The 135,093-nt window shown below is 53.6% G+C and overlaps 9 protein-coding genes across 25 annotated transcripts; 4 read left to right on the top strand and 5 right to left on the bottom strand.

The window, feature by feature from the left end:
• Positions 1–11,788: 11,788 nt before the first annotated feature.
• On the bottom strand, positions 11,789–19,499 carry SAXO4 (stabilizer of axonemal microtubules 4). Its single transcript, XM_077820011.1, has 12 exons — positions 19,067–19,499; positions 18,230–18,347; positions 17,679–17,832; positions 16,118–16,246; positions 15,712–15,775; positions 14,043–14,146; positions 13,426–13,485; positions 12,921–13,007; positions 12,594–12,725; positions 12,411–12,505; positions 11,973–12,137; positions 11,789–11,876 (listed from the first exon to the last, which is right to left on the bottom strand). The coding sequence occupies exons 1-12, from the start codon at positions 19,497–19,499 to the stop codon at positions 11,789–11,791; spliced, it is 1,629 nt and encodes a 542-aa protein (XP_077676137.1).
• A 5,881-nt stretch (positions 19,500–25,380) lies between these two features.
• SDHAF2 (succinate dehydrogenase complex assembly factor 2) lies at positions 25,381–28,211 on the bottom strand. The gene is made up of 4 exons (XM_077820905.1): positions 28,120–28,211; positions 27,735–27,958; positions 26,555–26,664; positions 25,381–25,827 (listed from the first exon to the last, which is right to left on the bottom strand). Exons 1-4 carry the CDS (start codon positions 28,147–28,149, stop codon positions 25,697–25,699), a joined length of 495 nt encoding a protein of 164 aa, XP_077677031.1. The 5' UTR covers positions 28,150–28,211; the 3' UTR covers positions 25,381–25,696.
• Positions 28,212–28,229: 18 nt separating this feature from the next.
• Positions 28,230–48,461, top strand: CPSF7 (cleavage and polyadenylation specific factor 7). Of its 4 annotated transcripts, none has more exons than XM_077820901.1 (10): positions 28,230–28,274; positions 28,659–28,772; positions 37,962–38,180; positions 39,182–39,285; positions 39,835–39,980; positions 41,936–42,341; positions 42,613–42,731; positions 42,811–42,979; positions 43,171–43,344; positions 46,286–48,461. In XM_077820901.1, exons 2-9 carry the CDS (start codon positions 28,719–28,721, stop codon positions 43,337–43,339), a joined length of 1,386 nt encoding a protein of 461 aa, XP_077677027.1. In that variant the 5' UTR covers positions 28,230–28,274; positions 28,659–28,718; the 3' UTR covers positions 43,340–43,344; positions 46,286–48,461. The 4 variants fall into 4 exon arrangements, with proteins under 4 accessions (XP_077677027.1, XP_077677028.1, XP_077677030.1 ...); XM_077820902.1 differs by lacking the exon at positions 28,230–28,274 and adding an exon at positions 28,281–28,325; XM_077820904.1 differs by lacking the exon at positions 28,230–28,274 and having other exon boundaries at positions 28,600–28,772; positions 46,342–48,461.
• A 3,911-nt stretch (positions 48,462–52,372) lies between these two features.
• LOC144266490 (fascin-like) lies at positions 52,373–59,695 on the top strand. Its single transcript, XM_077819928.1, has 7 exons — positions 52,373–52,693; positions 54,274–54,523; positions 54,974–55,255; positions 57,109–57,227; positions 57,899–58,055; positions 58,679–58,852; positions 59,459–59,695. The coding sequence occupies exons 1-7, from the start codon at positions 52,373–52,375 to the stop codon at positions 59,656–59,658; spliced, it is 1,503 nt and encodes a 500-aa protein (XP_077676054.1). The 3' UTR covers positions 59,659–59,695.
• Positions 59,696–60,059: 364 nt separating this feature from the next.
• On the bottom strand, positions 60,060–65,181 carry TMEM216 (transmembrane protein 216). Of its 3 annotated transcripts, XM_077820899.1 has the most exons (6): positions 65,101–65,118; positions 63,641–63,958; positions 62,552–62,653; positions 61,954–62,046; positions 61,329–61,530; positions 60,060–60,758 (listed from the first exon to the last, which is right to left on the bottom strand). In XM_077820899.1, exons 2-6 carry the CDS (start codon positions 63,684–63,686, stop codon positions 60,743–60,745), a joined length of 459 nt encoding a protein of 152 aa, XP_077677025.1. In that variant the 5' UTR covers positions 63,687–63,958; positions 65,101–65,118; the 3' UTR covers positions 60,060–60,742. The 3 variants fall into 3 exon arrangements, with proteins under 3 accessions (XP_077677025.1, XP_077677026.1, XP_077677024.1); XM_077820900.1 differs by lacking the exon at positions 63,641–63,958 and having other exon boundaries at positions 65,101–65,181; XM_077820898.1 differs by lacking the exons at positions 63,641–63,958; positions 65,101–65,118 and having other exon boundaries at positions 62,552–63,198.
• Positions 65,182–67,992: 2,811 nt separating this feature from the next.
• On the bottom strand, positions 67,993–74,869 carry TMEM138 (transmembrane protein 138). 2 transcript variants are annotated; one of them, XM_077820895.1, is made up of 5 exons: positions 74,713–74,869; positions 73,205–73,462; positions 72,337–72,508; positions 69,062–69,137; positions 67,993–68,730 (listed from the first exon to the last, which is right to left on the bottom strand). In XM_077820895.1, the coding sequence occupies exons 2-5, from the start codon at positions 73,330–73,332 to the stop codon at positions 68,618–68,620; spliced, it is 489 nt and encodes a 162-aa protein (XP_077677021.1). In that variant the 5' UTR covers positions 73,333–73,462; positions 74,713–74,869; the 3' UTR covers positions 67,993–68,617. The 2 variants fall into 2 exon arrangements, with proteins under 2 accessions (XP_077677021.1, XP_077677022.1); XM_077820896.1 differs by lacking the exon at positions 74,713–74,869 and adding an exon at positions 74,121–74,255.
• An 88-nt stretch (positions 74,870–74,957) lies between these two features.
• On the top strand, positions 74,958–90,831 carry CYB561A3 (cytochrome b561 family member A3). 7 transcript variants are annotated; one of them, XM_077820886.1, is made up of 6 exons: positions 74,958–75,072; positions 82,928–83,134; positions 83,225–83,433; positions 83,556–83,710; positions 84,401–84,557; positions 85,122–90,831. In XM_077820886.1, the coding sequence occupies exons 2-6, from the start codon at positions 82,951–82,953 to the stop codon at positions 85,134–85,136; spliced, it is 720 nt and encodes a 239-aa protein (XP_077677012.1). In that variant the 5' UTR covers positions 74,958–75,072; positions 82,928–82,950; the 3' UTR covers positions 85,137–90,831. The 7 variants fall into 7 exon arrangements, with proteins under 7 accessions (XP_077677012.1, XP_077677019.1, XP_077677016.1 ...); XM_077820893.1 differs by lacking the exon at positions 74,958–75,072 and adding an exon at positions 75,598–75,619; XM_077820890.1 differs by lacking the exon at positions 74,958–75,072 and adding an exon at positions 81,729–81,801.
• On the bottom strand, positions 80,705–103,663 carry TKFC (triokinase and FMN cyclase). 5 transcript variants are annotated; one of them, XM_077820884.1, is made up of 19 exons: positions 103,491–103,594; positions 102,631–102,722; positions 101,601–101,790; positions 101,173–101,283; positions 100,904–101,085; positions 99,836–99,914; positions 99,353–99,442; positions 98,910–98,944; positions 98,749–98,833; positions 98,584–98,673; positions 98,005–98,121; positions 97,357–97,476; positions 96,507–96,644; positions 95,673–95,779; positions 95,300–95,403; positions 95,061–95,094; positions 94,651–94,740; positions 91,164–91,241; positions 80,705–80,902 (listed from the first exon to the last, which is right to left on the bottom strand). In XM_077820884.1, the coding sequence occupies exons 2-19, from the start codon at positions 102,634–102,636 to the stop codon at positions 80,825–80,827; spliced, it is 1,734 nt and encodes a 577-aa protein (XP_077677010.1). In that variant the 5' UTR covers positions 102,637–102,722; positions 103,491–103,594; the 3' UTR covers positions 80,705–80,824. The 5 variants fall into 5 exon arrangements, with proteins under 5 accessions (XP_077677010.1, XP_077677011.1, XP_077677009.1 ...); XM_077820885.1 differs by having other exon boundaries at positions 80,706–80,878; XM_077820883.1 differs by lacking the exons at positions 80,705–80,902; positions 91,164–91,241; positions 103,491–103,594 and adding exons at positions 93,308–94,056; positions 103,599–103,663.
• Positions 103,645–127,672, top strand: DDB1 (damage specific DNA binding protein 1). Its single transcript, XM_077820894.1, has 27 exons — positions 103,645–103,821; positions 104,382–104,530; positions 104,701–104,817; positions 105,663–105,884; positions 112,931–113,045; positions 113,158–113,255; positions 114,784–114,942; positions 115,430–115,513; positions 116,504–116,620; positions 116,949–117,051; positions 117,272–117,347; positions 117,429–117,537; positions 117,727–117,905; positions 117,988–118,151; positions 118,248–118,355; positions 118,837–119,044; positions 119,588–119,683; positions 120,007–120,118; positions 120,819–120,942; positions 121,315–121,479; positions 122,003–122,097; positions 122,263–122,433; positions 123,396–123,505; positions 123,761–123,930; positions 124,712–124,814; positions 126,619–126,742; positions 126,926–127,672. Exons 1-27 carry the CDS (start codon positions 103,761–103,763, stop codon positions 127,007–127,009), a joined length of 3,423 nt encoding a protein of 1,140 aa, XP_077677020.1. The 5' UTR covers positions 103,645–103,760; the 3' UTR covers positions 127,010–127,672.
• The last annotated feature ends 7,421 nt before the right edge of the window (positions 127,673–135,093 follow it).

The raw sequence follows: 135,093 nt of genomic DNA, 5'->3' as shown, positions 1-135,093 counted from the left end.
CTTCTTATCCTCAAACAGGCACCACACCCCAGCTACACCCACCATAAAACCCCCACAACCCAGCTACACCCACTGCACAACCCCTTCTCCTGCTATACCTGCTGCGTAACCCCCCCCCCGCCCAGCTACACTGAGAGACTCCCCTTTCCTACAGCCACCACACAACCGCCACCCCAGCTACACTGAGGGACTCCCCTCCCCTCCTGCAGCCACCACACAACCCCCTTCCCAGCTACACTGAGAGACTCCCCACCTATAGCCACCACACAACTCCCCTCCTAGCTACACTGATAAACTCCACTCCCACTACACCCACCATAGGTCTCCCTGCATACCACCACCGCCAAACCAACTTCTGCTACATCCCATGTGAACACCTTTCCACAACTCCCTCACAGAGACACACCCCTGCACAACAGAGGGTCTTCTGGTTAATCAAAGTAGGAAGAAGATATCCCTGGCTACTCTTGTTTGTGTATCCAGGAGTAGCAATGAGCACCCCAAGACTTGTCACTGCCTTGACTGCTTGGCAAGTACCACTGCAAATGCCACTGCCTCAGAAAGTTTTCCTTTTCCTACTAACAGGACCTGGGGTACTCTCTTCCCTGGGTTTAACTGAAGCTGGCTTCCTTTTGTCCAGGTTCCTTCAGACACATCATTGCCATCCTCTGCACCGGAGATGTAGAGCTGGGTGTCATCAGCCCATTAATGGCATTCGATCTCATCGGATTTCAGTGTACACTCGAGAATTCTCCAACCAGTCCTTTCTTCTTCCAGTCAGCCTCACCTCAGTCCCCGGAAAAATCATGGAGCAGGTCCTCAAAGAATCAATCCTGAAGCACTTACATGAGAGGAAAGTGATCAGGAACAGTCAGCATGGATTCACCAAGGGAAGGTCATGCCTGACTAATCTAATCGCCTTCTATGATGAGATTACTGGTTCTGTGGATGAAGGGAAAGCAGTGGATGTATTGTTTCTTGACTGTAGCAAAGCTTTTGACACGGTCTCCCACAGTATTCTTGTCAGCAAGTTAAAGAAGTATGGGCTGGATGAATGCACTATAAGGTGGGTAGAAAGTTGGTTAGATTGTCGGGCTCAACGGGTAGTGATCAATGGCTCCATGTCTAGTTGGCAGCCGGTGTCAAGTGGAGTGCCCCAGGGGTTGGTCCTGGGGCCGGTTTTGTTCAATATCTTCATAAATGATCTGGAGGATGGTGTGGATTGCACTCTCAGCAAATTTGCGGATGATACTAAACTGGGAGGAGTGGTAGATATGCTGGAGGGCAGGGATAGGATACAGAGGGACCTAGACAAATTGGAGGATTGGGTCAAAAGAAATCTGATGAGGTTCAATAAGGATAAGTGCAGGGTCCTGCACTTAGGACGGAAGAACCCAATGCACTGCTACAGACTAGGGACCGAATGGCTAGGCAGCAGTTCTGCGGAAAAGGACCTAGGGGTGACAGTGGACGAGAAGCTGGATATGAGTCAGCAGTGTGCCCTTGTTGCCAAGAAGGCCAATGGCATTTTGGGATGTATAAGTAGGGGCATAGCGAGGAGATCGAGGGACATGATCGTCCCCCTCTATTCGACATTGGTGAGGCCTCATCCGGAGTACTGTGTCCAGTTTTGGGCCCCACACTACAAGAAGGATGTGGATAAATTGGAAAGAGTCCAGCGAAGAGCAACAAAAATGATTAGGGGTCTGGAACACATGACTTATGAGGAGAGGCTGAGGGAACTGGGATTGTTTAGTTTGCAGAAGAGAAGAAGGAGGGGGGATTTGATAGCTGCTTTCAACTACCTGAGAGGGGGTTCCAGAGAGGATGGTTCTAGACTATTCTCAGTGGTAGAAGAGGACAGGACAAGGAGTAATGGTCTCAAGTTGCAGTGGGGGAGGTTTAGGTTGGATATTAGGAAAAACGTTTTCACTAGGGGGGTGGTGAAACACTGGAATGCGTTACCTAGGGAGGTGGTAGAATCTCCTTCCTTAGAAGTTTTTAAGGTCAGGCTTGACAAAGCCCTGGCTGGGATGATTTAACTGCTTTGAGCAGGGGGTTGGACTAGATGACCTCCTGAGGTCCCTTCCAACCCTGATATTCTATGATTCTTCATATGGCAATCCCCTGGGTACACCTCAAATCACACTAACAATCCCTGCTCATGCAGCCAGCCATACAAAACAGGACCCATCAATCCTTATCCTCCACACCCTCAACCAACACATACACACAGCACTGCACCAGTCCTGTCTTCTCCTTCCACCTAATCCATCCCCCACACTCACATCCAACCAACAACCTCCAGCATACACCCAACCAACTTTCCTGGGCATGCACAAAATCACTCTTGATTACAAACCCAATGAAGGTCTTCCCACAAGACCCCAACCATCTCTCTCTAATACACTCAACCAGCCTTGAGTTGGTTGGAACTCAGGCAGCTCACGTGGTTTGGCTTAGGTTGGCATTTAGATAGGCAAGGTCTCCCAAGCCAAGCATCTTTTATGGCTTGGATTAGGCAGGCAGCTTGCATGGCTTGGATTGGGCAGGTACACTGGAAATTCCTTTGATCAGGAGAGTTATTCCTTTATCAGTTAATCCTCTGGTACTTTAGCCTCAGGGGTGGAACTGTCTTCATAGCTCTATCTTGTGAGCATATGGCAGGCAGTGACAATCATATAAATAATAAACCCTGTTTGTCCCCCTCCCTGTAGGAATGTCATGATACCAAAGAAGGTTCAGGCCTGTGTCCCAGTCCCAGCTCTTGATTGGGATGGGGTATTTCTGTTTGTTACCCACAGGCCTGGTAGGTTTGTTGTGAGTTCCTGTGAGAGGCTGGAATGAGAATTGTGCTGACAAGAGTTTATTGATCTCCCGACAGAGTGAAGCCAATTAGCCCAGAGGTTACCAGAGGTCACAGCATCTGCCTTTACTTTCCCCCCTTCCCTTCTCATTTCATCTAATTCATTTTCCACCAAATCATGTTGAAAACAAAACTCCCCCATACTTGGTTCATCCTGTATCTTTTCAGTATCCCCTTCCTCCCACTTAATGCAGCACACAAGAGATCCGCATGCCCACATACATGAACTCCTGTGTCCTACAACAAAATTAAGAGGCACATACGCAAACATGCTGACCTCATGTACATGCAGATCTGTACACCAAATGAACTCACCTCCATGTACCTGGGCATATGCACACAAGGACACATACATGTATGGTATTTGTGCACAAATATGCCCACATAAAGAACAAACATACACATTAAAATTACATGCAAACACAAAATGCACTGAATTTGCACCCATGCAGTCTATGCCATACACAAATACTGAAATCACCTACATCCCTATACATATCTGCATTCACACACACACCTGTGTCCCTAAATACACAGAGCAAACATGCACACATACACAGTATTTGTGCACAAATATGCACATGTAAAGAACACATACACATTCAAATTACATGCAAACAAACACACTGAATGTACACCCACGCACAAGATATGCCATACACAAATATTTAATTCACCTACATGCCTAAACATACATGTATACACACACAGAAAACTAATGTACATTCGCACACAACCACATGTGCCTAAATTCATACAGCAAACATATACAAACGTGCATGCGTTTCTGTTCTGTTCTGTGTAGATTCATATACCATGCCACCACTGTGGTATCCAAAGGCTTACACACACCAAACATCCATGCACACACAAACATGCATGCATGTGCATGTTAAGGGACAGTACATAAACTCCCACGTCACCCAGCCTGGTTTCTTTAAGAGACCTAGTCATCCTTATCCCTTTTGAGATACTGGGTTTTGACTGCCCTGCACTGACCCTTGTGTCCACTGCATTCTGAGAAGACAGCAAAGATCTGCATCAGTACCTTAGAGCTGGTGGCCCTGCTAGAGATGATGATCTGGCTCCTCAGCTGGTGGGAATGGACACAGTCAATGGATTTATGCTGATGTACACTAGCTGTGCATCTGGCCCTTCCTTCAGCTCATTCCTTGCCACCCTCAATTCTGTTCCACCCCAAGTACCTACTCTTCTTACAGTAATGTTCCCAAACATTGTCCACTAGTTGCTTCACTCATATTCAGTGAGTTTTAAATTATCAAGTCCTGGCTCCTCTCCTGTATCCAGGTTCTGCTCATGGAAACTGTTGCATCTCCTCATCTTTTGAATTTCCTAAGTCTCCTCTCCTCCAGAAATAACTAAAAAAGCCATAATTTCTCTTCTTCAGCACAGCCTAGCTACTTTGGTTCAGTTTGAGATCTTATCTTCTCTCCTCCCCTTTTTTCTATCCTTCTCCCTGTGGCTGGAAGTGAACTGGAGAAGACAGCCACCTTCTCCAGATCCATTCACACCATTCTCAACACCCCCTGCCTCATTCCCAGGTTAGAGAAATAGCTTAACAACCCCAGGCTCTGAAGTACCAGGTGGAGACCCCACTGTCACAGAAAAGGATCATAGGCAGAACCAAGACCCCTGGTACCATAGATCCCAACCCCTACCCCCATTTTTTGCCATCTCATCCCACCAAGACAAAAGATGCTTCGAGATATAGTTATCGATCAGCAGTTGTGTATCTCTTATTGCCTCTTACACATCCCTCCAGGTGTTTTGTACTCAGCCACTCTCCTGCCTTAGTTCCCTGTTCAAATCAGCTGTGTCATCCACAAGACCTTCCCTGGGAAAAATTATACTCAGACAGCCCTCCAGTGGCCACTGTCCCAATGACAATCTCCCATAGATTGCATGTGGGATACTGTACTTACTCAGGCAAAATTCCCACCAATGTCAACAGGAGTTTGCCAGACTAAAGACGGAGCCTGTACTAAATAAGGAACCAAATCAATGGGGGTTTTGCCCAAGTAAGGAGAGAGTGTAATGTGTGTCCGGTTCGTTCCTGTGCTGTAACTACAGATGGGGCAACCCAGGGTCCTGTGTTCTGGTAGTGGGGGCTGAGATTCCAAGTCCCTCACGTCTCATTGCACAATACCTCAGTGCTAACCGTGGGATAAGAACATGATTAGAATATTTTTGATTAGCTAAACTAGATAGTCTGAGGTCCATTCCCACCACCAACATTACTAACACACTTAAGAGCTGAGAATTCACTCACAGGGATTGGTCAGGAAGCCACTCAACCCCCTCTCACAAGCCTGGGTCCAGCTGTCCTCATCCCCTTTACTCCCCCCTCATTGCCCTAGGTCAGGTCAGCCTCTCACTCCCCTTTTCCTTCTGGGTCAGCCCAACATTCTGCCCCACCCTTGTTAATGGTGCATTGCCCAGAACAAACAGCCGCCGCCTGTTTGACCAGCCAGAGAGTGTGTGTCTGCCTGGGTGTTACTCTGTCACACACGGACTGACTGAGAGGCAAGAATTGCTGCTGTACAAGAAATGCTCAGGAGCAGCCAGTGTTACTCACAGTGTGTAGACACTAAACAACCTGTAACAAAACTGGGAGCCCCAGAATCTCAGAACCGTTCGTTAATTTTGGGTGCCCCACCTGAGTTCCTGAGGCACTGAGCTCTGTTATTATTTGTGTTACAACGGCACCTAGAGGCACTGACCAAGATCAGGTCCCAGAGTGCCAGGTGCTGCACAGGTGCACTGTGAGAGACAGTCCCTGCCCTGGCAGAGGTCAGGGCCCTGTTGTGCCAAGCACTGGACAGACACACCGCAGGGGCAGTCCAAGTCCTGGTTGAGATCAGGGCCCCTTGTGCCAGGCGTTGCACAGACACACAGTGAGAGACAGCCCCTCCCCTGAAGAGTGCCGAGTCTACACAGACAAAGGAAGGATCATTATCCCCATTTTACACGTGGGGAAATGAGGCTCAGAGAAATGCAGTGACTTGTCTAAGGTCCCACATGTCTGGGGCAGAGCCAGGTACTGAACCCAGGTCTTCCAGTGCCTCAGCTCCAAGCCCACCCTTCCTTTCGTGCACCAAATCACATTGTTTTCCTTGGGGGTTGGGGGCGCTGAGTGCCTCTGTAATTCAGACCCTAATTGTCTCCGGCTGTGATCAGTTTTCATTTTAAACACAGCAAAGGACGCCAGAGGAGAAAGAGCAGCCTCACCAGCTCATCAGCCAGCGGCCTGCACACCAGCCCCCCTCTGCAGGACTCATTACACAAACCCAAGCGCAGGCTAGAACGGTTGCTGCATGCACCTACTGCCAGGCCTGCTCACGTGAGCCCCGGCTTTGCCCGTGGGCATGCATGGGAGGGGGGAGTTAACCCTATTCTCACTAGCAAGCTTATACCAAGCAGCACTCGTGCACAGCACAGGGCCAGCACGTGCAAACAGTGAATCACACGCAGGCCAGTACGAGGGCCTGTCATAACCACACACGTACGTGTATGCACAGCCACAACGGGGACACACCTGAGCCTGTGCTGTGGTGGATGCTCCTCTCAGGCCCTGATCCAACCACATGGAAATGGACAGTTGTCTATTGCCTTCAAGGGGAATTGGAGCCGGCTCTTACACCAGGCAATGACTGTGACTTACTACTGGGGTGAGCCATCAGCTGGTCAGTCTCCTTCATACACCCCCTGAACAGTGTACCATGGTTCAGTCCTTGCCAGCTCTCCCCTTATCCCCAGTCACTCTGTGGCTGGGTCCCCAGGCTAGTTATTTTGGTACTAACTCCTCCTCAGTCCTTTATATATCCGTTGTCATGAGTAACGCTTGCTCTGAATGAGTCTCACTCCAGATGGTTGTAAAGGTAACAGGGATTTTTTTTTTCAGAGCTATGTACAGCCCTGTCTGTCTTCTGAGATGAAGTCAACAACCCCAGCATACGTTTCAGCTCCACACCCATATGCTCCTTTCATGCTAGGGCAGGGGTGGGCAAACATTTTGGCCTGAGGGCCACATCTGGGTGGGGAAATTGTATGTAGGGCCATGAAAGTAGGGCTGGAGCAGGGGGTTGGGATGCAGGAGGGAGTGCGGGGTGTGGGAAGGGGCTCAGGGCAAGGGGTTGGGGTGCAGGAGGGGTGTGGAGTGCAGGGGGGGTGTGGGGTACAGGAGGTGGCTCAGGGCAGGGGGTTGGGGTGCAGGCAGGGTGCGACAGGGGGCTCAGGGCAAGGGGTTGGGGTGCAGAGTGCAGGGGGCTCAGGGCAGGCGGTTGGGGTGCAGGAGGGGTGCGGCAGAGGGCTCAAGGCAGAGGACTGGGGGGCTTGGCAGGCCAGGGGTTGAGGTACGGGGTGCAGGAGGGGTTCAGGGTGTGGGCTCCGACCTGGTGCCGCTTACCACAAGCGGCTCCAGGGTGGCAGCAGCACGCAGCAGGGCTAAGGCAGGCTCCCTGCCTGCCCTGCCCCGCACTGGTTCCTGCAGTGGCCAGCATGTCCGGCAGTGGCTCCTGGGGGTGGAGTGGAGCAGGTGGCTCCGCCGTGCGCTGCCCTCGCCTGTGGTACCACCCCTGTAGCTCCCATTGGCCTCCTTTCCCCCATTCCCGGCCAATGGGAGCTGCGGGGGGCAGTGCTAGTAGGTGAGGGCGGCGCACGGAGCCCTCTGCCCCTCCCCCCGCCCCCAGGGACCACAGTGACGTGGTGCCAGCCGCTTCTGGGAGTGGCATGGGGCTAGGGCAGGCAGGGAGCCTGCCTTAGTCCCGCTGTGCCACAGGGCTGGCAATCCCGTGGGCCGGATTGAAATCCCTGACAGGCTGGATCCGGCCCACGGGCCGTACCCTGTACTAGGGCATTGCTGGTGCTCTGAACAGCCATGAAACCGTGGTCCATTACCTAGCACATCATCGTTCGCTGGGATCACCTGCCATGTACAGGCGTACACACAAACGTGCACACAGGCATGGGGTTCACGCAGGCATGCACACGCACACTCAGAGTCAGATCCAGAACCGCTGCGCACTCAAACACAAATGCAAGCAGCACAGGGAGAGCCATCTTGGGAAAGTGAAGCTAACCCAGTTGAAGAAATAGAATCCCATAGATAGATGTGAAATAGGAATGAGAAATCCAGCCGGAAGTTAGGCTAAGGCAGAGATCTGGAGTTATAAGGGACAGGACATTAGACGTGATTGGACAGCAAAAATTTTAAAAACAGTGTGATTCTGTGCTATACAGGCAGAGGTAGTGGACAGGGCACTGAACTGGGATTCAGGAGACTTCGGGTCTATTCCCAGCTCTGCCACTGGCCTGCTGGATAGTCTTGGGCAAGTCACTTTGCCTGTCTGTGCCTCATTTTTCCCATCTGTAAAATGGGGATAATGCTTCTGCCCACCTATTATCATGATCCTCATAAGGGCAGGGAGGTCCTGCTATCTGGCTCTGCTGACAGACCAGCTGTAGTTGGGTTGGGGTCCCACCTCACCAGAGAGGCTTAAAGGAGATCAGAGAAGCATAACAAAAAGAACCAGCTAGGCTGGAGGGGCTGGTTTATGAGGAGAGATTAAAGGAGTGAACTCTATCCTGCCTGGTTAAGCCAGGTGGCAGTGGGGAATGTGACAGTCTGGCAGTCCCTGCAGCATGTCAAGCTGATGGAGGGATTCTTGCGGGGGACGGGGATGTGGGTGGAAGGAGGGAGGGGAAGTAGAAATGATGGGATGAGGGAAAATTTAGGCTGCCTACCAGGAAAATGTTCCCAGCGGTGAGATCCGTCAGATTGTGGGAAGTCGGCCACTTGGGAAATGGAAACTAGACACAGTTATGGAGGAGAATCTAGCCCAGGTGTACAGGAGGGGCTATGGCTGATGGAGCCAATAGGATTTACCCATCTCTAAATACTCCTGCACACACTACAAACATGATGCAGGCCATGACACACACACACACTCAGAATTCACCCCCCACTTGCAGTTTCCTTTCACATCTAGTGTTACACGTGTTAACTCGAGGTTCTGAGTGAGCTGTAGCCAGAGAAGCTGTGAGATGTAGCAGGATTGCTGGGCAAAGCTACAGCCCCCAGCCAGCTTCCCCTCTGCAGAGTGTGGGGGGGAGATCAGGTGTCGGCAGGCTCAGGTGTGCTGGAAAACAGAGCTGCAGCAAGGCATTGTTACCTGCAACATGAGGCCAGCTTGTTTGGTATCACTGACCGCGCACGGTGTTGTCAAAGTCAGAGGCCCCAACCCAGCTCATGAAACATGCACTAGGAAATGAAACTACCCTCCAGAGAGCAACATGAGAGCGGGAAAGAGGGAGATATCATGGTTTGGGGCAGAAACTGAGACCGAGGGCAGGAGTGCAGAGGGTCTGCGTTGCAGTCCCAGGAGCCAAAAGGTCAATACTACACCAAACAGGGAAAAAGCCTACGTCTTATATCACCCCATGCAGGGAGATCCCACTGTGCATGTGTGCATCATTGCCAAGCTGGGAGCCTAGAGACCCTATTGCGTGTGTGATGCCGGGAGTGTGGAGACCCTACCCATGTGCACGTGCACGTTAACACCATTCTGTGAATTGAGACCCCGCTGTGTATCCATATAACATTACACCATGCTGCAAGGCCGGAAACCCCACTCCGTCTTTGTGTGTATCACACCATGTTGGGAATGTGGAGCTCCGACTGTGTGTGGGTGCATGTACACACCATGCTGGGAATCTGGAGACCCTACTGTGTGTGAGTGCATCACACGATACAGGGAATGTGGGGTGTGTGTGTATCACACCACGCTGGGTGTCTGGAGACCCTGCTTTGTGCGTGTACCATCACACCATGCTGGGAGCGTGGCGCCTACTCTGTGTATGTGCACCTCCCCGTACAGTAGGTTATGGGGCATGGGAAAGGACCCTATTACCTATACGTCACCCCATGAGGTGCCGGTGAACTTGGGACATGCGAGGGTGTGGGAATCGAGCTGCCAGCCATTTGGGATGGGGAGGGGAGCCGTAGGAAGAGTCATTAAATGCAGTGCGCGTAGATGCACAGTGTGACAGGACTGGGAGGAAACGCAGGGGTGTGTCAGACTGTATATTAACAGGTACCAGCTGGCAGCTGAAGAGACAATTCCAGCCCATCGCTCTGCTATTACCCCTCTCCCATCTGGGTACCGCCACAGTGCAGCTGCTCCTTTCAGGGCACAAGGGAAAGCTCGCCAGTTGGTTCCTAACACACATGCATGAGCGGGTTGGCATTGCCGTGCTGGGGCACCTGAGCCAGGCAGCATAACCACACAGCTGCCTCCACCATCACAAACACCACTGTGATTGAGCCGTGAAAGAGAAACAGCCAGGCAGAGCAGGGATTGCACCAGGCAAACCCAGAGTTACTCAGCTGGAGTCAGTGCAGGGACCTGGATTAAGGTCTGGAGAGCAGCCGCTGAGTGAAGACTCCTCCGAGCAGGCAAAGGGCAGGGGGACATTACAGTGTGACCTAGCCTTACTGAGCCTTACTGGTTCTGAGCATGCATCTGCAGGGCAGGTTCAGTCACCCATCTCCAGAGCTCAGCAGCCTCCACTGGGTCTCGGGTGGCCTTAGCAACAGGGCTACATTTGAAGAACAAACCACCAGATCCTCCACTGCTGTAAATGAGCCTTGTTCCATTGATGGTAATGATTTAATGGTCAAATCGAGGCAACCCTGGTGCCGGTGAACGCTACAAGTCCCCCAGGGCCGGCGAGAACAGCCCTAGGCCCCATGGGAACAGCCCCCAGGCCCTGCAGGGACAGTGCCAGGCCCTGCAGGGACCCTGTGGTGAGCTGGGGTAGCCAAGCTGGCTGCAGCACATATCTAATGGTTAACTCCATTCACTGCTGCACACACAGGGCCCAGCTTCCCTTCTCAAGTCAAAGGGCCTGATCCTGTGTGGTGCCAGGCACCCTCCTTTCCAACTGCTCAGCACCGAGCGGGCTGGGGCCCGAATGCCAAGAGAACGGAACTGCAGGGCCCAGGACACCCCCAGCCAGAGCAGGCAAGGTGATGGGGAGGGGCTGCACTCCCCTTTCTGCCAGGAGGCACCAGCTGATCCTTCAGGTGCAAAGACTCCATCCAGCTCCCATGGCAGCACATGGGTGCCACGACCCATGGGATGAGAGCTGGGGTCAGCTCGCACAGCAGAGGGCTCCCCGATGAAAACAGCAGCGGATGGGGTGGAAGGGCATGCTGGGGTCCCCGGGGAAGAGGAGAAGGAGAAGTTTATGGGGGCCATGGGGAAGAAGAGGAGAGGTCTATGGGATCTAAGGGGAGGAGGGCTGGCAGCTAGGCCAATGAGAACCAATGAGCCTTCACTGGGTGGTGATTTCTCTTTACATCATTGGAAAAGTAAAGCCCTTTGGGAGATGCTGAAGCCACTGCCTCGTCAGGGGAGACCAGCTCCTGCAGGGTGGAGACACAGATCTGCAAGAAAGCAAAGAAAAGGCAAAGCGGTCCTAGAAATCTGGCAAAGTGGGGGGAGGGACCCCAAGAGAGGAATGGAGAAGGTGGAGTGGCTCTGCGGAACTCATATCACCTCCTCAAAGGCTGGGGAAAGGACAGGGATGAGGATTGGCAGCTGTCATGCTCTCCACTCTTCATAAGGGCCTGGGACTCCCTTCCCAGCGTCCCCTGAAAGGAAATGCCATGAGCTGTGCCCTGGAGGAAGCCCTCGCTGTGGAGCAGAAAGCCTGATCCAGGTCTAGCAGATCCTGACACCTGGCCTCATTGGCTTCAGCACCAGGGCCAAGTGCTCACAGCTGACTGGCCAGGTCTCTGATGGGTGCATGCCCTGGTGCTCCACTGCATAGCTGGGAGGCAGCACAATCCCAACCCCCCTGCCCTGGGAGGTGCCCAGTGAGCTCACACAGGCCCCTTACCTACTCAGGTACGGCGGTTTGGTAGAGAGCAGAGAAGCGGCTGTTGTGAGGGGTGTCGCGATAAAACGGGTCCACCGTTGTGATCGTCCTGGGAGCGGAGGGGGAGAGCATCACAGAGGGAAGAGGAGGGGCAGGAGGGCGTCAGGGACAGGGTGGAGGGCATGTGGGAACCAGCCAGCCTCACCGGCCGACATGGGGGTGGACCCGTCTCAGGGTCTCCGTGGCATTGGGATCTGTGCCCAGTTCAGTGATGTGGTTGTTGGTGGCAAAGCCACCCGGCTGTTGGGGCTGGATCCCTCCGCGGGTCCATCCTTCGCGGTCCACCCCCTTGAGGGTGTTGTCATAAAACCTGCCAGAGGGGAGGAAACAGAGTCAAAGAGCGCTGCATCCTGCTGGGTCCATCAGCTGCTCAGCCCCCTCCCCACAGGCCGAGCGACCCCCTTCCCTTTCCCTGCCCACACACACCCGGGCAGGGCACCCCCACTCAGACCCAGAGAGACACAGGGCATGCACATGAAGAGAGGGGAGAGCGCTGGGGGAGGCAGGGTAGAGCTCCCCCAGGGGCAGGGTGGGCTGGCTAGAGCTCCCCCAGGAGCAGGCGGTGGCAGTATTTCAGACTCACTTGGAGTTGTAGCTGCTCAGGTACTTGTTGGGCAAGTCCGGGTCATAGGGGGGCGTCACATACTTCTTGTTGTTGATGCTGAATCCGGAGAGTTCCTGGGGGAGGGACACAGGGCTGAGCTGGCCAGGCCCGAGGGGACCTGCAGGACCCTGGGCAAGCAGCACAGGCCGTGCTCACACTCACCTTGTTCCCCACGTACTCCCGGCCCAGCAGGTTGGTCTGGGTCTGCGGGGGCCTCTGGAACCCTCGGAACTGAGTGTGGCTCAGTGGCCCTGACCCCCCGGCCCCAGGCTGGGGTGCTGCGTGCGGCAGGCCCTGGGGGGCAGGAGGAGACCAGTGAATGGGGGGACAGTCACAGACGGGGAGGGAGGAGACCGAGAGGCCAGCACACAGACAGGTTACAGGTGGAGAGGAGGATGCAGGCAGACAGGGAGGACTGAAGGCAGGATGGGGGGTGCCAGTGGAATGGTGGGGGCAGGCAGGTTGGAGGAGGGGAGGCGGGTCGCTCACCATGGCACTGAGGCCGTTGTCTTTGTCCCGGCTGAATCCCGTCTCTCGCTCGGAGCCCTTCGACAGCACGGGCAGGAACTCGTCGCCCTGTCAGGAGAGGGACAAAGTGATGCAGCCTGGGGCAAAGTGTCACCTCCCCCATTCCAAGGACTTTGCAGCCACCCAGTTCACCTGCACAGGGGGAGCAGGGCAGAGGGCGTCACAGCCCGGCCTCTGCGGGGTCACAGGCCCTGATCGCACTGGAAGCCACCCAAGCACAGGGGCTTGGCCACCTATTACAGGACCCTGGGAGAGGGCACTCCAAATGGCTTTCCCAGCATGGAGCTATGGCCCAGAAAAGTTCCTAATTCTGCCCTCCCCACTTAGTCTCTGCGTGACTCCCCCACTCTGCCCATCCTGCCCCCCATGTCTGGGTGACCCTCCTACCCCTCCCACCCTTTAGCCTACCCTTTGCCATCCTCCCTCTGCTCCTCCTTCTCTCCCCCCTCCCCCCGGCCCCTCTTACATGGGGGAGAGCGCTGGGCAGGAAGTCCGTCTTGGTGATGCTGATGCCAGGCTGGCTCCTCTGCAAGGGAAACGCTGGGCAGTGAGGCCCCTTCCCCATGCAGGATGGGCCTGGGATTCCCCTGACAGGCTGGGTCAGGCCTGGCCAACTCCTTCCCTTGGGATCTAAGGGGGATCCCTTGAGATCTAACTAAGGAATCTGCCGGTGTATGGGGCTGGCCCATGACATGGGGTCCCCAGGCTGGTAGGGATGAGGCCAGGCTGTGGGCGACCTTCCCCATGTAGCGGATCTGTGTGTGTTGTGTGTGTGTGTAAGTGGGGGGGAAGGTGTTTGGGATACTGGGCCCCAAACAGCTTTGGCATGTGTTCCAGGGCAGCCCTGATGGGGCACAGGATCCTTCAGCCTCACCCCAGCTGCCGCTCAGAGACGGTTCTGAACAAAACGGGCGGGGGGAAGAGAAACCCACTGGAGAGGCTGGGAAACCGGGGGCTGGCAAGCTGCACAGGGTCCTGGGTAAGTCTGGGCATGCATAGCTGGGTCACCCCCAGGTCCAAAGGGGACGCTGTGCTCCATTCAGAGACGACCACCAGGGGGGCGGGCCAGGGCCCAGCACCTACTGGCTCTCCCGGAGGAGGTGGCAGGAAGGCAATGGGGTTCTGCTGGGTGCCCTCAGTGAATCCCGTCTCCTCCTTGGCTCCTATCGTCTTTCGCTGTAGGAAATCTGTAATGGGAGATGAGGCAGGGGAATACACGGTAATCCACATTCCCAACCCTGGGCAACAACCAACATATCTAAGCCACCTAAAGTCACGTAACGCCGCACCTTGGGGTTCGAACCTCCGACCTCTGGCTCTAAAACCACCAGCCTCTCCGGCCAGAGAAGAAAAATCAGCTCCGTTAATGAAGGCTGGAGCTGGCTCATCAACCTCCATTTGGTCTAGCCACTAGAGGGAGACAGGGCCTCCCACAGGGCAAGCCCGACTTGCGTCTGCATTAGCCTCACACTTAACTGGGCTGCTGATTGAATGCAAAATGAGGCGCACATGGGAGCTGAGAGCACCAGAGAGGAAACGATCGCTGGACAAGCCAATGGATTTAGATAAGCTGGACCGTGACAACTGTGGGACCAGCCCAAACAGGCGTGGGAGGAAAGATCTCGAGGTGGCCCGTGGGTAGCTAAGATCACAGGGAGGGCCCCAGGCTGTTTGGGAGAAACAGCAAGGGAGCCTGGGCTTGGGCCGTGGCATAGCGGTGCAAGTGGATGGGGGCTGCATGTGGAACCCTGCCTCTGACGCTCCTGGCCTGAAGGGTGACCTCAGTGTAGGTGGCTGCATGGAGGTGAGAGCGATCATAAGGACAAAGAACCATGCGAATGACAGGGGTGAGGTTGTGCAGCCGGCATAGTCTGCACAGGAGACAGGAACTGGGAACCCCAGAACGGCTCATGCCCACGGGACAATTCAGAGAGCTCCCCACGCTCCCCCCACCCTGGGAACCCCACACCCCTTACCATTCCCAGGCAGTTCTAGCCAGTAGAAAGCATGGTTCACCTAGGGTTCCCTTCGTGATAGGAGTTCCAGTAACACCCCCTCTCTACTTCCCCAGCGTCAGTCAGCTCGTCAGCAGGGAGACCCCACCCTTTAAGGCTAGAGGGACAGGGGGTTGTGCTCTCAGGCAGAGGACAGAGAGGGCTGCCGGGTGAGGATAGCATCTTGCACACAGCGCTTTCCATCCAACACACCATAAAGGGGTTTCCAGTAAGACTAGGGATCATTTCCCCACCACTGCAATGCAGCCACCTGTGAGCTGGAATGTGCTTACCAGCTCACAGCGACACGACACAGCGATAGGACAGGCAGGGGAAACTAAGAGCACAGCCAATTGAAACTGCTGGGGGAATTTAGGGAGGCAGAAGGTAAGCGCCTGAATGGGAGTTTGATTGGGAAACCATTTAAAAGTCCTGCTCTTAGCAAAAGTTCCAGGGGATCTTTAATAACCACAAACAGTCAGGTTTCAGGATCTCGGCTTCCTGTCTCAGCCAAAAGACAGCATCCTCCAGCAGTGCAATGCCCCCTGGCCCCAGGATGGGGCACTGGCTCATTACAGAATACCCGGTGTGCCTTTCCAAGCCATGGCTAGGCCCAGTGCTGCTTAGACAAGGAGGGGAAGGCTGGGAATTGGAAGGGTACAGGTGTAGCTCCTATGGGTTAGCCTATGGCAGAGGCCTGGTTAGCTGCCCCAGGACATGGCTCAGGAGGGTGCGAGGGGCTCCAGGAAGGACCGTACCTGGCTGGCCAGGAATGTCAAAGCGGAACTTGGAGTTATACTCTGTGGACATGTACAGAGGGCCCTGCAAGGAGCAGGAGAGAGCGAGTGAACGGGGGGGAAAACAGTCTTGCACCCGGCCTGCCAGTAGACCCCTACCCACCTCCCCAGCCTAGTACCCATCCTGCCACCCACCCAGGGCTCACACACACCCTGCCAGAAGACCCTCACCCACCTCCCCTGACAGGAGCCCTCCACTCTGGTGCCAGGGTATCTCCCCTTCACTCCTGCACGCAGACACACCAGGGCTGTCCCCCTTGCTTTGCTGCAATGCCCAGGACAAATGTCTGGTGGCTCCCCTTTCCATCTCCTTTGTTCTGGTGCCGGCAGTGGATCAAGGCCCAGGGAGAGCCGGTCCTGTACTCACGTGTCTGGCGTTCTCCCCCTCGACGGAGCCTTTCCCCTGCGGCTTGTGCAGGGCGGGGAGCTGTCTGGGCTCCAGCCCTGTGATGGCTCGCGGCCCCTGGTCCCGCGTATCGAAGTGGACTTTCTTAACCTGCAGAGTGAGCCCCTTTGGTGAGTCCCGTGGCAGCGAAGCGCCAGGTCCCCACACAGCCCGGATGGGCAAGGCTGCACAGGGCACTGCTGAGCCTCTATATCCCCACAGGAGTGCGATCAGAGCCAAGGGATGGTTTATATGGACCTTTGCTGCAGGAGGTGAAGGGGAGTGTCCAAGGAGGGGAGGAACGTCGCAAGTGTGCACTCCACCCCTGTACGGGTGTTAAATCAGCACTTCCAGATGCTGACTGCCTCTGGATGTCCCCAGCTGCAGTGCAAGCCCCCACGCCCTACCGCTGCTGCCAGCTCTAAGGGGGAGAGGGCCGGGCAGACTCCATGCCCATTCAGTCCTTGGCCGCTCTGCTAAAACTGCCAACCCACCCCAGCTGTGCAGGCACTACGTGTATCAGGGCCACCTGTCCAGTCCAGACTGAGACCTCCCCGCAAGCTCCTCATTTCACACAGGCCACCAGGCAGTCAGCGGGTAACCCCACCTCTGGGGCCACATCATGCCACATCACCCACCCCCGCATGGAGCCCGCGCTGAGGAGCAGACCGCAGCACTTTCTAGGCCTGTGGGCACTCATGAACACTGTCGGGTTATTTGTACTCCCATCCGAACAGAACCAATGTGTGCTATTGTTTATTATTTGTGTTGTAGTAGCACGTAGGAGCTGCAGTCACGGACCAGGCCCCGTGGGTGCATTTACACTGCATTGTAAACCTGGGTTTGCAGGACCCAGGCTTCTGGACTCTGTTTCCAAGCCTACACTGGAGTGCCCACACTGCATTGTAATCCTGAGCTTACAAGTGCTGGACCAGGGTCTCACAGCTGTGCTAACATGTCCATACTACACTACGCAGACCTCCTGACTCGGGTCTGCAGCTTAAGTTGTGTCCACACTGCAAAATGCCAGGGCTTGGCCCCAAGTCAAAGTCTAGCAGGGTCCTATGACCTGGCTCTTGGGTGCTTGCTGACCTGAGTCAAACCGATGTATGTGTGGCTGGAAGGGGGAATTGGGTTCAAACCTGAGTCAGAACCTGGGCTTTGCGTGCAGTGTAGACATACCCAGAGGTGCTAGGTGCTGTACAGACACAAAACCAGGATGAGCTCTGTCCCAAAGACCTGATGATCTAAGACAAGAGACAACAGATGGATACAACCAAACCTAATTTTGTAAGTTCCATTTTCCTTGTTGCACGTAGTTAATAAAATAAAAGGGTCGCTTTGTGTATAGTTATTAAAGGGTTAGGGCCCTCTCTGTCCCCAGCCCTACAATCTAGCACTAGCTCTGGGATGGAACGTACCATCTACACAATCCTCTAGCCACAATGTCACCAGGCTGCATTCCCAATGGCAAACCCATGGCAGACAGGATCTTGATCCATGAGCTGGCCAGGCCCAGCGTCGGGGCTTACTGGACACTTACGGCTTTGGTGGTAGGGAAGGAAATAGGCTTGTCTCGAACAAACCCGCTCCCCGGCTGGTAGACGCTCCAGGGCAGGGGGTACTTGCCATCGGGCAGCTGGAGGGGTCGGAAATGCTTGGTGGTCACCGTGTCGTAGTTATCCTGGAGGAGCTGTCTGAAGCAGGAGGAAGAGAACAAGTGTGGGACAATGATAGCTAGGTCTTCTGTAGATCTCACAGTGCTCTAGAAAGGAGGTCAGGGTCATTACAGGGGGGAAACTGAGGCACAGGCAGGGGAAGTGACTTGCCCAAGGTGGCAAACCAGGCCAGTGACAGCTCTCCTGAGGCCCAGGCAAGTGCTCCATCCGCTAGGCCACACTGCAGGACAGATCCCAGCTCTGCACTGATACACCCACCTCCTCAAGGGGTGAGAGGGGAGTAGTGAGGGAGACCCGCCAACCTGGGGATGAACGCCCCAGGGTGGGAGAGGGGTCTATAGTCCATGGGACGGTCCCTACCCCGCACACAATCCCAGCTGTACCCAGGCCCCTCATCTCCACAAGGACAGCCTACCCCACGGCTGGATTATCCACTTCATCCAGGCTGGCCTTGTAAGAGACGACAGGCCGGCAATTGGATTTGTACCCGGCTCCGGAGTGATGGCCAACACGAGGATGGAACCTCTCCTGCCCTGCCGAACAGAGCAGGGGAATCGCAGATATCAGCCACGCAGGCAATGTGGGGGCCCATAGAGAGAGAGACACTTGTTCAGGGAGGGAGACGCCTCCTGTTCCTCTAATACTGTTAGAGCCTTTGAAAGGACTTGCTCTTCCAGGACAATCCCCAAGCACCCAATTGCAATGGCGCCTCAGCAGTTGGCATCACCAGGGATTAAACTTGGGAGACTGAGCTGAAGCAGCAGGTCCATTAGACTGGCACCAGGGCAGGACTCATACATGGCTATACAGGCTTTGGCCACCAGAGGGGACCAGAGAGCACAGATAGTCAGTTCAAGACGATGTGGCTGTGGATGAGATAGGGACAGGGCCAAGCCTGGTGGGGAGCTGTGAGAGAGATTCAGTCCTTAGTGGGTTAGCGCTGGGGACACAGGGGCCTTGCTAGGGAAGCTGCCCTAGGCCTTGGCCCTGCTGGGACACTGAGGCTGGGGTCAGGCCAGCAGTGGATAAGTAGAGCACAGTGGGAGGGAAGCGCTGCTGACTGGCTCCCTGAGCCCGCTGGGTCGGTGGCTCCCCAGGGGGTGATGGCCGGCACACAGGGATGCAGGGAAGGCCATTCACATGGCCTGCTGGGGCACCAGCTCCAGGGCTGGCATGGGCTTCACCATCCCCTCCCCTGATCCTTCATGGCCACACATGCCCCGTCGGGCACCGCTTGCTGCGGGGCCCTTACCGTAAGCCGTGCCGTAGCTCGTGGCGTAGAACTTCAGAGGGTCCACGCTCCCACCAGCGCTCGTCCTCACATAGGGTGAGACGCCACCTAGGGGGAGGCGCCCCATGGCAGAGGGAGAGCTGGATCTCCGGGGGGCAGGGTGCCCAGTGGCTATAGAGACAGAGGACGTGGTACAGCTGAGCATGGGGACAAGAAGATCGCCACCCACCCTGCCTGGCTCAACTGCTCCTCCGGTGTCTCCCTGGCGATGGAGTGTGAGGTCATACCTGTGGCACTGTGATGTCAGAGCAGGGGCAAGGACAAAGCCCAGCTCTGAGCCCATTGCCCTTCCAGGGTAGCAAGCCAGCGGATCCCAGAGCCAGGGGCAGGAAAGGACCACAGAGGCCTGGATCTCCTGGGAACAGGAAGGGCCCAGAGCCCTGAGACCCAGCATCACAGTTCTGAAGCCAGGTGATCCTGCCGGGGCCTGGAAGTGACAGGGAACCATGCTGAGCCCAGGGGCTATGGGATACTTTCTTGGACACCCTGGAGCCGCGAGTCATTGTGTTACCCGCCTGCCTCAGTGAAGGAGACTTTTGTTGGTAGCTGGTGTCCTGACCCCGCCAGCCCTTCAGCCACTCAAGGACTCTCCCAGCCACTCAAGCACTCTCCTAGGGCTGTGCCAGCCCCTAGTTTGCCTTGAAGGGCAACACTTGGTGCACCACAAACTCCTCAAAATCATCGTAGTGTCCGGCCCCTGACACTGAACCCTCACAGTAACTACTATGTTCTCTACTCTCAAGGGAACAATACACCCACCAACTTGTTATACTGGAACGGATACTCGATTGACTCAAACAACACAGCACTGGCATCTCTTTACAGGGACAACGAATCGGAGTTTATTAACAAAGGTTAAGATTTAAGAGCTGCCGAGCAAGGGTAGTAAGAGCAGCCGGTTACACATAAAACCAAAGGTTCAACATGTGTCTTAGAGTCTAAACAACTTTTAACAGGTGAAAATCTCATCTAAGGCAAACCTTCCAGCATCACTAGCCCAGGAGACAACTTTCATTAATGGGAAAAGTGCTGATCTTTTTGCTGCCTCGCTGAAGGTGTCCTTTTGCCTTCCTCTTATAGCCCCCCAAAGTTCATTGTCTTTGCACCCCCCAGACAGGACAGCCCTTGCAGTCTAGTCTACAGTGTCTTCCCATCCTCCTGGGTATGTCGTAGACAGATTTGGCTTAATTTACATGACACAGAGACATATCTTCTCTCCTGACCTGTGGGTCAGCTCTGCCTGGTTACAGATTTAAAGACACAGTGCCAGGATGCACACATCACTTTTAAATGATATCCTCAGTGTTAGAATATAGATATTCAGGCCTGTCTGTAAAGGCCTATACTCTGAGAATTTAGGTGTATTCTTCTCACTAAGCTAGTTATAGAGGTATAAAAGAAAGAATCAAATCACTGTCTGCCGGTGTAAGGGCCTTCTCTTACTGTGACAGTCTGAGGTCCTGTGCTTAGACTAAGGCCTTTAGTGAAGCAGCAGAGGCAGCCATAAGCTGGGAAGTGACCGGTCACCTCCTCACATTCCAAACTAGACACATTGAAAGAAGGTGCTATTGGGCTGTTAGGAATACAATCCTGTCCTGATCGTGCCTTTCGCCTCCAGAGAAAGGGAAGTGCCTAGAAGATGTAAAAGGAAACTTAGTTTGATAGCATCCTGTCTGGCAAGAATTCACTTATCAATAGCTGGGATGTGAAATCCTCATTTCTTTGTTGTTCTGTCACTGTAGTCCCCATTTCCCTATTGTTTGTCTGTATAATCTCTGTCTGGTTCTGTGATTGTTTCTGTCTGCTGTATAATTAATTTTGCTGGGTGTAAACCAATTAAGGTGGTGGGATATAATTGCTTACATAATCATGTTACAATATGTTAGGATTGGTTAGTTAAATTTCAGGAAAATGATTGGTTAAAGTATAGCTAAGCAAAACTCAAGTTTTACTATATAGTCTGCAGTCAACCATGAAGCGTGTGTGTGGGGGGGAATGGGAACAGGGAATGGGGGTGGGGAAATTGGAATCATGTTTTGCTAAGGGCAGGAATCGGAACAGGGACATAGGTGTAAGGCTCTGTGGTGTCAGAGCTGGGAAGGGGGACACTAAGGAAGGGAACTGGAATCATGCTTGCTGGAAGTTCACCCCAATAAACATCCAATTGTTTGCACCTTTGGACTTTGGGTATTGTTGTTCTCTGTTCATGCGAGAAGGACCAGGGAAGTAAGTGGGTGAAAGAATAAGCCTCCTAACACTCAGTACATACATTTCACAATGGTATTAGTGACCAGCGTGATGCCAGCTTTCATTTGATACCTTACACTACGCTATTTCTGGATACATACCATGACAGTGTGGTGCTAGGTGTAGTGAGTTTGTCAGTCCTGTTAGATGTTGCTGTTACAGGACAGGGAACCCTTTGTCAGTTGGCACTGAGGGGTTCAGAGGGTCACATACTAAGAGTGTCACCCAGAGAGTTACCAGGTGATAGCCCTAAAGGGGATTTTTCTTTCCCTCCTCTCCCGCCCCCCAGGCTCCTCTTTCGGCTTCTCTTCCCCCGTCCCTGAGCCCTTCTGCTCTGGCTCCCCAGCACAGAACTCTCTGCACCTGTTGGTGGAGCTCCCCAAGCCTGGCTATCCATCCCATCTCTGCGGTTTTACCCAGTGCAGACTAGGGATTAGCAAGAGGCTCTGTCTCTACAGAGAGGACGATCTGGCCCTGCAGACTGGAGTGTGCAGACAGTCCAGGAACTTACCGGAGAGGGTCGGGTCCAGCACAACTAGAGGCTCAGATGGCAGGAGCACGTGTGGATCCCCCACACCCATAAAGAAGTGGCAAATGCTGAGCATCTTCTTGCTGTGCTCTGCCCGAGGAGCTATCCTTATGGACTCTAGACGCACCAGAGAAGGCTCCTCCAAGCTACTTCATGGCACCTGGCCTTCCTGCTGCTGCCTGAGTATCTCAGGGGCTTCTACTCACCTCTGAGTTCCAGGGGTCAGCGCAGGAATAAGGTGTGTTGGTACTTTTCCAGGCTCTGCCCACAACCCAAGCTCCACCCCTGTTCAGCGATAGGGCAAATCGCGGAGCAAGAGAGGCAGATCCAAGGGGAGAGCCCTAGGCCAGTTTGGGCCCTGCCATACCACTGAATCCAGCCCAGCTCCAGCACGTGTGGCTGGGCCAGCAGCCCCTGCTCTTCCACCGTCAGCCAAGTCCAATGGCCATAAAAAGGGACACTGGCTGGCCCAACAGAGGGAATTCAGGGTCTTTCACCTCCACTGGCTCCCATCTGACCCCAGGCTGCACATAGGCAGATAGCTGTTCAGATCCTTGGGGGAGGGTGGGGGGTCTCAGTGAGCAGTATAAACCCATCATGGGTATTGCCACTGGCTGCCCCTTCTGTTGGAACGCTCAGCAGAGACACCATGGAGCCAGCCGTCCCCTCTCAGCGCTGAGGGTCAATCCCGCAGGGACAGGCTGAGCCACACTTATCTGGGCTGGGGACAGAGGGATCACATGGGCAGCTTCCCCCACTTGCTCTGCCACCTCCCAGCTCTGCTCACCCCCCGCCCGGCACTGCCCCCTTACCTGCCCCAGGCGAGGCTCTGGCAAGGTCCTGGCAGGCACTGGGCAGGGTTAGGAGCTCACTGGAGGAACGTGCAGGCCTGCCCAGTCACAGCTGGTATCCTAGCGACCAGCACCTAGCAACTGGCTGGAGAAACAGGACAGCTTCCAGCAGGAAGGAGCTGAGGCCCCCGGGGATCTCAAAGCAATTTACAAGCACTCTACAAGCACTTACAATGTGGGCCAACATCCCAGCCCAGGGCTGCAGGGATTTCCAGCCCTGCTGCCTGATCGCAGCACAGGCTGATAAGGCCCACCCAGCCCAGATACTCCTGAGCCACACAGAGGGCACTACAGAGGTACAGGTGCCCAGAGTACACAAGCACCCACTGCATACATGTCCCAGCATTACCAGAGGCACGGAGAGCAGCCAGTGTGGTTGTGGCCAAAGTAAGAGGCGACTGCATTAGGCAGACAGAAAGCAAGGGGCAAGGAGATACAGCCACAGGACGCTTGGCTGAGAGTGGAGGGACTGGCCAGGTCATCAGGTAGCAAACCCAGGGGAGCCTTCACCTTGCTTAGCTCCCAGCCCTTCAGCATTCAGGAGGCAGCAACACCACATGGCCATTCCTTGGTACTTCAGCTCAGGTTAATCTCCCTTGATTCTGGTACAGCTCCTGCTGAGTCTCAAAGACACTGAGCTGGGAATCTTTCAAGGGAACAGATCAGTTGCTATGTGTCCCTGCTTCACCCTTCCTACCAGCCACAGGTCCTGTCTTCTGCCCACTTCTCTGCCCTGCAATGAAATGACAGGACCCATCCCCCTTCCTGTAACAATGAGATACCTAAAAACCTACTGTTTCCAGCTATCCAGAGTCAGCCCCCACCTCTTCCCTTCACCACCCCAGGGCTCTGAAAGCCTGGCCAGCACCTTAGGTCTCCCCATTGCAGAAGCTGCTCTCAGGAAAGGAGGAAGAGAGAAGAAGAAAGGAGGAATGAAGGCCTGGCCACTGTAGCTAAAGCCCTGCATAAATTGCAGGGTGTTTGTCACAGCTCAATGTTTGAATTTCATGGGACAGGCACGACTGCCAAGACTCCCCTTTCCCTGCCCCAAACTGCTGCAATTTTCCCCATGGGATGGTAGAAGCAGGCATCCTGGCTTCAACCTCCCGCCTGAAGCCACAGCTACTCATGGGGGTTGGTGACAGGTCAGTCCTACCCTGGGAAGCAAGGTAGGGTGGTGAGCCGGTGCAGCTGTTTCACCACATGGCACCAGCTGTCCAAGCCCATCTCGGTCCAGGCTCCAGCTGCGGCTCCCTGCCTTGCTGGTGGGGAGAAGGGGACGGCATCAGCAACACATGGCGATTAGGAGCCCTGGGCTCTCTCAACCTACAGCAGCCCCTGGCAGGCCCAGGGAAACACTGCAGGAGCTGAGACTAGGATCTGCACTTGGCACACAACAAAGTGTGTAAGGGGGCCGTACCCTTGCAAAGAGGTGGAGGGGAGTCTGGAATCCATCTTTTCACCCCCTCCCTCACACACCATCTCATGCACCCAGTGGCAGATCCTGGGCTCAGCCCTTGCCATGTCTCCCCTGGGCCTGCTGCTGGGCCAGGACTCCTAACTGCAGCATTGTCAGCACTGCCCCCCTCTCCCTGCTGGCCAGGTGGGCACCTGTAACGACAGCCTGGGCTGGATGGTCAGTGTCATTTGGTGAAACCAGCCCAGCCTGCATCCATTACTGAGAGTTGTTTCATCCCCCGTTCAGTCTCCCCCCTCTACTGGAAAAATCACAATATTGGGTTAATTTCAATGCAATCCCTGAAACCGTGATTTAACAGGGCCTTACTGATAACACAAGAGAGAGATGGCAGCCTGGCCAAGTGCATCCTGAGACCCCTCCCTCCTCCTTTCCAGCTCCTTTGCTCCCCTTTCAGGGGAGGGATAGCTCAGTGGTTTGAGCATTGGCCTGCTAAACCCAGGGTCATGGGTTCAATCCTTGCCATTTAGGGTTACTGGGCCAAAAATTGGGGATTGGTCTTGCAATGAGCAGGGGGTTGGACTAGATGGCCTCCTGAGGTCCCTTCCAACCCTAATATTCTATGGTACATGGCAATAAATGAAGCTAAACTCTTCAAACCCACTCGTAGCATCTTTCCCACAGCAGCAATTGCTGTAGGGATGCAATCTGAACACCAGCAGGAGGGGAGAAGCTAAGAGACACTGTCTAGAATGGCAGCTCTTTGGGACAGGAACTGCCCACTTGGTCTGTGTTTGCACAATCCCTAGCACAATGGGGGCCTGGAGCATGACTGCAACTCCCAGGTGCTTCTGCAACAAAAAATAATCGCACAGGATTCACTGTTGGAAAAGGTTGGAGTGTGCTCAGTTTAAGCAAATCGTTTTCAGCCTGTGGGGTTGGTTGGGCACGTAATCAGTCATCACATGGGATTGAGCATTGCTGTTCTCCTTCTGGAGCAAGTGTTTTTAAACAGGAGGCTGGGGAAGAGCGTGTGGTGGATACCCTTCCTGCTGAGTGGGTCTATCTTCTCCCCCCCCCCCGCCCCACCCTTTACACTGAATTTACCCATTGGTGGGCCCTGGCCACAAGGATTTACAAGGAATGGTTAATGGAGAGGCTGTAGCCATCAGAGAGGCCTCCACAGTCAAACAACAAGAGGAATTTCACAAGGAATCAAAGCACACTGTCATAATACTATCACCTTCTATTTCTCTTGCACCAAGATGCTCTACAAGCTATATACATACAGTGCTACTGAAATGCAGCCACTTCTGAGGTGGACTGCTGAACCCGTACGACAGTGGGACAACTCCACGTAGAAATTCCTAGTCAGGGATAGTGCTTGAAACTTTATTCGGTGGGGTTTGGAAACCTGGGTAGAAGCAACCACCGGGTGGAGGATTCCAGGAGCCAGGACCTCAGCATTGCAGGCTGCCAAATAGGTCTAGGCACCTCAGCCTCTGCTGCCAGGGATGAGAAGATGATCCTGGAGCAGACAGGGTGCCTCAGCGTGAGGGCTCGAAGAGGTACTCCAGGTCCGGCTGCCGCAGCCTCTGCTCCTTGTTCTTGTTCTTCGTAAACTCTCTCAGCATCACCATGACATCATTCTCAAACACCTCCGGAGTGGGCTTTGCTTCTTCAGGGAGAAAGGACACAGGTTGAGACACAGCACTCCCAACCCCATTTCTCAGAGTCATCAGCTTCACATCTTTGTGCAGCCAATCAGGAGTCACACTGAACCCCGTCTCATATCCCTCTAAAGTTGTAGTGCCTCTTTCAAGTCTGCTTCACTAAATACCATGGGAACTCAGGTCAGAGCAGCTAACCACTTCTCCCAGTGAGACGCATCTCAGCTGTCAGCAAACAGCTCTAGGATATAGAGGGAGTAAAACTCTACACCCATTCAATTAATGCAGTATAGGGGAATTCTTTCCTGCCCCCAGTTTATGATCATCTTGTGCCTTGAAGCATGAGCATTGGAAGCCGCAGACATTTTCTGAGCAAGAGTCACTGCAGTTGCTATTCTGATCCCCATACTGTATATTGCTGCATGTGAAGCCCAGGTGAGCTGAGACACACTCATCATCCCAGAAAGCTTCCTGCTCCATCTCATCATAGGAGACAGGGGCCAGGGACCAGTTATAATACCTAGCTCTTGTAGACTTTACAAAGGTCAGTATCATCACCTTATTTTGTGGATGGGAAAACTGAGGCATGGGGAAGGGGAAGTGACTTGTCCAAAGTCACCCAGCAGACCTGTGGCAGGTCTGGGAATAGAGCCCAAATCTCCTGAGCCCTAGCCCACTGATCTATCCTCTAGGCCACACTGCCTCCCCTGAAGAGTGCCCTGTTGCACTCAGTACCTGTTGCCCAGTAGTAAATATCCCAGTCGTTGCTGGGCTCGTTGATCAGACGGTCATAGAGGTTCAGCTGCCGCTCGGTCATGCTGTTCAGATTCTCCTTTGCAAAGAGGCTAAGTGACGTGAGAGAGAAACCAGGAAGCATGAGGAACATAGGAACTGTCACACTCACAGCCAGGGTCCGTCCAGCCCAGCATCCTGTATGACACTGGCCAGTGCCAGCAGCAGGCAGATGTGGGATAATCTACCCCCAAGCAGGGCTCATCCAGGTCTCTAGTAGTTAAAGATCTGCTTAACACTGTAGATGAGATTTAATATCCCTAACAACATTGGTTATTCTTAATTATAACTCTGGATATTTTAATTATGCATAGAAATGTCAGGTCACTTGGGAATCTTACCTTGTTCCTGACTTCACTAACTTCTTGTGGTAGGGAGTTCCACGAGCTAATTAGGCACCATGTGAAAAGGATTCGCCTTTATTATTTCTGAACTTCCCATCCTTCTATTTAATTGACTGTCCCGTTGTGCTTGTTATGCGACAGGGAGAACAGAAGCTCCCAACCTTGCTTGTCTAGACCAGTCATTGTTTTATCAACTTATGTTTCCTCTTATTGGTCTGCTTTCGGACAATAATCTCAGTCTTTTCTTTCTCTCTTTGTAGGAGAGTTTTTCCAGGTCCTTGATCATTCTCAAACATCTCTTTTCGGCAATACCCTTTCGGAGACGGGGTAACAATACAGCATGCCTTAGCCAGCTGAGGCTGCACTACTGATGTACAGGACAGCATTAGAATATTTTAGCAGCACTGAATTTCACCTGCCATGGTGCTGCCCATTCCCCTAGCTGGGCTCGGGCTCGCTGAAGTTCCACGCAGCCCCCTGTAGCCTGACTAATCTCAGTCACTTCGTGGCCTCTGTGTGTCTGTGACCTCGCCCTGCAGGTCGCTACTTACACTGAACGGCACGGGACCCGGCACGGAACCTAAAGGCGAACTCGGTTCCCCGCCGCGGGGGAATGGGGAAGCCTGGCAGAGCCAAGGAGGGCCAGGAGAGCTGCTGGGGAGACGGAGACCCTCATGCCTTCCCCAAAGAAGGGGGCAGGAAGCGAATCCACCCAGGGAACGTAGCCAGCCAGAGGGAGACCCCGATCCGGGCATCCCCGCGCGGGGCCCCCCCCTTACCTGAGCAGCAGGCAGTTCTCCAGCATGCCTCGCTTCCTGCTCTCGTACAGGAGCCGGGCTCTCTTGGCCGGAAGCGGCTCGCTGGGGCGCTCCTGCCAGGGGGGCAAGGGGATCTCCAGCAGGTCCTTCCGCGAGTCGGCCGGGGAGCCGCCCCGACAGCCGCGCCGGGCGGGGAGCGAGCTCGGGCGGGGGGCGCGGAGAGCCCGTCCGGAGAGAGACAGGAGCTGCCGAGAGAGCGGGCGCGTGAGGGCAGCCGGGGCCCAGGCGGGGGCGGGGCTGCCTCGTAGTGACCCGCCCCCAGCCCGACACCCCGCAGGGCGCCCACCTGGGGCGGGGGTGGTGCCCCAGGCTCTGCCCCTCCCCCGCAGAAACTCGCCCCGCTCACCCGAAGCCCCAGCACCGCTGCCGCCGCCATCCCGCTCCCTGGGCCCAGCCGCTCTACTCCGGCCTCTCTATGGTACCCCCGGTCCCGGCGGGCGGGGGCGGAAGGGGCGTGTCCTGCGGCGGAAGGGGCGTGGCGTGACGGCGCTGGCTGTGGCGGTGAGCGGTTCGCGCGCTTCGGGCCTGCTCGGGACGCTGGGCCCCTGCGCGGTAACGGGTCGGCGGGGCCCCCCCCGGTGACTCGACGCAGTGGGGCCGGCGCGGGGGGGGATCGGGGCCGCGGGGCGGGGGGGCCGGTCGGCCGGGCCCTGAGGCGGTGGGAGCGCTGGACGGGCCCCCGCTCTCCCGGGGGGGTTGGGTGAAGCTGGCGGGGCGATCGTGGGGAGGGCGGTAGATCTAAGCGGGGGAGGGGGAGCCGGGTGGGCAGATGTGGGGGAGCCGGGGCGGGTAGGTCCGGAGGGAGGGAGGGAGGGAGGGAGGGAGTGTAGACTCAGGCCGGGCGCACATGGCCGGCCCGTGTTACTGAGCCGCCTCTCCCCGCAGTGCACCGCACCTCCTTCCTTCCTGTGCCCCCGGGCTCTGGCTCCCGCCGCGGCTGGAAATATGTCCGAGGGGGTGGATCTGATCGATATCTACGCCGACGAAGAGTTCAACCAGGTGAGCGGCGAGTGAAAGCCCCACCCCCCATCACGGCGGGGATTTGCAGAGAGTTGCTGGGAAGTCTCATGGAGTTGGGGGGGGGCTATTTGGAGAAGGTGAGCCCCCCCCCCCCCCCTTGCGGAGGATATTAAACTCCTGAGACTCGGAGGCTGTGAAGTAGGCTGCAAGGGACCACAGGTGGAATCTGGTTCCTACCCGTCTGGTAAAGGCACGTGATGGGGCTTGTGTGCCAGCAGAGGAGCATTATGGTGCTGAAGGGTGGCTCTGAAAATCCCCACAGAGCATGGGAAGCCTGCAAAGAGGGGGAGTGTTGTTAAGTCATTATCTGGGTCCATGACTGGAATCTGCTGGGATGTTTTTTTTCAGCTGGAGCGAGTGCTTGTTTGATTACAATCTGTGGGCAATAGGGAGAAAGAAGTGGGCAGTACCTATTGGACTGAAATGTCCTTTAAGACAGGGAGATCTGTGTTGTTGGAGAAGAGATGGATACAACAGATTGGGAATTTAGCCATCCTCTTCTGCAAAACATGAGGGTAAGAGACAGGAAATGAAACCAGAAGAGAGCTAGATGGGGCAACTACTAGAGATCTCTCTGCGACTACAGACACATGAACACAATCTGATTTAGGGTACTCAGGACTTCAGGATGCTGAGCTCTTAAGGAATTGTAGCTGCTTGAATAACTGGGTATTATCAGAGAGGTGCCTAAATTACAAAGAAATTATCCTGATGATACCAGGAACTGAAAATCTATCCTGGATTTACAAGAAGAAAATTATTGTGAATGTGTGAATAATAAGGTAGCTTATGTAGTAAGGAACATGAATGCAGTGGTCCAAATGTATTAGATTTCATGGAAGCAAATTTTGGAGAGTTAAAAAGTCTGGACAGGTGGGTATAATGGAAGCAAGTTCAGCTCCTTGAAGATGAAAATGCTACGGAAGTGCTAAGTCTGAGATCATGGAAGAAGGTTAGAGATTTTTAGACAGGAAACTGCAATCAATCTTGATTACTTTTCAGGAGCAAAATGCAAAGAACAAGAGACTGCCAGTGTGGTCTCATGAGGGGTTGAACAGAAATTTGAAGGCAATAAACTCCTGTTCTGAAAAGGTGGGAGGTTACCAAATGAGACTATACCAGAAGTTGAGCCGTGAGGGAAAAGTTAACACGGGCAAAAAAGAATGTTAACCATGACATGGGTGTTAAGGGAAATGTGAGAGACTTTTACAGGTATCCTGGGAGAAATAGTAGTGCTTGATTGGAAGTAGATGCATTAAATGAGGATGAAATTGAGGATGGTTCTAAATGGGTGATATCTTGAACGCCTTTCTGAAATCTTACCTTTAAAAGAACTGCATAAAAATTATGGTATTTCTGTGCTGTATGACCCCCAATAGCCTGGCTTCATCCCCCACTGAAAGCAGTTTTAACTTTAAAATAACCATTTACCTTTTTTTGGAATCCGCTTGGGACTTTCTGATTGACTGAAAGCATCCTAGAGTACAGCATGGTTATTCAAGTCTCACTGGATCCCATGCTATAATGATAGGTCAGAATTACATTCTGGGATGTGGCCATTGAAACAGTTCAGTGCAGAAATATACTTAATTTATTTTCCTTGCAGTTAACCTTTAACAAGCAAAATCAAGAAAGTAGCTTTGGACAGTTGAGTAGTATGAGAACTGAGTAGCTGTTGTTAAAGAGTAGGTATGAGAGAACTTGGAAAATATGAACATATGCAAATTAGTCTATCAGGATTACAGGCATTCTAGAGTAATGGAAAATGACTAACAAATTTCTTGAGTCATTGGCGATTATTTTGAAAAGCCCTGGGGAAGGAGATGTGCTACCAATCTTCAGAAAAGGGAGAAAGAGTGACCCTGGCAATTACTGTTTGGAAGGTCTATCAGTTCCTAATTAAAATAAAAGTCTGTAAACATCTTGAAGGATAGCAGAGATATGAGCAGTGTAAGCATCATGGAATTATAAAGAAAAAAAATCAAGCCCCTCTCATTTGTTGGCTTTCTGTTGTTTTGACTTTAAAGCACTTACTGTGCCACAGTAATTATCCAGGTTTGGATTGGCTCTGAGTATTTTCACGTGGCTTCAGAAGTGGCTGGAAAAGCAGAAACCAAGAATGGTAATAAAAGGCAATGTATTGAGTTGGGAGGAAGATGTTTACTGGATGCAGAAAAAAATCTGTATTGGACATGGTCTTACTCAACATCTTCAGTGGTTCTCTGGAAGTAAACCGCATGATAAAAACATTCACGGATAAAACATCTCCCACATACCTGAATAGCTGTAGTTTTTAAGTCTAGAAGTGATCATTATGATCCATCTAGTCTAACCACCTGCATAACCAAGGCCATGGAATTTCATTTTCAATGGGAGGAAGAAACCTAGAAAGCAACAGTGCTAAGAGAAAGAGGCTGTGGCGTGATTGTGGGTAGTTTGCAGTGTTGTGGTTGTTTTGGTCCACAGATCTTGAGAGATAAGGTGGGTGAGATACTGTCTTTTATTGGACTGACTTCTGTTGGTGAAAGAGACAAGTGTTCGCCACTAGAAGACATTACCTCGTTCACCTTCTGTCTCTAAGGTTATGTCTACACTAGAAACTTCAAAGCACTTCACTTTGAAGTGTGAGTGTGCGCTCTCCCAGCACTCGGAGCCTGTCCACACTAGCGCTTTAAAGCACTCAAATTTGCTGCACAATCACTGATTTTTCACACCCCTGAGCCAGCAAATTAGAGTGCTATAAAATGTAAGTGTAGACAAGCCCTAATAGTGGCTAGTGAGTTGGGCCTTCTGTATCCTGCTGCATGGTGGAGCTCAATTCTGTGGCAGGACACCCCTACTCCTGAGTCCTGTGATTAGTTTTACATCCTGTGACAAAGTAAAAATTCTACTGCAGCTATTTGTTCACAAAATAATTCCAGAGCACAAGATTGTAATTAAATCTAAAAATGCACCACTTAATCAATATACGATTAGTCAAGGGCTCAGTCCTTGCAAGGTTCAAATAGACACGGTTGCGGATTTGAGTTGCAGCAGGGAGATCTTAGCTGCAGAACATTGTTGCCATACTTTCCAGGTGGGGATGGGCTGTAAAGTGCTCTCTTTGTCTTACTGAATGAGGTGACAAAGGTAGTCTTTTACAGCCAGCGCATGGCAATGTGGGGAAAGGCCCTGAAAAGCCAGTTCTCTTCATGGCAAAGACAATATTGGGGTGAGATGGAAAAATGAACAAACCTTGGGAAGATCTTTGATTATTTATAGCTGGAGCGGCAGCAAATAGCATAATTAAGGCTTCAGAATGGTTTCCATTCCAACCCCCTATTCTTATGCACTTGTAACTTTCTGAAACTCACCTTTCAGGCTTGGTCTGTGTACAAAGGTGACTTTGTTGGGGGTGGAGGAGGAGTTTAAACAGAAACAGCTGAGCAGTTTTTGAGAATGAGTACAAAAATATTTTCCCTGTTAAAATTCTTGTAACCTTTTTAATCACCTCTGCAACTGAAATAGCTGGGGGCCGAAAATGGAAATTTGGCTTGGAAATAGCTCTTGCTTTTGAGAAGGGCTTGTGTAGAACCTTAACTGGCATTTCCCAACTTCACATTGTCTAACCTTGCAATCTTGGTACTTCCTTTTGTACGGAATGCAGTGCATCTTACTGCTCTTTGCTGCAACTTTAGAGACACATGTCAAAGGGTCAGGGCAACTGTATCTGTATTTCCCCTTTGTGGGGCACCCAGTTTAATTTGCAGAGCGCCCCGCCTTGCACTGTGATATCCACAGCAAGCCAGACTTCCTAAGAAGAACAGCGCCTGTGCTCTGCTGTCTCTCTGAAGACCTGTGGCCGGCGTATAGCCAGCAGTTATAAGTTACCATGCAGCTCCTTCTACATTTATTCTTAAAACGTATTACAGAGAAAACCTATTAAAACAATAAGAAAACATTACATGACTGCTCAGAAGCTTACCAGAGGGCACCCCCAACTCCCACCCAGGGCTCTGATAGATTTTAGTCCTTAAAAATCCAGAACTGGGTGCTGGCAGATCAGCTGTTTCTTTATACAGCTCAGCCCTTTGATCTTGGCCTGCTGTAATGGGTAATCAGCAGACACTGACCCTCTGTTCAGGGTAAAAACAACGAGGAATCCTTGTGGCACCTTAGAACGCCCATCTTTTCATGTACTGTGTATATATACCTGCTACTGTATTTTCCACTCCATGCATCTGGTGAAGTGGGTTTTAGCCCACGAAAGCTTATGCCCAAATAAATGTGTTAGTCTCTAAGATGCCACAAGGACTCCTTGTTGTTTTTGCTGATACAGACTAACACAAAGTACCACTCTGAAATCTGTTCAGGATGGAGCTTCAAAAGGCTGGGGTTTTGCATAACTGGAGGTGGGGAATTTGCATTAACCTCTCCCTAAGGATTCCCCAGGAAATCGACTTCACACTTATTGTCCCCAAAGTCCATATGCGTCTGGCACATTTTCAGTATAGTCTTTTAAATGCCCAGGTCTCTTATCTGTCACATCACCCCCCTGTGCGCACAATAATACATGAACTTTTACACAAGGCTATTCCAGGAAATTGCCATAGCTGCCTCAACTCCTTACTTTGATTGTCAGATCTTTGGAGGCAGGGACTGTCTTTGTTCTGTATATGCACTGTGCCTTGCACAATGGGGTCCTAGTCCAGGCCTGGAACTATTAGGCACTACTGCAATATAAATAAGGTGTCTGTTTATAGTACTGAGAAATACTCTTAGAGCTTATGCTCAAATAAATTGGTTAGTCTCTAAGGTGCCACAAGTACTCCTTTTCACGGCTGTTACTCTGAAACCTGTCTTAGTACTTTAGGATTCCAGGCAAGTCATAAGTATGAAAAATATACATTAAGTGGAACTCCACATATACCCCAGGTTAAATATAGCCTAGAGTAATATATTTATATATCTATATATATCTCATAAATATTTCATAATGAAATCTAGCCTAGAGCAAGAATTTGAAGGCAGATCTAGGACTGTTCAGTTTTGTGGCTAAGAAACTTCCTCGATTACCCATGAAAGTGGTGATGCTGTTTTTTTCTCACCCAAAAATGTATGCCCTATGTAGGGACTACCCTGATGATCAAAATATGAGTCCTCATCCTGAAAGGAAAACTGCACAACGCCTTCAAAAGATGAGCCTGGGAGCTTAAATGTATAACTTTGCTAGATACTGAAAATCATGGGCTCAATAGAAACACTGGACTTATTATGGCTTATTACAACAATCTGTAACCCACTATCTGCACCCCAGCTTCCCCCCCCCCCCCCCGCCCTTTCCTTTCCTTTCCTTTCCTTTCCTTTCCTCCCTGTTACTGGCAGGATGTTAACAAGCCACTTCACCTTGAATAGTCCCTTGAAATACATGTTAACTACTTATGCTTAACAATCTGCTCTACCTTGTATTTATCTGTGACACTGATTACGTTTCCCAGCCCCGAAGAAGAGCTCTGTTCAAGCTCGAAATCTTCTCTCTCTCACCAACAGAAGCTGGGCCAATAAAAGATAGTACCTCCGCCACTTTCTCTCTCTAATATCCCAGGACCAACATGACTATAACAGCACTGCATACAACATAGGTATATCTAACTCAGTAATGATACACTGGACTTTGATGGCAATGAAAACAAATGACAAAATGCTACACCTGTGTGTCTGAGGTTGTAGAAGAGACTTGCCTGCCAGATGCTGCATTTGAGAAGCAGCCTGCAGCCTTGTGCTTGGATTGTGTTGTGAGAGAGGTGAGCAGTGGCACAGGGATGACCTTAGGATGTTTGATCTGCAGAGGTGTTTTCTTTCATTGAGCCCCTGCTCTTTGGTGTTGCTTTATAAAGGTCGGAGTGTTCTGATTGCTTTTTACCTTAGAAATACCAAGTTTGGCCTGGCTCTGGTCTCCTGGCAGATGTTGAAAGCGCAACCAGACCATCTTAGCATTCCATTAACTGGGGTTTGCGTGGCACACAGTAGCACCTGGTTAAATTAAATTAAATTGGAGAGGGGGTTAATAGAAAAGAGCAACATAGTGTAGGCAGAAACTAAAGAGGAAAACCCATGGGGGAGGTTTTCAAAGGCGGGCATCTAATTCCCATTTTCTGCTGATGTTAGGCAACCAACACCATCTGTACCTATGAATATCTCCCCCTATGTGACTGAAAGATAAAGAAAGGAAGAGGCTGGCTTTATAAGATAGGCTCTGCTTTGGGATGCTAGCTGCAATCCTCCTCCTGTTATCACAACAGTAGCCAAAAAGAAAAGGGACTTGAGTCCTCACTTTAGGAAGTATGCTAATGATTGACTGGTTGGAGGGCAGGTGTTTTGACAAGGATGGGGAGACACTGGCAGTGTAAAAGGCAGCTGGACATGAATAAATGCAAAGGAAGGGGATTTCTGTGGAGAAAACACATTCTGTGGTGGATTCCACAACTGAAGAATTGTAGCAAATGTGGGGTTCTGGCTGTTGATTCAGAGATTTGAAGTCCAGAAAGGACCATTGTGGTGATCTAGTCTGACCAGGTGTACAACACAGGCCAGAGAACTTCCCCAAAATAATTCCTAGAGCTGATCTTTCAGAAAACATCCAATCTTGATTTAAAAATTTTCAGTGATGGAGAATCCACCACGATCCTTGGTAAATTGTTCCAATGGTTAATTACTCTGTTAAAAATCTATGGCTTATTTCTAGTCTTAGATTCAGCTTCCAGGCAGTGGATCACGTTCTGCCTTTCTCTGCTAGACTGAAGAGCCCATTATTAAATATTTGTTCCTTGTGTCACTACTCTTCTTATCAAATGTGGAGCTTGCCAAAGCGGTTTGCGGCAGGAATGGATCAGCATTCTCATTGCGTGCCACAGGATTACCTGGTTAATAGTGTGGGTACTGATGATCCAATCAGTGGATTGCATTCAAAGCCCTTTCTAGGGGTGAATCTCGATTACTTGCCAGTCGTCATTCTTGATGTAGATGCTTATAGACTGTGATCAAGTCATCCCTTAACCTTCTCTTTGTTAAACTAAGCAGATTGAGCTCCTTGAGTCTGTCACTGTAAGGCATGTTTTCTAATCCTTTAATCACTCTCGTGGCTCTTCTCTGAAGCATCTCCAATTTATCAACTTCCTCTTGAACTGTGAGCACCAGAACTGGACACAGTATTCCAGCAGCGGTTGCAGCACGGCATTTACAGGCACAGCCCATTACAAAGCAGGGAGACAATCTCTGTACAACTCCAGTGGTGGGATGCCAGCTACAAAGTTCAGTTCTAGGCACTTTGTTATAGAAAAACTGGCAATATATTGGGGGAGGAGGAGTTCAGAAAAGGGCAGGAGAAACGCCCAGGAGCTGGGGAGATTGACTTGTGAGGAAAGATTAAAAAATGTTTGAACCTTGGCTAAGTGATGACTATGGGAAGTCAGAACCGTTTGCAAGGAGCCATGGATCTGAAGATGAATTAGTGGTGGAAGGTCTAGCTAGGACTAATGGAAGGAGATTGAAAGAGGGCATTTTTAGACCAGTTTTAGACCAAGTATCCAAAAAGGTCCCACTGTGGAGACTTCTTTCTATAGGAATGTGGGGTTAGTGTTCCAAGGCAGGAGGATGGTCACCCCTCCTTGGAGAGCTGGACTGGTCCAGGCACTAGGGATCATCTATTCCATCCCCTGGACTAAGGCATGTACCTTCCTGGACTTCCAGGAACTGTAGCCTGGAAATGATGCATCAAGTCAGATCCCGCCCAACTGAACTCATTGGCTGTTTTATCCTTGATTTCATTAGGAGCAGGAGCAGGCCCTTAGATGTGTGTAATAGCTTTAAAATGGCTCTCTTTCTTGAAGGAATTGTCCGCCTGATCTCATGTCTCTGGCCTATCCTGGATGTACACTCCTGCTTATATTGTCTCAGTGCAAGAACAAGAGTGCACTTGATGAATTAAGATAATTAACTTCAAGCATATGAAATGGCTGCTAATGCATAATTAACCTGTGGCACTTGCTGCTGCGGGGTGTCAGTAAAGCAAATAGCTTTATAAGAGTTTTGAAAGGACCGTAGCATTTGTTGTAACAGTAACTGGGATAAAATGATAAGCTAAGGGCTCTAATGCTTACAGTCTAATAAGAGCAGTAGGAGGAAATTGCCCCCCACTTAATTGCACTGCTTCCTCAAAAGCCTCATGCCACCTTGGGTTCAAGTCTCCTAAGTTAAGCCTGGCCAGGAGACTGCAGAGGAAAGCCCAGATGCTGCAGTAGGCAGTGCTCTTTCCTCTGAGTGCTGAATCAGTGCCCCTAGGATCAGATGTAAAATGGAGGCCCTGGCCACTTGTGATCAGAAGAGTAGCCCTAGCCAGATTCCGTTCTGCGTTTGGAAGTTCTCCCCATAGTTTCATTTGGATGCAGCGTTCTTCACTTCCTGTCCTAAACTGTTGTCCTTTTTGTGACCCCCAAATGAGTCACATCTGCACACTGACACACAAGCTGCTCCCATGAGGCTGCAGAGCCCACACAGCTACAGGAGAGCGAGCCACATTCCACCGTGCCTCCTGCGTTGGCCGAATCGTGGTCTCTGTTCCATGGCAGAGGAGGTGGGGCTAGTGAGAACCAGTCTGGATTTGAAGTTCTCAGGGAGAGTTGGTGGCAATGAGAAAAGTCCTCTCTGTCATTGAACTCCTTTGTTGTCTGAAATTTATGGCAGGAGCTTTGCAGACACGTAGAGAAACGAGTCTTTCCCAAGGCCACTTAGAGTCTGAACCAGGCAGGAAAAATGTTATACCCAAGATAATTATTCAGATTTAGGATGTGGAAGACACAGAGAGGCTGAAGAACCAGGAGTGTCCCTGTTACATGGTACCTCAGCCCAGTAGCATTCCTTCCCTTTGGCTTCTGAGAGTGGGTGTTCTAGTGAAACTCGGTCTGGGCAGGAGAGAATGATTCCTTCTCAGGATTGTTTTGTCCTTGGCGTTTAATCTCTTGGGTGCACGGGCTGTCTCCCAGCAGATCAGAAGCACTGGACAGGACAAACCTCTAGCCTGCTGGAACCTCTCCCTTGACGTGACTGGCTAGTGATTGATTGTTGCCGAGCTGGTAAACCGGCCCTGTGGGCTTGTCACAGAAATGCTCACTGATCTCTTGTGTGTCCTAGGACTCCGAATTCAGTAATGCTGACCAGATGGATCTGTACGACGACGTGCTAGCAGCAAGCTCGCAGCCACCCGAAAGCCGCACCAGCAGCTCAGAGGCACCGACCGAGATCCGCCAGGAGCAATCCCCCAAGCCAAACAGCAAATCGCCTGCCATTCTGTATACCTACAGTGGCCTGCGCAACAAACGGGCTGCCGTGTATGTGGGCAGCTTCTCCTGGGTGAGTCGGGTCACTGATGCCTGCTGGAAGCACATGGCCTAGTAATGACTGTCCTCCACTTACTGGGGACAGATGCGGTGTCTTCAGTGCTTGCAGTCTGGGCTGCAATCGTAACTGTCAAGTGAAGTGAAATCAAGGTTGGTCTGTACGTGGATAGGGGTCCTCTAAGGAAACCCATGTTCTATAGAAAGGGATGTGGTGTAGGGGACTCTCTTCCCTTTGTGTCAATACTGAACCAGTGCCCCATCCTGGGCTTGCAAGGGCTGTGCTATCAAACAGTTAGTGAGGTGTGGTAGAACAGAGACCTGGACCACCTGTGGCCAATGGAGATCTCATGGTGCGGTCTGCATGGGACTGGGATATAGAGCCTTTCCAGCTTCGGAGCTAGTGCAGTGGGAGAATGATGGCTCTGCGCCAGCTTATGTGCTCTTGTGGCTGTGGGCTGGCTTATATGACATGAGGTGGTGGCTCTCTGAAGAACAGATGTCCCCACTACACAAGCCACTGACACAGTTGGGACTAATTGTCCCCTTTGTTGGTAGTCCCTGAGAGAAGCCAAGGACTGAATGGGCCTGGAGACAGAGCTCTGCCCCACAACCCCTGTGATCCTTTTTGCTCCAGGCCTGTTAGTTGGAGTGGCTCGTGGGGGAATCTTACCCTGCTGCTCAAACTCTGTAGACAGAGCCCTTCAATCACCACAGCTCTCCATGGTGCCTTTCCCCAGATCTTACGACTGTCATTTACAGCTGCCTCCCTGGGGATTGGTGGCTCCCAGACACTAGGGTTACTAGGCTGGGCTGTATCGCCTTCCCACTGAAAGCATTTGTGGCGTCAGAAACCAGAGCCTATGCTAAAGATCCTAGGGGGAGATTGAGCAGGGCGAGCCTTGGTGGTGGTGAATGATCGATAATGCTAGTCCTGGAACAAGGGTGTGTGGCCCAGAGATCCTGCCATAGGGCCTCAGCTGCTAACCCTGTCCTTTTCTACCTGTTCTCACTCAGTGGACAACTGACCAGCAGCTGATCCAGATTATTCGCTCAGTGGGGGTCTACGATGTGGTGGAGCTGAAATTCGCGGAGAACCGAGCCAATGGCCAATCCAAAGGGTGAGAGCTCTGGGGGGGACCCAAGGCCTTCTGGCATGGGGCCAGTCCGCAGAGGGAGAATTCCCAGGGTCTTCCGGCGGTGGGCCAGTCCAAAGAGAGAACACTGTTGGGGGAGACCCTGGACCTTTTCTCCTATGGGTTTGTCACCGTGATCGTCCTTCCTGTTCCCCTTGGGCAGGGTGTCAAGAGGCCTTCTTGTGGAGCTGTGTGGAGGCTTGAAAGGTGCTTGTGTGAATGGAGCTAGTGTGTTGAAGCACAGAGGATGAGGTAGTGAAGAGGTGATGGGGAGCTGATGGGAGGCATGTAGGAATGCCGGTTATCCTGCAGTGGTGGGTTGGGTTCAGCTGCAGATGGATGTCCATAGCGAGAGGTGAGGATTGCTGCTTTCTATGCTGCCTGGGCCATGGGGAGAGGTGTAAATTGAAGCATCCATGGTTGCCCATTGGGTTGTCCCCACAGATTGTGGTCGGGGGGAGGAGGGCAGGCTTGGTCCCTTGATGTGATGGGGTACTGGTCTGCCATCATCTGCTTTTCTCTGGCTCCCCCCAGGTATGCAGAGGTGGTAGTTGCCTCTGAGAACTCAGTCCACAAGCTCCTGGAGCTGCTGCCTGGCAAGATCCTCAATGGGGATAAGGTGGAGGTGAGACTGGCCACCCGGCAGAACCTGTCGCAGTTCGAGGCACAGGCTCGGAAACGTAAGTGGGACAGGCCCGCCACCAGGGCGGGGCGCAGGGTGCATGAGGAAGGGGAGACTCCCATTGGGCCCTAGAGATCCTGAGCAGAGCTTCAGCGGCCTGAACCAACCAAAACCCTGGGGTGGGGGCTGAATTCCCAGGAGTCTCTGCGTGTTTTTCCTGTTGCTGCCAAGTCTGATCAGATCCTGACCCGAGTCTTTATGATCCCATTTTAGGTGCTCATAGACTGCGAAGATCCCTCGTAGCCTCCTCCTCCTCCTCCTCCTCTCCAAACTGAATGGGCTTAAGCTCTTCAGCCTATCATCATAGCTAAGACCCTCCATATCTATTAGTAGCTCTTCTCTGGACCTTCTCCAGAATTTGTACATCCCTGCGGAGGTAAGGTGCCCAACACTGGACGCAGTACTCCAGCTGGGGCCTCACCATGGGCCTTGTACAATGGCCTTTTTCCTCAGTCTGATGGCCTGGCCCAGTGTCCCAGCCCCGCCCCGGCTAGGGGGCGCTGTGCAGCTGGAGGTGCCATCTTTCCAGGGACACACATGATGAAACTGGCCACCTGTGGTCATAGTCAATCCCATGGCACGTTTCGTAAGAGGAGAATTACTGCCCCCTAGTGCTCTGGACAAATTCCAACTGAGTGACTGTCCTGTAGCCTTCACACGCCCCAGGCAGTTGCAGTGGAACACCAAATTTTCCATTGCCCACCCTGAATTGTCAAAAAGGAGTGTTCTGCTGTGTCAGACCACTGCCACCTTCTGCCATGGAGGTGGCTGCATTTCAGTGGCAGGTGAGAGGTTCCTCTGTTCTGTCCCTTACCTCACAGGGCTGTTGTGAGGCTATTGGCTTTGTCTGCACTGGGGAATTGCCCTGGCTATAGCCATTGGTGTAGCTGTGCTCACCCTGATGGAGCTGACCAACGCCTGGTATGAATGGAGCTTCTACCTGAATGAAACCGGGCCAGCTCATAGCAGTTTACCATGTACACTAGGGGGTTTGCATCAGTGGCTGTTACAGGACCGCTCACCAGGGCAGGCAAGGGCTCAGTGTGTCTCCAGCCCTTTGATTCTGGGCTGAAAGGGGCTAGAGAAGGGAAAGTTTTCTTGTAGTAGTAATCTCCCTTGACTTGTTCCCAAAACTCTTCAGACATAGCCTCAGGTCCTGTCTGTCCCCACAGCTGCAGATGAGCAACATCTGCATGTCTGCTGCTGATTTAACCTCCTCAGACTCAGACTCCCTCATGGTCCGCATCTGGTTACTTGCTCTCCAGTACTTGGTAGCCATGAGAGTTTTGGATCCAAGCTGTGTCCCTCTAAGTTTGTTCACCTTATAATCCTGTTAACCCTTTCCAGATCCACTCCCCTAGGGGATTGCAGACTCTGTGGGTCACAGTCACTTAAAGTATTGGCAAGATTTCAGTCTCTGCCGCTGTGCAGGCCCAAACCAGTTGTATTAACCAACAAACAGGCAAGCTCTCACTCATGCAGTGCTCCGCTGCGGCCTCTTGCAATTTGTCAAGGCTTTTGGCTTCTGCCCGGGTAATCAATTTGCATTGCATCTTCCATCCCCTGTGTTCACCACCGGGGTGCTGCCTTGGAAGCTTTCCTGATGTCTTGGTGGAGAGCAATCATGCCCTGGCTGAGGCCCGTGGAAGTGGAGGCTACGTTTGGCTGGCTGGATCTTTCTCTTGGTACCTCAGGCTCCTCTGAAATCAGGCGTGTGGCTGTGGGAGACAGGTGCCCCAATCTCGAGGCGGGGAGGTGTGGTAGGGGCTGGTGCAGGGTCGAGGGGACGATATGTCCCTCCCTCGGTCACTGGGTCATTCCATGCCCTGCCTTCTTCCCCCTTCCCTGGGCTTGTGGGGGCTGCCGCACCAGCTAACTCCCTTCAGGTGGCTTTCCTATGGATAAAGTCACCCCTGTGCTCACAGGCCGTTCCTCTTCTTTGCTGGCTAACAGGGGTGCCGCCGAGGGCTCACTCCCGGGACTCCTGGGATTCGATGGATGGCCGAGCCACGCCGACAGAGAATGCCGTGCCGCCCCCTCGTGTGGAGAAGCCCCCTTCCGTGCTGCCTTTCTTTAACCGCCCCCCTGCTGCCATGCCCCTCATGGCCCTGCCCCCTCCCCCGATGCCTCCCCCGCCACCTCTCTCCTCCAGCTTTGGAGTGCCACCTCCCCCGCCAGGAATCCACTACCAGCATCTAATGCCCCCTCCTCCTCGACTGCCCCCCCACCTGGCCGTGCCACCTCCAGGGGCTGTCCCTCCTGCCCTGCACCTTAACCCTGCCTTCTTCCCCCCGCCAAATGCAACGCTGGCCCCGCCGCTGGACACCTACAAGGCCTCTGCAGCATATAACCACAGCAGGTGAGAGCAGCTCTAGCCTCTGCTGGACTTGGAAAGGATGGGCTGGAATTGTGGGGGCAGGAGACAGCAGCACCGTCCTCACCGTGTGTCAGCCAGATCTGGCCTACTGAGCCCCAAGAGGGCAAAAGGTGTTGCTATGGGGTGCCAGGTGGTTGCCCCTGGGAAGCTCTGCCAGGTGGGCATTGACCCTCAGCGCCTTTTGAGTCAGTTCCAGCGGGTGGGAGCTGTCTCTCCATGCCCAGCTGATAGGCGTGTGCTCTGTTCTGTGCAGTCGAGAGCTAGGCCCACTGCCTCCCCCGGTGAGCGAAGCCGAGTTTGAGGAGATTATGAACAGGAACCGAGCGATTTCCAGCAGTGCCATTTCCAAAGCGGTGTCCGGAGCCAGCGCAGGTAACAGCAGCCCCCTGCCACCTGCCGTCCTCATTCCCTGCCCAGTCCCTTTCCTCACCCCTCTCCTCATCTCCTGCAGGGGATTACAGTGATGCCATAGAGACCCTGCTCACGGCCATCGCTGTTATCAAACAGTCCCGCGTAGCCAACGACGAGCGGTGCCGTGTCCTCATCTCCTCCCTCAAGGATTGTCTTCATGGGATCGAAGCCAAGTCCTACAGCATGGGTGCCAGCAGCAGCTCCTCCAGGTAAATCCTTGCCAACCAGAGCAGGAGGGGAGAACTCCTTGTTCTCATCTTGGGCCTCTGGTGGAGATTGGGGAGGGGCACAGCTCACTACCCTTTGGGGAGACCTGAGTGGAAGGCAGCAGCCCCTTTGTCTGAAGATCTGGAGGGGAGCACGGCCTGGGAAACACTTAGCGCCTGGCCTTGTCTTCCAGAAAAAGACACCGGTCTCGGGAGAGGTCGCCCAGTCGGTCCCGCGAGAGCAGCAGGAGGCACCGGGACCCACTCCATAATGAGGATCGGCACGAGGACTATTTCCAAGAAAGGAACCGGGAGCATGAGAGACATCGGGACAGGGACAGAGAAAGGGACCGGCACCACTGAGAAAGGTGAGCTGGCCCGAGGCCCTGCTCCTTCTATCCCCCTTGTTCCGCAGGGCCATCTACCTGCTGCCAATGGGGCACACCTTCCCCTAGAGGGACGTGGCAAACTCCTGGGGGTGCAGACTGGACATTACGTAGTCTATTTCCCCTGGCTTTTAGCAGTTGACTCTCCGTGGCTAACATGGCAGCCCCTCCAGTTAGTGTCATAACTACACAGTGGCCGCCTTCTGGATCTCAAGCAACAAATGATCTTTCATTGCCTGCAGCGTGTGTTCCAAGAGGGAAAGCCCCAGGGGAGAAGAGAAGGGAATGTTCCCATATCTCCTCTGATGGCTGCTGAATAACCAGCACTGAAGTCCCTCATTGGTGGTTTTCCGCTGAAACTGCAACCAGCTTGGTGCTGCTACTTATTCATGTGCATCAGCAGAGTCATTTCCAGCTCCGTTCCTCTCCTTCCTGTGTCTTCACATGATTGAACTGTAGTAGGCTGTGAACCCACATTGCCCACACTGAACAGCAGAGAGCGAGCTCCTTGCCCTTTGCACTCTGTCCTCGTTTCTAGGTTCAATGCGGGCAGTGTGAGGACAGGGCTTTCCTTGGTCAGGTATCCTCCAGCTATGGAATTCCCTTCTGGGGTTAGCCTGCCAGAGTCCCTCACTGGCTGATTACAGCACCCTGCAATATCCTCCCTTCCTGTTAACCATCTGCAGAGCCACGGGACATTGAGCTCTGCTGTTTTGGGTAGCTTGGCTGGGGAGAAGTGGCTTCTTGGACTTTTAGGATGGAAGAGTCAATAGCATGTGTGTGTCCCCCCTCCCCCCAGTAGTGGGGGGACATGACAGTGGTCTTCAAATACTTGAAAGGCTGCCATAAAAAAAAGAAGAAAAGTTGTTCCCTCTTGCTACAGAGGGCAGGACAAGAGGCAATGGGTTCAAGCTATGGCACTACAGATTTAGATTAAATCTGCTTCCTAATTCTGAGAACCGTAGGGCAATGGAACAGACTGTCTAGGGAGGTTGTGGAAGCTCCGTCACTGGAGGTTTTCGAAAGAGGCTGTCTTGGATGGCTTAGACACAACAAATCCTGCATCTTGGCAGGGGGTCAGACTAGAACTAGATGACCCTTGCGGTCCCTTCTAACCCTCTGGTTCTATTATAGCTCTACTGGAGAGGGCCATGCAACCTTTTAACTTAGGGCTGATGGGTCAGGGCTTCCAGTTTCAGACCATGAGCTCCTTTCAGTCCACTATTTCAGAATCACTTGGTGGGTGCGGGGAATGGAGGGCACTGCACAGTTTCCCCTGTGTCTACCCAGATGTACAGCCTCTCCTGCTTTCTGTCGGGGCTTTTGTACAGCACTTAGTCCTAAAGAATTAAAAACAGCTACCCACTAGAATTGCCTTTGAAGGTCTTGACTAAAGCCCAGCAGCGTGACCCATATGCTGCCCCTGCTCTCCTCTGAGAGAGGCCACCACTAAGGAACAAGCTGACTCAGAAATTACAAAGCATCAACCCTGCAAACATAACATCCCATGGGAGCTCTCCCAATCCTGCCTGGGCAGGTGGGATAATGCCAGGATTTCTGCTGCCTCCCCTACCTCTAGCCGTACTGAGGTGGGCAGCGTTAGAACTACAGACCAGCCTCCAGTATCCTCTCGAGAACCACGGTGTTTTGGTCTCGTTCCTGCTGTGTGGGAAAGTTCTCTCTGCGGGACTCAGTGCATTGGTTGGGCTGCCTCTGGGTGAGACATAGGATGGCGGTGTCCTTAGTCTGTTGCAGGGGGAGTGCTCTGCGTTCTTTGTGCAGCTGTGAGGATTTTATTTGGCAATAGGCTGGTGCCTCTTAAATGATCTGCCTACTGCTGGAGTGCCTTCTCCTCTGAGCACTGCCGCACCCCGACACACTACTGATTTGTACTAGGGTAAGACCGAGAGGCCCCCCACTGCAACTGGATCAGCTGCTGAGAGTTTCTTACCCAGATCAAAACATTGGTCTCCAGGGGAGCCCTGGGTTTCAAACCCACGATTGCCTTATACTTTTAAACATTCGTCCCCCACCCCAAAATGTTTCCAGTGTGAGTATTGTCCAGGCATGATGGGGGCCTGGTAGTTAAAGCAAAGAAAGGGGGTATTGGGAATGGAGCCAAGCTTTCTTTGCCACTGATTAACAGTGAACTCTGGCAAGTTACTTCCCTTTTCTGTGCCTCAGTCCCCCCTGCCCCTCTCCAGTGGCCGTAGTATTTGTCTACCTGCCACGTACTTGTGGCTTAACCCATTACCCTTGTGAAGCGCTCAGATCCTCGGCTGAAAGACATTCTAGAATTGCCCAGTGTAACCTGGTCTTGTTAGCACGTCCTTTGGTGTAGAGAACTGCCTGGGGCAAGTCCCCTCTCAGCAGAACCTGTGTGGTTTGCAGGATTTATTCCGGAATGTACATTAAATATTCCAGGTGAAATGACTGCCCTCTAGGTCACTGGTTCCAATCCAGCCTGGGTTGGTCATGACCTTCTGGCGATTTGACCTGTGCAGGTTTGGCTGATCTCAGTCGGGTTCCTAGTGCACAAGAGTCCTCGCTGGAGAGCCCACGATCTGTTAGACATGAATTGGCCTCCTTGGCATTCCCAGCTGTTCAGCCGAGGCCAGAATGGGCCGGGGAGGTGGAGTGCCTGTCTCGGGACAAGGCACCTCACCTGGTGGAGCCTGCCCTGGGGGTGGAGGACTTCCCTCTCCAAGGCCGTGGATGCTGCACCTTGATCCTGTCAACACCAAACTTGCACGAAGACAAATGTTAAAAGGCAGGTCCGTGGGGGGGCCTTTGCCTCCAGTGGGGGAGGCTGACTGGGCCCCAGGCAGACCCTTGCTGAGCAGTTGGCATCGGCGGCAAATCAGTGCCTGGTCAGCGCAGCAGGGAGACTGTGTGACCTGTTGTCTTGTTCTGTCCCTTCCAGGAGTTTGGTTGGCAGTAAGTGTTTTTAATGGACTTATATCTCCTCACCTCGATCAGGACTGAAGGACGGAGGCCGCTCCACCCCTCTCCTCCCCACTGCCCCCAGCTCCTTCCAGGCACCCAGGGAAAGCCACGTCGCCTGCGGGACTCCAGCTGGCACATGGTGGCCTCGGGACCCACACTCGCTGCTGCTGCTTCCTGGGGAAATGCTGGAAGACGTGGAGTTAGGGAGGGATAGCATCGGGGCCACTGTGAGCAGGGAGTGCTCCAGTCCACGGATACTCGGACCCAAAGAGAAATGGTGCTTTTCCATGGAAGCTTGTGAGCTGCTTCCTCTCCGTGGCCCTTCCGGGGACAGCTGGAAGGGAATCCATCACCCTCGTGTGTGCTGGGGAGGGTTGGAGGTGGGGACGCAGATATCCCTGCGTGGTGTCTGCCGCCTGGCCTGCTTGGCTCACTGGGGCCAGTATCCATGCCCTCCCATGGTGCACTGTCTTCTCGTCCTGTGTTGGGGAGCTCTCCTGAGGAGTGTGATCCCTTCTCCCAACCAGTTCTAGGTCTGGCTTGTCTGGCCCATTATACTCAGCTTAGATAACAGCATTTCTTCTTTCCCCTGCCTCATGGAGAGCAGGCTGGCTGCTGCTTCCCATCACGTCTTTCTGCTCCCTGTTGCCGTTCCTGTAGGCGCCTCTGAGTCCTCTGCGTTCTGCCCTGGCTCCTCTAGGGGGCTTGTCCAGAACAGAGGTGGCCACTCTCGGCTGAACTCAACACCTCTGGCTCGCCATGCTGATCTCATGCAATAACTGTTCCAGTTCATGTTTTCCCCTACCGCAAGCCCCAGCCACCTGTTTCTCCAGAGCCAGCCTCCTCCCAGAGAGGCTGCCTTCCTTGTTTTAGAGGAAGCGGCATGGGCAGAGACTTGAGTGTTGTGATATCGGTGGATGGAGATGGGGTGGGCTGGGGGCTGGCTGGATGAGCCCAACCACTGATAACCTTGTGAGTTGCTTAGCCTTTTTGGGTGGTGGGAGGTGCATTGATTCCAGGAATGGAGAACTCTGCTAGGGAATCCTGCCCCTTCATAAACACTCTAGGAATGGGAGCTCCCATTCGAGTGCTGCGTGGGGGGTTTCTTTAGACAGCACCGCTGCTTGCTATTGCTCTACGGTGCGTGATGGTGAGCAAAGGGTTTGGGGTGGCTGAGAGTTGGTCTGCATCTAGCTAAGGCACCTTGGTGCCTCTTCCAGCACATGGGGCTGATTGTGTCCAACGGTGCGATGCCTGAAGGGCCGGGGGAAACATAACCACCATTTCCACCACAGCCTTCAGCTGGTGATTCTCGAAGGCTGGTGGGATAGGTGGTGTGGAAGGAGCCATGTTCCCTCGAGTAAAGGATGCTGTAGGGTACAGGTGGCTAGAGAGCAGCCTGCATGTGTCGCACCACAATGGCATCTGAGCAGCAGCCTGTGGAGACTACACATCCCAGCATGCAGTTCTCCAGTCACTTAGCTCAAGCTATAACACATTGCATGCTGGGACCTGTAGTCTCCAGAGCCTGCACCTTTATGTGAGACAGAGGTCAGCAACCACCTGCTGCATTTCATGACATTCAGTGTGGCCCTCCTGGCAAGTTGTGGACACAGCTGGGCAAAACCTGGGCACCATCCCCCCCAGCAGAGGTCTCGCGCTCCAGCTGGGCACATCAGAGAGGGTGGCAGGGACCGAGAGTGCACAGCCTGCCTGGAGGCTGGTGAAGTGAAGTGACACCTCCATAAGAACTGTGATCAGTGAGCAAAGGCCAGCTTTGGATGTCTTTTTTTAAAAGAAAATGACAAAAAACAGAAACTTAAAGTGAGGTGACATTAAAAAAAAAAAGTGTAAAATACCAGAAAACCCTTTGACAGGAGAGTGTTCTGTTTTTTTACGTAATGACACAAATTTTTAGTTTATTTCAGAATAGTGGGGGGAGGGGGGGATGATAAAAAATAAAATAAAAAACAACTCCCCAATTCCCCTCCCCCAGTTCTCGGTGATTTGATTTTTGTCTCTTTCTGATAGGTTGGAAATTGTGTAATAAACTTGATGACGTTGTCAATCTTTTATACTGCATTGTATGTTTTTTTTTCCTTTTGTAACAAAATATTTTAAATAATAAATGGGGTGTGAGCTGTTTTACGGAACCTGCATTGCATAAGATTCTCTCTCTGGGGCCATGGTGGTATTGGTACTGTAAATGGGGATCTAGGGTTTGGGACTCTGGACTCCTGGATTCTTGACCTTGCTTGTGATCTGATTTTCAGAGGCGCTGAGTCCTCAGAACCAGCACCAGCATTTAATGGTCAGACATATAGGAGGCTGCCAAGGACACTAGGCCAGCTACACCCACCCCCAGCCAAGGCTGCTGCCTGCACTTCTAAAGTATGCCTCCAGCCCAGCCTGCAGCTCCCTGCCCTGCAGCAGTGGCTGGGACTGAAAGCAACTGCTCGGCCATGGCTTCTCTCTGGCTATCCCCTCCCCAGGTAGGGGAGATTTCAGGGGTTTCTGACCCTTTAAGGGCACACCTGTTTGGAAGTTGTGGATCTCTGCCTCTCAGCCAGGACAGCATTCAGGGCTGTAGTGCTTTAAAAGCACCACCTTCCAGCACTGACCGTAGGCAGCACCATTGACCTCAGCAGGTCAGTCCCATGCCCTGTGAAGTGTAAGGAATACTGCCTCCACCCCAGGAGGTCAGATCAGTGCCTGTGGGATGCTTTGAGATCCACTCTTCAAAAGGGACAGAGGCAAAGTTTTGCGTGCTTTCCAACAGACCGTGGTTCAGGCTGTACGTCAGTCCTTGCTATCCAAGAGGATCTGAAAGTCGTGGTGCTTAGGGGTGCGTGGAAACCGCGCCATTCTGGGTAGGCCTAAGTTAAGGTTAAAATAATCAGAAGTAGGAAAGTCAGAGGTTTAGAATGAAACCCTAAATGCTCGAGTCTGGAAATAACGCAAACTGTCCCCTTCGCCTTCCGTTACCCTCCCCTGGCCACCTACCCACTGTTAGCTGTCTTCTCTGTTGAGTGCTCGCATTACAGTAGTACAGACTTCTGTTGATGGTCTAGCCCTCTGTATCAAGGGATGGTGGCCTGAATGTCCATGATGAATGTAGGGAAGGTTGGCGGTGGCTTGGATCTGGATTGTTGGGGCGCCTTGGGTCTTTTTAGGAGGGTGACTGGGGCAGAGCTCTTTGTGGTGGATGAGGACAGGATATTGGATAGATCATGTGTAGGGTAATGGGGGTAATGTCTCATACTGCCAGCATGGGGGTTGGCAGTGTAGTGGCTGTTTTCTGCAGCGTGGTGATGGTCTGTGGTCCATAGTTGAGAAGTAGATAGTGGTTGGGGACACTGTTAAGGTTGGTGACTGTACTTTATAGAATTCCCAGAACAGCTGGGTTTTGTTTCTTTGGACTAAAATCGTGCTATTCAAACCTTTTAAACATATCTCCATGTTCTTTGGCTTTCAAGTGCTTAATGATTTCATTGCCAGAGGTCAGCTGCATGGTTCCTTTACAAACTTACTGGGTTGTTTTTGTTTTTTTTTGGTTGGGAAATTAAGTTTTTGGCAATGGCTTTTTATAATGTATGGAACTTTCTGTAGATGGAGTTGCAGCTGATGGGAGCAGAGCCCCCCCCCTCCCCCCCCCGGGCTGTGACTGCTGTGGAGTTCATAGGCGCAGCCTGTGCCATTCGAAACCGCATACAGGTTCCTACATCTCTGCCATGCCTGGTCCTAGTCAAAATCCTCCTCTCCTGACTGCTGCTCAGGGCCTTTGGCAAGGGCTGGAACCCTGCTGTTACAATGGGTGCAAGAGACCTCATCAAATTTAGAAGGGCCATGCAAAATACCAGGTAACCTAAAAACCCTTTTGAGGCTCCCCGAAACTCTTCTCCCTCAAGAACGTCTCTTCTGATCCCTCCCTGAGGCAGCTCTCTGGCAAAAGCAGCTAACATGAGCTGTGGGGTGGACTGGAGGAGTGTTGGTGGAGCTGGAGATAGCTCTCAAGCGAGGTATGGCAGCAGGCTAGTTGTAGACTTCCCTATGGAGAGGACCACGCAGAGGTGAGATCTGCAGAACAATCTCCCAGGGGAAGTGGGGGAAACCCCAGCCCTGAAGACACCTAAAACTAGACTAGGGACAAATTCCTAGACGACATCTTGTTGGGACCAATCCTGATGTATTAAGTGGGACCTGATTGGCCCTTCCAAGTTGCATTTCTGGGGTGGTTCCTTGTAAAAGGAAGACGCTTGGCAAATACAGGCTTCTGGCAGTCCTGCACAAGGGGTTGGGACTTGGTGTCAGTTATGAACTGGTTCTTGGTTAGTTAAGCACCGTGTTGTGGTGTGCGTATGTGTGGGGAGGGAGGGAGACCCAAGCTAGAGGGGAAGGAGAGAGTGGAGCACATCCAGTTAGGCTGGTGGTGATGGCCTGGGGATTACAGGTCAGGCTTGATGATCTGGTGGCCCCTTCTGGCCTTGAACTCTGACTCAATGACTCTATTGGTGGGGGTGGTCCCCTTCCCCATGCTGAAGGAGCTGTGGCCCTCAGCAGGATTTGGGGGAGGAAGATGCAAGAAGGGAAGTATATGCTATGACAGGAGTCAGGTCCCCTGCCTAGCTGTGATTTTGCACCTACATTGACCAGCTACATATGAAGTCCACTGAGAGCCCCCTAGAGTGATAGGTAGAAACTGAATGTGAATCCTCTGCCACCCTGCTGAGAAAAAGTGGCACCCAGTTGCGTGCTGGGCTGGGTCCCAGGGTACAATACCTTCTTTGAGTTTGGACCAATAACTGAGGCCCTGCGAAGCTGAGGGACATTCAGGTCACATGTGAAATGGGTCCCACCAGGGATGACAAGGGCTGGCTGGTGGCTCCTGCAGAGAAACAGCCTGCCTGCCTCCTAGAGGCATCCTGCTGGCAGCGATTAAGAAAGCAGCCCTGCATGGTCCCAATCTTGCAAGCTGCTGCCCTTTCAGGCTACTCTTTTCCAGGTATGGCTCAAATGCCAGCAACCGTCAGACTGTATCCACTAACCCAGCACCCTTCAGCCCAGGTGTGGTAGCACGGAGCTTTAGGCCATGGTCAGGAGTCTGTACTCACACTGCTCAGTCTGCTGCCTTTCACCCTGGTGAGTAAAGTCCTGCCTACGAGCGCAGGCCAGAGTGGCTGGGGCAGCCTTGAACTGACTCTGGTCATTCTGGTTTCAGAGTAGCAGCCATGTTAGTCTGTATCCGCAAAAAGAAAAGGAGGACTTGTGGCACCTTAGAGACTAAGAAATTTATTTGAGCATAAGCTTTTGTGAGCTACAGCTCACTTCATTCTGGGGATTGCAGGGGGCTGAGCAGCTGCAGCTGGTACCTTAAGGCCCTCATAAAGTCTTACAAGGCTCAATCTTGTCCTCTTCCAGCACTTCTGTGGGGCCATGAGATGCCGCAGCTTGATGTCAGCTATTGGCCCCCCAGCTTTCCATCCCCCCAGTAATCGCAGTTGTCACAGAGATGCTCTGGAGCCTGCAGGAAGAGGGGAGCTGGGTGAGACGCTCTCCTTGGGGTGGCATGTGCACTCTCATTCTCAATGGCTTCACTGCCTCCTGTTCCGTCCTGCTGGGGCAGGGTATCCTTAACTGCCACCAACTTGACTTAGCAGTGCTTGGGGTTGGAGTCGAAGACTGCAGCTGGAGGGCCGGGGAGGGGATGAGGTTCTGCTCCTATTGCAGGGTGGGGGTTGGGCTGTGGTCCCTGTGAGGGCTGGGGCCAAAGCCCTTACCAGCAAGTGTAACATCCCCAAAGGTTGTAGGGATGGAGCACTGGTATGGCCCCTCCATTGTGGATGCTGCTCTGTTAGTGACATGTCCAAGTTGGGGGTGGAGCCATGGGAGCCTGGGGGGGGCTCATAATGTGGGGGTGGAGCCATGGTGTGGGTGGGGCTGTGGAGTGGGTGGGGCCTGTGCAATGACTGCCCAGTTGCCTGGTGTCCATTGTTGTGGGCGTGTCTGAGCACAATCAGCAGCATAAAGTGGCCCAGGTGGGAGGAGTGGGAGAGATCAGAGCCCCATGGCTGACTCCACTCTACCCCCCTCACTGCCCTGTGGCCTTATCAATGCTGCCAACCGCTACCTGAGCGCCGAACCCTTCCGCTTCCAGGTGGTGGCCACAGGCTCGGTGCTGCGGCTCCGCCAGGTCTGGATGCTGCGCTTCATGCCCTCACAGGGAGCCGGGGCTGCCGGGCAGGCCGAGGAGAGCGGGCAGAGGGTGCATCTGCTCAGCTCCCTGCAGCGCTTCCTGGCGGCCGATCCCAACGGCAAAGTCACCTGTGACCAGGAGAGCCCGGGCCCGGGTGCTCTCTTCCTGCTGCGGCAGTACCCAGATGGCAAGGTGTGCAAACTCCACACACGCACCCCCGAACTCCCCATTGCCCCCCACCCCAGGCACCAGCTCCATTGAGCCTGGGCCTCCCTCCTGCTGCGGCAGCACCTGGAGGGCAAGGTATGAGCCCCCAACTGCTCCCGCACCTTGCAGCCCATCTGAAGGTAAAGCCTGCAGCTCCCTGCCCTCCCTATGGGCAATCCCCCAGCACACCACCTAGGGGGACCTGACAGCTGTGGGAGGAGCAAAGCTGGGTGGGGCTCAGCTGGCAAATATCATCCAAGCCAAGGGGCTCCCCGTGGCTCAGTGGGGGTCCTTGCACTGAGCCGGGACATGCGGGAGTGCAGATGTCAAGTCAGAATTCACTCTCCCACCAAGCAATCTCTGTGCTCTGGCCAAGGCCTTAGGGGCACCACCCTATATTGGAGAGTGGCCATGGCCTCAGCCCACCAGTAGTGGGTCTCTACAGCACAGGAGGGGTGGGGTCATCCCAGTCCCCCCCCACCATTAGTGAGTTGGGAAGGAAGTTTGTCCTGTGCCTGCTCAGATCCTCTACCCTGCAGCCACCAGGGGGCCACCCATCCCCCAAGACATCCCCCCTTTCCGGGGGCCGAGTTGCTGTGTCCCTATGGCGTAAATCCCTGGTTGGAGGTGACTGGGTGCTCCCTGGGGGCCGCTCGGCTCGGGGCTGCTCTTAGGGCGCTGGGCCCACTGTAAGCTCCGGGGAGGGGGAGGAACTTTTTGCCTCCAGGCCAGTGGCTGGAGTCTGGCTGGGGCTGGTAGTGACCGAAAGCCTTCCCCCGGGCTGGCTGCTGAGGGGTCTGGGGCAGATAAGGGGTACACATCTCAACCTGGTGGCCCAGTGGGGCAGGCGCCCACGTCTCAGATGCCGTGGCTGGGAGCCTCGGAACAAGCCACGAGGCTGGCGGGGGGCGGGGAGGGGGGTGGAGCTCCTGAGCTGGGACTGACTGAGTCGCTTTGGATGTGGGCTGAAGCAGAGCCAGGGACAACGATGGCTCAGGGGTCCTGGGGTCAAGAGGGTCCTGCCCATGGGTCGGGCGGAGCCAGGGGCTGAAGAGCAGGCAGACGACGAGCCGTCAAAGCTCACGTGTCAGCACCGACAGAGGGACCCAGCTGGGGGCGCTGCTGTGCTCTACGGCCCAGACATCCCCTCCTCAGACATAGGGGCCCTGAGGATTTCCCACCTTCACTTTACCAAGGAAATGGGGGAATCCCACAGCTCCCTGGTCCCACTGCAGCCCAGGTGGGAGAGGTCTACGTACCCCTCTCCTGGGCCCTCTTCCAGCTGGCCCGGCCCCTCTGGCTCCTGAGCGTGGCTCATGTGGCAATGGTGGCTTCTCTCCTCCATGTGCCGACACACCCAGGTTTCCCTCTGGCTCCTGCCAGGCTCCCACATGCACACCGGGGCCCTGGATTGCTGTGCTGGGGGCTGCACAGGAGGAGCCAGCTCTGCCCCCTGAGGCATGCTGGCACCGGCCCCTCCTTGCTTGGGCGTGTGCCCTGCCCACAGGGAAGAGCCGCCTGTGCCCGCCCCCACCCTGGCACTGACTGGCTGCCCCTCCCGGCAGGTGTCCCTGCAGTGCGAGCTCTCCCAGCGCTACCTGGGTGGGGCCGAGGACAACGTCACCTGCTTTGCCCAGACGGTGAGTGAGGGCGAGAAGTGGAGCCTGCACCTGGCCCAGCACCCCAACGGGCACATGCTGAACCTCGGCAAGCAGCGCTACATGCGCTGTGACCAGCAGAGCGGGCACATGCCCTGCGACCGCGATCTGCCCTGGGGGCCCGAGGCCGTCATCACCCTCCACTTCGACCTCAAAGGTGGGCAGCCCCTCCTTGCTGCCTCCGGGGCGCTCTGCCCTGCTGGGGTGGGGGAGCTGAGGGCAGGTACTGGAGAGTAAGGGGGATAGGGAGCAGGTGGGGGGGGAAGGTGTTGGGTGTGGGGTGGGTGCCATGTGGGAGCAGATCACAGAGGAGGGGGAAGATGTGAGCAGGGGAGTGGGGCATTGGGCGCTGTGGTGGGTGGGTAAGGATCTGAGGGTGCAAGGAAGGATGTGGGAAGCCAGGGTACTGGGGTGGGATGGGGAATGTAGGTGTAGATGAGGTGGGGTGCATGCTGGCCTGTTGCATGTGCCCCACAGCATCACTGGGATTGCCAGTGGCTCGGATACCATACAGCTGGGAGAGCTGTTAGCCCAGCGGCACTGGGCCATGGTGCCCCAGTGCCGGGGTGACTCTTTCTCTAATGTTGCCTTCCTGCCCTGTCTCTAGAGAGGAAGTATGGGCTGTGGAGCGGGGCTGGGAGCCTGCTGGCTGCCGACGGCTCACTACAGGCCGAGCTGTCCCCTCAAACACTTTACTCCCTGGAGCTGCGGGGTGGCCTGCTGGCCCTGCGGGACGCAGATGGCAGGTACCTGACCGGGAGGGAGAACACCGTCAAGACCTTCAAGACGGACAAGCCAGGGCGCGACGAGTTCTTTGCTCTGGAGCCCAGCGCTGCACAGGTCTCGCTGCGCACCTTCACCGGGGGCCACTTTGTCTGCTGCAGGCCGGGTGAGTGGGGCAGGATGGGGAACCCAGTGCTGCACCCAGATGGCACCACCTGCCCTGCTGCTATTGCCACTCCAGACCCGCCCCCGCTCTGGGCTGCTCTCCGGACGGGCAGCACATGCTGCAGCAGGAGAGGACCTGGCAGCCAGACTCCATGTACTCTGGGGCATGCGGCACATAGAAAGCCTAGTAGTTGCAGCACTGGACTGGGACTAGATCTGGGTTCATTTCCTGGCTCCCTGTGGGACCTAGCTCAAGTCACTGCGTCTCTCTAGGCCTTTGTTCCCTATTTGCAAAATGGAGATAATGTTCCTTCCTTTGTCCTCCGTTTGTGTAGTGAAACAGTCAGATCTGCAGGGCAGGGACTGTGACTGTGTCTGTACAGCCCCTAGCACAATGGGGCCTGATCTTGGTTCAGGCCCCTATTGTTATCTGTTGTCAAGGTTCGTTCCCCACTCTGAACTCCAGCGTACAGATGTGGGGACCTGCATGAAAAAACCCCTAAGCTTATTTTTACCAGCTTAGATTAAAACTTCCCCAAGGTACAAACTATTTTGCCTTTTGTCCCTGGACCTTATTGCTGCCACCACCAAGCGTCTAACAAAAATAACAGGGAAAGTGCCCACTTGGAAACGTCTTTCCCCCAAAATCCCCCCAAGCCCTACACCCCCTTTCTTGGGGAAAGCTTGATAAAAATCCTCACCGATTTGCATAGGTGAACACAGACCCAAACCCTTGGATCTTAAGAACAATGCAAAAGCAATCAGGTTCTTAAAAGAAGAATTTTAATTAAAGAAAAAGTAAAAGAATCACCTCTGTAAAATCAGGATGGTAAATACCTTACAGGGTAATCAGATTCAAAACATAGAGAATCCCTCTAGGCTAAACCTTAAGTTACAAAAAGACACAAAAACAGGAATATACATTCCATTCAGCACAGCTTATTTTATCAGCCATTTAAACAAAACAGAATCTAACGCATATCTAACTAGATTGCTTATTGACCCTTTACAGGAGTTCTGACCTGCATTCCTGCTCTGGTCCCAGCAAAAGACAACACAGACAGAGAGAACCCTTTCTCCACCCCCCCACCTGCCCCTAGCTTTGAAAGTATCTTGTCTCCTCATTGGTCATTGTGGTCAGGTGCCAGCGAGGTTATCTTAGCTTCTTAACCCTTTACAGGTGAAAGGGTTTTTCCTCTGGCCAGGAGGGATTTAAAGGTGTTTACCCTTCCCTTTATATTTATGACATTGGTTCGGCCCCTATTGTTATCTGTATTACACTACGGAGTGATCTGAATTCTGCAGCTAAATCGGTGGTCTCTGACAAAGATGCAAGTCATTTGCAATATTGTACCCAGTGAATACAGAAATCTGCATTGTGTTGTTTCTTTTGTGTAAAGCATTGTACACCGGGCTGCCCCCACATGTTGAACACGGGCCCATGGGGTTTGGCATTGACAGATAGTCAGTAAGTTTTGTGGTTAACAGTCCGTCTAGCTGTCGGATATGCTGGCACCTCCTTTCCTAGCTGTTGTTTCAGGCTGTCTGCCTGTAGCCTCAGGCAGGTGTCCCTTTGTTAATTACCCTCCATTCATATTTTAAACGGGGCTCTGCATTATGTGGGCAGCCACAGTCTGCCAGTTAGCCCTTGGGATCTCTTCACAGAGCCAACATATCCCCATGTGCTGTGGGGAATGGAAGTTGCCGTGACTGGAGTAGGTCCGGCTGCAGCCAGCAGAGGGCAGCAGCAATACACATACTAGCCCTTCTGGGCCATGGGGGAGGGCGTTATTGACTCTCCGGGCTGGCACCATGCTGCCCGTCCTGTTACCATGCATCTCTTGCTGCCCACAGGGGCTGACATCTATGCCAACGCCATGTCCGTTGGCAACACGGAGATTTTCCAGCTGCTGCTGAATGATGTCACCAAGCAGGCCTGCTTTCGCAGCTCCTCCGGCACCTACCTCGCCGTGGTGAGTGTGGCCGGAGCCAGGGGATTGGCACAGATCCCCCAATGGGGGGAGATCGACAGAACCACCGACTTTGTCCTGCAGCGCGTTGCCTGCCACGGTGCAGCTCTGCGATCCACCAGCAGGGGTGAACACATCCCTGGGACTGAGGGATGTAGGCAACTGCCAGCACAGGGCAGGCTGGCCCTGGCTCTCCCCTGCCCTGCTATCCAATCCCAACTGCTAGAGTGTGCCCCATTCCAGGAGTGGCCAATTGAGAGGGTGTCAGCAGGTTAGGGGTTAAACCCCCTTCCTTAGGGGTCTGGGCAGGAGGGCTTTGAATCTTGGTCCCTCTGTCCCTCCTCTGCCCAGCCCTGTGCCCAGCTGGTGCCCTCCTTAGCCCTGCCCCAGAGCTATGTTTGCCCCTCTCCTAGCGGGGCGTCAGATGGTGACAGGGGAACATGGCTCCAGGGTAGGGTGACAGACAGCAAATATGAAAAATCGGGACGGGGGTGGGGGGTAATAGGAGCTTATATAAGAAAAAGACCCAAAAATCAGGACATCTGGTCACCCTACTCCAAGGACTGGGCCTGTGGCCAGACTCCCGCTGGGAGCTGGAGCAGCTCCTGATCCCCCCAAAGGAGGAGCGTGAGAGCTGAGCACCCGCCCTGCCCTGTAATGCTGCCTCCTTGCAGGGCCCCAACGACTCTGTGGTCAGCACCAGCACCCACGACAAGGGGGTCTGGTTCTCACTCCAGTACCAGGAGCAGAGGGTGACGCTGCGAATGGCTGACGGCAGACAAGTGGCCACCAGGCCCAACGGGCAGCTGCTGCTGGTGCCCGAGGCAGCAGGTAGGGGCAGGGTGCAGCCGATACCCCTAATCAGGGACGGGGGTTGGCAATGCGATAGAGGCCCTTTCTCCTCACTGCCCCACGCTTCCCATCCAGCCCCGCGGCGGTGCTGATAAATCCCTCCCATGCAGTGGCTGTTCTGGGACTCACGTGACATGAGGTCAGGGTATCTCAGTGCCAGTGATCTGGGGAGGTGGAAACTGGGCTAACTGCCCCCCTTGGCTGCAGCCAGGGTTTGCCCTGGCCTTGGAGCAGGGTCCTGGAGCAGGGTCCAAGCCTGCCCTGCAAGGAGAGTGTCCATTTCCAGGGCTTGCTCTCCAGCAGCAATGGTGATTTTGGGTACACAGAAGCTTTGGTTTCTCCGCTCGATCCCTGCCCTGGAGGGGTGGGACAGAAGGAGGGTCCAGGGCCCTACTCTGAAGCGTCACCTACCCCCATTCCCCCTATCCCCCCCCATATACCAAAGGGATGGTTCTCAGCAGCAGCCCCTCCTGACCTGACTTGACTGAGCTTTGGCCCTTTCTGCCTCCGCACAGCACCTCTGCAGGGCCGGTAGCCTCCATCCCGAGCCCCATGTGGGGCCAGCTGGAGCTAACGCAGCCTGCTGGGATCTGTGCCCTCAGGCAAGAAGGAGGAGTTCCTGCTGCTGCTGGTGAACCGGCCCCTGCTGATCCTGCAGAGCGAGGCTGGCTTCGTGGGGCTGTTCCCCGGGACGCAGCGCCTGGACGGGAACCGGCCAGCCTACGACGCCAGCACCCTGACGCTCAGCGAGGACGGCTTCTGCCACTTCAGAGTCGGTGCGGCATGGGGTTCCTGCCAGGGGCTTGGGCGTGGAGACGCCAGGAGGCTGGGGATACAATGGGCTGGGGAGTACTAGGCATGGGGGGGTACCAGGGTATCCATGCCAGGGGCTGGACTGTGGGGGTGCAGGGTGATGAGGATGTGCAGGCACTGGGGTATCCCTGGGGATGGGGGTGCTAGGGGATCCCCACTGGAGGGGGGAGAAGGGGCCCCTGGCCATGTCTTAGGAAGTGGGGTTGCCCAGGGTACCCCTGCCCAGGCTGGAAATGCCCTCCTCCGTCATGGGGACACAGTCAATGAATTGCTGAAGGCCCCCAGCTCCTCCCCTTCCCATCTGGTGCAGTAGCCAACACTCCAGAGGAAAGGGGGAAGCGCCCCCTGCCTCTCCCATAATCCTTCGAGGAGCAGAGTCCATGCTGGCCCCAGCTAGTGTCCGCTCTGCAGCAAGGTTCTGGTGTGCATCTCCTGGAGTGATTCCACCCGTAACATCCTGCGGAAGCCTCCCTAGGTTAACATGCACCCAAGTGTGCCTTTCACGCTGGCTACCCCCTCCGCCATGATCCTCATGTCACCTGGCCCTAACTGCCCCCTTTTGCCTGCAGCCAACAAGTACTGGAGCCTGGACAAGGACGGGCTGGTCATGGCGAGTGAAGACCACCCCAGCAACTTCTCCCTCCAGTTCGTCTCCTCCAGCTGCCTCGTGCTCAAGGCTCCCAACAAGAAGTACCTGGTGGTGGAGGCGGGGGGCCGTCTGTGGGCAGGGGCCTCAGACGCAGCCTCTGCCACACCCTTCCGCTACTGAGGGTTGCTAGCCCCTGAAATAAACTTCTCTTCCACTGTCTCAGCCGTTGCCAGCCTATTGCTGGGACCCCTCCCCTCTTGCTGCCACCCAGTCATTGCCCATCTCTCCTCACTATCAGTATCCCTCCTGCTAACTGGCTGGGCTGGGGCAAACAGTGCAGGCTGGCATGGGCCTGGCCTGCCACCTGGAGCCGGCTGTTGGGAGGAGATGTGGCCCATGGGGAGGGAGGCGAGTTAATGGGGCTTCTCCAAGCCAGAGCAGAGAGCATTCATATGCTCTGAAGTGGGAGCAGGTGGCTGTTGCTGCCCTCTAGTGGACCAGGGAGGGAGGTGACTTCTTGCTGCCCCCTGGGGGAAGCCCTACTCTAATGAAAAGGCTCCAGGCAGCAGCAGTAGCAGAAAAATAAATATTTATTGGAAAATAGTATTGATTCGGAGGGTGCGAGAGGAGGGGAAAAAGTGCCACGAGTCACTGCAAACAACACTGAATCTGGGGGAGTGGGCGTAAGCACCTCCCCATCGGTCACTGCACACATGCGACAGGCAGGAGCTTATTAATACTTACGGGGGGCCCTGGGTGTCTGCCCCTCCGCCCCCATGCTGAAATGGGAGGACACAGCAGGTGCAGGCATGATCCCTGGGGGTGTGGTCTGGGCCAGGGGCCACCTGGCCTTGTGTGCGTGGGCTCGAACAAACTCTAAGCCCTGGCTGTAGGGGCCAGAATGGGATCCATGACAGCTCCCAGCAGCCTCTTCGCCCCCTTTCCCCCCCAATGCCTGGCAGGTGGGGGAGGGCGGTGCCTGCAGCGGGTGAGTGATGCCTGGGCACATGGAATGGCTGCTTCATGAGGCGACAGGTCTGGGATGCGAGTTACAGTCTCTCTCCAAGTCACTGGGCACACCAGCGGTGGCTTCCTGCCCAGGAGGGGCTGATGTGGAATGAGGCTGTGGCTGGGTCTAGCTCTGCTCCAAGGGGCTGGGACGCTGCCATCAGACCAGCTGTGGAGGGAGGGAATGCGTGGCCTCGGTCCCAGGCACTGGGGCAATGCGTAGCTTTGTCTGGCCCAGAACAGCCTGGATGGAGCCTTAGTACGAGTCCACCCTAGAGGGAGATAAACAGGAGAGAGCCTGGCCGTCAATAGCAGCCTCTCCAACCCCACCCTGCACAGGGCTCTGGCTGGGGGGAGCTTCCCTCACATCCCTGGGCAACCCTGTCACCCCAACTGCTTCCCCACCCTCCCATGAATCTGTCCTCGTAGTGGGGAGAGGCAGCCAATCAGAGGAGAGGAGTGCAGATGAGGAAACCGAGGAGGGCAGTCAGGAATGGCACCCAGGAGTCCTGATCCCCAGGCATGTGCATGAGCCGCTTGCCCAGCCTTTCCTGTTTGTATCATCAGCGTTTTCTCTCCCCACTTTCCCTCCCTCACCCTTTTTCCACCACAGCCTCCCTCTTTGCCCATTACCTAGTTATTCCCACACTTCCACTAGCCCAGAAATGGTCCAGTCTCCCCCTGTCCCAGTGCTTTTTCACCCCTTGGATCCTGTCTCCCTCCCCATCCCAGCTCCTCCCCTGCCCCATGTTACCCCTCCAGACCCTGCCCACACCTGCTCAGTCTCCCACTGCATCCAGTGTTGCTGCTTCTCAGGGCAGGAAGGGGCGGGGGTTGGGTACCTGGAGAAGGAGGCCAGGGTGAGGATGCCCAGGAGCAGCTCGACGGCGTAGAAGAGCAGCAGGATGGCATTGAGAATGGCCTCCAGCCGCAGGGCGTAGGTCTGCAGCAGCAGGTAATAGGCCGCCATCACTGCCGCTGGGAATGTCAAGGCCAGGCTGATGGAGAGCGGCACCTTCCGCTGGCACAGGTTCCCCTTGGAGCCTGCCATGTGGCACAATTAGTAAGGCAACTGATCCCTACCCTGCAGCCAGTCACGCATGCAGCTTCCTGGAGGGGCACGACTGTGGGGACAGACTGCTGGGGGATTGGGATATGGAGCCTATCCCCTCTAGGACACAGGCTCCAATCCAGCCCAAGGGCAGGGAATGGGACATGGAGCCTTTCCTCTCTAGGGCTCTGGCTCCAATCTGGCCCCGGTCCAGGGACCTGGATGGCTCAGGCAAAGAGCTCTTCAGCTCAAGGCACTGATCCATCTCCAAGCTGAGTGAGCAAAAGTCAGTCATGTGCTGGCTGCTTGGCGGCCCAGTGAAATCAGGCACCAGTCCAGCCCTCTCAGAGGTGTTTGCCCGCAAGGGACTGCTTGCCCTGTTGTTTCAGAATTGGCTGTTAATCTTAGGCACTCACCAAAAAATATCCGAGTGACTTCAATGCCGAGGTAGAGGAAGAGCATGACAAGATCCAGGGCCAGGTTGGCAGAGGGGTATGGTAATAGCAGCCCTGTGAACACAAGTCACCTGTTTCAGGAGGAGTGCAAGGCCCCCAAACCCACTTTCTGGCATGTCACTGTCTCTCACCCAGGACAGGCTCCTAAGGAAGAGGAGATGGCCGTGAACAGCTAGTTGTTCTCAACCTGAAGGCCTTCCTCCAGGGACAGCAAGTCTGGTGGAGAGCCCCAGAGAGGTGCCAGCAGGACCACAGAAATGCAATGCAGAGAGAGGCTCATCTAACAGGTCCTGGCCCTTGCTCAGCATCAGAGCCAAATGCTAATGGCTTCCTCTTACTCCTCCTCCCACCAGACGCAGCCCTACAACGGGCTGGGAGTGGCTGAAACGCATGCATGGGCTGAGAGGCATGAGGGTCTTGGGTAGAATAAGTCAGCTGGCACTCCACTGGACTTGTCCTGCCTGCCTTGCCCTCAGTCAAGTGGCACTTGATGGCACAGCACAGCGGGCAGCCCTAGTGATCTGAAATGGAGGCTGGAATGGCAGCGGAGGGAACTCACCTTTATAGATGAATATGAAGATCTCCAGGAGGAAGTAAGTGGCATAATACCATCCATTGAGGAAGAGCAGGATTTCCAGGGGTGTAGAGGAGAGCTGGCGGCCTAGGGGATGGGCAGATGAACAGCATGAATGGGCGAGGTGCTGCTCCCCATGCAGGCCTGCCGCCCTCATTCTTCCCCACAAAGGGGGCAGAGGAAGCCAGAAGGGCCTGAGCTGCATTAACCCCTAACTCCCCATGGGAGCCCCGTCCTTGTAGGATGAGGGATTGTCTGTCTCTCTGAGATAGGATGAACACAAGGGACTGACTCAGAGGATAGGTGGTCAAGGTACTGGCCTCGATCCCTTCCCAGCTCTGCAACAGGCTCCTTGCATGACCCTGGTCAAGCCACTAAGCACAGACTTACAAAGAGATGTAGGCACCTAAAGATGTAGACAGGTGCCCACCTGCCTCTTTAGGCACCTCAAAATCTGACCCCGAGTCTCTCTGGGCCTCAGTTTCCCATCTGTAAAATGAGGATAAGAATCCTTCCTTTCTCCCAGCTTTTGTCTAGTTTGTTTCACGGGGACAGGGGCTGGTTCTCGCAATGCATTAGTGCAGCACAATGGAGCCCTGGTCTCAGCTGGGGCTGCTGGGTGCTATTGTGATTTCACAGCATCTAAGGCCAGAAAGGATCACTGAGTCTGACCTCCTGTATAGCACAGGTTGCCAAGTTACCCCAGAGGCTGGGTGAGCTGCCACTTGGAGCTGACCTCACTTCTGGCATGAGTCCAGTAATGTGTTTGACTAAAGCATCTTCCAGAGAGGTGATGTGAATCCCCCTTTTCCCTGGGTCATTTTTGCCCGTGGTCTGTCCCCTCACTGTTGGGAACATGGGCCTACTGTCTAATTTTAATTTGTCCAGCTTCAGCTTCCAGTGGTCAGCTCTTCTCTGCTAGAAGCAGGCAGTGTGGGTCTCTAAGCCTCTCCACTTTCTGTCTGCAAGCAGGAGCTTTCCCCACTATATTTTGGTTTTTCTCCCTCTGCTTGGAGCCACTCTTGGCAGGAAGAGGATTTCTGAGAACAGGACAGTGGTATTTAAAAAGAAAACCTGGCAGGGCAGCAGGTCCAGCTAAGATCAAAGAGCTCCCGCACATGCCCAGCTGCACAGTAGGGTGCCATCTGCCCCACTTTACAGCTGGGTGTCAGGCAGCAAGGAGTGAAATTCAGCAGCAGGAGCTGGTTTTGCAGACTCTCCAAGCCGGCTGTTCCTAGTTGCTTGGTGCTTCAGGCCAAAGTGAAACACTGACTCCAACAGCAGTGATGTGGCAGACAAGCTGTCAGCTGTGTGGGCTGGTCTTTCAGCAGCAGAACATGATGTTTTGGAAGTAACAAGCCAGAGACCCATGGCTGTTGTCTTCTGTTCTGACTGGGGTGAAATAAAGTTCCCAGGAATATGTCTGTAAAGGGTGGATTCTCTGTGACTTTAAGTATTTAAACCACAATTTGAGGACTTCAGTAACTCAGCCAGAGGTTAGGGGTCTATTTCAGGAGTGGGTGGGTGGGTGGGTGAGGTTCTGTGGCCTGCAATGTGCAGGGGGTCAGACTAGATCAGGGGTGGGGAAACTACGGGCCAGAGGCCATATGAGGCCCTTCAAATGTTTTAATCTGGCCCTCGAGCTTCCGCCAGGGAGCGGGGTGTGAAACTTGGCCCATCCTGGACTAGATGATCATGATGGTCCCTTCGGACCTTAAAGTCTATAAGATGACAGAACCCTGTAGTAAGCGGTGTTTTCAAGGTACCGATCGATTGTAATCAGGTTTGTGATGAGAATGGATCTTAGTGCCAAAGCTAACGCTGCCTGACTCCTGACTGTTTTCATCCCAGCCCCTGCTGGCTGTAGCTCTGTACTTTGCATTGAGGCTTCCAGGCCTGGGCTCTGAGGGCAAGCTGCTTTTCAGCACCCTTTGAGCCAGCTGGGGGCAGTGGATCTGGGTGGGGAGGTGCCCGGTGCTTTCCTGAGAGATAAAATCTGCTCATTTTGTTTTTAAGCCAGCTCCTGAAGGTCCAGGAGGGGGCGATTGGGCAGGGACACCCTCTCCATCACCACCTGGGGAGATAGGCTTGGAGGCAATCAGGGGGAAACAGGGCTGGGGGGGGCACAGTTCCGTCCATGGGGTGGGGGAAGGGGGGCAGGTGGCCCCCCTGGGATGGAGTGGGGGAAGGGACGTGTCCCCCCCCCCCCGTGGAGGGGAAGGTCAAGGACCCTTCCCGCGAGAACGGGGTCACGTGGCAGCCCCAGGGTGGTCAGGGAAGTGGGGGGTCACGTGGCACCCCATGTAGAAGGTGGGGCAGGGGGACGTGCGCCCCCGAAGGTGGGGATAGGGAGGAGGTCACGTGTCTTTCCCGCAAGGATTAGGAGTCACGTGGCACAGCTCCCCCCCGGAATTGCCCCCCAGGGATGTTGCCGCCCCGTGCTCGGTGAAGGCTCTTGGGGAGGGTGTCCCACGCACTGGGCTGGAGGGGGGAGGAGGGAAATCCGGGATCCCCTCCCCCAGTCCCGCACTTACTTCTGGGCGCCATCTTCCATCTCCATGGAAACTGCCATCCAGCGCCATCGCTTCCGGGAACGCGGGAGGGGGAAGCGGAAGTGCGGGGCCAGAGCGGCTCGCGCCGCTCCATCCGGCTCAGCCCCGCGGCTCGATGGTGCGGGAGGACCCGCCGGGCCTGAGCAGCGAGGGCTACGTTGGGTGGCGGAGGCAGGTACCCCGGGCTGGGGCTCTGCGTAAAGCTCCAGCTCCCGGAGTCCCGACATCTCTGCTCGCCTTGCTCTCCAGCCAGCCCAGGGCCCCCCGAGCCGTGGGCGGCCCCCGGGGGGCCTGCAGGCTCAGACGCCCCCCCAGTGATTATTGGCTTAACACCTGGGTTCGACGCCCCTCTCCTGTCTGCGCGGCTCGTTCCCTTTGCCCACCCGCAGCTGGCGACATTGCGATGCTCCCCCGGCCTCTTGCCTCCAGGAGCTGGGGGTTTATGGCGAGACTTGGCAACGCTGCCATTGGCTCCTCCTCCTGTCCGGGGGCTGATGGTTAATATTGGGGGCCTCATAGTCCCCAAACGACCCCTGGCACCGCTTCCCAATGATGCCCTGCACCTGCCTTCAGCACCCTGACCCACAGACCATACAGGTGATTTGGAAATATCCCTCCCCCTGCATTGGTGTAATCCCCATTGCTCACCAGTGACCCCCACATTCCCTTCCCCTATGCAGAATAGCTGGTTCACTGTCCGACCTCGTCCGCTCAGCAGTGCAGGCCTGCAGCCTGTCTGGAAAAAGGAAATACCGTGGTTCTGAATCATGGAATTTATTTCTGAGTAACTCCCGAGCTGTACTCCCTCAGCTCTGATCACCACCAGACACCATCCAGGTCCCCTCCTCTGGAGCAGGCAGCTTGGAAATAAACCAATTCCGAAAACACAGCTTACTGGCAAGCTGAAGGGTTTCTCCATTCAGCTGAGAACATTAGGCTAGCAAGTGCTTCATGTTCTCGCCCCTCCAAGATTGGGGTGGCATGGGAAACAAGGGCTGTGTTATGTGGGTCTATATGTAACTCTGCCTGCCCTATGTTATGGCACTATTCCCCATACAAACTTCTACCCTAGTCTTTACCAAGACTCTGCACCCTGCCCAGCCCTCCAACACAGGCTGATGGAGGAATTCAGCAGTTGCCTATTCAGTCCATGCAGTAATGCCTACTGTGCGGTAGGAATGCAGACCCTACTGCTTCCAGCGCCAGTCAAGGTGACCAGATGTCCCCATTTTATAGGGACAGTCCTGATATTTGGGGCTTTTTGTTATATAGGCAACAATTACCCCCACCCCATCCTGATTTTTCACATTTGCCATCTGGTCACCCTAACCGGTATTGTCTTATTGTCTCCTGCCTACTGCTTAGATTGTCACCTCTTTAGGGTGGCAGCCATCTCTGTTCTGTGTTTCTGAAGCGCCTAGCTCAGCAGGGCCCTGATCCATGACTGGGGAACGACTAAACACCACAGAAAGAAAAGGAGGACTTGTGGCACCTTAGAGACTAACCAATTTATTTGAGCATAAGCTTTCATGAGCTACAGCTCACTTCATCGGATGCATACTGTGGAAAGTGTAGAAGATCTTTTTATACACACAAAGCATGAAAAAATGGGTGTTTACCACTATAAAAGGTTTTCTCTCCCCCCACCCCACTCTCCTGCTGGTAATAGCTTATCTAAAGTGATCACTCTCCTTACAATGTGTATGATAATCAAGGTGGGCCATTTCCAGCACAAATCCAGGGTTTAACAAGAACGTCTGGGGGGGAGAGGGGTAGGAAAAAACAAGGGGAAATAGGTTACCTTGCATAATGACTTAGCCACTCCCAGTCTCTATTCAAGCCTAAGTTAATTGTATCCAATTTGCAAATGAATTCCAATTCAACAGTCTCTCGCTGGAGTCTGGTTTTGAAGTTTTTTTGTTGTAATATCGCAACTTTCATGTCTCTAATCGTGTAACCAGAGAGATTGAAGTGTTCTCCGACTGGTTTATGAATGTTATAATTCTTGACATCTGATTTGTGTCCATTTATTCTTTTACGTAGAGACTGTCCAGTTTGACCAATGTACATGGCAGAGGGGTCCATTGTCTACAGCCAAGCTCTGCAATACAACCGCATTTGCTCCAACCCCTCAGACAGAGACAAACACCTACAAGATCTCTATCAAGCATTCTTACAACTACAATACCCACCTGCAGAAGTGAAGAAACAGATTGATAGAGCCAGAAGAGTTCCCAGAAGTCACCTACTACAGGACAGGCCTAACAAAGAAAATAACAGAACGCCACTAGCCGTCACCTTCAGCCCCCAACTAAAACCCCTCCAACGCATTATTAAGGATCTACAACCTATCCTGAAGGATGACCCAACACTCTCACAAATCTTGGGAGACAGGCCAGTCCTTGCCTACAGACAGCCCCCCAACCTGAAGCAAATACTCACCAGCAACCACATACCACACAACAGAACCACTAACCCAGGAACCTATCCTTGCAACAAAGCCCGTTGCCAACTGTGCCCACATATCTATTCAGGGGACACCATCACAGGGCCTAATAACATCAACCACACTATCAGAGGCTCGTTCACCTGCACATCCACCAATGTGATATATGCCATCATGTGCCAGCAATGCCCCTCTGCCATGTACATTGGTCAAACTGGACATCCTCTACGTAAAAGAATAAATGGACACAAATCAGATGTCAAGAATTATAACATGCGTGTGTCCTGGCCATTGGACTCCTGCCTCCAGTATGGGAATTAGCTGCAATGTGGGCTAGAACAGAACAGTGTTTGGGGGCGGGGGACACATAGGATAGACCAGGGCCTGGGGTAAGGAGGGTGCACCCAAAACATGCACACACAAGGAGGTTTCTGGAAAATGAAGCCAATTTATTGTCTCATAATTTACAAAAATACACAGGTACAAAAGGAGGGTCTACCACCAGGACAGGCCTAACGCTGAGCGGCTAGGACAGGCTGAGTCCTGGCATCTCATCCCACCAGATATGCAAAGCGGAGGCCAAATGGAGCCAATACCGACAGGATCCCATTGGTCAGGCGGCGAGTGAGCTGTGCGTAGGGCTGGAGGAAGGATTGTTCTGGATGAAGAGGAGCCACGCTGCAGTTACAGGACAGGAGTCCTCAGCCAAACCTGGTTGGCACTTCGGATCTCTCCTCAGAGAGGCTGCAGCTGGGTCCAGAGAGAAAGGGGCAGGAGTAGCTCGCTGATCTGGAAGAGGGGAGTGGAATGAGGTATCGGAGATGAGGGAGAGCCTGAGCGGGCAACCAGGAAAGCAGCAGGTGCGAGGATGACACGTCTCTTGATGGGCCCTCTCCAGCCTGTTTAGTTCGTGGGATGGAGCGCGAGACCAGGCTTGAGAGACACTGGCTTCTCAGACAGCCGATAGAGAGCGCAGGTGGAACGGCGGGCACCATGCCAGCCAGCTGGGAGCAGCCACGGACCGGCCATAGCTCTGGGTCCTGGAGGAAGCCATCAGCTGCGGACCTGAGCAAACTCCTTGCGCAGCCATAGGGAGTCCTGGTAGAAGCGGGGGTCACCCAGGTGCAAGGCCGTCCTCTTGTAGAAGTAGCAGTACAGCACGGCCGCTGGGGACAGCGAGAGGAAGGTGAGACAATACAGCCGGCTGGGGAATGTCCTCTCCCCCACCCCATCCTCCATCTGCTGGATCACCCCAGTGTGCCCTGGGGACCTCCAGGACAGATAGAGCCTCACTGAGATCCAGCCCCCATGGGAAGGGGTTGGTACGGCTCATGGGAACGTAGAGCTGCCATTCCCTAACAAACCCACCCCAAGTCCAGCCTGGAGAGACTGCAGGGAAGGCAGATGGGGTCAGCCCACTTCCAGCTCTGGTAGCTCTGTTTTGGGGCTGTTGTCTGTGTTTGTGTGTTGGGGTCCATGATGGAGCTTGGCTCTTACCCAGCCGCTGGAACACAAAGAGGGCCTGCAGCCCGTCCGTCCACACAAAGTGGGTGGCGTTTTTCCAGCGCAGGTTCTGAAGGAAAGAGAGGCACAAGGGACATCAGGGGCAGGAAATGGCCACGCAAGCACCTGCCCGGCCCACCACAGAGCTCAGACGCTGGGTCCCTTAACTCACTTCCTTGCTCCTCTCTTCTCCGGGCTGCTCCATTCAGTCACCTCCTCCTGTCACTTACTCCAGACCCCCAGTGAGAAGCAGCTCTCTATCTCCCCAGGGTTAGAGGACTCCCCCTAGTGGCTGAGCCCCTCAGCAGAGGGAGAAATGCATCATCACTGTACTGATCCACTTTCCAAAGCAACCCTTTCCCAACAAGAACCATCCCCCACTCTGAGCCTGTCTCTGGGGCCCAGCTGTCTAGAGATCTCCCTCCTCTTTCCTATGAGCGGGGGTGTGAGTGCCAGGGAGCAACTCAGGGAGCACACAAAGGTTAATCAGATCAGCGGATTTATACAGAACACCAAGACCTAGTCGAGCTTCCCAACACAGATCCCAGAAAATCCTCTTAAATTCCACTGCCCAGCTATGGCCCATGGGCAGCACCAGCCAGGAGAAGCTGCCAGGCAGACGCCCTCCCAGTTACTTGCATTGGCACCTCAGAGGGATAGGGTCTGGCGGTCTGAGCACAGGACTGGGAGTCAGGACATCTGGGTTGGGTTCCCAGCTCAGCTGCTCACTAACTTGGTGGCTTTGGGCAAGTCACCTAGGCACCTATATACTTCTGAGGAGCTGGGCCTAACTCCCACTGATTTCAATGGGAGTTAGGCACCTAAATACCTTTGAGGATTTGACCCTTAGCCCCTCTCTGTGCCTGGGTGTCACCCTCTGTGCAGGGAGGCAGGGGGGAGATGATGCTTGTGCCTCTCTGTTTCATGGGGGGGGGCAGGGCAGAGGGGGACCACGGTGGCTGCTGTGCTGCATTCATGGCAGCAAAGGCAGCTGGTATCTGGCTGGCAGTGCCTCACCATGATGCCCTGCTCCATCGGGTTACGCGCATCAGTGGTTCTTAATACTGACATTCTGCAGCCCCAAATGGTCAAATACAATACAAGTGGCTAGTTTATTATCCAGTGGCTTTGGGCCAGGTACTAGACCCATCCAGCTGGTCACCGCAGCGCTCACCCCAGCATCTCAGAGCCAAGCAGCAGCCCCAGCAGAGAAATGGGATTTGTGGGGCTAGCCCTTTAAGAGACTGGGAATGTCACAGCAGGTGAGATCAAAGGTGTGGGGGGGGTGGGGTGGGGGTTCAGTGCCTAAGAAAGAGGGCAGAAAAGAGTTAACGGGAGTGGTAAGGGGGGATGGTGGGTGTCCTGAGGATGCGGGGAGAGCAACCCTCCCTACCCTTCTCCGAGGAGGGCAGGGTACAAGCAGAGCTGCCAGCAGCTGTGCTCGCTCCAACCCAATCTGGGACGGACACTCGCAGCCTGTGGCTCCTGCGACCAGCTGCACCCCTGAGCGCTGGCTCCTGGTGGGGATTTATCCCATGTAATGCCTTGCATGGACATTGGCACTGCTCACCCAAGGATTAGCCTTGTTGGTGGGGAAGCCATTCCAGCAAGACTCTAAAGCAGGCTTCGGAGCTTTCCAGGGCAAGTACTGACCAGGCCAGGCATCCCTGAAAATGCAACTCCCTATGGCTCCCGCACAGGATCCAACCCAGGATGCACTTGTTCATCTGTTAGACCCTGATCAGAACCGGTGAGACCAGGAGCTGCTACTCAGGTGGGAGCTGAAAAGGGAAGGAGGGGGATTTCAAAGGGAAAGGCTCTTGCTGTACTGCCCTTTCATGGGTACCACAGTTGAGGACACAGGTCAGTTTCCACCCTAGCTCCAGCAGTCCCCTGCCAGACAGTGTTCTCTGGGGCTTGGCTTCTGCTGAGCAGTTTTAGATGGAGCAAAATCCTTTTGGGAGGAAGTGATGGGATATCAACAGACTGACCAATGGCCTGAGCTGTGCCAGGAGAAGGTGGGCTACCCCACTAGATGGATCTGTGTCGCCACTCCACCACCCCTTAAGGAGTGAACACCTCTGATTTCCCCACTATGAGTATTGTGATCACTCCCAAGACAGCTCCTGAGGGCAGAACTGATGCCTCCGCCATCCTCTGGCCCCAGCCGCCAAGGGAGGAGTTGGAGTCAAATGTATTTTTGAACCCCAAACTATCCCCGCTCCAAATAAACTCTCACTATGGAGTTGCCTCCCCCGGCCACGTTTCCCACCATGGCATCAAGAGAGCATAAGGCCCAGGACACCAGCACCTGCCGATGGCCATGAAACAGGCTGCTGTGTGAGGCCCCGATCCTGCTCTTGGCAGTGGGGACTCTGCTTGAAGTGGTTGGGAGGGGTGCTCGCAGACCCAAGTCAGTCAGGTCCCCGAAGAGCCGTAGCTGACTATGCTGCCTAGTGGGAGAAGCATCTCCCCAAATCTGGCAGATGGGGTGGGCTTCTGCCCGGCCCCATGGCCGATATCCAAGAAGAGAGGGGGAGGCTGGGGAGGCACACGTGACCCCAAAGAAAGGAGCTGAGCTGGGGAAGAACAATGCTTTCTGTCACAAGCTGGGAGGAAGGGGCTGGGGAAGGTCTGCACGGAGCCCAGCTGAGCTCCCTCCAAGGGAGAGGAGAGGAAGTGGGGCTTCTGTCCCTCCTCCCCCTCCACTCCAGGCCCAATCCCCCTGCTTCAAACATGGGTGAATCCCACAATCAGGGAGGGGTCGGGTGTAAGGGTGCTTTGCGGCAGCTCCCGGTACCTCACTCCTCCTTAGAGTGCCCCACTCTCTCCAGCGATGCACTGCTGCCTCTTTGGGAGACAGAAACATTCCACAGAGCAGCAATCCTCCCTCTCTGGAGCTGCAAGGCGAGAGGGGCCCTGAGTGAAGCTCTGACCTCTCCAGGCTCTTCCCTCAGGATAAGCTGCTCTCCAGAAGGAGGCCAAGACAACACACCACTTACAGAGTGTGGCAGGACTGGCTTGGTGTGCGAGGGGATTTTGGCCCTCTCTAAACCTTCATGCCAAAGGGGGGCTAGCAGAGCAGATGGGCTGGAGTCTAGCTGGGGCAGGACATCAGGCCAGTGGTGGTTCTGAGACTACAAGAATGGGTATCATACCAGATGCACCAGGGTCCCAGGTGCTCCGGAAGAGGGTGAGCTACCCATCTAGACAGATGTGTACAGCTGTTCCTATGCCCCCTGAGACTCCAGAGCCCAGCCCTGCCTTACCATGACCCAGACATGGAAGGCGATGCTCAGAACCAGGTAAGCCACTGACAGGACAATGGTCCCTTTAAACTTGTGGAAGAGGAGGTTGACCAGGCCGGCTTGGAAGACGAAGGTGTTGAAAAACATGAGGAAGATGATGATGATGTTGAAGAGGATGGCAATATCCTGGATGCTGCGGGGAGATAGATGCCATGAGCACACAGCACTTCCAGAGACCACAGCCCTCCCTGGGGCCATGTGCTGGACACAGTGGTCAACACAAGCCATGCCCTCTGCCCCAGGGGGTGTCCCAGCTGTCCTGGCCTACACAGCAAAACACAAAGCCTGTGCTGGAACAACACCGTGCACCAGGCCCCTGGGAGGAGAGGCAGCCAGCTCTGGGTGGTTCCTCCAGCCGAAGCAGCCCCTCCTAGTGCAGTAATTTGCTGCTTTGATAATTGATCTGGGCAGACACAGATGTTCCTCCCCAGATCTTTATGTAACAGACACTTGGCTTAGTGCCAAGAACACAGGCTGTCTCTGGGAATGGAGCCACTGTCCACAGACCAGACTCTCCCTGCAGCTATGCCCTACTTCCCCCCTGGCAGCTAGTAACTGATGCTTCAGAGGAAGGCAGTCAGGTACTGCTGCACTGCAGGGGAAAGAGGACAAAACCTTCTCCAAGTCCTCCCCCTGCACTCCATTGCCTCAGTTTGTCCTCTCTTCCCCCTTCTCCCCATTTACTTGACCACAGTGGTGGCGAGCCAGAAGAGAACCCAGGGCTCCTGACTCCCAGTCCCCTGCTCTAACCACTAGCCCGCACTCCCTCCCACAACTGAGAAGTGAACCCAGCTCTCCCAGTTCCAACCGCTAGTCCCTGCCGCCTCACATGAAGAGCACGAGCTGGATGACGGGGGCCGTGCGGAGCAGCTCCGAGAAGGAGTTGACGAAGAGGTCATAGACGAGCAGCAGGAACTGCAGGGAGAGCACCAGGCTGTAGTTACTAGTCCGGAGCATCTTCCTTTCCCAGGGCTGCGGGCCCTCAGCGCGTGCATTCCAGAGAACAGAGCCAGCTCATCCTCAGGGCCAGAGGGGCTTAGGCTCCCCTCCTGCACCACAGCCTCTCCCTACAGCTGAGCTCTGGAGTCTGGAAGAGAAAGTCAGAAGGGGTCTATCTCCAGCAGGGCCTGTGGCAAATGCCTACCTGGCCTAGGAGTGAAGCTGCAGCTCAACCAAGAGCCCAGCTTGGCCAGGGGTTTCCCACAAACTGCTTCACATGCCCCCAACCAGTGGGCCCAAATCCATGGCACCTTCTCAGTTTCAGCTACCCAGCACCAAGCTCCGGGCTAGAGAGCAAAGATGTTTACAAAAGGACACCCTTAAGAGTCATTGCAGTAACCTTGGACTCCCTTCACCCAGAAGTCAGGTGCTCTCCTACCTAGAGGCTGCAGGCATACCAGGGACAGGATCTCAGGGGCTCCATGCAGAGCCATGCCCTAACCAGGGTGCTCTCTACCCTGTGGGTCATAGTCAGAGAGCTCAAGAGCTCTTGTTCTGTCTGATCAGGTTACTTGAGGGTTATGGCAGAGAATGCATTTGGAGGGGGGTGGAGAGGACATGACCCTGGAGGAAGAATGAGAGGAGACAGAATCTTGGTGGGTTACAGATGCCCATAAGGGAGGAGGATCATAAATACATTTGGGGTTGGGACCCAGCGGGGGCACAGCCACAGTGGTAGTGGTGTGAAGGGACACAGGGTTGAGCAGAGAGCGATGGGGTGATCTCGTTTAGGGCAACTCACGCACAGCCTGAGACTGCAGCAGAGGGATCCTTCCTGGAGATTCGGGATCACCCCAGAGCAGGGAGGAGGAGACAAGGAATAGGAGCTGGGGCAGGTTGCCACACCAGGGATGAGGTTTTACCCACCCGTGGGGAGGGGATATGGGTCTGGCCATAGAAGAAAAGAGGAAATGCACTTCAGAGCCAGCCCCCGCACCCCCTTCTCTGATTGCAACAACGTGGGGGGGGGGGTAACAAATTGGGTCACCCCCAGTGGGAGGGGCTACAATACTAAGTGATCACACATAGGTGGGGGCAGGAAGATCAGGGCGAACCCCTGCCAACATTTACGGGGGATGGGGGGGCGATTCTGGGACATCGCAATTGAATCCCTCTTAATTCAGCGCCTCCGGGGATTCGGGACCCAGGAGCTTTCTGACGCCTCCACTCCTAGGGCCCCCTCCCGGGGTTCCGCCCAGGGAACCCCCCGGTCACCGGCCCCCGAGCCAGGGACCCCCGGTTGCACAACCAGGGGGCAACGGCCCAAGCGCGCCCCCTGCAGTTCCCCTGGGCGCAGCTACCTTCCCCCCGCCGGCGCGGGCCGGCCCCCGCACGCACCTCGGGCCGCCATCTTCCATCCCCATGGAGACCGCACAGCCATTGGCGACCGGTCCGGCCGGCGGAACCGGAAGCGCTCAGAGAGAAGCCGGGGCACCTCCGGATCCCAATAGGATCATAGAGTGGCGCTGAGTTCTTCCCTTCTGCCCGTCTCTGTGAGCCGCGGCGGCTGCTGGACGGCGAAGACTCCATTTCCCATAGTGCCGCGGGGAGGGCGCGACCCGGAAGTGCCTGCGCGCGGGGCGGGCCCGCAGGGCGGACGGCGAGCGGACTCCGCTGTTCCTCATAGAGAGCCGTAAGGGGTCCGCGGACCCTTGGAACTACCGCTCCCAGCGTGCACCGCGCCAGGCCGGACGACAGGTGCGAGCTGGACGGGGGTGGGGTGGACGCCGGGGAGGGGTCAGCGGACCAGTCCAAAAGGGGCAAAGGGGGTGGGGGGCTGCTGAGGGGCAGCAGATGACTTCGTGACCCCTCCCCCTGCGCAGTGTCATGGCCCCAGCAGCACTCCCTTGGCACGGGCCCCAGTTCCCCAGCCGGGCCTGGCTTTGACCCATGGGGTGGAGGCCAGGGCCAGATTAGCATTTTGCGGGCCCCCACAGGGGCAATGGAGCATGGCGCGGCGAGGCCGGTCCCCAGGGCGAGGGGCCAGCCAGGCGCATGGCATGGCAGGGGCGGCCCCGCTCCGCCCAGCCCAGTGCGAGGCCACTATTTACAAACCGGCTGTTGCCAGACGCACAGTGGCCCTGTGGTGCCAGCATGCCCCATCCCCTCGGGGGCAGGCCCATGCCATGCCAAAGAGCCCCCCCCCCCGCCCAACACCCCATAGTGTGTGCTCAGCACCCATCGGTAGCCCTGCTGATCAGATCCTCCCCCTGGTCCACCGAGCCTCCCGCCCACCGCTGATCAGGTATCCTGCAGCGGGCAGGAGGCACTGGGTGGGAGCAGGGGCAGGAAGAGGTGGGGGGCAGGCCCTTGGGGGAAAGGGTGGAGTGGGGGTGGGGGTGGGACAGAGCTGGGGTCAAGCACCCAGGGGGAGATCAGAAATTCAGCACTTCTGCAACACCCCGCCCCCAACTCCCTACGGCCAGAGCCTCCCCAAGACCCCCCCACAAGTGCAGAACACCCTGCACAACCCTGCAGGCTGAGAGGAGCGAGTGGTGGGTGGGGGGCAGCCAGCAACAGAGCAGGCTGGGGCCCCTTCTGAGCATGGGCCAGGCTCCTTGGCGCTATTGTAAACCAAGCACTAGTGGAGCTACAGGGGCTGGCCTGGCTGCAGGAAACCCCGGCTCACTGGCGCCCCAGTTTTCAGTGTGTTGGCCTCAGGCCTGCCCCCAGGAGACTGTGCGGATCCTAGGGACCTGGCAGGCTAAAGGGGTTGCTCACAAGGGGCAAGTTACAGGCTGGGGGACAGGCACCCCCCAAATCGCCAGTGCCTTGCCCTGAATCCTGCCCTGTTCAATGGTGCCAGCTCACCACTTTATTGAGAGTCTCATGATTCTTAGTGTTCACTTGTAAGGCCTCAGCTGCTGGAGATTGCACAAGAATCAGCCCTTTTGAGTTAAGTAAGTTTCTAGCCATCGTGGTTGCAAAGAAAATCTTGAAATCGTGACGCTGCATGCACCCAAAGACTCATACAGCACGAGGCAAATACAGTGAGCCTCGCATTCATTCACTTCATTTCTTGACCCCGTTTCCATTTACACAGAGCCAGAGGTGCCCATGATTCTTTGCCACTCCTTTGGGTCCATGACTTGGGTTCGTAGATCTAGGACTTGGAGTTCCAGCCCTTTTCTCAAACTTCTCTTGACTGACTCTGTTGTATCGTTGGTCTTCCATGGCCATTCTTGCTGTCCTCTTCCTCCTGTGCTTTCTTCACTGGTCCTTCTCCCATTCTTATCACACGCCCAACCCATCTCAAAAGTGCTCTGGTGCTCTCCTGCCTGTCTATCATTGAGAGTCCCAAGTTCAACTTCCCCCTAACTTCTTCCCGTTGTGCTCTGTCTACTCTCTGCTTGCCTGCCATTCTCCTCAGTATAGTATTTTCTGCTACCTGTATGTTTTTTTTCTCTTCCATCTCCGTAAGACCTATTGTTTCCAAACTGTAGAGCAGGCAGGGACAAATGCAGGCAGCATACACTTTTCCTTTCAGCTCGTTTGTTAATTGCCAGTCCCACAGTACTCCTGCCACTTTTTTCACTGCCGCCCACGCACATTGGTTTCTCCCCCTTCCCCCCCCCCTCTCCAGTGGTACTAAGTGTATTTCTCAAGTACACAAATTCTTCTGATTCAGCTTCTCTCCTGAAACTTCTGTCAACAGCTCTTCTTCAGCCTTGCCTTCTTGCACAACTTCAGTTATCTTTATGTTTACCTTCAAACAGAGGCCCAGTCTATGATATTTACTAATCCCTCTTTGCTGTCAACCAAAAGGGCCAGGTCACCAGCATACGTTAGCTTTCTCTCTCTCTCCACGGACTTGGATCTCCTACTAATTAACTCCATAACTAGGATGAAGAGAGGTGGACTCAGCATACCGCCTTGTCTTAATCTGATTGTCACCTCAAAATTCTCAAATTGCATGTATTGTTTTCACCTTCACTGTTGACCCTTGATACAGCTCCTCAATCATCACTTCTTGAACACCCCTGCCCATCTATCTCAATACTGCAAATGCTTTCTCAAGATCAATAAATGCTACATAGCAGTTATGCCCTCCATTTATCATTCTTCTAAACTTCTGTCTCATTGCAAATATTGTGTCTATTGACTCCTTCCCTTCCTAAAGCCATGTTGCTCCTCTCCTATATTCTTCTCCATCTTGCACCTCATCCTTGCCTTCAAAATTCTCTCCAGGACTTTGAGGCTGATTTAACAAGGTGATGCTGTAATAGCTGTTCAGATCAATCATTTGCATCAGGCTTACCTTTCCAGAGAGGCACAGTCAACGCTGTTCTTCCGCCATCTGGTATCCTAGCTTGATCCCAGCAAACTCTGAGTAATCTATGATGCCACTTTACTCCAGTATCTCCAGCTACCTTGATCATACCAACAGTTATCTCATCCTCTCCAAATGCCTTAACATTCTTCATCCTATTCAGTGCTGCTTCTGCCTCTTCTACAGCGACCGATACCTTTGGAGGCTTTCCCAAAATTATCACTTGCACTTGCAACTCTCTTCTCATTTAACAGCCTTAGAAATATTTTTTCCATAGCTCCTACCACCTGTTTGGGGTTAGGCACCACACAGTACCTGTCCTTCACATATGAAGATTTCTTAATTTCTTGTGCGTTAGTGTTCCTCTTTTTTTGCCAACCCAAAAACCGATTTCCTGCCATCATCTTCCTGCAGTTTTCTGTTTAATTCCTCTTCAGCCTCCATTCTTGCCTTAGTAACTGCCTTTGTAGCCTTCTTTGGCCAGTTTGTGTGCATTTTTTGATGGTCTCATTATCATGACCTGCTCCCTTAAGCTCTTTTGAGTCATTCATTCTTTTTTGTTTCTTTTGCACTTCAGATTTTTCCCACTAGCTTGTTCTCCCGAAATGTATTTTTTAAAAAAAGGCCTTATGATTTTTTTAAGCCAGTCTCATGATTTTTCAGGACTGGACCTGTAACTTTTGGATGCTTGGAGTTGGTGCTATTGTGTCAGACTGGGCATGGGATTGGGCTTTCTGTCCTTTGAAATCCTCCCAGCATCTCTGGAGCATCCTCTCCCAAAGGGTTTGGGTTGGAATTGCACCATCTGGGGGATGGGGGGACAGCAGGGGTCCTGCCGATTCTCCCTCAGGCTTTGTGGGTTTAGCAGGGGGCTGGGAACCAGCAGGTCCTGGGTGCTGTTCCCAGCACTGCCTTGCTGCATGGGTGTAACAGGCAATATGTTTGTACAGTACCTTCCCTCCAGCTCTCTCAAAGTGCTTTATGCATCCCAGCCCTCCCTGGGCAACAGGCAAGCATCATGATCCCCGTTTTTCTGGTGTGGAAGCTGAGGCTGAGGGGCTACAGAGTGAGTCAGGGGCAGAGGCGTCGGTGCAAATGATCATGAGTCTACATTTATGCATGATTAAAACCAATTGGTCCTTGCCGAGAGGTACTTGCTGTTTTGTCCGCTTGCTTAGCAATCTCATCTAACCTCTCAATGCACAAACACATTGAGATCCTGACTAGGAAATGGTGCTCTTCACATACATGCTGAAGACCATTATTGCAGAAGCTCCAATCTGAATCCGGTGTCCTATTGTGCTGGGCGCTGGATGCAAGTAAGAGGGCATAAAACTTGTGCTAAAGAGCTTTCAACTCCTATACCTCTTTCCTGACCTCCAGCCATTTTAACTGCTGACCATCCAGCCAGCAGGATTCCTGTGGCTGCATACATTAAACCCTGTATCACCACATGGTTAGGCCATGTGTGCTCATCTGCATAAACCACAGTGGATGGGACTGAAGGTCCCTGCATTTGCAGACATGTGAGAGGAATGACACTAGACTGGGCTACACAAAGTGAAGCCCCGGGCCTTTCAGATTTTGCAGCCACCCACTCCCAGAGATCATTGGGAGGCTGTAGTGTTTACTGCTGGTAATCTCACCCACGAGCAGCTCTTTTCCTCCCTTGAGGTGGCTGGGTGTATTTTTGGTGGAGGATGTAGATCTCTAAGCAAATGAGGTGCCACCCACCAGTTCTTGCGAACTTGCTAGTGTGCACTTAGTCACAGGGTTAGCGTAACCCTGTGTGAAGAGTCTGTCCCATTGCAGAGAGACAAGTCCCATCGCAGCACAAGGCCAGACTGGGAGTGCTGTAGGGTAGGGCAGTGTTACAAGTTACTCTGTTCCACATGGGGGTACGAGGGAGAGATATAATGGCCTACGTGTGACCCTAAGAACCCTTCAGCACCACTTAGCACGGGGTTACAAGAATATCCTGATGCGTATATTCTGTTTCACCAAAGAATATTGTGTGAGGTCTTAAAGGAAAGCTGGGATCATGCTGGTCATTCATAGCATTGTATGTACATTTCACAGACTGCTTTTTACATAGCGTGTATATTGAAAATGTTTCTGAAGTGTCAAGGCAGAAGTGACAAACAGGTGTTTGGCAATGTCCTAGCTATTTGGTCCCAGGATATGAGAGACAAGGTGCGCAAGGTAATATCTGTTATTAGCAGGGGTGAAAGTAACACTCAACACTTACCGGTATGGGGCCGGGCCTCGGGCAGAAGGGGCGGGGCTGGGGGTCAGCATCCCCCAGCCAACCCATCTGCGCTGCCTGGCCTGCGCTGCCCGGGGCTCCAGCAGCAATTTAAAGGACTGCTGTGGCAGTGGCAGAAGTATCTAGAGCCCCGGGCCCTTTTAAGTCGCTGGCCCCGGGGCAGCTGCTCCTTTTGCCCCCCACGTTGGTGGCCCCGGGGGGGCAAAAGGGGTAATGATGTTAAAGTGCTGCTGCGGCAAAGGACCCTGCTTAAAGTGTTGCCACAGCAGCGCTTTGACATCGGCTGGTATGAGCCGGTACCAGCAGTCACTTTTTACCAGTACGCCATCCCGGCCTGTACCGGCTTACTTTCACCCCTGTTTATAAGATTAATTTCTGTTGGCGAAAGAGACAAGCTTTCGAGCTGTACCGAGCTCTTCTTCAGGTCTGGGTTTTCTGTTGGATGCAGGATGTCGAGTCACCTGTCTGCTGACGTCTAAATCAACAGTGTAAGCTGACAGTGGAAACCCACAGTCAAAGTCAACAGGGGGATGCGACAACAACAGGATAGCAAAACATAGGACAATAAGCCCCTGAGGTTATTCTGACTTGGGGTACAAACAGTGAACTCTGGGGGAAGGCAAGGAAGACACCCCTTTGTCCTGCACTTAGAAAGTAATTGGGCAGTGTGGTTACTTTCACGAAAATGGGATCACAGCCTTGCCTGAAACTCTGCGAAGGATGTTTGAGTGAGATAAAACGTCTTTAGATGGAAGGTTAGCTTGCTCAGTTTAGTCTCTAGGAATCGTGTTATAATTTTATTTTGTATGTAACCCTTTTGTTTCCATCATCCTTACTCACAATCTCTTGAATCTTGACCCTCTGGTAGTTTATCATCCTTATTTCCACTATAAATATATCTCAATGCTGTGGTATTAGACCAGGAGCTGATCAAGGGACCCGAGGACTGGGGTGCACCGATTGTTAACCTGCAAGACAAAGTGAGGGCTGGCCTAGCCCAGTGGAGATGGTTTGGGTGGCTAACAGGCTGGCGGTGTCAGGGAGCTGTCACCCTGTTAAGCACAAGCGAGGCTCCTTCTGACTGGCGGCTGGAGGTGACTCAGTCCTAGGCGCACCAAGAACTCTACCCAGTGTTCCACAGGAAGTCAGACTAGATCAGGGGTTCTCAAACTGGGAGTCGGGACCCCTCAGGGGAGTTGCAAGGTTATTACATGGGGGGTTGCGAGCTGTCAGCCTCCACCCCAAACCCCACTTTGCCTCCTGCATTTATAATGGTGTTTAATATATTTTAAAGTGTTTTTAATTTATAAGGGGGTCACACTCGGATGCTTGCTATGTAAAGGGGTCACCAGTGCAAAAGTTTGAGAACCACTGGACTAAATGATCTAATAATCCCTTCTGGCTTTAAAGACTCAATCTCCAGTGCACGGGGACAGGGCAGGAAAAGTATAGTGGGGTACTGTCAGGAATGGGGTACAGAGCTGGGAGGGGCCTTGTGACTGGAACAGCAGGGGGTGCTGAGGGGCAGGATTGAGCATTGGCTGAGCTAGGCAGGGGGATCAGCCCCACTCCCATGTATGCTGTCCCTCCCCTGGCCCACCCCACAGTGAGCTTTCCACTGTTGGTCTCAGGTGCCTTTAGCTCTGTGCTCTCCCCCCTCCCAGCGGCTGTGCAGTGCTAATCTGAAAGCAGAAGTTGGGAGGGTCTCATGACCTGCTGCCTCCCCACAGGAAGTGCCAAACACAGGTGCAGCCGCTGGGGTGGCAGGCCGGGGGCTCGGTGACTGTGACGAGGGCCCTTCTTTTCTCTCTGGGCGCTGGGGGAGTGGGTGGTGTTTTGGAGCATCTGAAACCCCTGGGCTGGATGTAGCTCCCTCTCTGTGGCTGATCAGGTTGTGTTTTCCACCTGGGAAGGCTGCTGGGCACTGCTCGTGCTTCCGGTGCCAGCCGGGTCCCGGCGATCTGGCCAGCCCACGGTCTGTGGATACTCGTGGCAACTGGTGGGAGCGCCTTCGGTGCTGTGGGGGCTGGGTCCATGTCAGGCTGGTGGCTGGTGCATGGGCACAGCATCCCCAAAGCCCAGCTCCTGGCTGTTGGGTTTGACTGGCTCAGCACAGGTCCTCAGTCTGTGAGTGCTGCAGGGCAGGGACTCCTCGGGGTGGAGGGGGGAGAACAGAGCTCTTCTCTACTTGAGAACCTGGGATCCCTGCTGTCCTCCAGGGGAAGGGGAGTGAAGGCTGCAGGATAGGCAGAGGCCTCTCTTGCCCTCTGAGCTCTGGCTGCAGGGGTCTTGATCATCTCTGTCTCTGGGGACTTTCCCTGCTGGCTCCCAACCAGCAGGATCCGTTCTGGTTGGGCTCAGGGCAGTCGGCTGCTCCTCCCCACCCACCTGTAGCTTGTTACTTAAGGCTGCACTTAAAGCAGCTGTTGATCCAGCTTGATTAACTCTGGGGCTCCGCCCGCTCCTGGTTCTATAACCAGCCTTCTGAGACACGAGGGCACTGGCTGACAGCAGCTGGCAGAGGCTGGTGGAGGTGAGGGAGGGCAGATGAGGAGCAGCAGCCGGAGCCAGGTGGAGGTCAGGGAAGGAGGGAAGGAGGGAAGGATGGCTGGTGGGTGGGCGGGCGGGCAAGGGGTTGCTGGAGAGCGAAGGAGGGAAAGTGGGTGGTGGAGCCCAGTGGAGAGGCAGCTGGAGCCCGGTGGAGGGGGAGGGATGGACGGAGGGGAGGGCGAGGGGCGGCCAGAGCCCGGCAGAGGGCGAGGGGCGGACGGAACCCAGCAAAGGGAGGGGCGGATGGAGCCGGGCGGATGGAGCCTGGCGGAGGAAGAGGAGGGTGGGCAGGTGAGGGGTGGACGGAGCCCAGCGGAAGGGAGGGAGGGAGGGAGGGAGGGAGGGGGAGAGGCAGCAGAGCCTAGTGGGCTGTGCAGGGTCTGGTGTGGGGGGCAGCGATTTGCTCGGCCTGCGGCGGGGCACAGGCTGGGCAGTACAATCAGCTGGTGTGGTATTTTCCCCATCAGGTGCAGTCCCTGCTGCTGGAGTGATGCCCACCTTCCAGTTCTTGCCCTTCGCGGCCCTGCTGGGCACCCTGGGGTTCCTGTGTGTGGTGTTCACAGGGTTCTGGTCCCACCATTGGCGCGGAGGCTTCGCCTGGGATGGCTCCGCCAAGATGTTTAACTGGCACCCGGTCTTCATGGTGACGGGCATGCTGGTGCTGTATGGGGCGGGTAAGTGGGTGCTGTCCCTGGGTGGCGTGTCGGGGGCTGGGACGTGGATACAGGAGTTGCTCTGAGTGTGCCAGTCTCTCTCCCCTGCAGCAGTGCTGGTGTACCGGGTGCCCAGCTCCTGGGAGGGCAGGAAGCTCCCGTGGAAGCTGCTGCACGCGGCGCTGACCCTGACAGCCTTTGTCCTGGTCGTGCTGGGGCTCGTCGCCGTCTTCAGGTTTCACAATGCCACGGGCACCCCCAACATGTACTCGCTGCACAGCTGGCTGGGGCTGACGGCTGTGCTGTTCTTCTCTTGCCAGGTGGGTGCCCAGCCTCCCCCTCTGATGCCCAGCTCTGCCCCCGCTCTCCCTCTTGCTGTTGGCTGCCTGTGCCGTGGCTTGATCCGCTGTGCCCCGAACTCTTCCTTGTTCCCCCATCCTAGTGGCTCATGGGGTTCGCTGCCTTCCTGTTACCCTGGTCCCCGGCCTGGCTGCGGATCATCTACAAGCCCATTCATGTCTTCTTTGGCTCCACCATCCTCGTGCTGGCCATGGCAGCATCCATCTCCGGCATCAACGAGAAGCTCTTCTTCAGTCTGTGAGTGCCAGAGCTGGTGTGAGGTGTGTGGGTCTCCATTCGGCCTAGAGCTTCCTCCATCACTCCTAAGAGCTGGGCCAGACCAGGGTCCTTCTTGCCCAGTGTCTTGTTTCTGACAGTGGCCCATACCAGAGCTTCGGGGGAGTGCACAGAACAGGGCAGTAACCCACCCGTCTTCCATTCTTGGCTTACGTTAGTCTGGGGTAACCCCAAGCATGGGTAGGGTCACTTCCTCCCACCACACATACCCGCTGTGTGACTGAGAGATGCCAGCAAGCGGCTGAATGGTGACAGCCCCAGAAGGGAAGATCTAAGGGTTGGGCAGGCTTGGTGCAGAGAGGACTACTACGGGGAGACTTGGGAAGCATCCCCAGCTTTAGGTAGCTGTTCGAGACCTTGGGAGCTGCTGTTACGGGCAGGAGTGGGTGGTGAAGATGACTGGGCAAGGTGCCCAGGGAAGGGGCTAGAACTTCCTGCTTTGGAGATGGGTTGAGGCATGGCTGGATCTCACAGGATCCAATGGTTGCTCCAGGATGTGGGAGAGATCCCTCCCCAACCATCTGAGGGGGGTGCTGGCAGGGTTTCCCCACCCAGAGGCTCTCCAGGGGGAGCTGGGATTGTAAGGGGCAAGGCTGCTTGCACTGGTGCTGGCTCCAAATGAAGGCGGTGGCTCCATCTCTTCCCTTTCAGGACGAACAAGACGGTTCCCTACGCCAGACTCCCCCCTGAGGCCTGGTTTGCCAATTTTCTGGGGATGCTGATCTTGGTCTTTGGGTTGCTGGTGCTGTGGGCTCTCGCCACGCCGGCCTGGAAGCGCCCAGAGTCAGAGTTGCTGGAGGCCCAACAGGTACCGAGTCCACGTTGCTGGTGGCCCAGGACATGGGCTGTGTGGATGAGTAGCAGCATGGGCAGGAGGGGTTGCCGTGGGATTGGGGATCAGGGAGGAGTTGGGCATGTGGGGTGTTGCAGTAAGGCTAGGTTTAGGGCGGATGTGGGAGGAAAAGAGTGGGTGCAACATTTCCTCTAATTTTTTACATCCGGAATTAACTTTATGTGCACCAATATGGAGGTGATGTGTGGTGGGGGTGGGGCTGAGGGGTTTGGAGTCAGGGGAGGGGTGGTAGGGGAAGGCTGGGAGATGAGATTGGAAACATGGGCAAGAAATAACGAGTCAACTCGCCGGTGATCTGCCTGGGAAGACGCCTGCTAATGTGACAAGAGCCAGGAAACCGGCGGCTCAGCCAGGGGCAGAGATCAGACAGGAATGTCCAGTGCAGGATGGTGGCACTGAAGGCCAGTGTGGTTCTGGAGCCATCCTGGTGGTGCAGCAAGATGGGGGTGGGCTGTGGTGCTGAGAGTGACTCAGTTCTGGGCGAGGGGGGTGCCTTACTCACGGCCTCTTTCTCCGCAGCCCCTGCTCCATTAGGACAAGTGAAGCAGCCGCCCGGAAGAGGAGCTGCTGCCCAGACTCTCCGGCGAGAAGGGCAGCTCGGTGCTCCTGCTGTTGGCACTAAGCTGTCTCTGGAGCCTGGCCAGCGCGGAACGGAGGGGAGGAGGCACTCTCCGTGCTCCCTCTCCACCCGGCTGCTCTCGTCACTCCCCTGCCTTCTGCTCTGGGTTCCTGCACGTGCTGCTGCTTCCTGGGATTCACCAGGCAGCCCTGGCCCCTCTTGCCATTGTGTTGCTGTGCCTTAGGGGCCCTGGCTGACGCGCCGGCCTAGATCAAGTGGCCTGAACTAAAATAAAAGCCTGCTTCGTGGTGCTTGCCCTGGCACCGCCTCCCTCCTGCAGAGCCGGGTTGTGTGTAAGCAGCCTGTGTTGGCCGCTCAGCTGTAGCAGCGTGCATGTGCCCGGGGCATTAATGTGCCAAGCTCCAGCCAGCTTCCGTTTCCCAATGCCTGCCTAGCTCTGCCACCCACTTCTGCTCTCTGGTGCTGTGCCCTGCAAGTCTGGGAGAGCCTCTGCTAGAGCTCAGAGCATTTGCTCTCCATGAGGTTTGCTTCCAGCCCTGGTCATACTCCCACTCCCTCTCCCTTCCTGGGGAGCTGTTGTCCCAGCTCTTTGAGTGGAGGAAGCAGTTACATTTCCTCCTGCCAGGAGAGGGCTTCAGAGCAGGAAGCTGTTGTCCGTGCATTGCTGTGAGGTTCGGGTGGGCCAGGGAATCTGGCTGCAGTGCCCCTGACTGCCCTGGGGATGCTAAGGTGGGAGGAGCTGTCCGGGACCATGCTGTTCACTCCTCTGCCCCTCCTTTGCTCAGGATCCACAGATAAACTCTGTACTGAGCTTCTCTGACTAGTAGAACAGCCCAGGCTCAGAATCCACTCACCTGCAGCTCTCCGTTTGGATCTAGGCTGTATTGCCGTCTGTGGGGCTGTAGCACAGCTCCGCCGTGCATGGTCCTACACCCAGGCTGCCTTTCCTACCTCACCTGGGGTGTCTGGCTCTGGCCTCAGTAGCACTGAGCTACCCCAGAAAGAATTTCTAAGTGCTTGGGCCTGGAGGCTCTCTAATGCCTGGCCCATTCACAGTCTTCATGGCTGGACTCTCCCAGGTCCCAGCTCAGCATGGGCAGGCACCACGAGCTGTATCTCCTCCCAGTGCCTAGATGCTACCATTGGCATGGTGTGATTTGGGAGCTGCACAATGGACACTCACTGCTCTGTTGCCTGACCCAGCCAGCACTTATGACAATGGACTCGTAGCTTGTGCATCCTTTGGTGGCATCTGCCACTAGCTGCTCAGAAGCTTTGAGACAAGATACTGTCCATTCTGGGCACTGAATCTGTCAGGGGTGCTGAGGGGTCCCCACGAAGCAGATACTTCACTCTGGTTTAAGGATTCATGTACAGGATTAGGGCTAAATTGTTCACCAGGTCTAGAGCCAGGTATTAATCCCTCCCATCCCCACATGGTGTAACAGGTAGGGACATTGTGGGGAGGGTTCAGTGCCCAAGAGAAGGCAGACAGGGAGTATGGATGACTCAATGGGGAATATTTCCCCATGACTGATTGCAGGGGAGTGGGACAGGTGGCCCTTCCTGTCCTCTATGGCTATGAGTTCTTCTCGGGGCATGTGCTCTTGTGGTAAATTGGGAGTGAGCCCACGTGGCTCAAGCTGAGATTGTAGGAAGATACTAGAGGCTTCACTAGAAGTGTTTCCAGAGAGAGGTAATTAAATGTATTTGTTGTATGTGAGAAGCTGCCTTCCCAGCCCAGGGGGTTTGATAGCATTCACACAGAGGCTCAGTACACCTTTCTGGAGAGGTGGAATGCAGCTACAGCTGGTTGGAATTTGAGTTTTCTGTCCCCAGGGAAATTCTCAGACTTCCAAATCTCTGGTTTTGTCCTGAGCTGGGATGCTAAATTGGTGGCGGGACCCTGTGTGACACACAGCACAGTGAGGATTTCAGTTTGACTGTCTCAACACCTTTTGTTTCAATGGGGCAATGCTTCAATTTGGCTTGTTACCTAGAATAGTGAAACGTCTGACAGGGATGATTTCTCCCAGATGTCCAGCTAACTCCAGGCATTCCCCAAAATGCTTTGAATTTTTTCCATCAGAAAGAGCTGATTGACATGGTTTGTGGAAAATGTCCAACCAGCTCTGTAGACAACCTTGAAAAAATCTGGTGGCCCTGGGCAGAAGGGGAAAAAAGGAGGCCAAAGCAGACAGTGGGAGCAATTGGAGCAGCTATTCCTGTACCCAGGAGAGGCAGAGTGCACGGGAATGAACTAGAGTGACCGTTGCAAAGCTAGGTCATGGGATGTAGCCTGGACATCTACCTAACTCCAGGGAGGGGAGCTGGCTGCTGGGTCCTTGCTAATAGAGTTCATAACTTAAAGCTCCAAGCTGGGACGTGTATTTCCAGCCTGCTGTGTGTGTGTGTGTGTGTCTCTCTCATAAGCTTGGCTGAAGTGTGTGGCTTCTCCAGGGCTTTGTCTCCTATCTCTAGCATTAGCCATATTAATAGGTGGGGTACTTCTGATGTCTTGCTGGGAACCTGAATAGGCTATTCTGAAATGTTGAGGCCTTGGTGGCGGTACTATCCTTTGTTTAATAAATGGTATCCTTTTGGAATTGGAGTCAAGGGGGTGTCTACTCGAGGGAGAGGTGGAAACAGCCTCCTAAAAACCAGCTGTTGCTCAATTTGCTTAGTGCTGGGAGTAACCAGCTGGAGTGCAGCAAAGGCAAGAGGGAGGTTGGCCTTTCAGGTACATTTCCCCCAGCGAGCTCGAGCAGTCTAGGAGCAAGGACACCCTTACTGATCCGGCTCATCAGAGCGAGGCAGGACAAAGAGCCTAGCGGTGCAGGCTGCCAGGGTAAAGATACCCCTTTTAGCCATTCAACTCCATAAACTGGCTGGTGCCGCCAGCAGGGTGCTCTGATCTGTTGGCTTGATGAATTAGCCCTTTGCCTCAAATGCCCTGCGCTCGTCTGCAAACTTTGTTCCAGGAGAGAGGAAGGGTGGGTGTGTGTATTGCAGCCCTGCCCAGAGCTGGATTTCCTTGTTGCTTTAATTCCAGCTCATTGGTTGTTCACTTTCCCCTGTGCTAGTTACCTGGGCTCATGTCTCAAACCCCCTCCCACCCCCAGCAATGCTGCCATGTCATGGCTTAGCTGGAGCTATGAATTGTGCCAGCAGCCAGAAGAACTGCTTCTGGCAGGTAAAAGCTAGTCTCCCTTCTGTGCTGACCTAGGAAAAGGATAATCTCCCTGCCGCTCCTAGGTCCCTTTCAGCCTAGTTCTGGACTCTGGTCAGCTCCAACCCTTCCCCCAGCTGGTGCAGTGTTTGCCTGTGGCATCATCCAGCTGGTCCCTCCATGTGCTGGGCCCTCGCTGGTCCCTCCATGTGCTGGGCCCTTGCTGGTCCATGGTCCAAGAAGCAGCCCTTGCCTGGTTGGATTCACAACAATGCACACCACACACTGGCAGCACTTCGCCCTGTTTCATGATCCCCTAGCAGCCTGCAAGCCTTGCCTGCTGGGTGGGTGTGTAGGTGGGGTGGAGGGGAGATAGCGCTTCTGGAGGATTGCCCCATGCCAAGGGCTATGTGGCCTGTGCAGCTGGGCTGATGCCAGCTCCTGCTCTCCCAGGGCACATTGGCTGAGCAGGTTTCTCCCGTGGCAGGTTTCACAGTGGTACATTGGGCTGGAATAACCAGCTCAAGATCTGGGGAATGAGACCTATGCCTGGCCTCAGTACTTCTTCCCCCTTGCCGTTGATTCACGTGACAGAGATAGGGAAGTCCCCTGCTCCAGGCCCTCTATCTCAGGGGGCTGGCCCCTTAAATGAAGGTCCAATATCCCTGAAGACTAAACAGGTGCAGCCTGCTGAGGGATGGAGCAACACCTGCTCAGGACTATATCTAGGGAGGATAAGGGCCCCTCTGCACAAAGCTAGGCCCTGCAGGGCGGGAATAAACAGTACCAAGCTGTGGGGAGCAGTGTGATCCCTTCAGCAGGGTAAGGCTAGGGAGGGCAGAGGCATGGAGTTAAAGTAACCATAAGCCTGAAGAGAGGGCAGGTGGTAACTATTTTTGAGGAGGTGCAAAGCCTGAAACACATGGTGTAACAGGCTGGGGCTGAGGAATAAACAAAACCCCAGCAAAAGAGCTGTTAGGAAGCATAAAATGTTTGCACAGTAGCCATGAAGGGTCGACAGGGAGTGGAGTCAGATTCATAGATTAAGTCAGAAGGGACCATTATGATCATCTAGTCTGACCTCCTGCACAACACATGTCATGGTGGGGAGCAATGAGCTCCCCAGTCACCTACCCCTGCCAGGGCAAGACTGACCCTGTGTGCTCCTCTGCAGGGACTGCACTCAGCTAGTGTAGGGAGTTGGCCTCCACAGCCCACTGGATCTCCCTACAAAGCTGAGACACGGCCTCATTCTGCTCTTTCATCCCAGTGCTTCCCACTCGCAGCCCCTGCCCCCTCCTCTCTACCCAGCCCCAGGATATGCAGAGACCCCCCACATACCTTGCCCCCCTCCATATCCCTCCCCAGACCTGCTGAGTTGCTGTCCTGAGAATTCATAGCCCTGACATGCCAGGGGAACTCCCGCACGGCCCAGGCAGTGCTGAACAAATACACAGGGGAGCCTGGCTCTCTGCCCGACAGGAAGGGGGAATTGAAGAGTGGGGCAGGGTCCCCACCCCAGGAGCAGTCTGAAGGCACAGAGAGAGGAGACCCCTGCTAGGAGGAGGTGGAGAACACACAAAGATCCCTCCTCAGTACTACCTCACCCAAAAGCTGCAGGGGGAGAGCAGGAAGAGCTCAAGCCCGTTCACCATCAGGTGGCAGAAGCCTGTGCTGTGCTTACAGTGAAGTAGCCGTTACAGCTGCTGGAGCATATGCATGTGGCCCCAGCAACCCTTAGCCAAGCTCAGACAGATGTAAATCTTTCCATGTGCCACCCCCTTCCTCCCATCTGTCACCAGCTTCCTGGTAACAAGGGGCCCTGTGCGCCCTAGGCAGGGTCTTGCCACAGCTCAGCTATGGCTCTCTGTGCCACGGTAGGGGAGGCAGATGAGCACAGCCCCACACCAATGGCTTTCCTGTGCTCCACTGGAAACTCTGCTGCTCAGTTCAGTGGTTGCCCTGTCCCCTCTTGCTGTAGCACAGGGCCCTGGTAATTGGGCACTGTCATAACCATACAGCTAAGGGTAGCATAGAATTCCTCCTTACCTGTAAGGGGTTAAGAAGCTCAAATAACCTGGTTGGCACCTGACCAAAAGGACCAATGGGGAAAGAAGATTCTTTCAAAGGGGGCGGGGTGGGGGAGGCTTTGTTTGTGTGTTCCCTGGGGAAGCAGAGCAGCATCAGGTCAGAAAACTCCTTCTCCTAAAATGAGTCTCAATATTGCAAAAAGAGTAAGTAAATAAGGCAAGGCTCGTTAGGTTATCTTTTGTTTTTAGCTTGTGAATTTTCCCTGTGCTAAGAGGGAGGTTTATCCTTGGTTTTTTTTGTAATTTTAAAGTTTTGCCTAGAGGGCAATCCTCTGTGTTTGAATCTGATTACCCTGTAAAGTTACCTTCCATCTTGATTTTACAGAGGTGCTTCTTTTACTTTTTTTTCCTTATAATAAAGTTCTGTTTATTAAGACTCTGGTTTACCTATTTGGTTGGTAGATTATTCTCAAGCCTGCCCAGGAAAGGGGGTGAAGGGGCTTGGGAGGATATTTTAGGGAAACAGGAATTCCAAGTGGTCCTTTTCCTGAATCTTTGTCTAACTCACTTGGTGGTGGCAGCAGTACCCATCCAAGGACAAGGAAGGATTTGTGCCTTGGGGAAGTTTTTAACCTAAGCTGTAGAAATAAGCTCAGGGGGTCTTTCAGAGTGGTGAGGGAACCCTGACAGGCACACCCAGGTGCACCGTATGAGGAGGCATGGCCAGGGCTGAAACCTCAGCTCTGGAGCTCAGAACTAGTGCCAGCTCTGAACTGACTCACCATGTGACCGTCCGTGCTGGTTGCCTCAGTTTTCTCCTCCATGCAATAGGGACTCTGGACACCGCTTGACCCCGCTTCCTGGGGAGGGAACAATTCATTCACCAACAGCTGGAAGGAGGTGCTTGGAAATCCTCTGGGGGTGGGGGAAGGGGGAGAGGCTACAGCCAGGCACAGCCTGTACACTCCCTGCTCAGCTGGTGCAATTTATTGCTGTCCATGCCTAAGGGAGTTGAGCCCCAGCAGTAGGAGGCGCCGTTCAGCATCAGAGCGGGGCTGCTTTTAGAATAACCCCGAAGTCAGAAACACCCCCGGGTAGGGGGGGGGGGGAGTGAAGGGGGAAGAAGCTGTTCACAGAATATCAGGGTTGGAAGGGACCTCAGGAGGTCATCCAGTCCAACCCCCTGCTCAAAGCAGGACCAATCCCCAGCTAAATCATCCCAGCCAGGGCTTTGTCAAGCCTGACCTTAAAAATATCTAAGGAAGGAGATTCCACCACCTCCCTAGGTAACGCATTCCAGTGTTGCACCACCCTCCTAGTGAAAAAGTTTTTCCTAATATCCAACCTAAACCTCCCCCACTGCAACTTGAGACCATTACTCCTTGTTCTGTCATCAGCTACCACTGAGAACAGTCTAGACCCATCCTCTTTGGAACCCCCTCTCAGGTAGTTGAAAGCAGCTATCAAATCCCCCCTCCTTCTTCTCTTCTGCAAACTAAACAATCCCAGTTCCCTCAGCCTCTCCTCATAAGTCATGTGCTCCAGTCCCCTAATCATTTTTGCTGCCCTCTGCTGGACGTTTTCCAATTTCTCCACATCCTTCTTGTAGTGTGGGGCCCAAAACTGGACACAGTACTCCAGATGAGGTCTCACCAATGTCAAATAGAGGGGAATGATCACGTCCCTCGATCTGCTGGCAATGCCCCTACTTATACAGCCCAAAATGCCATTGGCCTTCTTGGCAACAAGGGCACACTGTTGACTCATATCCAGCTTCTCGTCCACTGTAACCCCTAGGTCCTTTTCTGCCGAACTGCTGCTGAGCCATTCGGTCCCTAGTCTGTAGCGGTGCATGGGATTCTTCCGTCCTAAGTGCAAGACTCTGCACTTGTCCTTGTTGAACCTCACCAGATTTCTTTTGGCCCAATCCTCTAATTTGTCTAGGGCCCTCTGGATCCTATCCCTACTCTCCAGCGTATCTACCTCTCCTCCCAGTTTAGTATCATCTGCAAACTTGCTGAGGGTGCAATCCACACCATCCTCCAGATCATTTATGAAGATATTGAACAAAACTGGCCCGAGGACCAACCCTTAGGGCACTCCACTTGATACCGGCTGCCAACTAGACATGGAGCCATTGATCACTACCCGTTGAGCCCGACAATCTAGCCAACTTTCTATCCACCTTATCATCCATTCATCCAGCCCATACTTCTTTAACGTACTGGCAAGAATACTGTGGGAGACTGTGTCAAAAGCTTTGCTAAAGTCAAGGAACAACATGTTCACCGCTTTCCCTTCATCCACAGAGCCAGTTATCATAGAAGGCAATTAGATTAGTCAGGCATGACTTGCCCTTGGTGAATCCATGCTGACTGTTCCTGATCCATTCTGAAGCACTTAGAGGAGAGGAAAGTGATTCCTTGAGGACCTGCTCCATGATTTTTCCAAGGACTGAGGTGAGGCTGACTGGCCTGTAGTTCCCAGGATCCTCCTTCTTCCCTTTTTTAAAGATGGGCACTACATGACCCTTTTTCCAGCCTGTTCTGTGCTGTGAGAACGAGGCGGGTGGGCAAGTGCTGCTGCTACATGTTATGAATTATACCCGATAGGTCACGCCCACAACTGCTGCGAATTATATCCGATAGGTCACGCACAGTTTGAATCTAGGCTGAGGCACATGATCAAAGTCCACAACTGCAGAGTTCCCAAAAAAACACCAAGTTCATTACGCTCGAGCGTGGTGCCCCCCTGCTAGCCAGAATACAGATTATACAAAGGTTATATACCTCTTAGCAAAGCATGTTGCCCTTGTGCATCGGAAACCTTAGCCAATAAACAAACCCTTTTCTTATCTACCACCTATCCCTGCTTGGTGCATTCCTCGTGCTAAACTAGTATGTTAATTACACAGCATGGTACTAAAGCAATGCATCAGTAACTTTTATTATCAGGATGGGAGGCCTCACATCAAAGGCCAGGAGATAGGGAGTTAGGGACAGACAAAGAACAGATATCGGGAGTCAAGGCAGGCTGGAGACAAGGAGGAGGGTTTTCACAGGAATGCAGTATCTAAGGAACACTTCTCCTGGTGCACGATGTGCTTCCTTTTAGACAATGGTGGGCCCCAAACCAAAATGGAGTCACATGTACTAACTTTTCCTTAACATACAGAAGGGAACAGGCCATCATCTCTGGGGCAGGACTCTTTATTACAGCCACCGCACTCACAGCACCCAGTAACAGGGATGAACTGGGGGGCCAGGGGGCCAGTGAGCAGTGGGCACAGGGATGACCACAGTCTCCCTGCTGGCCCCCATTCCCACCGATGAGATCCTGCTCTGGGCAGATCCAGGAGCATTGAGCCAGCTCTTGGCAGGACTCCCGTTAACATCACTTCTGCTTGTCTTGCCTACAAAGGGTGTGTAAGTCAGAGCAGAAGGGCCCCAGGGACTTGCAGGGGGAGGAGGGTAAAGTGGGGGAGGTGCTCAGGAGCAGGGGGAGGTGGCAGAGTCACCCGCTCTGGCTCTGTAACCCTTCCAGCACAGCACGCAGAACGGCTGCTGCTGCCACGGCCCCTGGGTCTGGTAGCTCCAGGCGGGCTGAGCTGATGTAACTGGCCCTGCCAGCGCCTGCTTCCATGTTCTTGGTAGATTCAGCCGCAGCCTCTGCGCTCTGCCAAGAGACCACGGGAGGGAGCAGGTTATGGGCGGGAGTGTCCCGAAGGGATATGGGAACACAACTGGGTCGGGCATGCAGCCAGTAGTTGGGGGAGAGGGGCTTCCCTCTACAGCTCTCCCGATGCCCCTCCATCCTGCCCCCCTGAGCTGTGCCAATGCTCCTCAATCCTGATCCACAGCTCCCCTGCTATCTCGGCACCTCCAGAGCTCTGCTGATACCCATCACCCCCTGCTTTTGCAAATTGCACCATAGGAATTTTCCTGCCTGGATATAGCCAGGGCCTGTGTTTTACATTTCCATCAAAGACAGCAGTCCACTGGCACAGCACCCCCATGTCTCACGCTAGGCTTTGGCTCAGTTCTTGCTAAGAGCCATTCACCCCCCTTCCTGCAGCTTTCTCAAGGTGCTCAAGGGCTTGCCTGCCCCGACTCTGCTCATGAGACCAACAGGGTCACAGCCCCACATCAACTCCCTTCACGCGGCTTTGGAATCCGCTCAGGGGCCCATTCAGCTGCAGGCTCCACCCCTTCACTAGCTCCTCCCTGTCCCACTGAAGGGTGGGGCCTGGTGGGAAGTGAGCTCTAATACCTGAACTGCCTTGGCCAAAACTGGCAGCAGGTCGGCGCCAGGGGCCTGCAGGGCACGCAGCTCCTCAGCAGCAGCACAGAGCGAATCCAGCTGCCCAAGACACAAGTGGAAGGAGTAGTGAGGGCAGGGTTCCTGGGAGACGGGGCAAGTGGCTGGGGTCAGGGTTACTGAGCAGAGGTTGCCCCTGGATCCCTCTGGGGGGCAGTGCCAGCCTGAGCCAGCAGGGGGCAGTGCCAGATGGGGAATACCCCTGTGTCCGCACTGAATGGCCTCCCTTGCCTTCAGTGTTGCCTGTAGATGGGAGCAGGCATAGCACCAAGAGGGTGGCAGTGTAACGGGCACGGGCAGAGCTTTGCTTAGTCCCCATCACATCATGTGCCCAGGAGGCAGGGCAGCTGCTTGTCACTCACCATAGTCCTGTCCCCGGGTGCGGCTCCCCCATACCTGGCACAGAAAGCAAAGGGATCAGTAGCGAGCACAGAGAAGTGCCATGGACCCACCGCGGAGGGGTCACAGGCTGCTGGTAGGGGTGGGAATGCCCCATTGCCCTTCCCACTCAGGGTCCCCCCTCTCCTGGCAGGGCCAGGCACTGCTGCAATTTCCCCCTGGACCCACATGACCCTCCACCCGCCTTGTGGGCTCTACTCACCGCTGCATGGCTTCGATGCCGGCCTCCATGGCAGCAGCCCAGGCCGCGGGGTCACTGTGGCTCTGCAGGGGCTGCGCAGCCGCCGTCAGGAACAGCCCATACAGCTACAAGGGAAATGCCAGGCTGCTCAGTAGCAGTGCCGCCCTGACGCAGGGCGATGGGCACAGAGATGGCAGGGCTCCTACTCCCCCGAGGTGATGAAATACCATCCCTCCCATGGGGCGATCGGACACAGAATCCATATACCACCCCCAACCTTCCCGCAGGCCTCATATCTTCCCACAAGGGCCATAATGCACCCCCTGCCAAAAGGGGGGGCAGGGATCAGCTCAGCGGGGACAAACCTACCCAAGTCCCCATCTGTGGCACTCACCGCCCCTGAGGACCCCCCCATCTTCTCTAGCAGCAGCCTGGCCAGGGTGGAGAGGAGCTGGGACGGTCGGGCAGGCAGGGGCGTCGAGTTCAACCACTCCTGTATGGCTGGAGACACATGGCACCTCGGGTGACAGGCGAAGGGACTGGGCTTAAGAGCTGGCTCCCTCCAACCGGTCCCACCCCAGGAATAGCAAGGGCTTCGGGAGCAGAGGGGCACCGGGCGGAGCTCACAGGATGCTCCTGGGGCACAGGAGGGATCCTGAGATCCAAAGTCCTATGGGGAGCCAGCCTGGGACCCCTGCTCTATGGGGGCCTTTGGGGAGCCAGCCTGGGTCCCTGTACCCTGGAGGAGTGATGTGGGGGAGGGGAGCCCCATGTCCTCCAGGGGGGATGTGCCAGATGGAGGGGAAGGGAGCCCCATGCCCAGGGGATAATGAAGCTGGTTCCTGGAAGTGAGCAGGCAGAGTGCTCTCAGTGGGTGCACCACAGGCAGCGCCAGGGTGACCACCCCTCCCCGAATGAGGGTGCCTGAGCCCCAAGTTGCCCAGTTCACGTGGCTGTGGGCACTGAGGGGTAGCCAGGAAGCGGATGGAGACTCCTCTACCAGAGGGGGCTGATTTGGTCCTTCCTGGCCAGGGCTGGATCAGAACTGTCCACTTTGGACTGAGATGGTCCCCACCCCTCCGTAAGCTCGCCAGCTCCTCTGCCCTCCCACAGAGGGAAGGAGGCCACCCCCAGAAGCCAGTGAGCTGGGATCCCTGTGCCTGTTGTGAGCCCCAGCCTGGGGGAGCTGCTATGGATTGTGGGATAGATGCTGGCTCCCAGCACTGACCCCTGGCAGCCCGGGCATGGGTGCTGCCGCAATCGCCATCCCCCGCCGCGCAGTCCAGCTCATTGAGCTCCTCCTGCAGGCCCAGCAGAGTACTGCACACCCGCTCCAGAACCAGCTGCACCCGCTGGGAGGCTGGGGCTGAGGGAGAGAGGGGGCTGGTTAGATGTGGGAGGAGGTGCCTGGCTCGGCATGTGGGGCTGATCCTGCAACACTCATGGCTGTGCCCTCGCACACTCACTGCCCGGGCATTAGATCCTGTGACACGCGCATGCCCATGCCTGTGTGTCCCACTCAGCCTTGCCCCCATCTCAGCCCAGTGCCCTCTGCCCTGGCATCCTACAGCACACTACAAATGTCAGCGAGTCCAGGAGCACAGACCCCCATTTCCCCCCAGCCAGGCAGAAAGGAACCAACAGCACCCTGTCCTACAGATGGCGAAACTGAGGCACAGGGGAGAAGTAAATTGCCTATGATCACAGATGGTCAACAGCTTAGATGGGAACACCAACCCCCATGCTCTAACTACTAGACCATACTCCCTTCCCAGTGCTGGGATAGAACCCAGGAATCCTGCCTCCAGCCCCACACTCTACCCACTGGACCCAACCCCCCCAGCCCCGCCCCCATCTGAAGAGATAACTCAGGAGTCCTGATGGCCAGCCCTTCCTCAGCCCCACGCTCCCTCCCTGAAGCAGGCATAACAGGGCTGCTCGGTCTCTCTGTCCCCCTACCCGTCTCAGGACTGCGCCCACTCCCTCTGCCCTCAGCAGGCAGGGCAATAGCAGGGCCTCAGCCAGTGTCCCTAGAGCTCTGTCCAGCGATGACCAGGAGCAGAAGCCCCACCCTGTACCTCCAGCTGGGATGGGCTCCTCCACCTTAGGTCCCTCCTCAGGTGCAGCCAGCACTCTGCTCCGGCCTGTCACAGGTACTCGAGCCAGGTTGGGCCAGGCCACAGCTGTGGTCTCAGCATCTAGGGGGAAGACAGACGGCAGGGTCAGGCCCAGAACCCTAGCCTCTTGTAGGGTCTGGCTCCAAGCCGTCTGGTTAGGAGGGCTGAGGGATTAGCGCAGGGCAGGCCAGGAAACACAGGGTCCTCTCTGCCTGTGGCCAATCACAGCCCACCCACTGCTGGGCCCAGTCCAGGCTCATGGCCCAGCCCCAGGAGATGCCACCACCGTAGGCACTGAGGCCAAGGGCCCGAGGAGCTGGGCATCAGCTACTCTGCCCATGTGTGCCAGAAGGGGTCCCACTGCTGCCAGCCTCTGGCACCCCAAGAGCATCGCTTCCCTCCCATCCCTCTCGTGGGGGAAAGATGGCCCCTTGGCACCTCACCCAGGGCCATCAATCCCCGTTTCATCCCCAGCCCTGACACCAGGAGGGAAAGCCTCACCTTCCCCACAGCAAAGTCATTCGGCACTGGAGGGTACCTCCCCTGCCCCCATTCCCTGTATAACCCCCAGCCCAATGCCAGGGGGAAATCGATGCCCCAGGGCCTCACCGATTAGTCCCAAGAGGTCATCATCTGCCAGCAGGAGGGTGAGGGACACACCAGCCATTTCCAGTGCCGTCATGAAGGTGCCAACCAGGGCTCGAGCAACGCAAACACCTCGGTCCTCTGGGGTGAGAGGGAAGGGAGACTGTGTCGAGCAGAACAGGAACCAGAGCTCAGTGGGGACCCAGCAAGGGGATCGCAGAGGTGTTGGAGGAGGGGTTGGAGCAGGGGAGGGAGGGAAGGAGAAGGAAGCAGTCCCTTCTCTTCTTCCCCCTGCTCTCTCCCAGTGGGATGGCAAAGAACAGGACCAGGCAGGGAGATCAGGGGGTGGGTAATGGAAGCTAAAGGACCTTGTGGGATGATCCAAGGCCAGAAATCCAGGGCAGAGAGGTCCTGGGTGCAGTGCCGAGGGGCCCTAGGCACACACCTGGGGAGCATTATACACACAATCCAGGCACAGCCTCTATCCATGGGGAGGAGGAGAGAGACCCCCCTGCATCCCCTCCCATCTGAGCCCCTCCTCCTGCACTGTCCTGTGCCTGTCCCACCCCACTAGCTCTGGGCCAGGCCAGGCCAGGTACTCACCAAGGCAGTGTACAGCCGCACCGGCCACCACACCCAGCTCCAGGAAGGACAGGCCGCCCAGGTTGTTCACCACCAGCACCACAGAGGCCCCTAGAAGGCAGAGGAGAGTGAGTGTGAGCCCTGCCCTGCATAGGGGGAGCCAGGTCAGGGGAAGGGGTCGCTCACCGGGCTCCAAGGCCACGCGCGAGGCGTTGGAAGAGCTGCTCATATGATCGAGCATCGTCTTGACGATTTCGTCCGCCGGCACCATCTGCCGGGAGAGGAGGAGATGGATGGGAGTGGGGCAGCCAAAGACTTGAGGACAGGCGAGGGGGGAGCCAACCTACCTTCATCCTGCGCACGCCCGCCTCACCATGAATCCCTGCGGAGACAGGAGGGGTCACCAAGGCCTCCGACTGCTCCCTACCCCTATTGCCAGCACCTGATTCCAAACCAGAGATGGGGCCTGGGCCATGGGCACCCACAACAGTGACCAGTGGGAGCTGCCTGGCCCTGGCCCCTAACCCCCTTCAGGCAGCACGGCCGCCCGGCCCGTACCCGGGACCCTAAACAGTGGATTCTTAGGCACCATTGACAATGAACATCTCAGGCCCATCGGCACCTGGGCCCTGTAGGTGATGGGTACCTGGACCGCCTTTGGACCCAAACACCCAGTCCCCACCCCCAGAGAGACAGCCACAGACAGAAGGGAGACAAGGGCAGAGGGATGCAGCCAAACGCAGGATAGGCACAAGGCAACAGACACACAGATGTGGAGGCAATTCCTCACCCAGGCCCAGCTCCAGCTCGTCCTGAGCCAGCTGAAAGGTAGGCCCCGAGCCAGGGACACTGCAGGGGGACAGGCTCACACCCAAGGTACCTGCATGGGGAGGGAATGAAAGAGTTAACTTCACCTCGCTGGTGACAGGCACAGGGATGCTGGGCCAGAGGGATCTTTCCATGTTTTCAGGGAGAACGACTCCAGGCTGTAATCAGCGCCGAGCCCTCTAGAGGGAGGAAGGCAGAGGTTACCTGGCAGGGCTGGGGCTGAGCAGGGGCAGGTACCAGGTCTAGAAGAACATCTAGGCATGGGGGCACCATCTAGGTTGGGACTTGAGATCTCCTGGCTGAGACATCCCCGGGGGAAGCTCCCTATTGCTGTGGGGCCACACGTCCCTTCCAGACCCCCTCCCTCACCCATCAGCAGCTCCTGGGCACTATGGTGGGAGGCAGTGCTCACCCCAGCCCATGCCAGGAGTCCCGAAGCACTCACCCATGGCTCCTGCAGCAGCCTTCACCCTGTGAACAACCTTCTCCAGGCTCGCCCCGGCCTCTGCCAGTGCTCCAGCCACCTGCCAGGAGAAAGGCTGTGTCAGAGCCAACTCAGGATGCTGCTCCTCCCTGTAGCCAGCCCTGAGCCCATGATGCAGGGCTGCAGTCAGGGGTAAAACCCAACACGGAGCAAGGCATCTGATTAGCATGCGTGCTACTGTAGCACCCGCGGGCCCCAACGTTGGACCAGGCCAACTATGCTGGGCAACACACACACACAGCAAAGAGATGGTCCCGCCCTTTGAGAGCTCCCAATACATGGATGAGACGAAGTGGATGCAAACAGACAGTGTCTTGTGGCTACAGCACTGGGCTGGGACCCAGGAAACCTGGGTTCAATATCTGCCTCTGCCACAGACTGCCTGCTCCAGGTCACTTCCGCAAAAAAAAAAAAAGACATTTCTTTGGCCTGTCTTGTGCATTTCCATCACGTGTCCTTCAGGGCATGGACTGACTCTCCTTGTGTCTGGGCAGCACCGGGTACAATGGAGCCTTGATCTTTCTGGCCTCTACTTGCTAGGAGATACAAATAAGTCACTGCAGTAGTGACTGCCTAGAGCTAATCATCACAGAGAACCATTCCCCCACAACTTAAAGCAACAAACTCAATGCAGACAGCTCTGTGCCTGGATTCAAAGACTCCTGGTTGAGTGGGCAGAGTCTGTAACCCAAACATCACAGCTTCCTGCTGGCCCCAAAGCCTCTGCTGGACCCTGACTAGATGCACAAGTGAAAGTGACCAGGCTGACTGTCCTGGGAGAGCAAAGATGGGGTCAGTTACAACCCCACCAGAGTCCCTGGCACTGCAACCAGGGCCCTGGATGTGGACAGCTAAATCCCCTGGACAGGAACAGCTGATCAGACCCCTTCAGGCTATCCAGGAGATTTGACTCCAGCAGGCAGAGCTGGATCCAAGGCTGCTGGGAAAGTAATTGAGGGTTGGTGGTTTTGATCTGCAGTAGGCCCTGCACAGTGAATGGCCACTGGGGGGCTGCCCCATCCCACTCACCTTGTGTATGAGCACCGTGCCACACAGCCCTCTTCTCCCCGCTTTCTTCTGCGTGGTGAAAGCGCTGTCGTCACCTACCACCACCATCTGCACATCGGCCCCCTCCGCCCGCGCCCGCTCCAGTGCCAGCCCGAAGTTCAGCCGGTCCCCAGTGTAGTTCTTCACGATCAGCAGCGTCCCGGCTGAGGGAGACAGAAGGAAGTGAGGTGCCCCAGTTGCTCTCTGTCACTCTTAGGAGGGACCTCCCACCTGACACTGCACTTCTGTACCTGAGCCAGCCTGCGTCACTGCCCGGATTGCTGCCAGTATGCTGCCCACTGCAGGAGAGGTGAAGACGGCGCCAGCCACCACTCCGGTGAGCATCCCCTTCCCGATGTACCCTGTGCAGGGGAAGAGAGAGTGTGTCCTGTTAGGGGTCACAGTGGGAGAGCCTCACTTCCAGCATGCACTGCTTCCTGTCATGTCTTCAGCAATAGGATCCCCCACTAGCGCCAACCCCGGCATGCTCCCGTATAGCAGGGCCCTGCCACCCACATTCAAAGGCCTGCAGCTGTACCTCCACGCTGCATTAGTGACTCACCATGCTGGACAATGAGATTGTCTCCTGGGCACTGGGCTGGTAACCCACCCTCAGGCTCCCGCGCTCCCCAACCACACCTCCAGCCTGGCCCAACTCCCTGTTCCTGGCACCACATACCTGCATGTGCGGGCTCATGTCCCGACCCTCCTCCAGATAGCAGCGCCACCCGTCCCCGAATGTTCTCCAGGTCGGATCGCAGTGCCACCTGGTGCCCTTGCAGGAGCTGGATGGCCGGGTTACAGGCCACCAGCCCAGCCAGCGCATCGTCCGCACAGCCTGGCACAGAGTTCACCAGCTTCTTGGAGACCTGGGAGGCAGTGAGAGAAGGAAGTCATGCAGCTCCTGACTGCACTGCTGCTGGCAGGGGGCTGGCCTGGGAGGGTGTTACCTGGGTAGTTAGGGGTAGATGAGTTACTGGAAACAGATGTGCTTTGAATACACAATTGCAGGGGCTCAAACAACACTGCTCTGTTGGGAGGACTGGCTGGCTGGTGGGGGAGAAAGAAATGGACCTTTCCCCTGCCCTGGCTCCCATTCAACCCAGGGCAGCGGGACTGGCTGGCTCAGGGGGCTGAGAAATGGGATACGGTGCCTTTCCCCTGCAGGACACTGGGAGTTCCTTGTTACAAGGGAAGCAGAGGCATGGTTCCTCATAGGTCCCTATTACCGCACCATCCCTATCTCCACACCCTCATATCTTATTGCTCTATGCTGACACTCCCCTCCCTTGCACAACCCTGGGCCTCCCCAATAGATGCCAGCCCTGCTCTGCATGGGGACTGGCCCCCACCTGGCCAGCCTCTGCTCATACAGCCCCACTGTGCCATGCATCTGGGGCATGGCTATGCTGCTGCCAGTTAGGGACCAAAGTCAGAGGTCCTTGTGAGGCATTTACTCAAGAAAATCTCCGAGTGACCCAGAGGCCTCAGGAACAGGACCTGGGACCAGAGACCAGTCAAATGCAGCCAGCACAACTACTCTGGGATGCCGATCATAGCAGGGTACCAGTACTCCTCATGCTGCTGGAGGGGCAGAGATCCAAGTCAGCCCATGCAGGGCGGAGGATTTACACCCCCATTGCAGTGTGAATGGGGCCCCAGCTATAGTCCCCCCGCCTATCAAAACCTCCTTTGAGGCTGAGACTCACCTGCATGGGGGCAGGATTGAGGCACCCGCATAGGCAGAGCAAATCCCAGCAAGGAGAAAGGGCCCAATTCCGCCTAGCAAAGCTGCCCTCACCTGGGGCAAGAGATCGGGAGTCAGATAGGAGAAGTAGCTCTGGGGGTGAGTCGGGGGGACTTCTGTCTTGCTCCAGACGGACAGGAAGGGAGTGGGATGCTGGACAGGACAGCAAAGCAGCCCTGTGGTACTCAAAACAGCCTGAATCCTGGCTCCGGGGCCACGGACTTCAACCTAAGTCCAAACTCTGCCTGGCACCAGGAAGAGGATGTTGCAGAGGGGCAGGGAAGGGTGATCCCAGGATACACCCACCTGACCCTGCTCAGTGCTCCAGTGAGACGGGCGTCCCTACTGCCTGCCATGCTCCCAACCCAAAGGCCAAGCCTGGCACTTGGTGTAAAACACAGTTGGGTGACACCGCAACCCTGCTCCCTGGGCCGGCAGGGTCAGGTCCCTATAGGGCAGGGACACAGGGAGAGGCAGCAGGAGGGGAACGCGAGAGGGCACGGTGGTGGGGAAACTGAGGCAGGCGGCCACGGGGCTGACAGAGCGGGCACGGCCCCTTCCATCAGGGGCATCACGTGGCAATGCAGCGGAGATAGCAGCCAGGATACTACCAGCATGGGCATGGCGGGAGGGATGAGGCAGGGAGCCACCCACAGCGGGTGTCGGGCAGATGTGGGGCAGCGCGAGGGGCACGGTGCCCCCACAGGGGACGCCGGGGGCGAGGACAGGAGCACGGGGCCACCCATTGGGGAGTAGCGGGGGCATGGTGCCATCCACAAACGGGGGGCGTGTCCGCAGCACAGCCCCCACCTTCCTCCTCACCCGCCCGCCCCCCGACTCTTCTGCTCGTAGCGGGTCCGCCGGGAGGGGCAGAGTGTCCTCTCCGTCTTCATCCGGCCCCCACTCTGCGCGCGCGCACCTCCCCTTTACCGTGCGCGCACGCGCGGGTCCTCCCGGCAGCCGTCCCGTGATGCCCCGCGCGGCGGCGGCGGCGGCGGCGCTCTGGCGGCGGTATCTCGCTGGTGCGGGAGGCGGCAGTGAGAGCTGCGCGGGTCTCGTTCTCTGTGTCTCGTCGGCCGCCCCTCCCCCGCCATGTCCTACAACTACGTGGTGACGGCGCAGAAGCCAACGGCCGTGAACGGCTGCGTCACCGGTACCGGCCGTGCGGGGGGGTGAGGGGCGGGGCCTGGCGGGGGGGCCCTATGAGTTGGCGGGGGCTGAGGCGAGGAGTGTCTGCGGGGGCCGGGCTGTGGGGCGGGGGCTGGGAAGGGCCCGGTGGGGGGCGGTGTCAGTCCCTGCAGCCCGAGGGGTGACAGCTGGGCCTTGGTCTCTGTTCGTGGGCAGCGGGGCTTAGTGCGGCTGTTGCCGAAGGGGCTGGGGCGCCGCGCGGGGGGTGAGGACGCGTGGGCTGTGGGGGGCCGGTGGGTGGTGAGCAGAGTGGCAGGGGCTGGGGAGTGGGCAGGCAGTGGGTGGATGGGGGGCAGTCGGTGTGTGTGGGGCGAGTGAACAGGGTTCTGGGGGTGCCAGGAGGTGGAGTGCAATCAGGGTGCTAGGGGAGCAAGCGGGTGGGTGGGGACAAGTGGGGTGCAGGGGGTGAGCAGGGTGCTGAGGCGCTAAGCTGGGTGCTTGAGGTGTAGTGTGAGCCCCCCCTGTGGAGGCAGAGCTGCTGGATTGCTCCCTTGGTTTGCAGCCTTGTGATGCTTTGTCTCGCAGGGCACTTCACGTCCTCGGAGGACCTGAACCTGCTGATAGCGAAGAACACCCGCCTCGAGATCTATGTGGTCACGGCAGAGGGGCTGCGGCCCGTCAAGGAGGTGGGCATGTATGGCAAGATTGCAGTCATGGAGCTCTTTCACCCAAAGGTGAGTGTGCTGCCTGGTGGTGGGGGTCGGGTATGGTGCTGGCTGGGGTGCCGAAGGGATGAGATTGTGGAATAAGGGGTGAAATTTGTTCTGATTCAGTGCCAGGAGTTTGGGTGGGTTTCCTTTTTACGGAGTTTTCCTGAAAGAATGTTGATGTTCCCTCTTTCTAGGGGGAGAGCAAGGACCTGCTGTTCATCCTGACAGCCAAATATAATGCCTGTATCCTTGAGTACAAGCAAAGTGGTGAGAGCATTGATATCATCACCCGAGCGCATGGCAACGTGCAGGTAAATTGGGTGGGCAATGCAGTAAAGGCTGGTGAGTTCCCTTTGTGAATGCTGGTTTTATTTTGGTGTTGGAATAAACAAACTATAATTACAAGTTTCTGCCTTGTGGAGCTCGCAACCTAAGCTCCTGATCCTGCAACTGACTGTGCCTGGTCTCTTACATTAGTATTCAGACAAAACCCTCCTCACCAGTTGTCAAGCCAAAGCACCTTTCATCTGTTTTCAAATATTGAGGTATAATTGGCAGCTGTGATGCAATGGATTGAGCACAAGACTGGATATCAGGAAATTTGGTCTGCCAGTAAGTTGCTGAGCGTGTCCTTGGCCAAGATGCTTTTCTGTGCCACAGTTTTGCCATCTGTAATGTGCTAAGAGCTCTACAGATGATACCTAGGTCTCAGTGTTTTTTATCTATAGATTTCAAAGCGCTTTATCATTATTCTCATTTTACTGATGGGGAAACTGAGGCACAGGGTGGTGACATGTCTGAGTCACCCAGGCAGACATGGGAATAGAACACAGGTCTTGTGTGTCCCTGTTCGGTGCTCTATCTACAAAGTCATGTTGCCTCTCTAGAAAAGAGACTGCTGAATGTTTGTGCTATAGGAAACTGACAGTCAAGTTATTGAGGCTGGCTGTTTTATCTTTGGAGAATGTCATGGCTCATAGGTGAAAAGGACATCCATTTTGGACATGGGATACCCAAGTCACCATTTGCTTGCTGGACAATATGCTAAAGCCTATTAAATGGATTGCAGGAAATTGACTTTGTCTTTTGACCTCACTGAGTGTTCTCTTGGTTCTTTGTTTGGGTCTCTTTTTGATGGTAGTCTCTTCTCTCCCAGGATCGCATTGGTCGGCCCTCAGAGACGGGTATAATTGGCATCATTGACCCTGAGTGTCGGATGATTGGATTGCGGCTCTATGATGGCCTCTTCAAGGTCATTCCTCTGGACCGGGACAACAAGGAGTTAAAGGCCTTTAACATCCGCCTGGAGGAGCTGCAGGTCATCGATGTCAAGTTCCTCTATGGCTGCCAGGCTCCTACCATCTGCTTTGTTTACCAGGTACCCTGGGTGGCTTCCTTGAGTTGTTCCTGAATAGAGGGTGTTGGAAATCATTGGGCAGGGCTGGTGTGAGTTAGAGTCCCTGAATGTCCTTGTAATTGTCCAAGTCATTTATGCTGTCCTGGAACCTATGCTAAGCAGCACTATGGTCTAGTGGTTAGAGCAAGAGGCTGGGAATCAGGACTCGACTGACCGACCAACTTAGGAAAAGCCACCTCACCTCTCTCTGTCTCACTTTTTCTGTCTATGCCACATGGGTATTAGCACTCCATGGGAGGTCAAAGCTTCCCTCTTTAGGAGCATTGAGATTCTTGGATGACTGGTGCTTTAGATGTGCCTATTTCTTATTAAATGGTTAGCAGAAATGTGTCTCAGCATGCATTGGATAGGTTGCGGAGAGCTCAGATTGGGTTTACAGGCTCTGGCTATTTCTTTATAAAAGGTGATGTTGGGCCCTGATCTGCCTCCTTCTCAGTGGTTGTGAAGAGTCAGTAAATCCTGTTCAGCTATAGGTTAAGGCTACTTTTAATTTCTGTAGGTGCCTCAAGCCTGTCTTACTGTTGGGATAGTCTCCCAAAGGCAACATTTCTGAGCACTGTTACATCTCCACTTACACATCTCAAAACAAACTCTGTGGGCTAGCTGGCTGGCTCAGAAAATTGGTGAGAGGACATGGAGTCCTTCGTCTTTACATTGCCAGTGCAAATCTAGCCCAGGCAGATAGACACTGACTGAAAGTAATTGCTGTCTGATGGCTTTTTGGTGCCTGTGTGAAATGAGTTTGGTGGCTTCAGTTTAGTTCTTAATGGCTTGATCACATACAAGTCATGAGCACAAGTAATAATGTAGCTTTTATAATGTGCATTTCATCAGTAGAGCTCCGCACTTTACAAAGGAGGTCAGAGGAGGTCAGTAACATTATTCCCATTTTACAGATGGCAAATCTGAGACACATAGGAGAGATGTGTCAAATTAAAGAAGTATGGGCTGGATGAGTGCACTGTAAGGTGGGTAGAAAGTTGGCTAGATTGTCGGGCTCAACGGGTAGTGGTCAATGGCTCCATGTCTAGTTGGCAGCCGGTGTCAAGTGGAGTGCCCCAGGAGTCGGTCCTGGGGCCGGTTTTGTTAAATATCTTCATAAATGATCTGGAGGATGGTGTGGATTGCACTCTCAGCAAATTTGCGGATGATACTAAACTGGGAGGAGTGGTAGATACGCTGGAGGGCAGGGATAGGATCCAGAGGGCCCTAGACAAATTAGAGGATTGGGCCAAAAGAAATCTGATGAGGTTCAATAAGGATAAGTGCAGGGTCCTGCACTCAGGACGGAAGAACCCAATGCACAGCTACAGACTAGGGACTGAATGGCTAGGCAGCAGTTCTGCGGAAAAGGACCTAGGGGTGACAGTGGACGAGAAGCTGGATATGAGTCAGCAGTGTGCCCTTGTTGCCAAGAAGGCCAGTGGCATTTTGGGATGTATAAGTAGGGGCATAGCGAGCAGATCGAGGGACGTGGTCGTCCCCCTCTATTTGACATTGGTGAGGCCTCATCTGGAGTACTGTGTCCAGTTTTGGGCCCCACACTGCAAGAAGGATGTGGATAAATTGGAGAGAGTCCAGCGAAGGGCAACAAAAATGATTAGGGGTCTGGAACACATGACTTATGAGGAGAGGCTGAGGGAACTGGGATTGTTCAGTCTGCAGAAGAGAAGACTGAGAGGGGATTTGATAGCTGCTTTCAACTACCTGAGAGGTGGTTCCAGAGAGGATGGTTCTAGACTGTCCTCAGTGGTAGAAGAGGACAGGACAAGGAGTAATGGTCTCAAGTTGCAGTGGGGGAGGTTTAGGTTGGATATTAGGAAAAACTTTTTCACTAGGAGGGTGGTGAAACACTGGAATGCGTTACCTAGGGAGGTGGTAGAATCTCCTTCCTTAGAAGTTTTTAAGGTCAGGCTTGACAAAGCCCTGGCTGGGATGATTTAATTGGGGATTGGTCCTGCTTTGAGCAGGGGGTTGGACTAGATGACCTCCTGAGGTCCCTTCCAACCCTGATATTCTATGATTCTGTGTGACATAGACTCCCTGTCTGTGTCAGAACTGGGAATGGAACTCATGTCTCCTGACTCCTAGTCCAGTGGTCTATCCGCTAGGCCACACTGTGATAATTGTTGGCAGTCTGAGCAGAGAGGCCAAGGTCTGAACAGACCAGGGAGCTGAGCTTCCCCCTCATCTTTAGCAATGATCTCCTCAGGGCATGTCCATGTAACCACAGTGATGTTGAACCCTTCCATCATGACATTTGCCTGTAATACTTTTATTATATCTGTGTTCCATAACATTTACACATGCTACAGCAATGGGGTTTGTGTAACCATTGCACCCAGTTTGAGATGTTTGTGGCTTCCTTAAAGCTAATAAGTATAAATAATGGCTTTTACACAACACTCTCTGAAGCGCAAATTACCCCGTGAGATAGGAAAGCGTTACCCCCGTGCTGGTGGGGAAACTGAGGCAGAGAGTGGCAGTGATTTGATCCAGGTCATAGAGTCCATGTCAGAGCCTTGGTAAGAACTCAGGAATTCCAGGGTTGTACTCAGAACGTCTCTGCTGCTTTGGTAGACAGAGGCACAAGGGGACTTTGGCTATTCATATAGTCAGTAGGAAAACAGGGCTTTGTTTCCACAGATCTAAGGGTTGTAAACATTTCTATTTAAGAGTGAAGCTATTAATGCCTTGTTTATAATAATCAAACCGTTCTGGTATAAGAAGGAAGGGTTGATTTGATTTGTGTCTGCCAACAAACACTTAATGCAGCGCAGTAAATTTTGCCCTTGCAGCAGAGTGAGATGTGCATTCTGTCTGACTCATTAATTCTTACATAAAACATTTGGTTTGTTTTGGTTGCTGTCGCTCTGAATTGTGTGCGTGTAGGCAGGGAGAGGTTTCCGAGTTTTTTTCATGTCTAATTCTCTCTAAAGTTATTAATCCTGATCAGAGAATTTGGACTGATCAGAATTGCAGTGCATGTTCTTAGATGTTGGTGGGTGTCCTTTTTTTTGTTTTGTTTTTAAATGCCAAAGGCAGATACCACAAATATGAATAAAATTCCATACAAAAGACTGTTGAGAAAACATACCAGTTGAAAGGACTCTAAATTGGTCCAGAAATCCCAGAGTTAAAATGCAATTTTACTCTGAAAAGCTACTGTAAAAACAGCAGCTTTACACTCAGATCTATTCCCCATTTCTATTCCTTGTAACTGCTTCTTGCTTTACTGATAAACTTAAGTTTTTACTGCTCTTTACTCTGATTAACACTGGTTTGCCAGCACAATCAGAAGAGAATCCAGCTCATAAGAACATAAGAATGGCCATACTGGGTCAGACCAAAGGTCCATCCAGCCCAGTATCCTGTCTACCGACAGTGGCCAATGCCAGGTGCCCCAGAGGGAGTGAACCTAACAGGTGGTGATCAAGTGGTCTCTCTCCTGCCATCCATCTCCACCCTCTGACAGAGGCTAGGGACACCATTCCTTACCCATCCTGGCTAATAGCCATTAATGGACTTAACTCCATTAATTTATCCAGTTCCCTTTTAAACCCTGTTATCATCCTAGCCTTCACAACCTCCTCAGGCAAGGAGTTCCACAGGTTGACTGTGCACTGAGTGACGAAGAACTTCCTTTTATTTGTTTTAAATCTGCTACCCATTAATTTCATTTGGAGGCCCCTAGGTCTTATATTATGGGAACAAGTAAATAACTTTTCCTTATTCACTTTCTCCACACCACTCATGTTTTTATATACCTCTATCATATCCCCCCCCTTAGTCTCCTTTTTCCACGCTGAAAAGTCCTGCCTCTTTAATCTCTCTTCATATGGGACCCATTCCAAACCCCTAATCATTTTAGTTGCCCTTTTCTGAACCTTTTCTAATGCCAGTATATCTTTTTTGAGATGAGGGGACCACATCTGTACGCAGTATTCAAGATGTGGGTGCACCATGGATTTATGTAAGGGCAATAAGATATTCTCCGTCTTATTCTCTGTCCCTTTTTTAATAATTCCTAATATCCTATTTGCTATTTTGACTGCTGCTGCACACTGCGTGGGTGTCTTCAGAGGACTATCCGCGATGACTCCAAGATCTTTCTTCTGATTAGTTGTAGCTAAATTAGCCCGCACATATTGTATGTATAGTTGGAGTTATTTTTTCCAATGTGCATTACTTTACGTTTATCCACATTAAAATTCATTTGCCATTTTGTTGCCCAATCACTTAGTTTTGTGAGATCTTTTTGAAGTTCTTCACAGTCTGCTTTGGTTTTAACTATCTTGAGCAGTTTAGTATCATCTGCAAACTTTGCCACTTCGCTGTTTACCCTTTCTCCAGATCATTTATGAATAAGTTGAATAGGATTGGTCCTAGACTGACCCTTGGGGAACACCACTAGTTACCCCTCTCCATTCTGAAAATTTACCATTTATTCCTACCCTTTGTTCCCTGTCTTTTAACCAGTTCTCAATCCATGAAAGGATCTTCCCTCTTATCCCATGACAACTTAATATATGTAAGAGCCTTTGGTGAGGGACCTTGTCAAAGGCTTTCTGGAAATCTAAGTACGCTATGTCCACGGGATCCCCCTTGTCCACATGTTTGTTGACCCCCTCAAAGAACTCTAACAGATTAGTAAGACATGACCTCCCTTTACAGAAACCATGTTGACTTTTGTGCAAGAATTTATGTTCTTCTATGTGTCTGACCATTTTATTCTTTACTGTTGTTTCAACTAATTTGCCCGGTACTGACGTTAGACTTACTGGTCTGTAATTGCCAGGATCACCTCTAGAGCCCTTCTTAAATATGGGTGTTACACTAGCTATCTTCCAGTCATTGGGTACAGTAACTGATTTAAAGGACAGGTTACAAACCATAGTTAATAGTTCCGCAATTTCACATTTGAGTTCTTTCAGGACTCTTGGGTGAATGCCATTTGGTCCTGGTGACTTGTTACTCTTAAGTTCCTCAATTAATTCCAAAACCTCCTCTAGTGACACTTCAATCTGTGACAATTCCTCAGATTTGTTACCTACAAAAGACGACGGCTCAGGTTTGGGAATCTCCCTAATATCCTCAGCCGTGAAGACTGAAGCAAAGAATTCATTTAGTTTCTCTGTGATTACTTTATCATCTTTAAGTGCTCCTTTTGTATCTCGATCGTCCAGGGACCCCACTGGTTGTTCAGCAGGCTTCCTGTTTCTGATGTACTTAAACATTTTGTTATTACCTTTTGAGTTTTTGGCTAGTTGTTCTTCAAACTCCTTTTTGGCTTTTCTTATTACATTTTTACATTTAATTTGGCAGTGCTAATGCTCCTTTCTATTTACCTCACTAGGATTTGACTTCCACTTTTTAAAAGATGCCTTTTTATCTCACTGCTTCTTTTACATGGTGGTTAAGCCACAGTGGCTCTTTTTTTGTCCTTTTACTGTGTTTTTTAATTTGGGGTATACATTTTAAGTTGACCCTCTATTATGGTGTCTTTGAAAAGTGTCCATTCAGCTTGCAGGGATTTCACTCTAGTCACTGTACCTTTTTAATTTCTGTTTAACTAACCTCCTCATTTTTGCATAGTTTCCCTTTCTGAAATTAAATGCCACAGTGTTGGGCTGTTAAGGTGTTCTTTCCACCACAGGAATGTTAAGCTCACGCTCCTTGAGTTAGAACATTGCCAACCAAGCGATTTAAGTTCCAACTGCATAATCTTTGTTTAAGTGTGAGCTGGAAAGAACCCAGCTTAACTTTGACTTTGCAGAGCAGGCAGTTAGTAAAAATCTTTTACTTAGAAACTGTTGATTGGATCTGAAAATTTCCAAGACACAGTACACACAGAGCCTAACAGTGTCCTTTAACAAAAAAAAGTAATTTTTCATAATAGAACCATGTTCGCAACCTTAATTCTGCTCTTTTGGGCACCTGCATCATTACAATACAGTCTGTAGTTCCTGGATCCCATACGGTTCCTAAAATAATAGTGCTGTATGGGTTTTCTGTAAGCTGGTAGTACAGAGCACTATTCTGTGTCTCAGACAAACATCAGTTCAGAAGAATCATTTCTGTGAAAAGTATTAGTATACTGTGCTTACACAATATACTGCAGAATAATAACTTTAAGTAATAGCAAGAGTTTATGTAACCTTCTACTCAGTGTGTTACATGACCCTCTCTGTGCCTGATCGGCAGGGGATATGAGTTTGTTACAGCTCCAGCTACAGAGCATGAATCTCTGGGTCAATTTTAGCTTTGGAGGTCCCTGGTTCAGTCTGCTTGGTGTGTCAGTCAACATGCTGGCTGTCACACTAGCTTGCATGTTTGCAGCAGAGTCCATGGGTAAATTGGATAATGGTCAGAGAGTGGGTCTGCTGAGACCACTGCTTTTTATGCTAGCCAGTATCGTCTCATCGTTACTGTGTGCTCTTCCATTTGTTGTATCCACCTGTTGTCTCTCAGATTGATATACTGTAACTCTTTGGGACAGGAGCTGTCTTATGTGTTTGTACAGCACCTAGCACGATAGACCGTTCCATGATTGGGGCCCCAGACACTACTGCAGTACAAATAATGGGTCATAAATATCATGAGAGAAAAGGCGACTTTTTTAAAAAGGCTGTCTGTAAAGAGAAGCTGTGACAAAGAAAATTGTGAACTATAACAAGACAGTCTGTATTATCATTGCCTTCTGGGCATGTCAAGTATTACAGCTCTAGAAGGTTCTGCATGCACATGCAGCTAAGGCTGTAGACTATTATATTGTATTTGAGAGAATTGGATAATATGACTAGGGCATTGCTTAAGCATTTCCACTCTAACATGGTATTGATTGTAGAGGGTCAGACTCTATCCTCCCTGCTGTTTTGCAGCCCCTAATCAGACATTGCAGCCCTGCAGCCTCCTTATTACTCTGCAAGTAATCTCATTGTGTTCATGATCAAACACACACTTCTGCTTGCCTGCTGCAGTGATTTCTGTTGCTTCTCTTTCTGCAGGATCCCCAGGGCCGCCATGTCAAAACGTACGAGGTATCCCTGCGAGAGAAGGAATTCAACAAGGGTCCCTGGAAACAGGAGAATGTAGAGGCCGAAGCGTCCATGGTAATTGCAGGTCGGTTCTTCCTTATAGAAGATCTTACCTACCACATCTTGCTTCAGTGGTGATGCTTCACCTTGTTACAGGTACTCTCTAACAAGGCTGTCTGCGTTCTCCCTTTCTGCAGTGCCCGAGCCCTTTGGAGGAGCTATCATCATTGGGCAAGAGTCAATCACCTACCACAATGGCGATAAATATCTGGCTATAGCTCCACCCATCATCAAGGTGAGAGAGTTTCTTTCTAGAATGCTGTTCCCTAGGGCCTTGGATACGGCTGCTCCTGGGGCCTGGATCCCTTGCACTTCAGTTTCCACCTTGTGCCTAGGTGCTGCATGTAGTAAGTTCTAAGGCTCACCTGTACTAAGGGGTCTCCAGGCTGGGATTTTAAACTGCTCTCTCACCCTCGCATATCTGTGGGATGGGACTCCTCTACTCCCAAGTGACAGTGTAGGGATGTGCCCTTTGGGTGCATGAATGGGTGTCTGGTACAGTTGTTGATCCCTGTCTTCGGGCACTCGAGGGATGTGTTCTGTGTTGAAGAAGGCGTGTGCCTGGTCCCCTTATAGCCAAATATGGGTGGGGCTGCTCTTTGCTTTGAGTGCCAGGGAGAATGCTGTAAAGCCAAAAGTCTGTTGGGGCTCTGGGGCTGCAGAGAAAGAAATACATTAGGTAGCAGAGTGAGGTTCGGGCATTGGCCCAAGCCAAAGCAGAGATGCAGCTGAAATGCTCACAGCAAAGGTAGGACCTGTAGCAGTGAAAGATCTGAAGCTTGAATACAACACTGAGTGTGAGAGAATGCTTGGTTTGGCAAGAGGGGAGCACAGGTGGGGTGTCTGAGCCAGCGGGTGTGATCCTAGTCAGAGGGGTATGATTCCTGGATGCAAGTTATACAGGAAGCATCAACTAGATCACAGAGGCAACAAGGGGAGTGAGTGTGTGTGTTAGACTGAAAGAAAAGCAGAGCTATGATCAGAAGATCATTTGAAGGCTGAGACAACAATGGGCTAGAATTGTGGAAATAGATCTTTGGGGAAATGGATACAGGCATCATGGCTTGAGTGGCTGACAGGCTGTCAGCTCAGGCTCTTTGGAGGCCCATGCTTTGATGTGTGCTGCATTAGTAAGAAAAGTAACATGCTGCCTGGGAGTCTCTCTGGGCCGTGTCCTGCGGACCTAGCACAGGCACATCTGCCCTTAAAGTCGATGGGAGATTTTGCTTGGATAAGGGCTGCAGGAGCATGCCATTAAATCCCAACCCAAATAGATGATGCCCAGCTTCTGGTCATGCTGTCACTCAGAAAACCACTTGCTCAGAGTCCTGAGACAAAGCTGGCATGCAGCTGTCTGGGCCCAAAACAGCATCGGGACAGTTCGTCTGCTGAAAGCACTCAGTCAGCGGAATGGGGGTTTTTGAGGGGGTCGCTCCTGAGCTGAGAATGGGCCTAAGGCGTTTCAGCCTGACCTGTAATTCCTGAGACAGTTCTGAGTAGTTGATAATGGGGAAGTTCCACCACAGACTCACATATAAGCACTGGCACAATATAATCAGTGTGGAGTCAAATCACTGTCCCAAGGAGCGAGCGGATTGCCACAATGGTCAGGGGAATTCACCACCTCACGCAGGATTGTACTGTTGGCCATGTGCGTTGTGGGCGTATTCACTCTTCTCTGCTACATCTGGCATTGGCGGCTGCTGGGAGCTGGGTACCAAGCTAGGGAGCCCAGTAACTCCAACCACTTTCTCTGCCTGCAGCAAAGTACAATCGTGTGCCACAACCGTGTGGATCCCAACGGATCCCGTTACCTCCTGGGGGATATGGAGGGCCGTCTCTTCATGCTGCTTCTGGAGAAGGAAGAGCAGATGGATGGCACAGTCAGCCTGAAGGACCTGCGTGTGGAGCTGCTTGGAGAGGTAGTGCTCTTCCCCCTTGCTGCTGTGCTATGTGTTGTCTCTGCCTAGGGAATTCATGAGCTGCAAGCACAGCTCAAGGGCTTAAATGGAGAGAAGCGAGTCTCCACTGTGACTGGGATGGGGTGGGGTTTAATTCTCTGCTATTTTCACAGCTCTGAACCCCCTGAGGCACCAGGATTTATGGGGAGTGACCAAGTGTGGGTCCTTTGCTAGCGTCCCCACCTTCAGGGTTTGCATTGTGGCTGGTGCTTCGGTCAGTCATTGAGGGGAGAATGTACTCTCTTTGGTGGTTCTCTAAAAGGATTTTATTTCAGGCTATGGATCTTAACCTCCTTCCAGGGGCTTTCCCATGGAGCTGGAGTTTGGGATTGGTGTTTGCAGGGTAGGGGCCCTGCTCTGGCCGGGGGCTTTCCAGTGGGCTTGAATTGTATATCTGCTACAGGCTTTTTTCCCCCTAACCTGCTGGTCCATCTGTCTCCTCGCCTAGACGTCCATTGCAGAGTGCCTGACCTACCTAGATAATGGTGTTGTCTTTGTCGGCTCTCGGCTTGGGGACTCCCAGCTTGTGAAGGTGAGAAGAAGTCCTCTCCTGATCTAGTTCTATCTGAAGCCACATTTGTTCACCTTTCCCCTCCCTGCTGGATCCCAAGAGGCGTGGATGGGTCAGGGGAGCCTCTGCCTTGCTTCCCAGGCCTCTCTTCTCTGTTTGCTGGAAGTTTGGTTCTGTTATTGACAACAGGTCGGGAAAAAAAAGAGGAGTACTTGTGGCAATTTAGAGACTAACAAATTAAGTTTGTTAATCTCTGAGGTGCCACGAGTACTCCTCGTTTTTTTTGCTGATACAGACTAACACGGGTACCACTCTGAAACAGGTTGAATAAACAGGCTCAGTCAGTATTTATGAATCAGATTATTAGTTACATATTGATACAGCACAGTACAGAATACAGAAAGGAGGGCTGTATATTACCAAACTGATCTGCAGAAATGTTCTTGATTCACTCCCAACTAACTCTCAAAACCTCAGCTCCTTATGTGCCTTGGGTCTTTACAAAGAGAGAGAAAGGAATTTCTTTTTCAACAGCCTAATTACTTGTGAAATATCCTTTATGGTATTTCAGTGTACATGATTTTATAAGTCCATAGGCGTTTTGAACCAAGTTGTTATTACAGAAAACATCTCTGACAACAAGCAAATCCTGATGAATTAAAAACATCTCAGTAGTTTATTATCTTATCAATCACAAAACACATCTGCAAGTATCCCTCGTCAGTCACAAGTGGTCTCTTTTCTTGGTTTCCTAGACATCTGATGACTTTTTCTGTGGGTTGACAGGATCACAGCAGGAGATTACACACATTCCATCACTTGGTCACACACTAAGGTTCAGCCTGTGTACAGAGTACATTTAGGTGTATAGATACAGAACACCAGCACTTTGATTCATGCCCCACAGTGTTCTGGGACTTACGTACAAAGCGTTATGGGAGTTTCATATCTGCTAGCAACTCTGGGTGCTCCCTGCATTTACTTTGGGAGCTAATGACTTTGTGTTCACAGCTCAGCGTGGACAGCAATGAACAAGGCTCCTACGTAGTGGCCATGGAAACCTTCACCAACCTGGGCCCCATCGTGGACATGTGTGTGGTGGATCTGGAGAGACAGGGTCAAGGGCAGGTAATATTGGCTCTGCCTTCCCTTTGTCGGTGCTGAGTGCGTCTACTCCAGATGGGGCGTGCCCAGTGCAAAGGGGGGATAGACTGTGCTCCATGCTGGGCATCCAAGCTGCCCTCATCTGAGCTACTACACAAGGAGATGCTGGAAGGGAGGATAGGTAGTGCTTGTGGGGTATTCTGTGTTAGGAGCAGCGAATGGTGGTGCTTTGAGATCCATTGCGGGAAGGAGCTGTGAGTGCATAGCAGGAGTCTTAGGGTGGCTGCTTCCCAGGGATCCCTTCTCACAAGGGAAGATTAGAGGAAAGTTAATGGGTACCTCCTCTTTCTAGCTGGTCACGTGCTCTGGCGCCTTTAAGGAGGGCTCCCTGAGGATCATCCGGAATGGGATTGGGATTCACGAACACGCCAGCATCGACCTGCCAGGGATTAAAGGTACATAAATCCATCGGGAGCGTAGAGCATACATGACAGCCTTCAGCTCTGTCAGCCTGTTCTACAAATCCATGTGGTTGTGACCCACAGCTTCAGAGGAGACTGGGAGACGTGTCCTGCATGCTGGCTGGGCAGGGTGTGGGGTGTGTCAAGGGGCATCTCCCTAAGCTTTTTGCTGAGATGTTTACTCTGAGTAATATTGGGCTCTTTCCTTGTGCAGGCCTATGGCCCCTGAGGTCCGATTCACACCGTGAAACTGACAACACCTTGGTGCTATCCTTTGTGGGTCAGACCAGGTAAGGCTCTGGGGTTAATGCTGGGGCAGGCTCTGGGCTTTGCGCTCTGCACCCAGTTAATGAGTTCTTTCTCTCTTGTAGGGTTCTGATGTTAAACGGGGAGGAAGTGGAGGAAACTGAGTTGACAGGATTCGTAGATGATCAGCAAACCTTCTTCTGTGGCAATGTGGCCCATCAGCAACTGATCCAGGTACTGGTGAGGCCAGTGGGAGAGGAGGGGACTTCTGGCTGGAATGGAAAGGGCTGTGAGGTATCATGGGAGGAGGCCTAGACAATGTGCTCCCAGTAACAGGGATGGTGGCAGCGTTTCACCTGGGCTGAGTGTCATTGACGGTGAGTGTGCCCTGCATCTGAGCTGAAGTGTTTCCCGCTCCTCCAGATCACCTCTGCCTCCGTGCGGCTGGTCACTCAGGAGCCCAAAGCCCTGGTGAGTGAATGGAAAGAGCCCAAGGGGAAGAACATCAGCGTGGCTTCCTGTAACAGCAGCCAGGTGGTAGTGGCTGTGGGGCGAGCACTCTACTACCTGGAGATCCAGCCCCAGGAGCTCAGGCAAATAAGGTGAGTGTGATCCCCTTGTGTCGTTCCTCTGGCCCCCAGCCTGGTTACTGACCTGTCCATTTCCTTCCTGCCTGCCTGCTAGCTGCACAGAGATGGAGCATGAGGTGGCCTGCCTGGACATCACCCCACTGGGGGACTCTAATGGCATGTCCCCTCTGTGTGCCATCGGCCTCTGGACTGACATTTCGGCCCGCATCCTAAAGCTGCCCTCGTTTGAGCTGCTGCACAAGGAGATGCTGGGAGGAGGTAGGCACTGTTTGTGGGGCATTCTGTACTGGGAGCAGTGAACAAAGCTATGTGTGTCACTTAATGAGGCCTTCTCTTTTTTCCCAACCCCTGCAGAGATCATTCCCCGCTCCATTCTGATGACCACCTTTGAGAGCAGCCACTATCTTCTCTGTGCCCTTGGAGACGGGGCTCTCTTCTACTTTGGGCTCAGCATTGAGACAGGTGAGTGCATGGCCCTTCCTAGTCTGGCTTTTGACGGGGACGAGACTGATCAGATGCCCTTCCGAATCCTCTCTCTGATCCCAAGTGGGCTGGCCTGTGATGATGATGGCCCCTCCCTGCTCCATCCTGGTCAGGCCACACCCCGACAGGACAGGGATCTCACCCATTTGTAATAACCCTGACATCCCTTGGGAATCTGACAGGCAGCTTCTGTTCAGATACTCAATATAATCAGGATTCCTGCTACAGGAGGAGGATCACCCCTTGCCTGCTTTTCAAGGAAGGGCTACTCTTCCCTCTCCTGGAGGGGACATGAGGTGGCTCTTTGTGTGAAACGCTTTGACAGCCACCCTCTGCTAACTGCATGGTGTCTCTGGCCTCCATGTGGGCCCCTTCTAGCCAGTGTGCCTCGCGGCTTGATCCAAAAGCTCCCATCTCCTTTGGTTGGGCAGCTCCTAACACTGCTGCTCCCTTACTATAGGTTTGCTGAGTGACCGTAAGAAAGTGACGCTGGGCACCCAGCCCACCGTCCTGAGAACGTTCCGTTCGCTCTCCACCACCAATGTCTTTGCTTGCTCTGACCGCCCCACTGTGATCTACAGCAGTAACCACAAGCTGGTCTTCTCCAATGTCAACCTCAAGGAGGTGAACTACATGTGCCCCCTCAACTCAGATGGCTACCCCGACAGGTGAGCACGCTCACCCCATGCCAGAGGGGAGGGGCTTCTGGACTCTGCACTGGCCCAAGTGAGGTAAGGAGCAGCATGGCTGGAGGGTTCCCAGCTGCATCCTTCTACCTGATCTGTTGTTGAAAGGGCACAACACCCCCACGTGCATTCCCTGCTCAGGCCTGGCTGACAAGAAGGTGGAAGGTGACGGCATGTTCAGTGAGCAGTATACTCACAGGCCAGCTTGCAGCTGCATGGAGAATGGGAAAGGGAAACCCTCCTCCAAATGCGATCAGACACGCTCCTTTTCCTCACACATAACAGTCCAGCTCTTTTGCTGCCCTGATGGTGTTGAATGAGAAGACACTTGCCATTGCTTACTTTGTCTCTCCCTGGGTTCTTCCGCCCAGGCTGGGTCCCAGTAACCCTTAGTCAGGAGATCAGTGCTGTGTTAGTCTAGCTGTTCTCCCAGCATCCTAGCTATGCAGAGCCCTGGAGTCAGTGGCTTCCTCTCTGGGCACCTGGTTTACAAGCCTGATCAATGACAGTCTCCTTTCTTTACAGTCTGGCATTGGCCAACAACAGCACTCTGACAATCGGCACCATCGACGAGATCCAGAAGCTGCACATCCGCACGGTTCCCCTCTACGAGTCGCCCAGGTGAGCAGTGGGGTGTTAGGGTTTCTGGGTCTGCGCCATGTGTGTGATTGGGGAAGGACGATGGCATGGCTCATCACTCTTCAAAGAGGAGCCGCCCCACCTTTCCACTGGTGTGTGGAAGTGGTGAGATGGACGAATCAATGAGATTGGTGGCTGGCATTCTGAGAGGAGCCTGGGGGCTGTAGTAAGGAGATGTCTGGGAATTGAGCAGTTTAACAGCCTAGTGTCCCAGGAGCCTCTGTGTTTTCCTTAGCCTCAGACGTGCTCTCTCCCCTCCCGCTGAGGGGTCCTTGCTCACACGGCTTGTTCTGTTTATCCTGCAGGAAAATCTGCTACCAGGAGGTGTCTCAGTGCTTTGGCGTACTTTCGAGTCGCATTGAGGTGCAGGATGCCAGTGGGGGCACCACTGCACTGAGACCCAGTGCCAGCACCCAGGTGAGAGGAAGCTCTGGGAAGGCATGTGGGCTCGGGAGCTGGGCCACTGGATTAGCGGCTGTTGGAAACATGACTCTTCGAGCCAAATGGTGATACATATTTTCCTTGACCATCTTGTCATCCCAAGGTTGAGTATGTGGACTCCACTGCCCTACCCCATGGCAGTCTGGGCAGGAGGGACGGTGGGAAAGAGGGAGGGTGGGACTCTAGTTTTAGACTCTTGAATCTTTTTATCTCTAGCAGACTCTGCGGCTTCCCCTGTCACATGTTCCCCTTTTCTCTCATCCCAGAGCCCCAGATCTCCTTTGTTTCCCTGGGTCTTACCATTCAGATTGCTCATTAGATGGGATTGCTGATCCATCCTAGGCTGTTTCCTTCTCTCCATGGCTGAGACAAAAGTCCTCTCAGAAGCTGCCATGGAAACTTCCGTCTCATCATTCTGTGCCTTTCTTAAAGATCTCTGAGGGGGAGTCCAATGTGCTCATGTGCCCCTGAGCAGCTGTGTCTGGATTTTCCCATGGGAAGAAATGTTCCCCCCACATCGGTGACCCATTTGGCCAAGGGGCTTGTCTGGGATCTCATTCATCTTCTTACCCCTACTCTGCATTTCCAGCTTTCTTTCTCGTTCAGCCTTTCTGCTCTCCCAGTGTGCTAGGCCACTGCGAGTAGCTTGAGGGTGTGATCACTCTCTCTGTCCCAGGCCCTGTCCAGCAGCGTCAGCTCCAGCAAGCTGTTTTCCAGCAGTACTGCCCCACACGAGACATCCTTCGGAGAGGAGGTGGAGGTGCACAATCTACTCATCATAGACCAGCACACCTTTGAAGGTACCAACCCCAACCACTCCCTTCTTCCTGCCCCAGGAGGGGGCTCAGCTTACCTGCTGAACACTTTCCCTTGCAATGCACATGCAGCAAATGGGCATGGATGAGACCAGCAGCTCTGTGAAAAAGAGGCTTTATAAGAAGGAAAGGCAAAGGGATGGGGACTCCTGGAGGAGGGTTGGGTGTAAGGCCGAGGGGGTTATACTGAGCGGAAGCACAGACTGGCAAAGAGGGGGTCTCTAGGGAAGTTCTTGGCTCTGTGACTTGGGCACATCGAGCAGGCTCTTAGTTCCTTTTGATAAGCTGGTCCAGTAGCGTGGGAGGGGAGAGGGCTCTTAGCCACAATCCAATTGCTTTTCTCTTTTCTACACCCAGTGCTCCACGCTCACCAGTTCCTGCAGAATGAATACGCCCTAAGCCTGGTCTCCTGCAAGCTGGGCAAGGACCCCAACACTTACTTCATTGTGGGCACGGCCATGGTGTATCCCGAGGAGGCTGAGCCCAAACAGGGTCGCATTGTAGTCTTCCACTACTCAGATGGTAAGAGGGAGAAGGCTGAATTCCTGTACGGGGTCCCTCTCCTGGCAGAACTCCAATCATCCAAGGGAGGTCACCCCCTAAATCCAGATGATTGGGAATGGACATCACTGCAACAGGCACCTTGGCTTCCCTCACAGACCTGCTGACAGATGGTTGCCAGCTGTCCATGAGAAAGCTTGTGCCCCCAGGCTCTTCTGCTGCTTGGGAGCTTTTGCTCTGCTGTGAACCAACCTCCAAATTATGGTACTTTTCCCATCTCCCATTAGGATACCATAATCCTTCACCCTAACTTCCTTCCAGAGCTGGAGTCTGATTCCCATGGTCTTTCCAGTCTTACCTCTCACATCCTTCTGCTACTGTCACTGGGCCAGCAGCTGCCCACCGACTGGCTGAGAAATGGACTTAGCCTTTCTAGGGAGAGAACAGACTTGAGTAGAGCATCTTGTTTGGGTTCCACAGAGGGTCTTGTAGCTGCTCTTGGGGGGCACAGAGGGTAACCAAAGAGTCTGTTGGTGTGTTCCAGGGAAACTGCAGAGTCTGGCCGAGAAGGAAGTGAAAGGGGCTGTGTATTCCATGGTGGAGTTCAACGGCAAGCTCCTAGCCAGCATCAACAGCACGGTAAGGCTCTTGCAAGGCGCTGGATATCCCAGGGAAGAGTTTTCTCCAGAGTTGGGAGGCGGCTCAGCCACAAGATTGAAAGAGCTACTGTGCTCTGGTGCGCTGGGCTGCTATGTCCCTCTAGTTTTTCTGTGCTGGCCCTGGCTCACATGTCTGTTCCCTCAGGTGCGTCTGTATGAGTGGACGGCAGAGAAGGAATTGCGCACAGAGTGTAACCATTACAATAACATCATGGCTCTCTACGTGAAGACCAAGGGAGACTTCATCCTGGTTGGGGATCTGATGCGCTCCGTTCTGCTTCTTGCCTACAAGCCCATGGAGGGTAACTTTGAGGAGGTATCAATACTCTTTTACCCAGGGTGATCCTAGGGTGGTGGGGGAGGTCTCGATCCTGTGGTACAGCAAGGAGCTTTCAGGAAAGGGAGAGCAGCTTGTGGGGTGAGGAGAGGGCAGTTTGGCCAGAGGAGAGCCAACAGAGCTGGGCTTCCCATTCTTATGGACACTGCGCCTCAAAAAGGATCTACTGAAGCCAGCCCTCAGAGTAGCTGCCGTGTTAATCTGTATTCGCAAAAAGAAAAGGAGTACTTAGTCTCTAAGGTGCCACAAGTACTCCATTTCTTCTTGAAGCTAGCCTGTGGCAGATCTCTGTGGGCTCCTGTGGGACAGGCTGCTGGGCGATCTGGTTCAGTGTCACAGGCCTTGAGGAAAGGATGCTTTGTGTGATATCTGGTGCCTGCCATGGGGCTGGGAGGTGGGTTGTCCTGGCTTCCTGTGGTGGGATCCAGGATGGGTAGTACAAGGTGTCCTGATGAGAGACCAGCCCCCCTCACAAGCAACATGGGTAGTCCTGCCAGGATCCTTGTTACGTTCTCGGGGTAGGGAATGTACTGGTGGAGTAGCTGGCTCTCTGGTGTAGTCCTTCCAGGGATCAGCCTGCTTTTCCATCCAAAGGCCCCACCTTCCTGGGCTCCTCCAGAAAGAGCCACTTTTGCATGAAACTGGCACAGAGTCCCTCTCCTGGGGAGATGGGATTGTGATCCCATCAACTGGAGTTTGTGCTGTGCTGCTGCTCCGCCAAGTGGCCTTGTGAACATGCAAACCTCCTTCCTCTAGCTCTGACATGGGCTGGCGCTTCCTCCTTCCACCTGACTTCATTCCTGGGCTCAGAGGGCTGGGTGGGATCCCTCCATGCCATTGTAACCTTGGCGTTGGGTGGGGCAGGGTGGCTCCATGCAGATATCACCTTGGGGGCTCACAGCAGGGCCTGATCTCCCCTGGTGTGTGTCATCCTCTTTAAGATTGCTCGAGACTTCAACCCAAACTGGATGAGTGCCGTGGAGATCTTGGATGATGACAACTTCCTGGGAGCAGAGAATGCTTTTAACCTGTTTGTGTGCCAGAAGGACAGGTAAGCTGGCTCTGGGCATGATGCATTGCCTGGTGGTGGTGGTGTGGTACATCCTATCATTCCCTCCCTTTACAGGTGGGTGTTAGCTGGCAGGACCTGCCTCTCTTCTGTGTGTGGAATGTGGCTGTGGGGAGGTGCATTTGTTAGCTCAGAGTACTGGGATGGGGAGTGTGCTTGTGTGCAGGGGGAGATGTCTCTGTGGTGCCTCTGGTCTGTGTTCTTACCCCATTGCCTACCAGGGTCCTTGTATTTCAGTGCTGCCACGACCGATGAGGAGCGCCAGCACTTGCAGGAAGTGGGGCTGTTCCACCTGGGGGAGTTTGTCAACGTGTTCTGCCACGGCTCCCTGGTCATGCAGAACCTGGGCGAGACGTCCACACCGACGCAGGGCTCGGTGCTCTTTGGCACGGTCAACGGAATGATCGGTAAGGGGAGAGCTCCTTGGCTGCCTCTCACCCTGCTGCTAGGGCCTGTTGTGTGGGGATCTCAGATCCTGGAGGAGCACTAACATGGGCCTTGAAAAGAAGCTGCCAAAGTGGATTCAATAGCAGAGCCCTCCTGGAGCTATTAGTTGGGCTGGGCAGATTGGTTTTTGCTGAAAAATTTAAAATATTTGCACAGTGTCTGCTTTCATCAGCAAACTTTGATTTTTTGGGGGCAATCAAAATACTTCTGCTAAAAATATATATATATATATATATATATATATATATATATATTTAGAAATGCTGCTGCGGTGCTTCATGTGAGATGTAGTTGTTCCAACTCGCTTTCCTTGGCTGGGCTCCCCAGCCTGCCTACATGTCCCATGATGTGCTGCCATCCCTCTCCAAGAGGGGGACACTGTGGTGCATCATGGGAGATGTAGTCCCATCAGGGAGCCCAGCCTACGTGGAATGGGAGCATAAGGTACCTGAACCACAGCTCCTGAGAGACACCAGCTTTTCTGGATTTTAATCTTTTCACTTTTGAATTTTTGCTGAAAAATGAAGTTTTCTGTGGAAAATATGAAAGAAAGTGATTTTTTTTCCCCTTCCATTTAAATTTCCTGGGTGGGGGGATCACTTGTGACCATCTCTACCCATTAACTGCCAGGCAAGAGCCTGCCATTCCCAGCCTGCTGGAATCTGCAACAGTGTGGCCCAAAGGTTGCCAGGAAACTGCTTCATCCAGCCCTGCCCCTCATTGCCCTCTCCTCTCTTGCAGGGCTGGTGACATCGCTGTCGGAAAGCTGGTACAACCTCCTGCTGGATATGCAGAACAGACTCAATAAAGTCATCAAGAGTGTGGGCAAGATCGAGCACTCCTTATATCCTTCCCCGTCCTCCCGTTCTGTGCTGCCTTCTCTAGCAGATCTAGGAGCTTAGCAATGAAGGTGCCTTTTACAGTGGCAGTCACCTAAACCGTGACTGTTAGGCTGTGCCATGAGTGGGATAGAGGCTGACACAGCGAATGCTAGAACGCTGACACATGAATTGATGAGCCAAAGCCTAGAGTGACTTTCAGGAGCCTGGGTGGTGGGAGAATTTATGGAAGTTCACCAGATCTTTGTGTTACTGTGACCCACTGTGGTGAGCTCTGATCACTTGGACATGGTGTCTCTGGCACTTCACATGTATAGTAGGCAGGCAGAGCTTTGGCACCTATACACTAGGGCAGTGGTCACCAACCCATCGATTGCGATCGACTGGTTGATCCTGGAGCCTTAGCCAGTCATTTGCGACCTCCAGGCTGCTAAAAGTCCAGCGGTGCAGTGGGGCTTAGAGGCTGCTTGCCTGCTATGGTCCCATGCTGCTCCGGGAAGCAGCTGGCTGCTGGCATGTCTCTGCGGTCCCTGGGGGAGGGGTGTGGGGAGGTGGCTTTGCGCGCTGTCCCCACCCCCAGCATCGTCCCCGGCCAATGGGAGCTGCAGCGGTGGTGCTTGCAGGTGCAGGTAGCGCATGGAGATCCACTGCCCTCCTCCCCCCCAGGGGCTGCATGCAGAGATGTCCCAGCAGCCAGCTGCTTCTGGGAGCAGCATGGGGCTACGGTGGGCAGGCAGCCTGCCTGAGCCCTGATACGCTGCTAACTGGGAGCTGCCTGTGGTAAGCGCCTCCGGGCCAGACCCTGCACCTCACACCCCCGCCTGCACCCCAGCCCAGAGCTCCCTCCCAGACCCCGCACCCCAGCCCAGAGCTCCCTCCTGCACCTAAACTCCCCACAAGAGACCCCAACCCCCTGCCCCAGCCTGGAGCCCCCTCCTGCACCCAAATCCCCCCAAGAGCCCATTCTCCCACCCCCTCCTGCATCCAAACCCACTGCCCCAGGCTCAGCCAATGCACACCCCACAGTTGAGAATGTTGCACTGATTTGTGACAATCCCTGAAGAATTTTCGATCTATAAACCACAAATGACACTAATAATAAGTAAAACTCATGAAATGTTCAGTGGATTCTATGAGATTAGGTGCAGTGTGATCACATGACCCCTGCACCCAAACACCCTCCCAGAGCTTAGACCCCTCACTCCTGCACCCCAACTCCCTGCCCCAGGCTCAGCCCAGAGCCCTCTCCCACACTCCGAGCCCCTCGGCCCCAGCCCAGAGCCCGCAGCCCCTGCCCCAGCCAAGTGAAAGTGAGTGAGGGTAGGGGGAATGGAGTGAGCAGGGCGGAGCCTTGGGGAAGGGAAGGGGCCTCAGGGAAGGGGCGAGGTAGATCCTGGGTTGATCTTAAGTTCAAAAAGTGATCTTGTGCGTAAAAACGGTTGGAGGCCACTGCCCTAGGGGACTCTACCGGTGGGTGGGGGAATTTTTTGAGCTGCTTTGCAGAGTAGCAGGATGAATCGGGCATTCTGTTGTATTGCAGTCGGGGTCAGGGACTCCATTGGGCTTGGCACACAGTCCTTGGCCCAGAAAGCTCACTGTCTGTCTATCTCTCTGAAATACTGGGCCATGATTTAAATCAAATGCTGCACTGGTCGTGGATGTCGCATGTATGTGTGGGAAATGGGGCAGTGTGTGTCCTACGAAGCTGCTCTGCATGCCTGGGGGTGGAGTTCTGTTCTGAGTGGTGTTTAAGGGAGTTTGAGGATGGTGCAGTTTAAGTGGGTTTTGCTCCTTGATTCTTGCTTCCACCTGGAGATCATTTCACACTGAGCGCAAGACGGAGCCAGCCACAGGGTTCATTGACGGTGACTTGATTGAAAGCTTCCTGGACATCAGCCGGCCCAAAATGCAGGAGGTGGTAGCAAACCTACAGGTGAGATGGGGTTTGGGTGTGAGAATCGGTGAGCAGCAGAGGATCTTGGGAAACTGATCTCTGGCACTAATCTTTTGAATGGCACTTCTTAACCGTGGTTCATGCAGGGGTGCTTCTGTAGGAGCTCTGTTCCTCCTCTCCCCCCAAGTCATGCTGCTGTAACACATCTGTCCCTTGTTGCAGATTGACGATGGCAGTGGCATGAAGAGAGAGGCCACCGTGGACGACCTGATAAAGATCGTGGAGGAGCTGACCCGGATCCATTAATAGGATTCGGACTCATCTCCTAGCATTTTCCTCCATGGTAGAATATGGAGTCTTTTCTCACCTGCAGCCAGGGGGTCCCCTAGCCAGTTGCACTATGACATCAGAGGCTGCTGTTATCTTTCCGGGTGGAAGGGGAGAACCTCTGAACTGAAGCCATCTCGCTAGGGACTCGGGGATGTGATTTTTGGCTGGGCATCCTGTTGTTTCCTGCTTGGGTTCACCAATCCTGTGGACCTCGGCTCCCAACCCAGGACTGGTCATGGCCGATTGCTCCTATTGGGTAACTGCCAGCGCTTGGCTGAAGGGTCACCCCTTGCCTGGACTTCCCCCTTGACTCACTTGTTCACTGTTGTCTTTAGTATCTTTTTATTTGATTTTTCTTTGATTCAGTGTGTTTTGAAGTGGAAGTCTCCTGCACCCCCTTCTGCCTCTGTAATGAGGATGGGCTGGAGGCTCTTCTCTGGTGCTGGGAAGATGGGGGAGATACCTTGCTGGCTTGGGGAGATGCCTGTTTGTCTGGGTGGTGAAGCTCAAAGGGTAGAGAAGGTCTCTCTCTCTCTCCACAGGATTTGTGGTGTGCTCAGGGAGGAAAGGTCGGGAAAGTGAAATATCTGTGGTTTGGTTTCTGAGTTTTACCAAATAAAGTAAGAGTCCAAGAGGAAAGGTCTGGCTCCTGCCTTCTCCTTGTCCCTTTGTTCTGCCATGGGGCTGATTTATAGGGCTGTGGGCCATTGCTACAGGAGCCATGTCCCTGCTGTGCTCCACAGGGAACTCTCACTCCACATCCCTGTCTCCATTGCTTTGACCGTTGTCCAGAAACGATCCTTTGGGCTTAAACTTTCCCCTGCTTGTCTCAGCTCACACACAGTCTGCAGGGGGAGTTGGACAGAGCTGAACAGCTGAGTGGATCGATCAGTTTCTGGGGGAGGAGGAGAGAACCTTTCCCAGATGCATTCTTCTGTGTGTGCACTTTAAAGACTTGTCTCTGTACTGAGGATTGTGGGCTTTGCCTCTTGCAGAGTGTTTTTGAAGGCATTACTGAAGAGGCATGCTCCTCTTACAGATCTAGGCATGTACCTAAGCATATGGTGCTCCAACGTTACCCAAATACTCAAGGGAAAGGTAAGACTTGGAGACCTTTCTAGAATGTGTCCATCCCCTCTGTAGAGCAGTGTTAAAGTTACTATGGGAATGATCTTGACAATGAATCCCTGGATTTTTTTATAGAATTAAAAGGACAGCTTCACAATTACCTTTTTGTACCTATTAAGGGGCTTCCCACCTTGCCCTGCTTCTTGGTTTGCTGTTCTGGCTGTCTCATGCCAAGCTGTGTGGGATGAATTTCTTGGGTTCAGTCTGCTGCCAGTGGGGCAGAGGAGCAGTGTGTTCCCATGATGAGATGCCTGAAAAGGCTGTCCCCTCTAGGTTGGAAGCTCTGCCAACAATTCCCAGTAGCATGAGCAAGTGTAAATATCTCTGCGATTAGGAACACTGAGATCATCAGATTGGCTCAGACCCGTGGTCCATCGAGACCAGTGTTCCTCTCTCTGACATTGGCCAGCAGCAGATGCTTCAGAGAAGGTGCCAGAACTCCTGCCCTAACATAGTCCTGGCTCACTTTGCATTGTCTCCTCTGTGGATTCACCCCAGTACCTTCGTCTAGGTCCCCATGTGGCTGAGATAATAGCTTTGTCTATCAAACTGAACTGATTTCACAGCAGCCCATCTCCCTCCAGTCTCTTCGCTTGTGAATAAAATAAAGAATAAACTCTGAGCAGCTCAGCTGGCCTATTATGCTCCAGTACCTTTCTGCACACTGGCAGGAGTGTGAGGCCAGGGACCCTGCTGTTAGCATCTCCCATGGGAAATGGCTGACAGCAGATCTGGAGGCATGTGTGTCAGGCAGCAGAGTAGCCAGTGTTTCTTCCCTGAGCTAATGAAACAATCCACTGGGCAAAAGTGATTCTGCAGAGGGCAGGATGGTCTAGTGGTTACAGCACTAGCTGGGGCTTGGCAGCTCTGGGTTCCACTTCACTGACTGCCCATGTAACCACAGCCCAGTTACTTAGTCTCTCTGGGTCTTCATTCTCTGCCTGTAAAATGGGGATAATGATCTTTCCTTTCTCCATTTGTCTGTCTTTGCTATTAGAGTGTGGGCAGGGACTCTCTCTTACTATGAGTACGTGCAGCACTCTGTACTTTGGGACCGTGATCTCTTCTGGCACTATAGATGTTACCCTAATCCATATAACTCTCACACGCGTGAACTCACACAGAAAAACGATAAAAGACAAAAACACAATCTCTCCCTTTGGCAAACACTATCTCTCCCCTCGGTGAACGCTTTTCATAAAGTGGTCTCGCCATAGCTGACCCCTCTGTCCTCACCCTCAAAGGAAATTTTCATGACGCCTTTGAAGGATGAGCCTGGGAGCTTACATTTATAACTTTGCTAGATGCTAAAAATCATGGACTCAATAAAGACACTGGCTTTATGGCTCATTACGACAATCTGTAACTCACTAACTCCCATTTTTGTCCTATAACTGCAGAGGTGTTAACTGCCGACTTCACCTTGAATGGTCCTTTGTAATAACTTCTTGTGCGTGGGTGGCCAGTGACCCGGCTGTTTGGGGAGGCTAGCCCTTGGCCCCTCCTCTTCTGCCTCCCTCCCCCCCTCCCCGGGAGCCAAGAGAACCCCCACGGCAGCCCCAGTGCCGGGCTGCTGGGGAGGTGAGGCGCCAGGCCCGGTTCTCCAGGTAGCACCACCTCCAGCCCTGGTGCTCCAGGCGCCACGGCCCGCTCCGGGAGGCCAGGCAGCGCAGCCGCAGTAGCACCAGCCCTCCTGACTCCCTGCTGGAGGCAGGTCAGCCAAGGCAGAGCGGGAACTGCAGGAGGGGGCCTGGTCTTGGGGGCAGAGTGTGGGCAGGGCCATGCTAGGCTGTTTGGGAAGGCACAGCTAACCCTTGCCTACAATACCCGCCGCCCATGTCCTTGTGCTAAACAATCTCTCCCACCTTGTATTTAGCTGTGACACTGAGTACCTTTCCCAGCCCTGAAGAAGCTCAAAAGTTTCTCTTTCACCAACAGAAGATGGTCCAATAAAAGATGTTACCTCACCCACCTGGTATCTCTAATATTATAAAGTGACTCTTTGGAACACAGGAGTCCTCCATGCTAGTTCAACCTGCTTATCCCCTCCAGGTTGGTATTCTGGCTCTCACCACTCTGGATTAGACCAGCGATCCTTTCTAGTCTGGTATCCGATCTGGTGCCACACTGCATCAGACTCTTGGTCCTATCTACTCTGGTGGCTATAAGTGATGGCAAACTCATCAGATCTTTTTTCCTGTCTATTCTGATAGTCCATCTCCTGCAGTGGTTTAGAACCTGCTACCTCACTCCACTTGCCCCCTTTAATGCACCTTGGCTGGGATCCAGGCTGTCTGAGAGTGGGGTTAACCATTCCTGATCACTTATACACTCACAAAGAGTTGATTACATAGCAGGAGCTGTCCCCAGTTACCCAACAGAGGCGCTTGAGCCTGGAGGAACAAGGTGCAGTTTCTTGGCTCTGCAGCAGTGGGCAGAAAGGAACCACTCCCCTAGATCTGTTAGGTCAGCAGATTCTTGTGCCTCTGAACAGTGAGCCACGTGCATAGTGTTTGCCCAGAGACCAGGCCCTATCTAGTGTAGCTATACAATTACCGCTTCGTAGCACAATGGGGTACTGATCTTGGCTGAGGCCTTTGGGCTCTACTCTAATATGAATGAGTAACCCCCCGAATAGGCCCCTCAAAATAGAATCTCCATTTAAAAAGCCCATGTGCATATCACCTAACCACGATTGATGAGCAGACACAGACATAGGTGGTGTTTCTGAAACACAAGTTTCTATAAAAGCTTGCAGGTTTGGTTTTACAAATCTGAAATGTTCAGCCAGATCTGCCCTGCCACTGTGTCTTTGAAGAATCTACTATTAAAAAGCCCATATTGGGAATGAAAAACTATGTTTAGGGACAGAAAAAAGTGGACCATGACCCTTTGAAAAGTCTGAGTCTGGATTCTGTGCCTAGACAGTCAGGTTGCTCTCAGCCTGGTTTTTTTTGTTTTTGTTTTATTATCTCTGGCTTTTGATCATTACATTTCCCTCCCCATGGTGACTTTTGACCTGTTTTCTTCATGGTTGCTATGCATGTTGCTTGGGGTAAGATCATTTCTGTAGTTTCCTAAATGACTGGAACTGAGGCCCTCCTCCCCCTTAGGAAAATAAAACCAATTGTGGCCCCACTTCAGCTCTGCCATACATCTTAGCTACACATCTTAATGCATGCATCTTCAATGCATGCACTCTCTGTGCATTGTGAAATATTGCTGTTGATGTTAATGTGATGCTTCCTCTCCTTCCTTATGTGCTTTAAGCAGTGAATTAGTGATATTGACATTTAAAGCATCATTAGTAGCATCTGAGTGAGTGCCTTTTGAAATGACGGGAGCAATCACATCTCAGAGCACTTGTTTCAGGCTCTCTGCAAACTCAGGCACTTATTGCTGCATCAGTTATACACAGATCATTGTTTGGAGGTTTTCTTTGCAACAATAGCTGGTCACTTCCCCTTTATTTTAATGAAAACTGAGTCACTGAAGGATAACTGACAGATCTTTCAGAGTAGCAGCCTTGGTAGTCTGTATCCACAAAAAGAAAAGGAGTACTTGTGGCACCTTAGAGACTAACAAATTTATTTGAGCATAAGCTTTTGTGAGCTACACCTCACTTCATCAGATGGCATGCATCCGATAAAGTGAGCTGTAGCTCACGAAAGCTTATGCTCAAATAAATGTGTTAGTCTCTAACGTGCCACAAGTACTCCTTTTCTTTTGACAGATCTTTATGTGCACACAAATGAGGCGATGTGCCTTACGCTGCAAAATGCTGCTCTCTATGAGACATTGTACTCAACAGAACTCAACCACTGGGCTTTGGATCAGGCCCCAAATCCTCCATGTATTACTCATTAAAGGGGGAGGGGTAATAAAACTCGGGCTTTTGCCCTTTATGTTTTATGGTAAGAAGAGGGCTTGAAAGGAGTTTTGTGTTGCCTGTTCGTTTTGAATTCTTATTGGACTGAATTATCTTTTCGCCCAGATATTTGCAGGGCAATTGAATTAAATAGAGCTTTAAACAGCCTGAATAAATAAATAAAAAACCCCTTCCACAATTGTCACATCCTTTGTACCTGTGATGTTGTCCAACCACCCTGTTATTCAGTGATCCATAGAGTCTTCCAGGGGAGACAAGATGTGAATTTCTAGTGCAAAACCCAGTGGCAATGAGGAAGAATTTCAGGCCTTTATCCATCGCAAACAAGCTAGAAAAGGGCAAAAGCCCCATTAAGAGTTTCCTTGGCAGGTCACTTGTAGGAATGAATTCTGGAGGAACTCAGCAGCTTGCTTGCTAAGTAGTGTTTATCCTTAGTAACAGTTTTATTGCAGTGGCACTTAGGGACCAAGCCCCATTGTGCTGGCCACACCTGTATAGAGAGAGAGAGAGATTCTGCACAGCTGAGCAACGACTAACTGTAGAAAGCACCATTCAAAACAAGAATGGATTCTTGTGTGGATGCTGCATCTCCCTGACATGCTGTTCAGGGCCTGTATTGGACTGAACTCTTAGGCTCCTGTGTGTTCTGTTGGCTCTTATAAGCTAAGCAGGGTCAAGGCCAGTCAGCACTTGGATGGGAGACAGTCCAGCAAAATCCAGATGCTGCCACCAAAGCAAAAAAAAAAAGAAAGCCGTCCCTGAAGCGCACGCGGGGTTTAAGATCTGTGTGCGCACACACCTGCACACAGCTTAGGGGGAACAGGGGGTGCCATTTTAGGGGGTCCCAGTGGATAGGGCAGTGGACTGAGACTCGCAAGATGTGGGGTCAGTTCCCAGCTCTGCCATTTATTCCCTGCGTGAGCTTGGGCAAGTCACTGTGCCTCAGTTCCCCATCTTTATGGGAGTAATAACCCTTCCTCTCCTCCCACCCTGTGTCTTGTCATAGAATCATAGAATACCAGGGTTGGAAGGGACCTCAGGACTATCATCTAGTCCAACCCCCTGCTCAAAGCAGGGCCAATACCTAATTTTTGCCCTAGATCCCTAAATGGCCCCCTCAAGAATTGAACTCACAACCCTGGGTTTAGCAGGCCAATGCTCAAACCACTGAGTTTATCCCCCTGGTCAGTTTAGGCTGCAAGGGCTGCCAGGCAGGCACTATTCTGTATGATGCGTACAGTGTCTAGTGCAATGCGGTCCAAATCTCAGTTGGGCCTCGAGGTGCTACTGGAATATAAACAGGAGAACACTGACCGTCCATCTGCTTGTGCTTGCTGACAGTCCTGCTGTGCGGTTTGCATGGTCAGGGGTGTGTTAATCCCAGTTCTCTGGCCATTTTCCAGTTGGGCTGCTCCCTAAATTTTCTCTGCTGTGTCAACAGGTTCCAAGATCCTTCACTTCCTGTCCCAACCTGTTGTGCAGTGTTGCTGTTAAACAGCTGCCCCATTTCACTCCAGAGGTGGCTGCATTTCAGAGGTGGATGCAGCATTTCCCCCTATGTAGTTGTGTGATCTCTAGCTGAGCAGTTCAATGGACAATGTCAGTTTCTATTTATAGCTCACTGAGGCTGACATGCTCTCTGACCCATGCGGAGGAGAGGGGGCCAGCTCGGGGGTCTCGCAGGGCAGCTGTGCAGTCATGCACACTCAAATGCTGCAGAATCCTTCATCCCAGTGCAGAATGCTAGCAGGGCTCTGGTTTCAATGTATCCCCTTGCAGAGCTCTCTAGGTCCTTCCAAATCTCTCCCCAGAGCTAGGTGTAATCACCTATTGTACTATGGGCCTAATTTCCCTAGCTGGAATCCCAGGCAGGGATTAGTTATAGAAACAAGACTGTTGGACCCAGTGTTTAGGAGGAGATCCTAAATTCCATCACCCACTCACTGCAAGGCAGGGGAGAAGGACTCAGGCGATCTGGGTTCTAATCCCCCCTTTGGCACTGATCAACTGTAGCCCCTTGCCCCAGTCACTTGTCTCTGCCTGTTTCCCCTCTCACCCGCTGTCTGGTCTGTTTCGGATGTTAGTGCTGCAGGGTGCAGGGACTGTCTTTCACTGTCTGTGCAGTGCCCAGCACCACAAGGACATGATCGCAGCTGAGAACTTTGCTCCAATAATACAAATCAAGTGACCTTCCCTACATCCTGCATTGTGGGGAGGGGAAAAAGGCAAGCAAAAAGAGGTAAGGAATGGAGATAGAGTAGGTCAGAGGCAGGAAAAGAAACAGTGCAGATAAAAGCAGGACTAAAAGCACAGATGAGAGAGAGTAAATGTCTTGAAGAAAGAGGCTTGGAGGTAGAAATAACCCAAAGAGTTTGCAACACTGGACTGCAAGTTCTTGGGGGTAGCTCCCCACACGAAAGGGCCCTGATCTCAGCCGAGCAGGGCCTGTCTCTTGGTGTGTGTCTGGGCAGTGCCTGGCACAGTGGGTCCCTGATCCCAACCCTCCCCTTACACTAATAACAATCCTGGCTGCCTGAGCTGGAAACATTGTGTTTATCACAGGCAGAGGAGCTGGGGACCTGGCTGGGCCAAACTCAAGTGGTGCTGTGACCCCAAGTGCCAGGCTCCATTAACACCAGTCTCACAGCTGGGGAGATGGGTGTGTTGGGGCTCCTGGGCCCAGAGGTTCAGGCTGCTGGTGGGGTGGGGGAGTGCCTACGAGAGGAAGAGGAGGGTCAGGTGAAGCGGTCCCTCCCCTCGTTTTACTGCAGCAGCCCCCGTTTACACAGGTGTAAGTCAGGCCACATGCTGCCAGACTGGGGGGGGGGGGGTGAGCACCCTGGCCCGTGCCTGCCTGGGGCCCGATCAGTGCCCGCTCCGCCCGCAGCCCACACCTAGCTGGCTCAGCCCCGACGGGCGCCTGGCCTGGAGCCGAGTATCTCGTGCAGGCAGGGCTGGGCAAGCGGCCCAGGGGGAGGGGAGGGGAAGGGAAGGGAAGCCGGAGCCAACCTTGCCAGATGTGGGAAAGGGGACGAGGGGGTGC

The sequence above is a fragment of the Eretmochelys imbricata genome, chromosome 6 (assembly GCF_965152235.1).
Source record: "Eretmochelys imbricata isolate rEreImb1 chromosome 6, rEreImb1.hap1, whole genome shotgun sequence".
NCBI lineage: Eukaryota > Metazoa > Chordata > Testudines > Cheloniidae > Eretmochelys > Eretmochelys imbricata.
Note: the sequence above shows the minus strand (reverse complement) of the source record. Positions and strands in the feature narration are given on the sequence as shown.

What these genes read in the sequence shown, in the direction of transcription:
- TMEM138 (XM_077820895.1), bottom strand. Translation starts at nt 73,332, where the DNA reads ATGCTCCGGACTAGTAACTACAGCCTGGTGCTCTCCCTGCAGTTCCTG. An exon ending in ATCCAGCTCGTGCTCTTCAT is followed by an intron (nt 72,509 to 73,204) that starts GTGAGGCGGCAG and finishes ATCTCCCCGCAG; the next exon opens with CATCCAGGATATTGCCATCC. An exon ending in CTTTGTGTTCCAGCGGCTGG is followed by an intron (nt 68,731 to 69,061) that starts GTAAGAGCCAAG and finishes CGCTGTCCCCAG; the next exon opens with CGGCCGTGCTGTACTGCTAC.
- LOC144266490 (XM_077819928.1), top strand. Translation starts at nt 52,373, where the DNA reads ATGGCTGACTCCACTCTACCCCCCTCACTGCCCTGTGGCCTTATCAAT. An exon ending in GGCAGTACCCAGATGGCAAG is followed by an intron (nt 52,694 to 54,273) that starts GTGTGCAAACTC and finishes CCCTCCCGGCAG; the next exon opens with GTGTCCCTGCAGTGCGAGCT. An exon ending in CCGGCACCTACCTCGCCGTG is followed by an intron (nt 57,228 to 57,898) that starts GTGAGTGTGGCC and finishes GCCTCCTTGCAG; the next exon opens with GGCCCCAACGACTCTGTGGT.
- CPSF7 (XM_077820901.1), top strand. Translation starts at nt 28,719, where the DNA reads ATGTCCGAGGGGGTGGATCTGATCGATATCTACGCCGACGAAGAGTTC. An exon ending in CCGACGAAGAGTTCAACCAG is followed by an intron (nt 28,773 to 37,961) that starts GTGAGCGGCGAG and finishes TGTGTGTCCTAG; the next exon opens with GACTCCGAATTCAGTAATGC. An exon ending in GCCAGCAGCAGCTCCTCCAG is followed by an intron (nt 42,980 to 43,170) that starts GTAAATCCTTGC and finishes CTTGTCTTCCAG; the next exon opens with AAAAAGACACCGGTCTCGGG.
- SDHAF2 (XM_077820905.1), bottom strand. Translation starts at nt 28,149, where the DNA reads ATGGCGGCGGCAGCGGTGCTGGGGCTTCGG. An exon ending in CAGCGGTGCTGGGGCTTCGG is followed by an intron (nt 27,959 to 28,119) that starts GTGAGCGGGGCG and finishes CTCTCTCGGCAG; the next exon opens with CTCCTGTCTCTCTCCGGACG. An exon ending in TATTTACTACTGGGCAACAG is followed by an intron (nt 25,828 to 26,554) that starts GTACTGAGTGCA and finishes TTCTCCCTGAAG; the next exon opens with AAGCAAAGCCCACTCCGGAG.
- DDB1 (XM_077820894.1), top strand. Translation starts at nt 103,761, where the DNA reads ATGTCCTACAACTACGTGGTGACGGCGCAGAAGCCAACGGCCGTGAAC. An exon ending in TGGGCTCAGCATTGAGACAG is followed by an intron (nt 118,356 to 118,836) that starts GTGAGTGCATGG and finishes CCCTTACTATAG; the next exon opens with GTTTGCTGAGTGACCGTAAG. An exon ending in AGGTGGTAGCAAACCTACAG is followed by an intron (nt 126,743 to 126,925) that starts GTGAGATGGGGT and finishes CCCTTGTTGCAG; the next exon opens with ATTGACGATGGCAGTGGCAT.
- CYB561A3 (XM_077820886.1), top strand. Translation starts at nt 82,951, where the DNA reads ATGCCCACCTTCCAGTTCTTGCCCTTCGCGGCCCTGCTGGGCACCCTG. An exon ending in GCTGGTGCTGTATGGGGCGG is followed by an intron (nt 83,135 to 83,224) that starts GTAAGTGGGTGC and finishes TCTCCCCTGCAG; the next exon opens with CAGTGCTGGTGTACCGGGTG. An exon ending in GAGAAGCTCTTCTTCAGTCT is followed by an intron (nt 83,711 to 84,400) that starts GTGAGTGCCAGA and finishes CTTCCCTTTCAG; the next exon opens with GACGAACAAGACGGTTCCCT.
- TKFC (XM_077820883.1), bottom strand. An exon ending in CGGGCGTGCGCAGGATGAAG is followed by an intron (nt 98,834 to 98,909) that starts GTAGGTTGGCTC and finishes CTCTCCCGGCAG; the next exon opens with ATGGTGCCGGCGGACGAAAT. An exon ending in TGCGGCTGTACACTGCCTTG is followed by an intron (nt 98,122 to 98,583) that starts GTGAGTACCTGG and finishes CTCTCACCCCAG; the next exon opens with AGGACCGAGGTGTTTGCGTT.
- SAXO4 (XM_077820011.1), bottom strand. Translation starts at nt 19,499, where the DNA reads ATGCTGGGTCTCAGGGCTCTGGGCCCTTCCTGTTCCCAGGAGATCCAG. An exon ending in TGCCCAGCGCTCTCCCCCAT is followed by an intron (nt 13,008 to 13,425) that starts GTAAGAGGGGCC and finishes CTCTCCTGACAG; the next exon opens with GGCGACGAGTTCCTGCCCGT. An exon ending in CTGAGCAGCTACAACTCCAA is followed by an intron (nt 12,138 to 12,410) that starts GTGAGTCTGAAA and finishes CCCCTCTGGCAG; the next exon opens with GTTTTATGACAACACCCTCA.
- TMEM216 (XM_077820898.1), bottom strand. Translation starts at nt 62,771, where the DNA reads ATGCAGCTCAGGCCCTTCTGGCTTCCTCTGCCCCCTTTGTGGGGAAGA. An exon ending in CTTCATATTCATCTATAAAG is followed by an intron (nt 62,047 to 62,551) that starts GTGAGTTCCCTC and finishes TTGTGTTCACAG; the next exon opens with GGCTGCTATTACCATACCCC. An exon ending in AGTCACTCGGATATTTTTTG is followed by an intron (nt 61,531 to 61,953) that starts GTGAGTGCCTAA and finishes GCCACATGGCAG; the next exon opens with GCTCCAAGGGGAACCTGTGC.